General features: G+C 36.2%; 1 protein-coding gene and 1 long non-coding RNA gene across 2 annotated transcripts; both read left to right on the top strand.

Moving 5' to 3' along the window:
* Positions 1–11,126: 11,126 nt before the first annotated feature.
* Positions 11,127–17,574, top strand: LOC148114552 (uncharacterized). Its single transcript, XR_015732854.1, has 2 exons — positions 11,127–11,397; positions 15,073–17,574. It is a non-coding gene; the product is annotated as an uncharacterized LOC148114552 (long non-coding RNA).
* A 22,789-nt stretch (positions 17,575–40,363) lies between these two features.
* Positions 40,364–106,401, top strand: NGF (nerve growth factor). The gene is made up of 2 exons (XM_034414235.3): positions 40,364–40,800; positions 105,505–106,401. Exon 2 carries the CDS (start codon positions 105,517–105,519, stop codon positions 106,246–106,248), a length of 732 nt encoding a protein of 243 aa, XP_034270126.2. The 5' UTR covers positions 40,364–40,800; positions 105,505–105,516; the 3' UTR covers positions 106,249–106,401.
* Positions 106,402–141,343: the final 34,942 nt, after the last annotated feature.

Here is a 141,343-nt window from a genome sequence, read left to right on the forward strand (position 1 = left end):
AGTATTTCATGAAAGAATTCCCTTTTTACTATAACAAAGCCAAATCTTTAGATGGAAGAAGTTTACTGGGAAAAGGGAAAGGCTGTATGTTTTCTTGCTCTGGCACTTTTCCTTTTAAGCCTTAATATTGGGATACTGTTTTTAGAGGATTGGGTACCATCATATTATTTTTAAAAAGTAATTACTTATATTACATTTCTCTATCTTAAAACATATCTTACTATGTGTTCATTGAATCTGCATCCCCTCAATCATTTTGAACATCTTGAGCTTCATCTTGCAGTATTATCGGGGAATAGATATCATTTCTGTAACTCTGCAGCGGTAAATGACTGCTCTATCTGTATACAAGACAAAAAGGAATAATTTTTTCCAGTTGATTGAGGCAAATACACTCTGCCATCACTTCCAAAGATCTCTTTGAAGAAGGAAATCGTGTCCATGGGGTTTTTTGTTTGTTTGTTTTTTAATGTATTTTCTACTTTAATAGCACTGAGTATTATCATATAATCAAAGGTCTAATTCAAGTTCTCTGTAGCATTAGACTTTTCAAGAATTTAGATGAAAAGGAAGTAAATAACAAACTGTTACAATATATGAATGCCTGTATCTGGGGAATTATCTGAACAAAATTTGTTTTTTAATGGGAAACCAAAATAAGCCAATCACCCACAGAGTCCTATGTTTATTATGACAAGCTTAGAAAGAACTTTCTTAAAACAAACACTACCCTGTGATGATTTTATTCATTTTCCTGCACAGCAGATCTAATTCCTAGACAGCATTGCAATGTTGAAGTTTCCCAATATATTCAAAGCACTGCCTCTTAAAGTTAGTGCACACTTCGAAAATGATTCTAAAGAAGTGCATTAACTTTAAGGACTGGGTTCCCTAAAGCAATGTGATCTCTTTTCATTGTTACTACCATATCATAGTCAAAGGCTCTACTGAGATGTTATGTTCACTGAGTTTGCCAGAATGACCTGCAAATCAATTCTACTGAAGCACATGATGGAAAGAAAAGTTTTGCAGCATTGCGATGCATTTGGCAATACTTTTAACAATTGTTTTAATTCTTAGAAAAAGTGCAAAATTGCCAGGTAAATCCAAATTCAGGAAAATGTGGAGTTCGTTTTAATTTTCTCCCCTTGTTTAGAGAAAATGAAAATGTGTTTATTGAGAACAATGTGCTCAGTCAATGGCCAGTTTGCACATTAATCAATTGGCATTTTCAGTGTTCAGCTATTGGTTAAGATATGCTGATAAAGCACAAACAATGGTTAGCAAAAAGTTTTCTCTGCAAATTGCACATGCATAGATATAGAGAGAGCCAAATATCCTGATTGTGATCATGTGATAGCAGGATGCTGTGACATCATAATTGTATGCCAGTCACCAAGCATCCAGATTGCAATCATGTGACCTTGGTGATCCGGTGGTGGCTGGACCTTCAAGTACTGGTCATAATACCAGTTGTTCATCACCAGCATAAGTTCAAACAGTCACTGAAAAAGTGGTCATTAAGCAAGGACTAATTGTATTAATCTATTGTATCTTGTAATTTCACAATTTACATTCTACTCTATGAGCATGTGGTGACATGTAAGATATTGGCTGTGTTTATACAACGAGCAAAATTTTTAGGTATCAAAGCATACATTTAACAAAGTATTTCAAAGAGCTAACAGGTGCTCACCCACTTCTTTATAAATGGATGAATGCTGCCATGGTTAAGTACAGAGACACTAACATCATATTGTTCCATGAATAACAAATTTGAAAAATGTCATCTGTCAACAACTCTCAGCTAACTCCCCAGCTTGTTTTCTGCCATTCTTTGTCTGCTTCTGGCCACAGTCTTTTTCTCCTAATGGATCAGTGGTGGTTCTCCATGGATCATTTTAAAAAGTTGCTGAGCCTAGTACTACCCACTTCCTGCTCTTCAGGCAAAAGAAAAAATCACTCAACATTTTTAAAGTGCTCATTCATAAGGGTGTTGGGATTTTTTTTAAAAAAATATTTAAACAAAACAAATACATATAACACAATAAAATCTTTGATAGGGAATGTAAGCTATTTATTTGATTTCCCATTTATGTGGATAAGAGGATTTTTATTGCAGGACCTGAGGCAATTGGGGGAAAAGTAAAAAAGAAAATTTTGAGGCCAGGACTGGAGAGTGGAAGTTGTAGCTGTGCTCTTATTCTAATAAGCGATAGTTTCAATCCAGAATGCAGTTTGCCTCTCCCTCCACATCTCTTTTGGTGCTTCTGATATTTCTCTAGAATAAATCTAATCTAGTGCTGCATTTTTAGAATAGAATAGAATTCTTTATTGGCCAAGTGTGAATGGACACACAAGGAATGTGTCTTGGTGCATATGCTCTCAGTGTACATAAAATAAAAGATACGTTCATCAAGAATCATAAGGTACAACACTTAATGATAGTTATAGGTTACAAATAAGCAATCAGGAAACAATATCAATATAAATCGTAAGGATACCAGCAACAAGGTCACAGTCATACAGTCATAAGTGGGAGGAGATGGGTGATGGGAATGATGAGAAGATGAGAAGATTAATAGTAGTGCAGACTTAGTAAATAGTGTTGAGGGAATTATTTATTTAGCAGAGTGGTGGTGTTCAGGAAAAAACTGTTCTGGTGTCTAGTTGTTCTGGTGTGCAGTGCTCTCTAGCATTGTTTTGAGGGTAGGAGTTGAAACAGTTTATGTCCAGGATGTGAGGGTCTGTAAATATTTTCACTGCCCTCTTTTTGATTGGTGAAGTATACAGGTCCTCAATGGAAGATTGATTTTAAGATTACAATACAAAGTCACAGGGTTGAAATGTTTTTGTTTGTTTGTGGGCAGTTGAATGAAGATTTGAGGAGTATTGTATACCAATAGCAATAGCACTTAGACTTATATACTGCTTCATAGTGCTTTACAGTCCTCTCTAAGCGGTTTACAGAGTCAGCATACTGCCCCCAATAATCTAGGTCCTCATTTTACCGACCTCAGAAGGATGGAAGGCTGAGTCAACTTTGAGCTTGGTAAGGTTCGATCTGCCAAACTGCTGGCAGCCAGTGATCAGCAGAAGTAGCCTGCAGTACTGCACTCTAACCTCTGCACCACGGCAGCTCATTTTTCTTTGGGAGACAGCAGAAATACTTGGGGACTTGGAAGCCACATCCACATCCAAATCCCAAAAATAGGGATTTTTAATCATGTTAAAAGAGTTTCCTGTGTTACCCAGAGCTATTTGCCACAGGATTCCTGCATAGGGAGGACGTCATTATAAAGACACTTCCTTGCCTACTAATTACTTCGGATTGTACCTTATGTTGCTTTGCTAGAGAAACGATACTTCCACACCATTTTCAGATCCCATGAAAATAAGTTCACACTTTTTATGAATTATGTTCAAGTGGATTCTCTTTGTCTAAAAACAAAAGCAGGAAGCTCAATGAATGTATTCTCATTCGGTATAGGCTCTGAGTTCATCAGTATTTTGCCTCATTTGGAGATTAGCTTTGGCCTCCTTTATGTTATTTCATTGGTTTTAAATTGCTGAGTCAACTTATTTCTGATTCTGTTTTGATTTATTGAAATTGCAGCAAAGCTAGTGGTTTTTATTGAAATCTGTTGAAGTCTGTTTTCTGTTTTAACAGAAACAGTTAGGAAAAACTCTGTTTTAGGGAAAACTCTTTGACTCTTACTCTTAAACCAGCATGCTCTGTCTGAATTTCATAGAATTTCTGCTTATTGTTCCTGATACTTGTCTCTGCTTGTAGGCATTTATTAGATGTTACCTTCCACCTCACCCAATTCAGAGGCTGTACCAACATGCAACCATCATGATAGTTATAAAAAAACATCTGGATGTAGAGTTATCAGTATGCTACCTTTTTGCCTTGACAACTCTCAGAAGATTTTAAAGGTACTGTAGGAATTACAGCAGAGTGTCTGCATAATATTTTGAAAATATCAGTGCTTTTTGTTTCATAATTACCCCTCACATTGTACGTCATTATTACTACTGGTGCCTCTCAACATTTATTTATTTGCAAACCACCATACAACTGCACACAAATACATGTAGTCAGAAATATAAATTGGGACACAATTTATTTTGGGCAGAGTAGGGTTGAAGATGTTTCATTACTTTATGACCAATGGTAATTCAGGTGACAATATATTAACCAAATTGTAGTTTTAGTACAGTAAACTTTTGTTGGTGAGCTGAATAGAAAGAAGGTGAATCTTCATTGATTCATGTTCTGCATGTTGTTTGTGTTCCAACATTATCAGAAATGAGGATAATGAAAATGAAAAGCACATCCACACCGCAAGCAATGAGGATAATTTTTATTTTCAGTCAGTAAATATCCAACCTGATTGGTTATTTAGTGCAATGGTATGTAGAATGTCAATTTCTTTGAGCTCAATGCTGTGGAGGGAGATGAGTGGATCAATTTTCCCAATATTGCAGAATCAGTAAAAATAATCTCCTAGTTTGGGGGTTGGGGGGTGGGGGAGGGACCATTTGCAATGTGGTCCTAAGATTTTAGCCTTAGTCAAATGATGAGGCATGGCAGGAATCTGGAGTTATTTCATTGTTTTTGAAAAGGGAATTTTGAGAGTCCTAACTCCTAAGTTTTTTTTTTTTTATTCTACTTAAATATTAAGGCCCCAAACCATTCTTCACACTCCCAAATACACTTATCTAGTTAAGGGAATCATGTAGGGATTTGTATAATTTTCCAGCTGGCTCTGATGAGTAGCTTTCTTAGATTATCTGAAACCACATATTTATTGAGAAAGAAAGCCTACCTCCCATCTTTCTTCTTCAGGGAACATCTAATTGATAAAGTTGATAAAGTTGACAATTGCCTCAGGTGGCAAAACAAATGGAATCAGAACAGCTGCAATTTTTTATAGGAATATTACCTAATAAAATATACTAGTGTGTGTGTGTGTGTGTGTGTGTGTGTGTGTGTGTGTGTGTGTGTGTACAGTTAATATTTCGTGTTTCTTCCCGTGTAAATGTGAACATGTCTCTAAAAGGGTAGAAGCGACGTTTCGACAGAATCTCATCTGCCATCATCAGGCTTATGTGAAGGGTCTTCTTCTACCCTTTTAGGGATATGTTCACATTTACATGGGAAGAAACCCGAAATATTAACTGTACACACACATATATCCCCGTGAAAACTTATATATATATATATGTCTTTGGTTATTCGGGTCTTCTCCCATGTAAAATTGGAAGTGTCTTGGCGACGTTTCGACGAAGTCTCATTCGTCATCTTCAGGCTGGTGTTCTCGGCTTCGTGCTTCCTGGAAGCACGAACCCGAGAACACCAGCCTGAAGATGTACAGTTTCTGGGCCTTTTTTTCTGCTGACAAACTGCAACTCTGTGTTGCTCTCTGGGAGACTCAGATAGCTATTTCTGCCTTTTAAGGCGTCATCAGTGAGCCACACTCACTTCTCAGATATCCTCCCTGTAAAGGTACAATGTGTCTTTTTCTTTTTCGTAGGCTTTTATGTGCATATTCTTTATATATATATTGATTTCTTTTACTTGCAACTACTGTTATGAGATCTGTATGAAATAGTTTCTCTGAATATGACAATTCTGTTATGCCGTATGCAAAATTAGGCAGATTCTAACTGTCCATTGATAATCCACCACCAATCGCAATATATTATTCTGGCTGTCTTTTATTTTAATTTTTTAAATATTATTATTGTTTTAACACTTCTATTTGTAATGCTGGTCTGTGACCATAATAAAAATTGATTGATTGATTCATAGTTATACAGCATTAAATTAACTTTTTTTAAAAGACTGAAAATGACAAATATTCAAAAGAAAGGACAATGGCTCCAAATATTTAATTTTAAAAATATTTTCCAAAACCATATAAAAGCATGTAAGTGTGCAAAACAAGAAAAAATAAAACGTTCAGATTTACCTCAAAATAAATTTTAAAGCCAATTTCAATTTTTGGTGAAATTGTAACTGGAAGAATGAAGAATTCACAATATTATGGATTATGTGGTTACATGCATTTTCAAATCTGAAAGTTTCTAGCAGACTTTTATTTAGCTGTTGCTTGATTACCTTTACCTGCTGCTGAGTTTCAGAGCTGCTAATTTTTAAGAAAGACTCATGGACTGAAAATATAAAATTATCCAATGAAAATCTAAAATACATAACCATTCAGAATATTTTGCCTGAAGAGAATAATTTTGCAGACATGCTTTGCTTGGATATCATACTAACTTGTTTTGCCATTCTAAAACAGGATATTCATTATAACTGGTATGTGAAGTTCCCACATCTGGCACTAAAATAACTTGTCACTGATGTTTATGCAAATCTCTTTAATTGTCAGAAAATAGTTAAGCAGAAAGAATATGGCACGCATTCATATTCATGGGTGTGTTCGCATGAAAATGCTTTGAAAAGATAGATCAATGCCTGAATCTCTTCCTTTAGGCTATGACTTTTTTAAAAAAGAAGGTAACATATTTTTGTGATTTCATTTCCAATTGGGGTTCTTTTTTTTCCATATAGCACATAAGGTAAAAACCTGTATAGGAAAGATGGCCCTACCCAGCCTAGAGATAAAAGGCATAAACAAATGGATATGTGAGATCTATAGCTGATATTTGTATACAGCCAACTGGACATTTGTTCTAGCCCCTGACCTGAATGATACTCTCTTGTCCAATATAGAGGGAGAAGGAAGTGGCACCTTTAGATGCCAAAGCAGACGAACTGAAGGCCAAGGTAGAAGAAAACTAAAAAGCACAAAACCTGATACTTTTCAACAGTTAGAGATTTGCCTGGTGGGAGACCATTGAACAGCTGCTCCACCAAGAAGAGTTTAATTTGTTGTTTCCTTATTGGATGCTTATTTGTTTCTGTATCTTTTGCCCTAACCCTCCCTATTGATGAGAGCAGCAGAGATTCTGCTAGGAAATAGGAACAATGGCAAAGGCAACTACAGAGGGGGACACCAAAGGGCAGATATCTAAAGCATCGCTGTCTTATTTTTCTCTTGCTCACTGTGAAATGCAGTGCAGATCGTTCTCAAGGATGCATTGCATTAGTCATGTTTTCTTCAGTGCAGATTGCCACAAGACTTAAACAAATGAAAAAGCTGCTTCCTAAGGCATCTCACTTCTGTTCATATACAACTAAGCCAGCATTTCTCTCTGTGATTAGAATTGCCCACTTGAGCTTTGGAGGAACAACAACCCAGCCGTGCTCAAACAGAAAACATGTGTGACACACATTTTAATTTTGCAATGGAAAACAGTAAAGTTTCAATTCATCTCTTGGGCTAATGCTGCTAGGAAAGAATTTTTGTCACCAGGAAATCTTTATAGAGATGACATAGGCTAAGCAATCAAAAGAGTGAACTATTAAGAGAGAAACCATTCAGTCCATTTACAACAACAAGGAAGGCATTCATTCCAGAAGATTTATTATGCAGTGAATGGCTGGCTATGAAATATGCTATACATAGTTATTATTCACACATAATAATTGGAAAAAATCAAATAGCACTTAAGCAGCACCTGCTCCACAGAGGGTGAATATCATCAAGTGATTATTAATAAAGCAATGCAGTTAATGACGCATCACAGTGCAAAATTTCTTCATACTGAAAAAACCCAACTATTATATGGGTAATACCCAAGTATGACCAGTGAGCAGGATACATCTGCACAAATATTCTTTTCAAGATCATGGGTAGTTTTTAAAATTATTGTGAGATGTTAGACCCCATAATATCCATCCTACATGGGCTTTTGGAAACTGAACCCTAACTGATCTTATTATGAACATTGCTATCAGCATTGCAAGGAAAGCTGGCCATGGGCATTGGGAACAGACTGGCTCTCAGAATAACTCAGGGAAGCGTTTCCTGTTGCTGATCCATCACAGGACAACATTCCTGTTGTGTTGCTTTTGGAAGCCATCAGTATAAAGCAGAGACTTGGCAAATTTCATAGTTGGATAATTTGATGATCATTTCTGCCAGAACAGAATTATAGAAGGGATCAAAGAGTTCAAATCCTATGTGTGAACAAAGGTTCATATATTTGGATAGTAATATTGGATTATTCTTGCCTTGAACATTGATCCAATTCTTATAACCCAATTGATCATTAGAAGGAAACCAAACTGGGAAATTCACAGTATTTTCATTTACATTTTAGAAGTAATTGTTTTAAATTATTGTACCAACCAGTTGTAATTAATTTTGAACTGTAATGAGCAACATACCTGACTGATGAGAAGCATATCTGAGACAATAAATGATAGAATTTCAAGCTGTGGCTTTTGCTTTATCAGTTCAGAAAAGAAATCTAACATCTTTGGAGCCCTGAAGCTTGAATGTACAGCCGTTTCTAATTCTTCTGAGAGACACCATTTGACTTCTCAAGAAGGAAAATGATGTAAGCAAATAATTTGCTGACTATTTAGACATCAAAAAAGAGGAAACCTATTAACTAAGGATGAATGGGATTTTTTACATTCATAAATATGCAGGTCAACTTGTTGAGAATTTCAGTCGACACAGCCAATTAGCCACAGTACTGTCAGTGAAGTAGGATACAAAAGAATTCTTTATGGTTTTATATAATAGTATAGTGTGTGTGTGTGTGTGTGTGTGTGTGTGTGTGTGTGTGTGTGTGAGAGAGAGAGAGAGAGAGAGAGAGAGAGAGAGAGAGAGAGAGAGAGAGAGAGAGAGAGAGAGAGAGAGAGAGAGTAGAGGAGGGTGTGATTGTATAAAGGACAGGCAGAGGGGGTAATCCTATCTCTGTTCAATAATGGGATGGGAAATTAATTCCAATGAGATGGGAATTAGGAGGAGTTGAATAATGAAGTAGTGTGAAAGATTTATGTATGTACTGTGTTTCCCCAAAAATAAGACATCCTCTGATAATAAGCCCTCCCCTAAAATAAGCCCTCCCCTCAAAATAAGCCCTCCCCAAAAATATTTAAATGCATGCACAGCTGGTCCCCACCATTTCCTCTGGTTAGAGTTAGGGAGACAGAGCTGGAAATCAGGTAAGACAGCAAGAGGAGTCCCGTCTTGTTCCACGCCCCAAAATAATAAGACCTCCCTGAAAATAAGGCCAAGGACTTATTTCGGGGTTCAGAAAATATAAGACAGGGTCTTATTTTCGGGGAAACACGGTATCTGAAAGATCCTGAGCTCCCCCACTTCTCCATAGGGGAAGATTTAGGATTGTTCTCCACTATACCTTAAGCTATTCCTGTTCCATGTTGGTGCTTAGCTGAACTCCAAGCTGGTTTAAGTAATTGTTTGCTAGATGTTTAGCCTAGATTGCCAGCACCAGCTACTGCAAAATACAACCATTCATCCACCCATCTCCTGGACAATTTCTAGATTGCAGGTCTAACATTCCACACCAGAAAAGCAATCTCTTTTCTTACTTTGAGCAGATTTTCCTACATATGGATACTTTGGGGGAAAAGTGTTATTTGATGCAGTTTATGAAATTAAAGTATCAAAACGCATTTTTATATATAACAATCATTTTAAAATTTTCCTTCCCTAATCACTGCTGTAGCAACTCTCAGACTACTCTGTCTGCAGTTTTATATTGTAATGTTTCCCTGACAAGAACAGGATCAGTGTGCTGAAATCCAGCATAATTTTTAAAATTATTATTTCTCTTTCCTTTGATTATCCACTTCACTACTTTCTAACTTTTAATAAGGTCATTGTTGCTGTATTTTATTTTATTTTATTTGCTATTACTTGAATTGGAACATTTATCGTAGCTCCCAAATAGCTTTATTTGCAGCTTTATTTGGGCCATCTGAGTGCTTATAAAAAGAAAAAAAAATTGAAGCTCCAGCATTTCATCAACATACTAATAAACTCTTCTTGTTGTTGTTTTTAAGCAAGCACAAGAGACTGGTAGGTCAAGAAAATTGGTGATTAGGAAAAGAAATTGTTTCTAATAAGCCCAACTGGTGACCTATGAACATGAGGCACATGGTGTAATGAGTACATTACTTAGAGATTAATAGTAGTTGCAGCAGAGTTTATGGAGCCAAACCTAGGAAAACACAAGGAAGGACTGTTTATTAATGGGGCAGCACCCACTGATCTGGGCAAGCAGATATTCCTGCCCCTGCATCTAATAGCCAATCAAAGCACAGAGATTTGCCCCAAAGAAGGTAAAGTGTGGCACACAAACTCCATTACAATACTTTAGATGCTGGAAGCCAGAACCCCACTTGAACTGAGGATAAGTAAGGGACTGTATGGTCAGTTTCTGCCCTCCATAATTGATTGCCAGTTCTTGTGACAGCACAATCTGGCAGTGTACATATGCCTTTAGTTCTGCTCTTAATGGGAGAGCAAAAAACATCCCAACAACCCTAGAAAGAGCATCAAACTTTGTTCTTCCCCAAGTTCTATCCTATCAGCATGAAATTAAAAGATCCTTCCAAAATTACTGAATAAATAATAGGGTGTCCCGCTTGCCTGTTTATGAATTTTGAATATATTGTATCAACTTTCTTACTACATATTCACCTGCAACACTGTCAGATCTATTTATACATGGCATCTGCAAATTATGTCCAAAGAAACTCACAAAAGTTTCATAAGAGATATTATTGCTATCAGAAGACTTGCTATTTATAAATTTTTATCAACAGGGGAAACCATTAATAGAATCTAATTTAAAAAATAGAGATTAAAAATACTTGACAGTTGATTTTTCCAGTATCAATAATTGGTTGTTTGTATGGGAAACTAATTTAATCAGTGTTTTTCCAGAATGAATTTCTGTGCTTTCAATGAAGGAATTGTCAACTGCCTTCTGCTGCTACATGGTTTCCAGAATGCTATTTATGATTCACCTAGAAGGAATCGTACGGATCAAAGCTTTTGGCTGAGTATTTTCCTTAAGAATTTTTGTTCAGACCTGGAAAACTACAATATGACACAGGGAATCTGTTTCTTTTTGTGATTTTTTTTTCCTCTTGTGGATCTGTGCCTGAGTAGTTCTGGGAAACTAGCAACCTCATTGTACTTTAATTAGAAGATTTAATTTTTCCCTAGCAACTTGTTTTGACGTAAAATAACAAAGACATCAGAAGCTGTCAAATCAAGCAATTCTGTGGGAAAAACCTGCTTGAAATGTCTGAGTAAGACTATTATTATAAAACTCAACTTCACTAAGAAGCAAATAAATATGGCAGAATTGCATGTTTTTAAGGCAACAGCAGATCAAACATTGTGTTCATATAATTCCTTATTCATTTGTTTTCACAGACACTGAGTGGACTTTGGGCCAGTCACTTTCTCTTAGCCCAACTTACTTCATGAGGTGAGTTTTGAGTCATTTACTAAAATAATAAAGGTGGCATTAAAAAGTCTTTAGAAAGCTGTGGCATATGAACCAAGCTTGCCTGGAAATAAAGCACACAATAGAACCGCTGTCTTGGGCATTGGGTTGGGACAGAAAATAGAGGTCAGCTCCAGATGGCTGCGTTTCTAGTCCACTATCTGAAGGAACTGCTTCATTCCATTTAATGTTAAGGTTGAATCTTGTTCCATTTTCAGAGTTCCTCAAAGGACACTATAGCTTAGCATGATTTGAACTGCTGGCATTGTCCCAACAGTGCAACAACAAAGCTGTCTGGAGGAGCTGCTAAACCATCCTTTCAGTCCAACAAGGCATGCTTTTATTGGACATAGTTCTTTCCCTTCAGAATGAACATTTCTATCAGCAAAGCATATGAGCCAATAGATCTGCAGAATCCAACATAAACATATCACAACGGTTTGTTAAAAACCCATAACAGCCTACATCCAAACTAAGTAAAAGAAATCATAAAGTGTCAGGCTGGAAAGCAGAGCAATCAAAAAGAAAGAGATGGCTATGTGAAGACTGATAAGAGATTATGAAGAAATTAAACAGCTTTCATGTGACTTTTGAGGGGGCATTTTTCACTCCATTTTATAACAGAATAACAGAGTTGGGAGGGACCTTGGAGGTTTTCTAATCCAACTCCTCTGCTTAGGTAGGAAACCCTATACCATTTCAGACAAATGGTTGTTCATTTGTCTTTCTTCTTAAGAAAGTTCAGTCCATCACTCATCAGTTCTATCATCTCTGAATCTTTTGTATTCATGTCCCTTTTAGCCTTCTCCACCAAGCCTGCAATCTTCAAACCATCCTCCTTTTCCTTCACATATGCCACATCTGTTACCCTTCTCTTCCTGTTTCTCTAATTACAATTGTATGGATATAACACCAAACGAGAGAGTAGCTCAGCCATTGCTCTCTTTTTTTCTTCCATGTTTTAGGTGTGCTGTCCTGCTTTTCATTTTTAAAAGCATTGTGTTATCATTGGTTTATTAATGGACAAACAGTTTTATAGTATATGTACAATGCTCTAGACTAGAGACATTGGGATATTTTTTTGGTTGTTGGAGAGGATATAGTGCAATTGATAGCTGATAGCTGGATATAGAATAACAAACAACTCTTCCTGCCCATTTCTTCCAAACAAAATCCCTTAAATGGAAGCTACATTAGATTTGAACATATTTAAATATATAAAAAGTATTTCAAAGCAGAACCATTATTTTAGAGCTGTTACAGCTTTCTCCATTCATAGACTGGTTTCACAAAACACATTCATTTCTCTTTTTCTGTTCTACAGTCCGATTTGCATGCCTGGCAGAAAACTTAATCTGATTTTGAGGGAGGAAGATCAAGCACAGTGAGGCTTAAGAAAATCATCATAGAATTGGTAAATATTGTAATAAACAACCAGTAACTTGGAATTGAAATTCCTGTCAACGTTCCAGGCATTAGAAAGACATTTAAAGCTTTTCTGCTCGCAGGAAAGGCATTACTTGTGAATAGAACATTAGTCATGAGGTGTTGTGTTTCTCAAAAAGAAAAACATTTTCTTTATTAATTTTAGTTATGCTTTCTGTCCGTTATATTGTTTAAAAACTACTTGTTCCACTTCAGAATTTCCAGAAGTAATTTGCTAGTCTCACAGAAAGAATCTGCCCCAAAGGTTTTTGCTTTTTCAAAAGGCAATTGGGCTTTTTTTCCCCTTGAAGACGTTTTGCTTGTCATCTAAGAAGCTTCACGTCTTCAAGGAAAAAAACAAAGAAAGTCCTGTTGCCTTTTGAAAAAGCACCTTTGGGACAACCATGACCTGGATGGCTGAGAATCTCCATAGACATCACAGAAGAATTTCAGTTCTCTTTCTAAGAGAAGGCCTCCAGAGGGAGCATGACATGTTTAAAGACTTAATCTTCAGAACTCTATGTTTAGGAGTCTTGAATTGTCTGTGAAGGACTTGTAATTCCTTACATTGATCAAATTTAAAAAAATAACTGAACCTTTGTGTTAGGAAAAAAATCATTTCTTCTTGATAGGAAACTCTCTTCTACAGCACATGCCATCCAGAGGAATCTCATAGAATACAATATCAGAGAACATAACACAAGGCAGTTGGATGTTCCAGGTGTTTTCGCTATGCAACCACTGGTCCTTTTGTAAAGGGGAACTAAATGACAACCACTAAGAGGAGTTTTAGGCATCTTACATGTAACGATCTTCATGCTACTACTGTAGCAAGATTGCATTTTTCCCATTCCCTTTTGTGTGAGAAAAGTTTCATATTCATCAGTCTAGTCATCTATCTGTCAGCTACAGATTTTTATAGGTTGAAAGTTTTGAAAGATTAGAAACAGGAACCTGCTATTACTTAGTCATGGCTCACAGAGATCTGGAGTCAATTCTGTGCAGGTCCTGTAAGTACTTCTTACTTATTTCTTCCTCAAGGGTTCTTCCTTCTATCAGCAGACCCCTTCTTTTTCCCAACTTCTTTTTATTTTCTAATACTGCAGGCTCACCCAGCATCCAGTCCCCACTGCCAGCCCATTCACTTTTTTGGTCAATGTTCTATGGTAGGTCACAGAACTGTTTATGAACTCTGAACAGTCTGAAAATCATATGGTAACTACCATTTATTGTTTTACAATAAATGGTAGCTACCATATGATTTTAGCCTAATAGGCATTAGCCTATTACCTTGATGTCTAACAGATATCATTCACAATTATGCTACATAAGAATATTTAAGTAAAGATACCTCACAAAAAACCTGTGACCATGTCATATACTGTTTTCAGTTTAGCCACTGATACAGTACTAATCTATTCTTCGACATTTCTCAGTGTTTCCCATCCAAATTCCACTTGTTTTCACAGCTGGCTGCTGACACTCCCAGCCAACTTTTATAGCTAATGTTGGTTAGCGGATTCCCAACCGCATACTATTTTTACTGTTTATTTCATCATCTTCTTGGAGTTTCTCATATATAAAGTTCACAGAATTTCCATTTTTCCATACAAAAGTATATTGAATTAAGAGAGATCAAATAGCATGCAATTCTCAGCATGCAATATCTGTTACAACTATATTGATGTACAGTTGAAATGTATCCCAAAATTTCATAGTTTTCTTATTTCCCATGGACTTATTAGTGGCACTTATTTGACAGAAGTCACGACATAGAGATGGAATTTTTGTCATATCTGTTTTTATATTTTGAATCCAAAGTAGAATCAGTAAAAGGATATTTCTTTATCACTTCAGCTGTTCATGTTATTCATTTCTATATAATTCAATTGGCACTGTTGTCACACTATTAATTTTGTGGCTTTTTATTAATGTAATGTATGAATGAAATTATCTTTACATCTTTATTTATTTATTTAAAATATTTATACAAAATAATTCTGTACAAAACAATATACAAAAATAACAATACATAATAAATAAATAAAACTATTTTGCACAACCAAAGCACAAAATAACATTCGTATCTTAAACATATGTGTTCTTAAACATACAAATTCCCATCCTGGTCTAATTCCTGAAAAAAATAAGATATTGGCTATTATATATGTTATTTGATTAATTGATCTTTATGGTAATCCTAAAAAGAAAATATTTATTATTTTACCTCAGGGCTGCTAAGAATGTGCAATAGTATGGAGTCAAAGATTCTCCCAGATGTGCTCTAAAATGGATTGACATTTCAGACTGCAGTGTCAAGACTTTTCTCTTTAGTCTGGAGGCAGAAGAGATGGCCAATCTCCTAAGGAACGTGAAGAACTAAAATTGGGGCCCCCCATAAGCACCAGCTCTGAACCTTAGATGGTAACTTCTGTTCTGCTATGCTGCCATCTCTGCTCAATGTCTTCCAAGTCTGGAAGACTTTTTAAAACTCTTCATTCTTCAAACAGAGGATGATGTCTTGAGAATGTCCTACTGTACACCGAAGCAGAAATTGTCATGTCTTATATTTCACCTCTAGCCCTCCTTAAAGCAAGTTCCTCACTGGGAGCTATCCACAGTGCTGCAACCACCAGCCTTCTTGCCTTGTGGATGCCAGTTACACACAGAATATAACAAGAGGTGGATGACCATATATTTGAATACCACATGCGGGCACAAACAGAGACACACACTCGAAGTTTTTCTTCCTGCAAATAGAAATAGTACAGTTAAGATGGCTGGGTAAAGCCTTGGTCCCTGATGTGTTACTTTACTATGTCCAGAGTCCTTTTATTTCAATATTTATCTACCGCGCTTAGAATTCCGAAACACATGTTGAGAAAAAAAATATTGCTCAGTGAATTTGAAATGGACTAAAGTTGTGCTTCAAAAACACTTTAGATGATTCCACTGTGCTTGATTAGGAATGCTTCCCAGACTAAATCCAAATAACTGTATAATTATTTTAATCAATTTCAGGGCCTTAAAACAAATCTCGTATTTGGTCTGGGTGTAATTTATAGTGATAGTATTAACCTATAAAGATCTTGATGGCTTGGCACTAAGTACCTTCAAAACCAGATAACCTAGTACAATTTGACCCATGTATATCCAATCAATTTGATCTCACCAGGAAAACCAGCTGGAAACAGGGTAAAGCGTGGTGTTCCTGCTTTTACACAACAATTCCAGATCTCTGAAATGGGTTCCTACTGGAACTTAAGCTAGCTCTTATTGAAGCTGCTTTCTGGAAGTAATTAAAAACAGACCTGTTTCAAAGGAAGTTTAATTATCTTCAAATTGACAATGGATGTTTTAGAACAGAAGTTTATGCATTCCTATAAAACTGCCATATAAAATTGCCATATAAAACTGCTATAAAGCTGGGACATGACCACTGAAGTAGAGACAAGGATAGAGAAAGCTTGAACAGCATTCTTCAAAATGAAAAGGGTCTTCTGCAGTCACAACATTAGCCTAAAGCTGAAAATGAGGCTTGTCAGATGTTACATCTTTTCTATCCTGCTCTACGGAGTAGAGAGTTGGTCTCCAACTGAAAGCCATTTGAAGAGGCTAGAAGCAGATTTACAGACGGCTGTTAGGTATAAACTGGGTTGACAAAATCAGAAATGAGGAGGTGATAAGCCACCTGGGGAAACCAAGAGAAATCATCAAAACCATTAAAAAGCGAAAGTTAGAATATTTTGGACATGTGATGCGACACCCAGAAAAATACGACATACTTCACTTAATCCTCCAAGGAAAGATTGAAGGCAAACAAGATCCAGGCAGAAGAAGAACATCATGGCTTCAAAATGTTAAGGAACTGGTTTGGACAAAACTCAGCAGAACTTTTTCATGCAGCTGCTGCTAAAAATATCACCAACATGATCACCGACGTCTGATGATGGATATGGCACAAGGAGAAGAAGATAAAACCACCAAGAGTCCTATGGGATGGTTGGGGGTGAGGAATGCGTAGAAATAAATAAATAAGATAAGGAAGATGAACAAGCAAAAAACAGATCAGAAACACTCTAAAGGAGGCTTATTTTCATATTCAAGCTTGTCCCTGAAATGTATGTAAACATTAATATTTATATAATACAGAACATGGATACATTTAAAACAATTCTATAACTGAATTATTTGCCAATTATTTGAAATGAAATTATTTGCCAATAATTTCCCCAGATTTTTATTTTAAAAACTCAATTTTTCTACAGGATGAATATTAATATCTCAAAGATATCAAAGATAATTTATAATTCAGCAACAATTGAACATTGTCTCTTTATCTAAAGTGTACATGATAGCACTTCTTCATACGGTCTTTTTCACAGGGACAGGAAGGAATGTGATTTTAAGTGATGTTAATTCCATAGGAATTAACACATAAAACTGTTAAAATTAATGCTGTCCAAAACTGATAGATATTTGCCAATTATTTCCTCAGATTTTATGCTGACACTACTTATTTTATTATCAAAAACCTGATACTAGGTCTAGGAAATGTAATATGGTCTTACACCAAGAGAGGTGGTCTTGTATCTTATAACAGGAAGAAGAAGAAAAATTCCTATTGCATTTAAGACTGTTTAGAATTCCACCGAAAAGATTACTAACAAATATTGGAAAGCTTAATGCTGTGTACAGCAGCATAAATACCATTAAAGATCATAAATAGATGAATTGTTTCTTATCAGTTTCCTTTCTCTACTGCTTCAAGTTTATATAATATTTGTTGTCTGTAACATTCGTATGTGACATTCTACTGTGTCAGAAATGAAGAGCAAGAGCATGTTTGTATTCATAGAAAGAGTTGCTAACCAGTCCAAGCCCTTCCTATACAAGTAGTCTTCGACTTACAATCACAATTGAGCCCAAAATTTCTGTTGTTAAGTGAGACATTTGTTAAGTGAGTTTTGCCCCACTTTACAACCTTTCTTGACACAGTTTTTAAGTGAATCACTGCAGTTGATAAGTTAGTAACCCGGTTGTTAAGTGAATCTGGCTTCCCCATTGACTTTGCTTGTCAGAAGGTCACAAAAGGGAATCGCATGACCTTGAGACACAGCAATGTCATAAATATGAACCAGTTGCCAAGCATCTGAATTTTGATCATGTGACTATGGGAATGCTGCAAAGGTCATAACTTTGAAAAACAATCGTAAATCACATTTTTCAATGCTGTTGTAACTTTGGACAGTTACTAAATGAACTGTTGTAAATTGTACCTGTATATGGCCAGTAAAACAAGAACAAAGGATCACTCTTAGTGATTTAGCAGTACTGTTTGTATTCTTCATGTCCTGTCCAAAAGATTTTACCATCCCTTTAGCCACTCACTAGTTTCATCCTGTAAACAAAAGCTAAGATATTTACCTGGAATTATTTGATACAAAAATCATATCAAATCAATTATTTGATACAAATCATTGGTGGGTGTGGCCATGGTGGGCGTGGCCTAGTCGGCATCCTGCACCATGGGGAGGGGATTTTTGCCCTCCCTGGGCTCTGGAGGCTTTCCTTGAAAATGGCCTCCCCAGGCTCCAGAGGCCCTCTGGAGTTCCCGAATATCTGGTAGGTCTGTGTTTTGCTCTCCCCGAGCCTCCGCGCATGCCCTGCACTTTCCTGCATCCAATACGGGCCACATGGGGATTCCTGGAAGGGGAAGGGAGGGGTGGGGCTGCCAGCCAGGAGTGGGGTTGGGGGTTCTCTGAACTGCACTGAATCTTAGCTAGAGGTTCTCCCAAACTCCTGCAAACACCCAGCAGCCCACCTCTGAATACAGCATGTATTCCAAGTACATGTAAAACAGCATAGAAGTTGCTTAGATTTTGCACTCTTTGCTAAATGCTTTGTTTATCTATGCTGCTTTGTGAAGTGAAAACAGCAAGGTGAATGCTGAAAATACAGACACATCAAAGCATGATGCAGACTTTGGCTCTGTACTAGGACTTCTCTCCCCGTGCCACATCCTTACCAAATGTTATTCATTGTAGGCAAAAAAACAAAAACAAAAAAAAAATACTGTAAATACTGTAAATAATCTCCACTCTTAGAACTTTTTGAAATTTAGCAAGGCAAATTATATTTGCAAGTGTTGTTCTTTCAATTTTAACCGTAAAAAAGTCTTTATGGTTTTTAAAACATATTTATTGCACTGTCCAAAACTTCTGTACTTGTTTACTAACTGGCAGGCTTCTTCCTCTTATAAACATTAATTATACTTTTAAATATCACCCAATTAGAGGTCAAACAAGGAAAAGCATTACAGATGTTGGCAGGCTTCAGTGAGAAGTTTCAGATTTTTGAATCAGATCCTGCTATGAATCAAATTAATCAGCCTCTGACTTGGTTGATTAAAATATGCATGTTTTCTAAATTGCAAATTGGAATCTGAACTTTTATGATAACTGCAAACCCTGGATACAAGACCTTTTGTACTTCACTTTTGAAATTAACTATCTGATCTGTTTGAGGAATAAAGTATTAGATTTAGTTTTCTAACATAATATCTCTTTTAATATGCTTATCCCACAATAGTTCCCACATCTTTTGGCCCACAGTAGTTCAACATCTTTTGTTTGAAGTAAAAATAGATATAGCAGAGAGAAAAGTAAAGGATTTTCAAATATTATGCAGTGTTCATTATAAATATTAAGAAAGGGTGATGGATATCAGATACTGGCTAAATATTTACCAAGAAGTAATTGTTTATCAGGTAAAGAAAAGGTAGCTGATAATTTAATTAAGTAAACATCAGTGTGTTTGATGTACTACTTTGCATTAACCAACTGCATATTTAACTAATTAAAATAAATACTAATGTATCTCATTGGTGGTGATGTTTTGACAGCATTTTGTAAAGACAAATATCTACCGTATACTTTTGGGACCAAGAAATACATATATTCAGTCTACTACAATTTGAATGCAGGTCATCAGTTCTTTTAAGGAAGCAACTTAGATAAAAAATAATAATTAAACATACTTTCATTCATATGTGAAATGTTTCTATGTTTCATGAACCAGAAAACTAAAGAATTTAATTCTGGTCCCAAAATGAAGGTCTCCAGTTAAAGTCTTGTGGCCTGTGCATCATAAAAACAGTGGTTGTGAGATTATTGAAATCCAAAAGCTTAGAGATTTCAGGGTGGGTTCCCTCCTCCCCTCACCAAAAGAGGCACCTCAGACGTGTGATTTTAGCCACAGCACCAGCAACTCTGAACACGCTTTGCATAGTTTGGCTTGTTATCACAAGACCTAATGAAGTATCTTTAAATCCTTGTGATAAAATTACCATTCAGAACTGTCAAAACACCTCCATTCTAGTCCTATGCATTTCTTTCATTTTTCTTTCTCTTAATTTTTTTTTTTTATGTACTCAGTTATCCCAAAAAAGCATGCACGTACAGGGAAAGGAGTTCCTTTTTTTTTTTTCAGCTTGATAGCACATTTGCAAAATACAACTATCCCTCAAACTTGGCAATATTTGCTTCTAATTATTACTGACCACATTTATCAAGCACACAGAAAACAGTATTTGAGCTCCACAAATTCAGAAGCCTATTTGTCAGTTGCTGAGCTGAAACCACATTGTTCTTATTTAAAATCCTGTACTATATGATAAGCTTTGGGGTTATTTTCAGCTGTGGGCTTTAAATTTAATTTGGCTCACTGTACTAAAGTGTTTTCACAATCTAATGCAGAACTTTTGCCCTAAAAGGTCATTTAAATTCATACATGTGTGCATATATAGATAATATTATATAATATTTATTTATTTATTTATTTATTTATTTATTTATTTATTTATTTATTTATTTATTTATTTATTTAATCTAATTTTTATACCGCCCTTCTCCCAAAGGACTCAGGGCAGTATACAGCCAAAGATAAAACAAACACATATATAAAATTTAAAAGCAATTTAAAAACATATTAAATAATTTGGCCCTGACATCATTAAGAAACAAAAGCAACCCATTAAAATTAAATATTTGGCCAGCCCAGCTTGTTGGAACAATAACGTCTTGAGGGCACGGTGGAAGGTGTGTAGGTCAGGGATCATTCGTATCCCCGGGGGCAATTCATTCCAGAGGGCGAGTGCCCCCACAGAGAAGGGTCTCCCCCTGGGGGTCACCAGTTGACATTATTTGACCGACGGTACCCTGAGGAGTCCCTCTCTGTGGGAGCGTACTGGCCGGTGGGAGGCTATTGGTAGCAGAAGGCGATCTCGTAAGTCCATATGTCCATAACTATCCATTAACTCCCTCTCCAAGTCTCTCTTTTTTTACTTTTGGAAGAAAATAAATGCAAATGTCTCTGCTTATTGTGCTGGTACAGGGAATAAGAATGTACACTCAACATACTGAAAAATTATCCAGCAAAGATCATCCATAACAGAAAAAGTTCCAATTTAGCAGGGAATAGAAAACACAAAGCAAATTCCTTTTCATTTCCTGTTGGAAACAATCATTATATTAAATTTTGTTTATACAGGATCATATAAAATAGAGAACTAATATTCAGTCACTGATCCCTTAAGTTATCATTTCAGAGATATTAGCTTACCTAAACAGAAAAGCAGAATGACCCCAGAAAGACAAAAAATCAGTGGGAGAAGGAGCAACTTCCAACTTCCTGTTCAATGGGAAAGTTGGCAGGGAGCCAACTTCCCCATTGAAGTTTTCCCCATTGGAAACCTTCCGTCCACCCCATCCCTCCAAAAAGGCATTAAGCGTTGTTAACCTAATTTTGCGAAGCTTCTTCTCCGGTAACATCGAATTGTTAACTAGGGCATACAAAACCTTTGCCAGACCAATTCTCAAATACAGCTCATCTGCCTGGAATCCACACTACACAAAAGTAGACTACATTTTGCAGACCAGGATACATAGTTTGTTCCATCCAGCCAGGTTATCATGGAAAAATTTGCTGCTTGTTCTAGTGCCATCTTCACTTGGATTGTTTATCACAAACACAGTTTGTACTATTCACATTAACTCTCAGTTTAGCTTTTAACAATCCTTGTTAGTTCTGGTTGGCTCTGGGCCCATAACCAATGTTAAGGATATTGGTGTTGTGTTACCAACTAGCAGAGTAAATGCACAAGGAAACGTTGCTGAGAGCAATGAATAAGAGTTATGCAAACTGGTTTATCAAAAGCTTACTTTATAGTAGAAAAACAGTCTCATAGTCTTTAAACAAATTCCAAGTCTTTGCCAGTTAAATCAGTCCAGTAGTTACAGATATCTTCTTACCAAACAAACATTAGTTGGTTAGAATAACAAATTCACTCTGGTTCACAAACCACGATGGCTACAGATCCATCCAATGATGATTACAGATAGCAACTCCTCACTATGGCAGCTTATCATATCAGTTTCATCATCAATGGCAGCATATCATAGCAGCAACTGAACATGTTACAATACCTTGCTTAAATACTCTCACAACCAGTCATTATCTAATTACAGCATGACTCAGCATTAAAGTCACATAATACATTTACAGATTAAAGTTACAGTACACATATATTGCCTGGACAACTGTTAGGCTCAAACCATATCCTAACAAATATAATGATTTCACAAAATATTCAATAAGTATAAAAACATCTTCATTCTATATAGTTCTCCATTTACTTCCATGATTTGTACTTTCCACACCACCCCAAGTCAATATTTTTGCACTATACAATCCCACCCAAGTGATTCTGAAATATCCTATTACATATATTTTTGTTATGTATTTTGTTGAAATTTCAGAAATGTTTTTACTAAATGTTATTTTATATTCTTCACAATTGCATCTTATTTCTATTTAAAAATATCCAGAATAATTTACAAGCAGAAAAAAATAATTTGTCCAAAGTGAATTATAAATGAGTAATGACTGAATAATAAACACAGTTATAAATAATAACTGATTCCTAAAACTAAATGTCAACTTCTGTTAATAATAGTTTTCCATTAATATTTTATGTAGGGGATGACCCTTGCAAAGAATTGCAACTTTTTTCTTTTTACTTTTGTAAGCAGCTAACTGAAATCCTAGAAGGAAATGCAAAAGTTTTGGTACCATTTACTCTCATGTAATATGGCCAATGACAAAACCTCCATTTATTTGCCATTTGTATTTTACAAGATTCAGAAATATCTTTCTACACTCTGCGATTGAATAAATTACGCCTCACATTACAAATATGTGATCTCCATAACTCTCCTAAGATGCACTTTCTGCTGCACTGGAAAATTTCTCTGATGTGGCCTAGAAGTTTTGTTTTGAGGTTTTATCGGTGTTGCTCCTGCCAAAATGTGGATTATCTGTATTTACATGTATTTACCATAGGTACTGAGATTCCAACCGTTCAGACATCAAGCGGATCCTATCCCATTAAACCTGATTTGAGACATCTGTCTTTTTGGATGCCTGCACTTGTGCCCATGTGCTGTGCTGGCCTGCTGCCGCTCAGTGGCTTCTGCAGTGACTGTTTGGAGGAATTTTTACATTCTACAAAAACAAATTTATCCAAAGAGAGGGAGATGTGTTTATGACCATTTCTGGATGACTGCCACAGAGAAGATTTAGTCTAAGAAATTCTAAAAAGCGAGAGTATCAAATGCATCCATTTCTGTGTCAAAGCATTCGTTTGTTTGTCATTTGCTCTACTAAAACAACAGAAGGGTTGTTTTAATAGCAGGGTTATTAAAGAGTTCCCTACCTTGTTGATTCACCTATAATATATAAGCAGCTCAGTGATTTCATCTGTATTATAAATCCTCCATATTCTTCTGTGGCACGTGACAATCAGGTGCACATCTATAATAGTCTCTATGAACATGGGTGAAACTTAACAGAATGGTTCAAAAGTTAACCTAAAGCAAACTAGATTTTGGGGGAATAGGATGAGTAGAAGTAACAACTCCACAATTCAAAGCCTTTATAGGACATGTAGCAATTGCAGCTTTCTTTGTAGTAACATTGATGAGTAAATCTCAATCTCAAACTTTTATGAGGATTTTTTTCCTATCTTTTTCTCTCTCCCGCCTCCCTCCATCTCATTTGAGCTTAAATCCTGTATCAATTTAACCACTTTGTGTGTTTGATGAAATGAGATGCAGCTCAGAAGAGCTAATGCTTTAGTCAGAAAAGGTACTATTAGATTCCTGACTTTGTCCCATAACCAGACAACGTCCTTCTACAATGTCTGTAATATAATATGCAACCATAATCCTAAAATACATTTAAAATGTGTTTAATGACCTGAAATGTATATTGTGAGTAGGATATGTACTATAACATATCAACTCTAATGCTCTTTCTCTTTCTTTTTTCCTCTCTCCACACATGCACATAAATATACAATCCATGATCTTCCTGCTTTAAATGAAGTTGAGGTTCATCCTTGATTTCTGAATCCATGCCATTACAGAGTTAGCTAAAGTACAAAAACAAAAAAAGTAAAAGTAGTGGGAAGGATCAGATTCTTGGGTGGTGTCCAGCTGGAATTGGCCAAAAATAGAAAGATTCTCACTGCAAATGTGCCATTGGAATGAAGGACTTATTTTTTTTCAGTGTCTTCACTGAAGTTCTCTTGATATAAAGAAAGATGCAAAAGAAAACTACTGGGAAAGGGAGATTTTCTTGTTCCCAGAGATGAGGTTAAGGCCAACATTAAGTAGTTGGTATGGAACAGCACATAGCTCACTCTTGTTAGAACCACCAAAACTTTGGAGGATAGATCAATTTGCCATCAACAATATTAACATGTTTTATTTCTGTTGATCAAGTGAGTGTAACGGGATTCCAACTTTCCAAAATATTGCAAAGAAGACTGTTGTGTGATCTTCCTCTAAAACTAGCTGGTATCAGATAATTCACAAGCAATATATGCAAATATGTGCAAATATCATTCATGCACAGAATCAACAAATTATATTAGTTTTTAAGATCAAAATATTTAAGAATCTCTTACAACATACCCTTTGCTAGAGTTAGAACACAGAAAAATTGGGAAAAGAAATGGCAACCCTTTTCTGACACTGGATTGAGAATAGAGGAGAGGAGAGTTATTTGTTTATTCAAATACAAAAATAATTTTCAGTTTGGTAAAAATGTATCAGATAACATGGTTGCAGAATGAGATCCAGATTGCCTATTTGGTAAATAGTGTGCGTCAAATATTCAGGAGAATGAATGCTAAAAACCCCTTCTCAGCTCTCTTCCTCCACAAAAGTGAAGAGTAACTAAATTATACCCCAATCTGCTGGGATGGACAGAGCTTGCAATGCCATATTTTAGCAATAGCTTTTTTCTTTATTTCCCAAAACAGTATACCACCAGTTTATCTCAGAGTAGCCTAAATTCATTTGATTCCTTCCCTACTTCAAATATAAAATAAGATTTAAAAATGGTGTGATATAAATTTCTATTAGTAGTACTTCATAATGCAACCCTTACTTGTTTTTAAAGCATTTTACATTATTGATTGTGATTCATAATTGATGATAGAACACCTATTCTATTGATTCAAAACATTATTGTACCTTATAAAATTCTTGTATCTGGCAGCATCTTCCATTTTTATATAAACTATGTACAAATTCTTGAGGCATCATCATGATGCGCCTTATGAATGGGATCAGGAATCTAGAATTAAACAGAGATTTTATTGCAGCAAGTGAATCATATTCTCCTCTTGCACAATAATATTACACTGTCATCTATCTCATACTGTTTACACTGGGATTTTCAGTATACAATCTATTCTGGTTTGCATCAAGAATACACATAGGAAAGCATCTTTTCCTCATGATGTATTTCTCAGAAATCTAAATAATTAATTTTTAGAACTTGTGTTTTGTAAGAAGTACCAAAGTACATTTGATTTAATTGCTTTAAAGAGGATAATTGTTACTTTATTTATAACATAAACAAAAGTCTTACAAGTTCTTTACAGGAAGAGTTGAAGTGAATTCATAGGCTATGCAATTTATACATCTGAGATCTTCTCTTATTATAGCAGCTATTGTAATTCTCAGGTTAACTGCCAGGCAGGATTGCTACTCATTTGACATTTCAAATGTAGAATCCAGACTAAATGGTGGAACCATAACTGCAATGTAAATAATATTTATAAACTCTGGTGTGTACAATAAGAAAGAGAAACAAATGACATATCTCTAGTTGGGAGGCAGGATATTTACATACAAGATGTAAATAATGAGAAAGTTGGATAATTCAAGAGGTACTGATCTAAAATTAGGTTTTAGATCAGTACAATGTGTTTGGCTGAATCTGCTTTTGAATATTTTTTTGGAATCTAGAACATAATGTAATTATGAAAGGTTAACTAGCTTCTGGTTATAATGATCAGGTTACTAATTAAATATTAATTCTAATCATTTATGATTCTAGTTGAAAATAGGATGGAAGTATTTTTAGAAATAGTACTGTAAATAGAAAGTATAGTGGACATCTATGAGAACTGTGTTATATGTAAGAATCAGTCAACCTTGTCTGCTAACATTTACAAGGACAGGAATTGGTTACACCTGGCATGTGGTTAGTGACAAGTAGAATGAATCAAACTTTTGAAGACAAAACATCCAAGAAATCTCCTGCATTTGGGACAGAGTTTAAAAGATTATCAGAAGAAAAACTTTCAATATGGCAAAGGTATGTGAAAAGTATGAAGAGGGGAAAGCTATGCATTGCTTAAACTTCGTATAGCCCTCAGACAGGAGTCAGATGAAAGGAAAAGCCAGTGAAAAAGAGAGCATAGGAGTGAGAAATTATTGATTCAGTGACATAAAAAGGTGTCATTGATCAGATAACTCTCTAAACTAATTTTTATGATACAAAAATCAAAACCAATGTTAACAAAGGTAGTGAGAGACTTCAAAATATCTAAAATAAGTAAAAGATTTTATTGGGTCTTTATAATATTATAAACTATACCAAAGAGTGAAGTATAGGACCTAATGAATGGATGATATGGAAGATACCTTTCTATGATTCTATCCTACATTTCTCTCTCCCTCCCTCCCTCCCTCTCTCTCTCTCTCTCTCTCTCTCTCTCTCTCTCTCCTCTATCTACTCTATCTATCTATCTATCTATCTATCTATCTATCTATCTGATTTGTTTGGTTTGTGCAGTTCACTAAAGTAATAAGTTCTCAAGTCAGGCAAACTTACTGTCTCTTATAAATGAGATTACATAAACTAAGGCAAAAACAAAGAAACCAAATTAAGGTTTAATATAATGTGTGAACCTAGTTATTTACTTGCTGCTTTCCTTTGCTCTAGTTCATTACGGACAGTACTGTCAACAAGGTCAGTACTTGTTTTAGTTTAATGCCCAGAGTACATATACAGCAATTTATCCCTAGCTTTGGTTTTGCTCCCAAAAGGATCAAGAAGAAGTATGTGCTATTTATTCCAGTATTTTAAATAGATTAACTTCTGAACATGAAAAAAGGACATGGATGAATTTTTGTGAACTTCCATAAACATGGAATGGAATCCAAAAGCTACAGCAACATGAAATATTTTGTCTCATGAATCAAATACGTCTGCTAATTTCCCAATTCCTTCCACAACTCGATTTGATATTTCTGGAGATTTTTCTAAAACACTAGAGTGAATATGGAGAAGGAAGTAAAAAGAAGGGGCTTAAAAATTGCTGCACATACAGAGTTGAGTTCCATTCTGCAGCAGCATAACTAAGCCTGTGGGAATGAAGGACAATGACTCCAATCTCCCCTTCTGAAAATCTTCTGATAGTTCATACCCTCGGTCTGCCTTGCTTCCACTGCACAACTTCCAACATTGCCTCCCCTGAGCGTGAGAAATAGTATTTCCAGAACCTTAATACGGTGATTAAAAAAGTAAAAAGCAAGTATTTATTTCTAGACTAATAAACTGGCAATATAGAATAGAAGTGTTTAACTAAAAGTTTCCGCCATTAACATATGATTTAAATTCTAAACAATTCTGTTTTTATTTACTACATTACATTAGTCATTTTAACACTCACCAGAATAGAAACATGAGGTACAAACTGACTGACTGACTGACTGACTGACTGACTGACTGAATGAATGAATGAATGAGTGAGTGAGTGAGTGAATGAATGTATTGAACAACAGAGAGGCAGAATGCAACAATGAGCCTTTTAAGAAATAATGCCATAATTGGAAACTTCTTGCTCCGAGTAGGGCTACGTTTCTTTCTGAGCATGTTTATTTGTCTAGCTGACTGTTTTTAAATGCATTCATTTACTCATTTATTATTTCATTGTCTGCCCTTCTATAACAGCTAAAGGTAGTATTCATAGCACCTCTACTCCACTGTTTCTCAGAGGTGAGTTAAGTTTGGCTGAATATATTGATTGGCATAATGTCACTCAATGTCATATTTTTCAGCAGAACAATAATATTCAGTCAGTAGATCAATGAAAATCTGGAAACTACAATATCTGTATCTACTGTATGAGGATGAAACAGAAGCATTGTTCAGACCTGCAAGAGTGGAATCTAGGAAACCAGAATATGTTTCAATGCAGCAATAATACAGAGAGCAGAAGAGTCTAAAATAAACAGTTTCACTAGAGCCCTATTTTCAAAGTCCCTGTAGATCAGGGATCCCCAACCTTTGGGCTGCGGCCCACTAGTGTGGATGTGAGCTGTTTGCAACAGGGCCACAGAAATGGCAGGCAAGCATGCATGAGCAATGGGTGAACATGTGCTCATGCACTCCATTTCCATGAGCAGCAGGCACGCATGTGCATGCCAGTCACTCAAATGGAACTGCATGAAGTGGAACTGCATGAACTGTGGAAGTGCACTGTGTGCACTTGCTGGCCACTCACATGGAACCATCCCCTTTCGCCCCCACTACACCAGTCTGCTGCTTCTGCTTAGGGCTTATTTACTATTACTCAGGGTTGGAGATCTAAATGACATACAGCATTTCTGGAAAATGCAGGATTGTAGCTTGTTTTCCCTCCTCCCTCTCAGAACAGTAGAGTCTGTATCTTTGACCTAAGGTTTTTTGGCTCACAGGGGGAGGATGAAATATCCAGCAGGACTTTGAGAATAATGTTGTGAGAGTTTCCAGAGCTACGGATAGGAATTGAATTAGGATCTTCCTAATCATAATCCAGTATAGGTAGTCCTCGTCTTAGTCCTCATTCATTTAATGACTGTTTAAAGTTACGAAGGTGCTGGAAAAAAATGACTTACAACTAGTCCTCACACATATGACCATCACAGCGTCCTAGTCAATGATCAACATTCAGGAGTTTGGCTACTGACATGTATTCGGGAGCTTGGCAACCAGCTGCAGCATCCCAGGGTTATGTGACAAATAATAAGGGAAGCCAAGTTTCCCTTAATAACTGCATCATTCGCTTAACAATTGTGGCCAAAAAGATTATAAAATTGAGTGCAATTCACTTAATGACTACATCACTTAGCAAGACAACTTTTGGTCCCAATTGTAATAATAAATCAAGGCCTACTTATATCCTCTACTGTATACCACATTACTTTCAAATGAAGCAGAAGGATAGTTTTGCAGCTCCCAGACAAGCAACTGCTATCTTTCCGCAAAGATTAGCAGACAAGAAAGCACCACGTAAACTTCAGAGATGGAGAGTTAAAAAAAGTTCAGTCAGACCTTCCACTTCTTGGGGGAGGGGAAAGATCTCACGAAGTTGGAAAGTCTGACTGAACTTTTTTTAAACTGGTAGTCACATGGTCTTCTTTTGTTGCTCTGCATGCCAGAGAATGGAGCTGAAAAGAAGGTTAGTAAGGAATTGGTGGTTGTTATAGGATTTTGCAGGATGTCGTCCAGGCCAAAAACAGGCCGTGGGGGGGGGGGGCTCCCAGCTGATCAGTGTGACTGGTCCTTTTGCTGCTCCCCACCTGATCAGTGTGGCTCCCAGTCATGCCCCTGCAGCTTCCCCACCCTGAATGGCAGCCCCGGTGGGTGAGATCAACCGATTCGCTGAACTACGCAAAAATTAACAACCATTTCAGTTGAATCTGTGCGAACCGGCTGAATCCCACCACCACAACTAGCCATACCATCTGCCCAACCAACAGAGAGAAAGAGAAATCTCCCTATCTGTCTCTACTTAACTAAGTAAAGCTAGTAGTTCTAGCCAGATTGCTAGGTCTGGTCAAAGAAAAAGGAAATGTTTTATGTAAACTGGCTAAGTTGACTAAGGCTAATTTTGAACAAACAAATTGAACATTTAGCAAAATTAGATAATGGGAATTAAGAGCAACAATATTAATATTGGCATTCAAATTTGATTTGATTTGATTTGATTTGATTTTGGCAGCACTTCCAGTGATAATACTGTAATTTTCAAGCCATGAAATCAGGAAGGAAATTCAGGTCCTGCCCAAGACATTTTGTATCCTGAGGCTGAGCAATTTATAGTAAAATAATCTCCTTCAAGCTCAGCTTGATCTTAGTAACATCATCTTTTCTGCTGCCATATGAATGTATGGATTCTTCCTGGATGTCTTTTTACTTCCCAATCTGCCCTACAGACCTGGTATTTTCTGGTGGTTTCCCATGCAAATAGCAAGCCGAATATTATCCAAGCCTTCATAATGACTCACTATGTCAACAACTACTTTGATACATAAAAAAGAAAGCTCACAAACATGTGCATGTTTCTCTCATAGTGAAAATTCAACAATAATGATAAACTAACATTACCTCACACCCAGTAGTGAAATGTAAAATTTGTTACTACCGGTTCTGTGGGCATGGCTTGGTGGGGGAGGGGGGTGTAATGTGACTGGTGGGCATGGCCAACTTTTTTTTTTACTTTTAAAAACATTTTTCTACAACCTCTACAACCTTTTAAAAGCCTCTGACGATCCCAGCTGAGCCATGCGATCATCGGAAGCGCTTTTTTTTTTTAACTTTTAAAAGCATTTTTTTGGCCAAAGAGGTTGTAGAAAAAATGCTTATAAAAGTTTTTTAAAAACCTCTGATGATTGTGCGGCTCAGCTGGACATGGGGGGGGGACAGGAATTTTTGCAACCAGTTCTCCGAACCACCCACCTCCATCGCTACCGGATTGGGCAATCCGGTCCGAACCGGGAGCATTTCACCCCTGCTCACACCCCAAAAATATTTCATTCTGCCTAATGATATCTGGTTTTATTCACGTGCAGAGACTGCATCTCCTTTTATTTCTGTATTATTATTATTTTTAAATCCTTATAAGTTGACATTCTAAAATACAGAAACCCTTCCAGGATGTCCCAGTTCCTTGTAGGGTGACAAAAGAACTGTACCAAAAAACAGTTTTAAAAAAAGTAAAACAAAGAAACAAAAATTATTCCATATAAACCAGCCAAACCTTTGTAAAAGAGCATCCAGTACTGCCTCGTTTAAAAACAAAAGCAAGGCAAACATACATAACGCTGTCCTTCATAACTCAATTAAACTTTTAATTGAAACTACCTTGGTTAATCTTGATAAATGCTGCACCAAATACCTAGTTATTCACAAAAAGGACAGATGTAAACAGAATCCCTTACTGCTGGCATACTATAACATGACTGTATTATGTAAAGTGTTTGCTGTGGATATCAAAGTCCATTGAAAAGTTTTAACTAATACAGCGTGTTTCAAAGTAATTTGCTTTCTTTGCAACACAGATGTCCCTATAAAAGAGATGAACTGTACGATGCTACGCTACCCATGTTTTTCAAGCACTGCAGTGCGTGTCCTGGAATAAACCCAACTTTCCCCAAATCAAATTTGTTTAAAATTTTCCTGACTTCACATGAAACATTTTGGAAATGTTATTGCAGTTACGTGCCATTAACATACTCTTGGATTTCTTTTGTTCTTTTAATCTTTACCATAATTAAGGTGTCTTGGATATTCTACTTGTCTGGGCTCTTTTCCATAGCCTACTTCTCCAAATCTTTAAAATTAACCATACTGTTCCCGCTTCATTTGTTGCCTGGTCTTGCCTGCTTTTTAAATATTGCCTGTTATATGTTTAAACTGCAAAGTACCTTACGTTTTTGTGGTGGATGATCAAATAAATATTTAAAGTACACTGCTCAAAAAAATAAAGAGAACACAAGCAGAAGACATCCGAGATCTGAATGAATGAAATAGCCTTATTAAATACTTTGTTCGTTACATACAGTAGTTTTGTGTTCCCTTTAGTTGTTTGAGCAGTGTATAAACTACTGTATATAAAGAACAAAGTATTTAATAAGGCTATTTCATTCATTCAGATCTCGGATGTCTTCTGCTTGTGTTCCCTTTATTTTTTTGAGCAGAATATTTATTTAAAGCATAATCAGTAGCAGTAACATAGAAAATACAGAACCAAATAGCACAGTAAACATATGAAGAGATAAATATAGAAAAGCTGTCATCTTAATGGAATGAGAGCCCTTAAAATCACAACAATTAGAGGCAATTGACTAATAGCACACAGACGCCCAAGGTTTCTTCACCTTGATGCTATCACCCTTTGTTCATATATGCTAGCTGGAAATCCTATTTGTTGCCATTGAAATACTTCTGGATGGCATCTCCTGTGTAAAGCTGTGGTAATGCTTCATACCTTATTGGTTCCTCAGTCATTCCTAATTCAGTCCAGTCCACTCTATATTTCACACACAACCCTCCTTGCAGTTTCCAATACTACTTGTACAATCTTCTGATGTCTTCCTGAAAAAGCTTAATTCATACTGCATGAATTCTTGCCTTGAGGAGGAAAAAAGCATAACCTTGAAACACGTTTTTCTCACTCACCGGCCTGGGCGGAAGGACACATAAATGGATCTTTTAAGCCAAGTGACATGCATCCACCATCTTTAACATCCATTTTCTTCATGCATAGTTGTCCCCAGAGATTTAAAAAAAAATGATGGACTAAGCTTGTAGAGTAGAATCTATTCTAGAATCTTTTTTAAAAAAAATTACATTTCTAAGCAACAGTTCTCGAATCTAGGAATATTTATGTGTCAGAAATGTCTGTGCTGAAAACTAACCAAGATTACTTTGAGGACAAAGAGCATTTACATAGGCCTTCTATTGTAAACTGACAATCTACAGCAGTATATAAGTTGCTAACCTACAATTTCTAGCACCCCTAAAAAGATAGCCAATGGTGAAAAATGTTGGCAGTTGTAATACAATAACATCAGGAGTAGCATACAGAACACAGTATCCACCTATGTTCTGAATTTTCCTCAGACCCTGTTCTGTTCTCCATCAACAGTTAAAAGAACACAAAGCAGATAATTCATCATCTAATAGAACAATTTTATTATATTGTCATAACCTCAAAATCTCTGCTGGCTAGCTCCAGGTCCCAGCTATTTTTTTCCTAGCATTTCATTCGGGGGGGGAGGGGGGCACTGCTTCATATACTTCTAGGAATTAAAATTATTGTATGGCTTAAACTAAATGGATATCTATGTATGCCTTTCTACAAGTAATCAGAAATATTTTAAGACCCTGGACCCTGGATAAATTAGCATATAAATTAAGTATTAATCCCTGTAAAGACTTGTTCTATTAAGATTGCAGCTTCTAAATTGGACTTTGACATGTATATTGCTTAAGAAATTGCTTGAGGACTATTTTATTGAACAGATATCGGCAACAGTGCTTTGGACATAGGTAATATTGACATAAGAAAAGAGAGTATATACATTTATTAATTTATGGATGATTAATTAGGGGAGAAAAAATGCAAAGTATGTGTGTGTGTGCAGGTTAATGCTGAGTTGTTTATTGGATCTTCTTCAGATTGCAGAATGGATATCATCCTCAGAATGAGATTATGTCCCCAAACAATGTTGTAAATTCTGTTATCATAGACTCCATTTCAGTCGCTTGTGTAGTGTAGAAATAAATACTTAGGGAGAAAATAAAATGGGTCTAGTAAGCAATTTTTTTTCACGTCATGCCCTTTGCAGGAAAAAACAGGACCCATCCTGTTAAGAATGATGGCAAGCCCCGTTTGCAAAATACCTAAAAACAAACTCTAATGGTATTAATCAATAAGAATTACCAATTAAACAAATCATTTTAATTATTAAAAACCATGATGCAACATGACATATAGACAGAGTTCTCTAAAGTGCCAATCTGGAAATTCAGATCCTAGCATGAGGGAACCAGAAGCCTCTGGGTGTTATTCTGTGATGCTGCTCACTTTTTCTATTAGTTTTTAGTGGTGCCTTCATCAAAGCTGGCAGAGGCTTCACAGGGTTTGCCAACAGGTTCTGTCAGCAGTCACAGCTTTTAGTTTCCTTGGTTGGCTATCATAGTGGCATAGAGTTTCTTTCACAGCATCTTTGTAACAAGTAGCCTCAAGGCCATCAGATTTCAGTGCACTACAGAGCAACTGTTTATTATATTATTATTTTATATTATATTATTATATTTGTATACCGCCCTTCTCCCGAGGGACTCGCAAGACATATGGTGGTCATCCATTCTGATGATGCATCCCACTCACCTTATCTTGTCCCTGATAACCAGGGACTCAATGCTTGTGGACTCTACCTACTCTGACACCTCCAGGTTGGTGACATGGTCTTGCTTGAAATTTCTCCAGTTGTTTGATGTGTCTTTGGTGCAAAGTTCAGGACTCAGTTCCATTTAAGAAAGAAGGATAACCATAACTCTTTTCAGTTTTATGAAGATATGGATGTTGTATTGATCCAGCACTCTAGTACTCAGCTGCCTCAGGACCTGGCTGGCCTCAGGACCTGGCTGGACTTGCTGATTCTCAAGTTAACTTTTTTGTCCAAAGACTCCTCATTTCTCAAGTATTTGAAGTTGTCTAATTTGTCAGCTGGGTGTCATCGGTGAATTTTCATTCTATGAGCTTGGTATTTGGCATGGGCTGGTAAAGTACTTTAGTCTCATTCAGGATGATAGTCGGGTTGAAGAGCACAACAGCATCTGAGAATTGTTTCATTATCAACTATAGATCACTGTCTTTGTGTGCCAGGAGTGAACAATCGTCAGCAAAAAGGTTTTCTTGAATGATTGTATGGAAGTACTTTATTTAAGCATTCAAGCAGAGGTCAAAGAAAGAGCCACCCAATAGATACCTGATGTACATTCTTGCCTTCAGACCCGGCAGACCATGTAACAATACAAATGAAGAATATTCAAATGGCAAATTCAGCTCACGTATCATCATTATAAAACACCTATCCTGCACTTCCAATGTGCAATGTAACTGCTTAAGCTGATCGTTTTGAAAAAACAACCCTTATACATCCTTCTTGGGGATTTTTTTCTATTAATTAAAATAACAATTTGATAACAAAATTGCTCTGTGCAGAGAATAAACAGCAGAACAACATCTGTCATGATTAGCCTGCCAGAAACTTGCATAATGGAATACTAATGAGATCAGCTGAACTGGTGAATGTTAGAGGAAAGTGTTTGAAAGATTCATTTAGGAATGTTACTCTGTGGTTTGTATAATTGCAACACAACTATGAAACCTGGATTATTGATCTTTGCAGGTTACACAGCCTTCCTTCCTTCCTCCCTCCCTCCCTCCCTCCCTCTCTCCCTCCCTCCCTCCCCCCTTCCCTTTCTTTCCCAAAAACAGTACTGATCTCAAAGATGATACACTCAAATTTTTATAATTGTATAGAATACTTGGCTTTCCCTGGATTTTAACAGCCACCTTGAAACTTAAAGCACAGGCAATGCAAATTTCAGGTCTTTCATCTTTTCTGCTGCTGATTTATGTCTGATTTCCCAATGTGGTTTATATTTGAAAGAGTAATCAGTTCTGAGCTGCATCACCATAAATGACACTCAGTAGCTAAGTGACAATCAGTTGTTGCTACCAAGGACCTATGTGACTCCAGGCCTTTGCATGTTTGCGAAGTACAATTACTGTCTATCTAGGTCAATGAATACTTTGCTTGCTAATTGTTTTGAGGTCATTCCAATTAAAAACAGAGAAAGCTGACCATTATTTCATTTCAAATATTATCCAATTTTTTCTCTATATATTTATGATACAGTAGTACTATCAATGGAAAATATATAACTCCATTTTTCTTCTATGAAGGGAAACACATTGTCCTACTAAGGCACTGGATTCACCCATTCAGAGTATTATTAAACATGGCCTTGACTGGGTTGTAACCTCTTATTTAAAAAAATGAGAGAACTGATGCTTTGATTATGCCAGTTAAGTTGAACTTATATGGCAGGAATTTTAATGTGAGGCAGAATGAATAAAACAATATAACAATGAAGCTTAAGGAATTATTGCTGGGTATGACTGATTGACAAGATGCAGTGTTTTAAAATGGAGAATTGGGGTTAGAAAATGCAAAGATAAAAGACTAATACAGACTAAGAAGAATTTTTAAATTAAAGAAGAAAAAGTAAAAAAGTGCAGAGAAAAAAAGGAAAAAAAGCTCTTCAGGGTCTTCTGGAAGGCCAGGAATATTGGGGCCTATTCTATAGAATAGAATAATTATTCTTATACCACCTAGTTGAAGCAACTATATCAGTAGTGGGTTTCAATTTCGGCTGCTACAGGTTTGCTCGTGCGCATGCACAGAGACATTTGGGAGGGTGGGTGCAGCCTCCCGCCGCCACCACTACCAGTTCGCCCGACCCGGGGTGAACCGGTAGCAACCCACCACTGAACTATATGAACCATTCATCAAAAACCATACAAATATGAATAAATATGGCAAGCCAATCATAAAGAGCTCCCACATTCAAAAGTACTGTCTTGATTGCCTTGCCCAAGACCAGTACCAAGGAGAAGGTATACTACAGCACTGGGCACTGTAGAATAAAAAAGAATTCTTTATTTATAGAATAGAATTCTTTATTGGCAAAGCGTGATTGGACACACAAGGAATTTGTCTTTGGTGTATATGCTCTCAGTGTACATAAGAAGAATAAAATACATTTATCAAGAATAAAAAGATACTAATAAGCTATCAAATCGTACTAGGAAACAAATAAAAACAATATAAATTGAAAGATATAAGAAACATGGTTATAGTAATAAGTGGAAAGAGATAGATACTAGTAAGGAAGAGAAGAATAATTGTAATACAGAGTAAATTATTTGACAGTGTTGTGGGAATTAATTGTTAAGTAGAGTGAAGGCATTCGGGAAAAAACTGTCCTTGTATCTAGTTGTTCTGGTGTGCAGTGCTCTATAGCATCGTTTTGAAGGTAGAAGTTGAAACAATTTATGTCCAGGATGTGAGGGATCTGTAGATATTTTCACAGTCCTCTTTTTGACTCATGTAGTGTTCAGATCCTCAATGGAAGGCAGGTTGGTAGAAGGACTGTCTCTGGGCCTATATTCCCTTGACATCTCATAGGGAAGGTAGTAAGCATTCACTCCTTATATGTTAACACAGACTGGGCAAATTCTACCTGGAGGAAGTGGTCCAAGCATGTTTGATTGGACTTGGAAGCCTAGTGGACACCACCCCTTAGAACTAATTGTCCATTCAAGCTGTCAAAACATATGATAGCTAAAAATATATGCAGCATTCACATAAGGATTAGCAATTAATGAGCTTCTGGAATGGGAGACTTTACAACTTCTACAATAAAAATAAAAAGGTTTATAAAATCTGAAAGTCCAATATTATCATATATAGAAGTTTATGTGGTGAGAAGTGTATTAGTCTCTGAGGTGATGAGAGCCAGTTTGATGTGGTGGTTAAAGGCATTAGGTAGAAACTGGAAGATTATGCGCTGGATGACTTTGGGCCAATCACATTCTCTCAGCCCTAGGAAGAAACTAATGGCAAACCTCTTTTGATAATGTTGCCAAGATAATTGCATGATGATGGAGTTGTTCCAGCTACTGATAGCACAGCCCACTCCAACCTACGTCTTTTTCTAATAGGTTTTGTGGGAGACTATTAAATGCTCTAATGAAGAGTATATGTCTACCACATTCCTTGGTTAACTTAATTGATACTTTATCACAAAAAGGAAACCAGTTGGCTTTGGCATGTCCTGACAAGTAATATTTTTCCCCTGCTTGATTACAAACCCAATTGCTTAACAATTCATTCCAAAGTTTTGCATAAAACAATGTCTAATCATACTGTAACTTTACAGTTGTGTATTGTTGGTGGAGAGAACATACAAATGACATGTAGGAAAGTAGGAACAGGAATCAATAGAAATAAAGCTTAAATTCGTAATTACTGTGTATAACATTATCATCAGCACTAATAAAAGGACCTCTGATATAAGGGAGAAAAGGAAGGAAATGCCACTTAGTTCAATTAACTGTTTGGTAAGAAGATACATGCTGAACCCTAAATTATCTTTTGTAGTCTGGTTAACAATGATGGTCCATATCTCAAAATTCTGCCCTCTGCTGGATGGAATCAGAAATGTTAAATTAGATTATGAATATTTGTGATTGGGAACTGAGGGCTGTCTGCTCTAAAGCAAGAGAGTTCATAGTTTATTTTGTTCTAGTCAAGATTTCCTTATATACCGTTTCTTCTGTTTGCACATCTAGTTATTGTCAGCTGTCTTTTCCCATTACTTGTATTATGGATCATTTCCACAGCATTTCAACATTATCCTTCTATTTTCTCTATAGTTGTCACACAAGAAATTTGTAAAAAAAAATATTTTGGAGATGTAATCTATGAAAGAAGAGACCGCTCATTTAATATTAAACATCTTTTGGTATAGTTGATGAAACAAGTCACTGTCGGCGACTTGGCCAGCCATTTAATATATAAATATATAAATATAATATTTATAAATTTATATATTTAATATATAAATTAAATATATATAAATTAAAAAATTAATTTAATTTTTTAATATATAAATTAATATATAAATTAAATATATAAATATATAAATATATAAATTAAAAATCATTTTAAAAATGATTTAATATATAAATTAATATATAAATTAAAATATATAATATATATTTAATATATAAATTAAAAAATCATTTTAAAAATAACCAAAAAATGCTCCATATTTGAGGCTCCATGCAAGAGCGATACCATTTGACAATCCAGAGAACTCTTAGACACCAGTGTCTACTGATGACTGTCACCACTGGCCTGGTCCTTATCTTGTAATAATCTGGTAGCCCTGGTATTATGACAGACATGGGAGAGATTGAGATTTTCAATGGCAAATAGGCCAACCTTCTCTCATCCTGATGCTACCAGATGGATCAAGCAATAGCTCTGCTGGCCTAAGAATTCAGGGACCTGAGTCATATAGACTGAATCATATAGTCTGCAGGGCATCCTCTTTGGAAAAAGCTGCATCAGACCTAAAAAGCATCCAGTAGCCTCTATGGAATGGTAGAGGGATGTTCTCTTTAACAGTTTTGCCGATGCTTTATTATTACATGAAGGAATGATAGCCGGCTTTGTTACTGGTATCTGATCACATAATTTGCTATTGTGAGATACTAAATACACTGTGGGGTGTGAACTGGCTTTTAAAGAGCGCTCTTTGCATTCTTTGATGCAAGACTGGGATGGTGATTTTCCTGAGGTCTCAGCATTTTCTTTTATTACTGTCTCCCTATCCCCCCTTTTCCTCCAAGAATGGGTATATATCTATATATATATATATATCAGGTGGAGATTCTCAGACATCCAGGTCATGGTTGAGGACATCTCAGGTTAATGTTTTATGTATTTCCTGAAGTCAACTATTATCCACAGTTCTGCTCTTTTGGATGCCACAAGCCTTTCACGCAATATATACTAGCGAACCTTGGTTTGATTTGAACAACACGCTAAGCTACCAAGTAGCAAATCATATCAGGATTCGCTGCAGTGTCTAAACGCGTCTCTACTATTTTGACCGCAAGACTGTAAGCTTGTTACCCATCTGGAAACCGGTTCGGCAATTATGCCTAAGAATTCCGGACCACGTCGAAATGCCATTCAGCTGGAATTCGGTTCAAATCGTAGGGACTTCCAAAAGCGCTTTTCGCCCTCGATTGGATTCAGTCGGTTTGCCGAGTCATTTCTTCCCATTTTAGTCAATACTGCCGAATCTTCTTCTTTTTTTTTTTTTTGCCTCAGCGCCACTTTAAAAAAAAAAAAAACAAAACAAAACAAAACCAGCCCGAATTCCCTGCTACTCGAGACTCCTCGAGACCGGCGAGATCCTTCGACGTGACTCCCGGCGACCGTTATTAAAGCCTGGAGATTCAGCTGGAGATTTAGTAACTGGATGATTTCGCGTTTCGTTCGGCGCTGTTTCGAATCCTAACCGGTCCCTTGAATCAGACGTGACCAAGAGGGAGACAAACTTCGGACTCTCCTCCAAGTGCACGCTTGAACTGCTCTTCACACCAGGCCAATGCCAAAGACCCGCCCGCTGGCCGGCAGGGGATGGCAGGGGGCGGGGGGTTCTCCTGGGGTCCAGCCTCCTCCCTCGCTCAGAAATTGGAAGGCTCCGGAGTCGTGGCTCACATTTCCACTAATCCTCCTCAGGAGACGGGATTTGAGCGCGTGCCTCCGGAGCGAAGCAAAGGAAGCCCCGCCGAGCAGCGGGAAGAGCCTGCTCGGGCGGCCTCGGTCCGCGACCAAAGCTTTCCTCGAGGAGTCAGACAGGCTCCCCGTTCGGCGCCCGGGCGACTCCGCGCAGCTCTCCCCGGACGCGCGTTTTATGGCGCTAGGACCCAGGCAGAGCGGAGCGAGTTCCGAATGAGGCTGCGGCGGCCGTGTGAAAGTGAATGGCTGGGGTGCGTCGGGAAAGCGGCCACGGAGCAAGGCGCGTTAGGATCCCCGGCGGGCTGGGCAACGGCGCGTCCAGCGGCAGCAGCAGCCCCTAGGGGGTCTCTCTCCACCTGCCCGCGGCCGCAGCGCTGAGGTAAGTTGAGCCCGCCGGCGTTTGCGAGGGAGAAAGTCCGGGCACCGGGCGCCCTGGCGGGAGTAGCGGACTCCCGCGATTTCTTTCCTTAGGGCTGAAAAAAAAAACCTTGGCGGTCGTGCTAGTGAGGCACCGGCCAACTCTGAACCTGCCACTTCAAGCAGCTAGTCCTGTTGGCTGCAGCCAACATTTTGGTGGAAGATGTTGGGTCTGCCAGCAGGAAAGTCCATCTCCTGTAACATCTCCCAGGAAGACATCTGGACGTGGACTCGGATAAGCAGCTCTTGTCCCTTTAGGGGTTTTACTTCGTTTTCAATGGCAGCAACCCCCCCCCCCCACACCGCCGCCGCCCCCCTCCCCGTCCTTTCTACTTTTTAATCACCAGACAGACACTAGTCGGATTGCATTTCTGCAGTCAGGTTCTCCCCCTTCTTCCCTCCCCCCCCGCCCCCACCCCAAAACTCTCTGCTGTCTGCGTAGCGAAAGGATGGAAAGTGAGGGCGCTGCTCACTGTGTCTTGTTTGATGATCAGGCTGTATTTTTAGAAGAGAAACGCCAGACAGGGAGGAAAGAGGTGCGATCCGTTGAGAGAAGTTGCTCTGTTTTTGTAGCCTGTCGGAAGTTTTTATGGTGTTTTTTTCTCCTCCCAAAGGATGTATAAAATGAAGGACAAGAACATCCACTGGAAAAGAGGAAAGCCACCATATGAAGGTCTGTAGGAGATCACTGGGAGATGAGCATGGCTATTGACAATAACAGGGAATTATGCCAGAGGATGGAAAGACTACAGGATGGAGTAGAAATGAAACAATACTGTTTCTGGTGCCATTTCAGGGTAAATTTTGATGCTGAAAGTGGCTTAGAAGTTTCACAAATAGCTACACTGGGACGGGGGAAGGTTGATCATAAACCTTATAGCTATTTCCTACTATTGATCATTATCAGTGTGTAATATCAGCATTTTTGTCAATTAGTGAACAAATTAATATAAAGCACACATACATGTAATACTGTGAATAAGACAAGAAGATTACAAATTTTGCTACCGTTTTAAAACCAACAATAAGAAAAGCAGTATAAGTTATTGCTGTTCCTGGCTATGACCATCCTGGACAGGGCATCTGAAAATCCACTCTGCTTTATTTTTACTGGAACTCACTTGTGGCTTATATTGATTAAATCTTGGTCATGTCAGTAGCTATTCTCATTTCCTATTATTCCCTATGGATTTTAGGTGTTTTTTTTTTATGTTTCCAGTGGACATCCTGTTTCCTTGTCCAGTCTGAAATTTGCACAGATAATTTATAAATAGTTGTGTGCTTGCTTACCAGCCTGGTTTTTCCAAACCCACTGCTTGGAAAGTTGAAAACTATATTAGTTAAGCTAATCATGTAGTCTAATATCTTAGTGCAGATGAAAACATAATTACACTTGAACTCCTGGTTGTTAAAATGCACTAAGATTGCTTTTCCTTGTGAGAACTTCACTTTTGTGGATATCTTAAAGTTGCCTTGTTATTACAATGTTTTCAGTGTAGCATAATTAACTAATATACATTATAATAAACTTCTATGGCTTTATGAAGCTTTCTTATATGGTTTAAATGAGAATCATGTCATTAAGGTCCATAGAACTCTTCTTGAAAAAGAGTTTACAAGTCTTATCTCATTCTCATGACAGGGATAATGATGCACAAAAGGCAATCTAGTCTTAATGTCAGATGTCTAAATCATTGCTAAAAGATCTGGGGAACATCTGGAAACATTATTGAGCAATACAGTCCTTTTCAAAGGACTATAATAATTGTTCAAAACCTGAGAAATGCAGAGAACTTGCCCTAAAGGGACAGCACAAATTTTGGTGCTTCTACTATGTTGTGCTTTCACCAAGTTATTATATGACTACAAGTAGCAACTGTAACTTGAAAAAAAGTCATTCATTTTATTTGCTTTAATCCCTTAGACAGAGTAGCTTCTGTATGAATAGAAAATGCATAATTACATTGTTGCGGAAATTATACTCATGTGGATCTGAATGCATATTAGTACTATTGTTTAGATTTCACTTGAAATTAGGTATATTCAAAGATTCATCTTCTGAGTCTAATATAAACTTTTACAAGTCCTAGAAAAGAGGTGCATTTGTTACAACTAAATCATTTAATTTTGTTGCCTTGTGGCCATATTGTAATCACTAAACATTTTTGCTTAGCAATCAAAAGCTAACATGCATAGAAAGAATGAAAAACAGCCTTGATCATATAATGTTAGCCCAATCTTGGGAAATATAACCCTCCCATATCATGTTTTCTTTTTAAAAAAAACATAAAAATAATGCCCTTGTCTACTTTGCTGTTAAAGCAATGGTGACCTCTACTGGAAATCTCCACCTAACCCAGTATATGCCCTTTGTAGTAAGCTGATGAATGCTTCTGAAACAATTCATACTTAACAACTTCCATTTAAAGCAGATATTAAACAAATCAATCAAATTCTAAATTCCATTAGAATTAATGCATTTTATGTCTGCCAAAATATACATGGAATCATGTTGCTAAAAAATTGAAACAAGCCAAAACTAGATTACCTCTGCAGATATGTTTTTGGTTTATATATTGAGTTGTGGCTCAGTTTATACATAAGATCTAATTTTCAATTATATCTTCTACCAGAAACCCTTGTGATTCTTCATAGTAAAGGAGTAACTGTAATAATAAAATAGAGTATCAGGGGAAAAACTCTTTCCATTTAAATATCTCATTTTTTAGAGAAAAATATTTTATTATACATTAAAAATTGAAAATTGTGTTCTAGAATTAATTCACTGGTAGAAGCAGGGGAAATACCCATGCTTTGTCCTGGGAGACTAACAAAGTAGATATGCAATGGCGTTCAGGAAATTAAAAGAAAATGATAATTTTTTTTCCCGAAACACCATATGACTGTCCATTAATATTGCTTGCTTGCTAAATTTATCTATATTTTGGTTTTAATTTCCTGAACAAGTAAAACTTAAATAGAAGTAGACAACATATAAGATTGTACATGATGGTTGATGGAAACAAGAAATAGCCAAATAGCATGGATTTTAGCAATATCAATAAACTAGAGTTTAAGAGATAAACTCTGTTGATCCAATTAGATTTTATCTGACAAAGAAATAGCTATTGGTTGGTTCAGAATAGAAAGTTAAATTTGCTAAAAACTGCTGTTCTTAGAGAATAAGTGAGCTATTTGTTAATAGAAAATAAGCAAATTGTGCTGTGATACTTAATATTAAGCTAAGAAAAATATTCTAAAATTTGTTTAAATTATAGCTTTTACAATGTATAAATGTTCTTTCAGAACTAATTGGGAGAAAAATGGGGGAATGCAAAAGGAAGTCTGCCATTTCAGTCAGTTTCAATACAGTGACTATTGAGTTGGATGTACCACTAGTTCATCTGTCTGATATTATCTTTCTGGCATTTCTTCTCTGTGTAACCAGGTGTCTTTTTGGCCCTCTGACAGTGGCATATGTGGCATTCAGTTGGAACCAAAGGCAGCATTTCCTCTCTAGCTAAGACCGTGGCAGAATGCTTTAGTCTGTCACTTCCAAAAGAAGGTTAAACTCGATTGTTACAATTCTAAAATCTGACATCCCTCCCTCCTTCTTAACTTATGTTATTCAGGTAGTATATTCAGTGTGCCATGATCAGTATGTACTATCTTTAAGGGTCTCTTAAATAAGGACGGGGAATTTTTAGTTGCTTCTCGCTTTAATGAAAAGATATCCAGTGCGCACTTCCCAATCTGATACATGGACAAAGAAGCAGATATACCTTGATATATCTTTATGTTTTGAAGTTTGTGGTGCAGTTTGCCATTCAAAAACTGTATATGATGATCAATGCATCACATTTATTTTGTATCTGAATCCCTTTTTGAACTACCTACAGGTATTAATAAACGGTATCAAGCTGCGGAATTAGTTATTCCTGGCATTTTATCTCCTACAATTTATCTTGGAAATTTTCATTTTTCTCATTCTTTTTCCTTACACTCAGAATTAGACAAATAGGATTATATATTTATATTTCTCATATATCTATATCAACATAAAACTGTAAGATATAATTAATTTATAACATTTTCATATATTTGAAATGTCATTATATTAAGGTGTTACTAGACAACCTGTGATTTGCAGGATCATTGTTTCATAGATATTTCCTTATCTAAACAGAAACAAAATGACCAGTAGAAATGGCAGCAAGTTCCAAGCTCCTGCTGGCTTCCCCATAGCTGACTGTTCTCCAGCTGCCAATGGTAGAACTGGTCTACCATCTGGAGTGCTAAGGTGGAACCGATGTACTGAACCTCTGAGTGGCAGTGCAACAGCATTGAAATGATCACCAATTTGCCAAATTTAATCCCTCAGGAGTCACAAGTCCAGATGTTGGAGACATTATGTTAAGTTAGCCATCGTTCAAAAAATACTACCTTAGGATACAGCCAGTTAAAGGTTACAGACACAAGAGTTTGAGTATTGTATAGACTGACCACTTTGAATGCATCATTCTTATAGCCCCAAATCAGAAAATTCAGTTGATTTTTTTAAAGTATACAACTTTCTGAATATATGCTCATACTTATACATTTTTCATTTTATTACTATAGATTTTTTCTGATTTTAAAACTATGATGAATTTAGCACAATGCATAAATATAGCTAATTCATTTCTCATTGAATGATTTGCAGCTGTACTTTATATATTTTAGTATTAACCACATAGAAGATTAATTTCCTTTTCTCTGGAGAATGAGACATAGAATAGAGACTGTGTATGACGCTTAATTGTGAACAGAGACACATTAGACAGAGATACAATTTACAACTTTTTTGTCTGTAAATGAATAAAGGCGTAAACAATCTGGAATTGTTTTAGTTGAATTAACAACATTAACAAGTGAAATCTAAATATATATTTCTTTCTAACTGAAATGCAATGTGAACTATCTAAACATTAGCTTGAGAAATGTTTTACTTTTATAGCATATGTAAGAGTAAAGTCAAAGAGCAAGATATGTAGGAGAGAATTTGCACGAAGTTGTCAACATGTTTATTGAGACAAGCCACTGAATTTAGCATGGCTTTTTAATGGTGCGTTTGGATTGCTTCTTTAAAATAGCATTAAGCATACACTTTAAGCAAATAATTAGCTTCTGTTATCTAAAATGTATTTTGGTTGTGGAATTAACATTTTTTTTCATAAGAAAATCACAAAATAATTAAAGACAGGTAGCAATTTAATTACGAGGGAAGTTCTGGTGTTTCTTTTCTTTATTGATGTTGGGTCTTTTTTATGTTTTTAAACATTCTCTATGCAAAAAGATGCAAAAGAAAAATATAGAAGAAAAAAATCACAAAACTGTATTTACCAAGTGTACTTTAAAAACCCTGCCCTTACATAAATGATAGTAGTGTGGGCCAATTTCTCAATAGTCTTCAAATCAAGTTTCCCAGGAATAAAAGTCTTAACTGAATACAGAAAACAGCGTGGATTCATGAGATTCTTGTAAGTCTTACAAAGACTGAATATCAATCAAACCTTGTACATTTTTGGGTAGATTGTAAAAGCAAAACCTTCCAATTTCATTAACTTTCTGTTTCTTACCAGCTATTAATATACTCTATAGTTCAAAATATTGCACATATCTAAAAAAAATCAGGGACAAAATTAATACGTGAAATAACATTTTATCCAAAAGGTTGTCACATTAAAATCAAGAACTTATACAGTTGCATTTTGAGCACTACACTTCTAAAAATTGGGTGAAGTATAGATTTTAACTCTATGAAAATGTGATATGACTGCTAAAAAGGTTTCCACTGACATTAAGCATTAGACACTCTTGCTCTTTATTCCATGTCTCTCTGTACTCTCCAATGTTTAATTTAATGTATTTAACAACAATTTTTACTATCTATTTAAATATATTGTTTTATAACAGATATATTCAATTCTATATTACTGGTACTAGAGGGAATTCTGAAGCATTTAGAGCTCTCTGATATCTAGATGTTTATACAATATTTTAACAGAAAATATTGCCCCTCTGCACTTTCTAGCAAATAATACTTGTGTTTAGGATGATTTGCACTAAGGATCCAAAGCTCAAACAGAAGAGATTTCTGAGGGGCTGCCTGCTTATACTTTTATAAAGAAGCTGTGTCTTTCCATAGCTAATGTTGTAGTCATTCCAGTGGCTACAATCCCAGGAAAATCCATATTGAAGTTAAGAAGATGCTGTTCTCTCTTCTTACATTGCAACTTCTCAGATAATAAAAATGGCCATCTAATTCTTTTATTTGATTTATGATATGTACATAAACTCTACATTTGACTCCAAAGTCCTCCAAAAGAATAACTGGATTGCTCTTTTCAAGTTTGAGTTCTTCCTTCATGTCAGTTTTGTTTTGTGTTTCATGATAACACCAGAAAAATACATGCATGGTTAACCCTAACCTTTAATCCTACATCCATCCATCCATCCATCCATCCATACACACACACACATACATATACATACATACATACATGCATGCATGAGTGCTTGTGTGCGTGCATATTAGGACTCTCAAACCTTAGTGTCTAATGCAAGAGATTAAGGCTCTCAGGAGTAGTTTAAATTGTAGAGCAATTTGCATTATTTTTACATAGAGTGTACTGTATGACTTTAATGTTTTTAAATTAGATGAAACAAACTGGAATCAGTAAGGTTACATCAGTGTTACTGAAAAGGTGGCTGCATTTTAAATTTACTGAGGGAGTTGAAAGGCCACTTAGTTTAATTCCCATTCCTGAAAAGTATCATCCAACTCCTGTTTGAACAGATCCACAGATAAAAGGTACCATTGCACCTCTGACTACTCAGCTCTATTGTGAATTGCATGTGTTATTAGTACATTTCTTTGAAAGTTTAATTTAAATCTGTCCTCTTATAAGTTAATTGGATTTGATTGATTGGCAGATAAGTCTTTATTTTTCTTTGGGGAGAAAACTGCTTTCATGCCGTTGTCTATGCTTTCCCCCTGTTGTCTATAGAACTTATTTTCTGACTACTGTCAGTTTTTGTTACTTTTCTGTGAACTCATTTACTATATCTACAGTCTTCTCCAACCATGTGTTGGGCTATGATATCCATCATGGCCAAATGTTGGTCTATATGTGTCTTAAACTCTCTTACTCAGATATAAAATTATGTCTGTGATATTCCTTGAATGTACTTTTGTGACATTTATTATGATATGGGTTTCAAAATGGAGCTCAAAATGTAGTTAAAATATGAAATTATTTAAAAGTACTTTCATTCTAAAGGACATCATAACAACGTTTGTGAAAAGTCCAGTCTTGGAGGTTTAGTTCAACATATATGGTGGGTCAACAGATTGAAGGAGGCCGTCTGACATCTTTTAAACTTAATTTAAATGTTTTATGTTAAAATTCTTACCAAATGAAGACAAACTTTGTAGGCAATAAAAACTTAAAATACTTTAAATAATATATACATGTTGGTAGCAAACAATATTTTGAAAATCTAGAAAAACTATATCCTTGGATTGCTCTGTTTCTGTTTTTCCATCTGTATGTGTCAGTGTTCATTTTAACAAACTTCTTTATGAAGAAAGAAATATTTGTATCCCAGGACACATTCTTTCTTCTCTATCCAAAGATTCTGACTTTATGGTATTACTGGATTTATAGGAAGAGGGGCCCTTTGGCAAGTGGCCATATCAAATTCCACATGATTACTCTTTCCAGATTATTCAACCAAAGCTGGAAAGGATAATATGTGTTGTAAGAATATATTCTGATTAAATTGCTAGAACAGTGGACAATCATAGCCCACATTCTGTTTACTGACTTGCTTTATGTGGTATCCAAGTTTCCAAACCATAATTGTATTAACGTGAACTCCAAGGAGTTTATTTTAAAACAGCAAATTATCTACACAATTACTTAGTAAAGTTTCCACTATTCAATGTTCTTAAAAGTGAACATTTTAAAATGTCAGTGGATGCCTTGAAAGGTAAAATATGATTATGATGTGTTCCATAATTATTTACCTTGCCTAAAACTTGTTTCATTACTGATAATTTATTCAAAGTTTGTGTAATGCAATTAAGACAGAATTTTGTCTTCAACATATATAAATCATCTATTAAAATTGAGCTCATATAGTTAGGGAGTAATAGCTGTATGCTATTGTTGAAGGCTGTTTAAAACATAGACAACTGTTATGTGTGTGTTGCATAATTACTTTTCATAATTAATCTTTCCTTCCAAAATGGTGTAAATACTTTAGGCAGTAATGCTGTATAAATAGTAAAGATATTTACTGGTAGAACTTATTTGATTATAAATATGGGATATAAATCAAAAAAATAATTAAACGATCAACAAATGATATAAATTATTCCTTAATATTTTTGACAGTCGGATAGAAAATACCATAGTGGTGTTATCAGTGTTATCACCATCACAACTTAGTGTTTGGAAGTCCTATTACAATTCTTGTTTTAACAGAACCAGTATTTTCCCTTTTTCTTGTAGGTGCAGGCATAACAACAACAACAAAAAAATCACAAATAAGATGCCCGAGAAATCCCAAACTAGTTCTGGGAAACTCTGTAGTTCTCATTGGGGTGAAATAAGATAAGATTAAATCCTGGCAAATCAGAGCTGCTCTTTGGCTTCTGTAATTCCTATGGTAAGAATCACTATCCTGCTAAAGAAAGTAGCTTGTAAGTTTCAGATCACCTGGTCTCTTGGCTCCTGCAACCTGTAGAAGGAAGCAAGGGTAGGGAGGCTTCATCCAGGTTTAGTTGGTGTCCTATTTGGACCAGAATTTCTTAGCAATGGAATCTCACACCTTCATCACAACTAGGTTGAATTACTGTGGGATGTGTTGAGGGCTGAGTTGGAAATGAACTCAAAGCTGTGGCTCATATAGAATGTGGCAGCCAGTTTAATGAGAGTATCTGACCAGTGTAGACTAATCCTAATCCTTGAGACCCTGCATTTGTTATCACTGTGCCTCCAGGCCTGCAGAAAAGTTTTGGCTATTGCCCTTAAAGCCCAGTGAAGCACACTACTGAGAAATATCTGGCAATATCTTGTCAAGAAAAAAATTACCCATCTAGTCCAGTGATCTAGGTCTGTCATACGTACCCTGCTTTGTGGTATTCAAAGGGCACAGAATCACCAACAAATCTCCTTGGTCATGTCCTTCAGCCTTTGGAGTACTCTTAACCATAGATTCTGCTTATTTATAATAAGAAAGATAAAAACAATTTTGCTAGAACGCTCTTTCAGGCCTCAGTAGTTCTTAGGAGCCTTGATCATGTGTTCTTATTTTGGGAAGGGTAGGTATTTTAGCTTATGGTAAAGACAGTCCATCTCATTCACAGAGTCCACAACCCATCAGGGCTAAAGCAGGCCATATATACTGAAAATAAATAAATACATAAACAATAGTGAAGAAAACAGATTTATTCTCTTAGTAGGAGGATGTTTTGTGAATATTGCGTATTTTTGTTATAAGATTGTCAATCATGTATTTGAGTTCTTGCAAAACTTTTAAGTGAACTGGTATCCATCCAGTGATTAGTCCTTTGTGATTTGTTAGTAAAGACTCAAAGTTCATCTCTTGTAACCTCAAGTTGTCACAGTTCTTTCTCCCCTCTTCCTTAAAAAATACCTTCCTTATATAACTCACTAACTTTACTTTCCTGGTTTTTGTTTTTGTTTCAAATTTTAGAAGTACAACTCCTGTTTGCTTCTAAAAGACTTTCTTGGCATAATAATAAATTTGTCAAAAGCAAAATAATAATGCGCTAGCAATAGATGCCACTGAAGTCAATAGTATTAAGCACAGAATTGGGGATTTTCTTTCTGCTGTCCCGGTTCAAATATAGTTTCGCTGGTAGTCAGTTATCAGAGAATGCACTGACTTCCAACTGAACACGTTCAGGCAAAGATACAGGAATTCACCCACAGCAGATATAGTGATTTATTTGGCTGTGCTTTGGGGGATTTTCCTCTGTCTTATTTAAACGTGACAACCATTAAAAATGAATGAATATGTCTTTCTTTCTCACCAAAAATTTTCTTTAACATTAAAGTGCAATAAACATGACTACAGCTTGCAACCTAGCAATGGGTCATTTATTTTGTTTTTACTTCTATGACAGGTTACAATTTGGAGCTATTATTTTTTAAAGCTTATTTGTTTTTGCAAAGAGATGGTGATTATTTGGAAAACTGATTAAAAAATTATACTCTGACAGTTTTGGACCACATGAAGGAAATTAGCAAGTTTTCTTGTATAATGAGTGGTGAATTACTGCGATCAATATTTAGAGACAAAACACTATTCTTTTTTACATGATAACACAATGAAGAGGATTATAAATGCTGTATTTAGGGGGGGAGTATGAGAGAGGTAGACGAGTAAAAAAGTTTGGTAATGTTAGGGCTGGATTTCATTTAATGTTTTCCCTCATATCTCATTGAAAGAAAGAAGGCTGCTCATCTTTCTTTCTTTCTTTCTTTCTTTCTTTCTTTCTTTCTTTCTTTCCTTCCTTCCTTCCTTCCTTCCTTCCTTCCTTCCTTTCTTCCTTCCTACACTGATGGCTTTAGGTTTCATTCATGTCCTCTCCAGTTAAGTAGATCAGTTAAGTGCAGTTAATTCCACTTAAGTAACTCAGTTAGCAAGTTTGAAAAAGTGTATATTTCATATCCTGGAGAGCCAGTCCAGGTTTGTTTCAGAATGCAATTACTGTATTTTCATTACTGAGTCATTGCAAGTACTGTCACACTATCAATTTGTTATGGTTATCCTGATCTGCATACTACGCAGGTGCATGGATGAAGAATGTCTGAGTTTTGAATAAATGAAACATTAATCAATTCCACTGAGAGATTTGTCTTTTACTACTTTTTTTTCTTATCTGGTACTTATTTTTTTCCCCTGCAGTCTTCTCCCTTCCCTTCCCTTTTTCCCAAGAACTACCTTGATCAAAAACTGGTCTGTTCCACATTCCAATCCATTCCCCACATGAATTTATCTGTTGTAGCTCACAATGTCATGCTATTTTCATCAATAGCTACTACATTATTCCTATTTCTCTTCGTTTCACAGACGCACAATGTATTAGTTTCCTTTCTTGTATTCATTAATTCATACTTTTTGCCATTTATTCCTCTTCTCTTTCAAGTCATAATATTCCATACACCATACTCTTCACCGAGCAGGGTCATAGGTAATGACTTCTGCTGATCATGCCTTTGGATTACCAAAGCTTTCATGTCTTGCTGTATACTAGGAATGAGAAAGAGTAGATTAAATTATCAGTCTTAGTTATACATGTGCAGTTGTATCAATAGTGCTAGTCAGTTTGATACTTTGGGAGCAATAGACCCAAAGTTCCCAGTTTTACATCAAGCATGCTCACATTAATTTTTTTTAAAAAAAATCTCTACAGACTTTTAAGTCATAATATAGTTTCCTACATCACACCAATTCAGATGTATATGACTCTTGTGATACACTGTACTACACTGACTCTTGTGATGTTTAAAATATTAATACTAAATCTCAGTTTATCTTGGTAGAGAAGATTGCAGAGCATTGAACTTCAATTATTGGGACACCTTGTAAACTGTATATAATATAATATCCTGGTAAATGATTTATTTGGAAAGTTTTTCAAGCAAAATAGGTAACACAGAGCTAAACAGATTAGTTGCCTGACTTGTAAGTTTCTTCATATGCTTAAATGTAATGAGAATGATTAGGAAATCCTATAATAATAATTACCTAATTATCTACTGCAAATTGTCTCCTGCTGTAATATGGTTTACTTGCGGTAGATGATCTAATTTCTTTATTCTATGTATTTAACTATATCATTTTCTAGTTTTTAAGACTGATGATAGTAATCAAAAGGGAAAATATATTGCAGAGGATTTAATTATCATATATGCAACAAGATTTCCAGGGTAGAGGCTGGGGTTCACAATAAGAGATAAGATACCTTATGTAGTCACAATTTAAGTAAATTTCTACAAATAAATACAGGTCAGAATTCTTTTTTCAGATACTAGGAATGTTATTCATTAATTCATCCATTGATTTGCTTTGATTTATATACCTTTCAACTCGTATACATGAACTTGAACAGCTTACAATAAAATAAATGAAAATAAATAAAATAGATAATATAAAATAAAAACACGTAGCAGCCAAGAACCATAAAATAACTATCAACAAAACCAAGATGGGCTGCCTCACACTTCTGTGGCACTAGACTTGGTCACAAAAGAAGTTTTAGGGCTTTACAAAAGGCCATGGGTGGGATCAGAACTAATCTAATCTCAGAGGGATTTATGTTTGAGAGGGTGGGTGCCATGGCAATAAAGGCCCACCTCCTGAGTCCCGCAGCTGACACACGTTGGCAACAGTGCTTGGAGCATATTAGTAAATATTGTAATCATCATGCTTGCACTGTATTAGGGTTTAATTTATGAGTTATCGCACTACTAGATAGAAATTAATGTGTCAAGAAATGAACAGCCTTGAAGATTTATCATGTTCCATCCAGATGAAAGCTACTTCAGAAAGCAAACTAAGTTGATTGCAGTAACTGATAGAACATTTTTGGGAGTTGTTCTTTTCTGTTTGGAAGAAAATGTAAGTTTGTTTTGGATGAACAATTAAGAATTACAGTGTAATATACAAAAACATGAACAATTAGTCTTATTGAAATAACTATTGTGCTAAAGTATTACAGACCCCTGAACGCAGAAGTATCTAATATCAATTGAACACATTGGGCATAATACCCAATTTTAAAAAATAGCTCAGAACTAACACTATTTTCATAAGGACTAATATAAATAATTGAGATCGGCAGCTTTGATATTATTTTCTTGTGTTTTAGAAACAGAAATATTGCCACTATGCCAAGCTAATTTACTCCAAGTAATTTTACTAAGTTCATCTGAAGCAGTTAAAAAGTAAAGTTATATGTTCTAATCTCAAATATGGTAATAGTGATAGTTAGCATTTCTCATATAATACCAATAATTACCAGCAAACATAAACTTTATTTGTGTTGAGATCTGGTTTGGCGTAGGGTTAAAGGGAGCAGTCTAGAAACTGAGAGAGCATGACTTCTACTCCACTTTAGACACAAAGCCAGTTGGGCCAGTCACTTTCAGCCTTAGGAAGAATGCAACAGTTAGTCACTTCTGAAATCTTGCCAAGAAAATTGCAGGGACATCAGTCTCCAGGAATCACCACTGACTAGAAGGCACAAAATAAATAAATAAATGATAGATGCTATAGACCAGGGGTGTCAAACTTGCAGCCCGCAGGCCATATGCGTCATGTGCTGGCCCTGTCCCTGCCCAGTTTAACGAAGGAGAAAAAAGTCCCGATATGTCACGTGATGCCACCATGATAACGCAAGTTATATAGCACCCCTCCTATAGACCAACAAATATGGAAGACATTAGGTTGGGAAATGCTGCTGTAACATTCTGCTGCAGTTTCTACTCATTCTACTTACATTCTTCTGAAAGAAATTATTACGACTGGTAGATGTTTGTATTTGCAGTCATTCAACCAGCCATCAAAAAAGTAAGGAAATATTACCTAGTACGCTGTTGCCTTCTATTTAAATGTGTACTGTGAATGAAGGATAAGCATACATACTGTAACTCCAAGTTTCTTTTTAACATTTGTTTTTAAGTAGTATAAATTACATCTTTTGATCTGGATTGCCTCCTCAAAGCAGTTTATAATAATTGAAAACAAATTTCAATACATTTCACATAACACAAAGAAAATTACAATTAAACTCGTAAATGTTACACAGCAGGAAAACAAAAATAAAAGCTACTTGAAAAGCTACAGGACTTTATGGCTTTGTATAAGATAGTAACTTTTCAGTAATATGGCCCTCTAATCAGATGTTCTGTGAACAAAGTGGGAGCAGACGAATAAGCTTATTTGTGGAATAATGCAATTCATAAAACAATACTGTACAAATCCATCTTTTTTAGGACTTAAGATGAAAGTAAAATTTCAATTTGTGCTATTTAGGCTGACACTAGCATTCATTTTGAGCAACAGTACTTGGCTCAGACTTGGCTACCTTATCTAATATTAAGAAATTAGATAAGATGATTAGATTTTTCCTTCAGGAAAAATATTTGTAGCTGCCAGTATAAATCTCCTGTTAATGAAGATTAAGTTATGAGATTCTGTTATTTTTGCCCTTGCATTGACTATGTAATAAACTAAAACTATTCACACAGAGCTGGTGTTAAAAATGAACTATGCTAAAATAGTGTGTACAACATTGCTGTAGGGAAACATAAGCACAGATATCAAAATCTACCTATGACTAGTGATAGTCACGTAGGCTTAATTCTAAATCTTTAAACATGAGTAGCCTAATTAACCACATTTTGAGAGAAAGCTGCTGGCATTTCAGCAAAATGTTCCATGCATGCAAAACACAGATGATAAGGCCATGTGAACTGATCTTGCTCCACTGCTTTCAATGCTTTTATTTATTTTATATCCATATGGTTAAAATATTTTCATCAATTATCATCTCCCTTGCGTGGATACATTCCCTTTTCTCTATGACAAATTCACAGCTGATCATGGCCCATTCACTTTTCTCACTATTTAAATGGTGTCCCTTTTCACCATCTCATTTGTCATGTAATATTTATTGTGAACGGCTATAAGCTAAACGCCCTGTGCCTGTGAAGTGGTCCCATGCTAATACTCTGCATAGATGCGGCTTGAAATATTTTTTTAGTTACTCATTTCATTGTAACTTGCTAGAGTTAAAGACTTCTGAATAAAAGTAACCATATTTCAACATCTAAAGGCAAAGATAGGTTTGTCTTTTTATAAGGAGGGAATTTAGTGCTTTGGTAGTGCTTGTTACGATTTTGTCTGTAGGCAAATAACAGTAAAGAACCACTCAGAAGTAATTCCACGTGTAACTCTTGGTTCTTTGGGCCTGACTTTAATCTTGCCCAGCCAAAGCAACTATCTGAATAACTATTAGAGATACTCTTGGGAATTGCTAGGGAGGGTCCACCTTGGCCCTCTTCCTTACTACCAGACGTTCCAAGCTCCACTGTCTCTTTACCCTCTTGGAAAGAATTCCTCCCTCCTGGGATTCCAGACTACATTCCACCACAATTAGTCGAAATGTCAAGGAGTTCTGGAGGCCAGAAACAGCCATTGAGAAGGCTTCATTCTGCGCTTCTATAGTTTCCACTGATGCATTTTTTGTGTGTGCGCAGGTTCTCCTAATGTGTGCATTTTATATGCAGTCTTTGATTGGAAAACTATATTGTAAAGTTTCAAATATAGAGAAAACCAAAGGATACAGTAATTGTGTTCTATTTTCATGTTCAGGAAATACAATCTAGTTTTGTTTTTTGTTTTTTTAAATTTGATTTATATGCCGCCCTTCTCCGGAGACTCAGGGCGGCTTACAATGCGTTAAGCAATAGCCTTCATACTTTTGTATATTTATACAAAGTCAGCTTATTGCCCCCACAAACTGGGTCCTAGTTCATCGATATTAAAATGTAAACTATACAGATTATGTGGGAAGTCTAATATTTGCACTATAATACAACGTTCACTATTCACTTCACTATTTGTTAGAATTTTAAAATAGTTGTAAATTTTAAGAGCAGTTCTGCTTTTAGTTTTAATGAGCTTAACAATTTAAAAAACAACAACAATACAGCCCATATACCTCCTCCTTGAATCAATATTTTTATTTTATTTTATTTATTTATTTTGTCAAGCACGTATTAGATAATATATATAAGTATAAACATGAGTTGAATACATGAAATGAATACAAATAAAGGGAACATTAGGACAGGGACGGTATGCATGCTGGTGCGCTTATGCATTCCCTCTTAGGAATGGGGTGAGGTCAACAGTAGACAGTCTTAGGTTAAAATTTTGGAGGTTTGGGGATGAAACCACAGAGTCAGATAGTGCATTCCAGGCATTGACCACTCTGTTGCTTGTCGTATTTTCTGCAATCGAGTTTGGAGCGGTTCACTTTAAGTTTGTATCTATTGTGTGCATGTGTATTGTTGTGGTTGAAGCTGAAGTAGTCATTGACAGCTAGGACATTGTAGCAGATGATTTTATGAGCTACGCTTAGGTCATACCGAAGGGGGTGTAGTTCTAAATTATCTAAGCCCAGAATTTCAAGTCTGGTGGCATAAGGTATTCTGTTGCGAGCAGAGGAGTGGAGGACTCTTCTTGTGAAATATCTCTGGACTCGCTCAATTGTATTAATGTCTGATATGCAGTGCGGGTTCCAGACAGATGAGCTCTATTCGAGAATTGGTCTAGCAAATGTTCTGTGTGCTCTGGTTAGTAGTGTAATATTACTGGAGAAGAAGCTACGTAAGATTAGGTTTACAACTCTTAATGCCTTTTGGGCAATGTTCTTACAGTGGGCTTTGGCACTTCGATCATTAGATATGAGTACTCCAAGGTCCTTGACTGAGTGAGGGTCGTCTACAAGGTTGTGTCCACTCAGCTTGTATTTTGTGTTCTGATTCTTTTTGCCAATGTGTAAGATAGAGCATTTGTTGGTTGAGATTTGGAATTGCCAATTGTTTGACCATTCTGACACAAAGTCAAGATCTTTTTGAAGGGTAGCAGCATTGTCGGTGGTGTTAAATAGTTTTACATCATCGGCGAAGAGAACGTAGTTGCTTATAATATGATCGCAAAGATCATTTATGTAGTGTTGGTCCTAGAACGCTGCCTTGTGGGACACTGCTGTTAACAGGTGCAGGATTTGATAGGGGGCTCCCTATTTTGACCATTTATTTTCTGTTTGACAGGAACGCAGCTATCCAATTTGTAGGGGTCCAGAGATGACATAGGATTTTAGTTTTAGAAGTAGTTTGTCGTGTACCACTGAATCAAAAGCTTTACAGAAGTCTATGTAAATTGCGTCTATTGCTTTGCCCTGATTGAGTTTTGTAGTCCATATGTTTCTGCAGTGTAGAAGTTGTAGATTACAGGATATTTTTTTTCTGAAACCAAATTGTTTGTTAGAGAGTAGGTTGTTTGTTTCTAAGTGGAAGGTAATGGATTGGTTAATGATTGATTCCATGTCTTTGCACATGACACAGCATAAAGAGATTAGTCTGTAATTTTCAACTAGGCTGGGGGGGCCCTTTTTGAAGATAAGGATGACCCTCGCTAGTGACCATAGGCAGCTGGTTCTGAAAGATTTTTCAAAGATTATGCTTAGGGGTTCAAGGGTTTAAGAAGTATGCACATATGCATATACCAATGCAAATATGCATTGGTATATTCTGAAACTAATTTCACTATGCCTATATGTCATCTTTGACTTTGGCAGGACCTAGCAATTAATTCACTAGGTAATAGTTATCTCCCATCTTCATGGTTGGAAAATGTGTATAGCTGCAAATAAATGTTCTTTTGTTTTCAATATAGTATACATTTTCTAGAACAGATACCTCCCCACAAAAATGGTTTTCTGACACTTCTAGAAAATCCTACTTAGAATCAATATATCTTAATAGCTTTAAGAGCTGAATGAATTTAAGGTTTTGTAATGCAGGTTATGAGTGATGTTTCTTGTACAATAACAACCAATAAATGATGCAGGTCTGAAAAGTAAAAGAAAAAGAAAGTACAATCTTCTTCATCATTACTCAGCATAACTTACATCCCCTGTTTAGAGGAATTGACTAATAAGTACAGTATTATTAATACCATTCTGAGAGCAGGGAAATTATTTCCTTGTTTAAAGAAGGCACCTTTGATCACTTTTTAAGAAGTCCTTCCTTGATCTTTCAGATACAGGCAACTATGGGTCAGTTTCTTCCATGATTGGACAAGGAAATCAAGACAAATGTTTTAGATTGATTTCAAATAAGTTTTAGGGTAGGCTGTGAGGTTGAGACTCCTTGGTCATTCTGATGGACGATCCTTGGAGGGAGATAGAAAATTATTATTGTTTCAGTTTTTGTAAATTTCAAGATCTTTATGGACCACCTGGAAATTTTGGGAATTGAGAGTATTGCTGTTCCTATCATGAAACTTTCAGATAGTCTCATTCAGAAGTTGAGTAATCTGGTCCCTCAATACTCCATTTTGTCTTTTATATTTTTTTTACACACACATGAAATTGCTGGGTATTAGCTCTGCGAAGTAGAGAAAAGAAGTGTATCTAGGACTAGCAACGCTATGTTTATTATAAGGTTACATTATGAAATCTTGCAAGAGTAGAAGTATTTCTCCCTTGTTTTCCTTTTACTCACTAAAAAGTTAAGAAGGGCCCATTCTGAAACATTTCCCATGCCATCTTCCCTTCCATGGGCTGAAACATCTTTTACATGCCAGTTGTCCAATTTGTGGCTCTCTCTCCTGCCTAACAATTTTTATATACAATTTTATTTTACTGTATTTTATATTTGTGCACCCCACCCTTCTTATGCTCATATTCCTACTGAATATGAGATGTTACTATTTTAATGTGTTTTATATATTTTATCACCTAAGAATTTTAATGATGTGCTCTAAATATCAAATTAATAAATAAAATATTCCTTCCGTCCCTTCCTATAGTTCCACTATTGCATATTGCTAGATAGAATGACATGTAATATTTCTCCATAATGATGATTTTTGAATAAACTGAAAAATCTTGCCAATCCTATCTACATTCCGCAGAATCAAAACCACATTTAATAATATCCTGCAGATATTATTAACCTACAACAGGCTTAGAAGTTACAGCAAATGATAAGTTATGTTGGAGTAATATTCATGTTATCTGAAAGGCCACAAATTCTGTCTTCTTGATCAATATTAAGAAAAAAAATAAAAACAGTGTCAAGAGAGAAAATATTAAAAATCTGATTCCTATTTTTAGAAAAGCTGAAATTTCATTTGTGATGCAGGTGCACAAACAGTTAGTGCAGTTAATCAGATAGACCCTGAAATGTATTTCTTCAGAGGCTGTTCATTCCTATCCTCTTTCACAAATTCCCTGAGGGAAATGAGATTACTATCATAATTAAAACATTTATATGATTATTATTGCTATTAACATACAGTCTACCAAATAGTTCTGATTCAATTTGCTGCTTCTGATTAACCCTTCCCAAGGATCTGGGATAGTTAAGAGCTATTTTAGTGTGAAAAGAACTTATGAATAGCATCCTAGTGAGCAGTGAAATAACCTAATTTCCATTAGTTCCAATGTGAGTTAAATTAAGGTAATTGTGAACTGCAATCCTGTAGATGGTTTCTTAGAAGTGAATCCCATTTTACTTGGGTGAAATTTACCTACAAATAAATAATTGCACCATTGCATTCTTAATGTTTAATTCAAGCATGTTCACATTTCTTGAATTACATTCTGCAGATTCTTTTATTTTTGTTGATAAATATGTCTTTGTTTTGTTATGAAAGTTTAGTTTAAGCAACATAATAGTCTAGTTAGTTCATGGTCTTCTAGGTCTTTCTAAATGCAATCCCTTCCATTCCCTTCCTTCAGTTGCATTTGATTCAAAATACCCCACCAATTAAATCTACTTAGTATATGGATGGAGGTCAATCAGAGACTTCTATGAACTTAGATTACAGTGAGAAGTTGGATAAAATCCCCAAAGGCAGCAATGGCAAGTCATTTCTACATTATTGTCTCCCACTACCTTCTGGTATATAATGTTACCAGAAGTCCAGCTAAACTGGAAGGAATTGTATTTTCAAGGAACCGAATCCACACTCCATTTGTTATATCTGTGTAAGAGAAATATATGCTTAAAAGTTAATCTATTGAGTTATAAAGACAAAAATGCATTATATTTAAAAAATTGCCTTGAAAAATCCATTAGGAAATGTGCTAACAAAATGACTGCTAATTCTAATGAAAATGCATTTACATTTTTGACAGTTGGGGAAACTGAAGGAAATTAAAAGTGACAGATCTGACATCTTTAAGAGCAGATGTAATTGATGCACCAATTTAAGATGAGTAAGAGCCGTTAACCAACAGGGTTGTTATGAGGAAAATAAGGATAGGAGTATTAAAGATGTTACGCACGTTCAGTTATATATTTAAAAGGTAGGATATAATAATAATAATAATAACAATAATAATAATAATAATAATAATAATAATAATAATAATAATCCAGATTATGAATCAAATTGAAGATTAACCATAATAATAATATAGGTAGTCCTCATTTAGAAACTTGTCACGTCTGTTTGTCACGTCTAGATAAACAGAAATGGAAACCAATTGTAGAAACTACGATTGGTTTCCATTTCTGTTTATCTAGACGTGACAAACTTGTAAGTGTTCAGACCCAAATCTGACATCTATTATCTAGTAACTCTGCTTGTGCAAAGAAATTTAGACTTGCTTTGCAAAAGTGAGCTGCATCTTGAAGGCAACATGATTCTCTTCACTGAAAGTGACCTTGGCAAAACAATTTGGGTCAGTAACACAGAAGAAGGCTTCTTTCAACCTTCCCACAGAGCACTGGCTAAGGCTACGCAGCATGCACCAAAGTCACTCAGTTTGGAAAACTTCTGGAAGCAGAGCCTCTACATTCCATGCTAAAAGTTCTGTTGAAAGATCCAAAAGACAGTCCAGCATGAGCAGGTTTGGTGTCCACTCTGGCATTGCCTATAGTGTTTGATCAAGCATCCCAGACAGACTTCCAGCCCATGTGAAAATACATGGTACATCATCACCACACAATGTAAGGTGAAACAACACAATCATTTTTGCTTTGGTAATAAGGAACAATGATGTTTCTCAAAACAGTTTTGAGGATGCCTCATTTGAATCTTTGCTGAAACAAACATTCCTTTGAAACATTACATGGTTCTATTATACAGCCCATTTCTATCAACAGATACCAATTCAGCTTCCTTTAAGACCATCTGTTCAAAACTAAATGCCTACAGCATGCAAGAAATCATGCATTTTAAAAACACCATATATCAGTACATGCAATTCTCTCTCTCTCTTTCTCTCTCTCTCTCCCTCCCTCCCTCCTTCTCTCCTGAAGGCATATTATCTATAATTACTTGGGATTGGGAATTTCCTTTGCTTAAAGAAATGTCAAGTATAGCATTTTAAATAGTATCATTTATACTGCATTTATTTTGCTTAAGTCAGAATTCTTAGCTATTCTAAAGCAGATAGTGGTAGGATTATATACGAAATTCTGTGAAATGCGTCTCTCTGCATATTTATCAAAGATGATAAGATTCATAAATGATTTTCACAGCAGCAAATATGTTTTAGTAGAGATCTCAGGTAAATCTGCCTCATTTTTTCTAAGCAAATTGGACTGAAATCCTTCAGTCTGATTGCTTTAGGAATTGTGATTTGTGTGGCTGGATTATTCTTGTAAAGTTATATGATAGAGATCAGAGTGATGACTAAACACGGGGCATTCATAACGGACATCTGGATTTTTTAGCAGCATTCATCATTGAATAATTGTATCCTTCTTAAATCTTTGCCAATTTCAAAAAATGGGGCCTGGATGGTGGTGATCGATTAGATTATCAATAGCAGAAACGTCAGATGAACATTTCTACAAAAAACTTTGTAGGGGATCAAAAGATTTATGGAAGAAATTCCATTTCTGCCCAGTTTTAAAGTTATATCAGTCTTTCATTTCAGGGGATTTTCTACACAATTGAGTGGTTAAATTAAAATTGACATTGCACGTTACTTTATTGCTTGTTACCCAGCATTGTTTCCAACAATCCATTATAATTATTTTTCTCCAAACATCAAAGTTTTTATTTGCTTTGTATGTTAAACTCATACAATAGACCTTGTTTGTTTTTTTTCAAATAATATAGCCAAATGATTGCGCAACATTAATATTGAGATAAATATGCTTTTACATACATTTTCCAGAAAACCTACATCTTTGATCAATGGCTACTAATATTAATGACTCATATATAGAATACCTTAAGTAATAATTCCTGGAAAAAACATTGATAGAGGTGGCCTTACTTGTGTGTTCACAGCTTGTGAACTTTCCAAATTCACTATTTGTATTATTTGTATCACTTTATGGCAGTTTGGCCTGATTTGACAGGTTCTTTCTTATCTTGATTAATGCTGCGGAATTGCTGTTCCACTCCATGGATTTTGGCATAGGTAGCCTTATAAGAGTCTTATTTATTTATTTATTTATTTATTTATTTATTTATTTATTTATTTATTTATTTATTTATTTATTTATTTATTTATTTATTTATTTATTGTTTCGCTTTATATGCCGCCCTTCTCTAGAGACTCAGGGCGGCTTACAATGCGTTAAGCAATAGCCTTCATACTTTTGTATATACCTGCTTAGTAGGGCTTTTGGCCCTCCCTAAGCGGTGTTCTTTTTTTATACAAAGTCAGTTTATTGCCCCCACAATCTGGGTCCTCATTTTACCTACCTCGAAAGGATGGAAGGCTGAGTCAACCTTGAGCCTGGTGAGATTTGAACTTGCAGTAATTGCAGGCAGCTGGTGCTACTTAACAGCAGTTTAGTCTACTGCGCCACCAAGAAAGAGTCTATTCTTTCTTAACATTCTTAACATTCATTCTAGTCAATATGTTATAAAAACTGCTGGGAAAAATATAGATATTTGGATGATGGATATAGTTTTAGTTGTCTATTGGACAGAATAGGGTCATTAAACAAGTTAGGGTATGTCATTAAACTGTTGCCTGGGAACAATATGCAGATGTACAAACCAGGGGTGGGTTCTAAAATTTTTTACTACCGGTTCTGTGGGTGTGGCTTGATGATCATGTGACAATTATTTAGGATTTAGCAGAGGTACTGGTCTACCAGGCTATTAACTGCTTGCAGAGCTGTACCGATCTATCCATTTATTTTTGCAGGCACTGGTCTACTCATGTATTTTTGCAGGCACTGGTCTACCCTTTTATTTTTGCGGTCTACTCGTGTATTTTTGCAGTTACCGGTCTACCCATTTATTTTTGCAGGCACAGGTCTACTCATTTGTTTTCTTTTAACACTGATCAGCTGTAGGGCGGTCCTTTGAAGCCCCGCGGCAAGAGTTTAAACAGTTTCTTCCCTCTAGCCATCAGCTGGGACTCAGGAAGCAGCAATAGATTGGGGGTGAGGCCAAATAAAAGGTAAGAATAACGCAGGGGATGTGGGGCAGGGGGGGCGGAACCGGTTCGGTGACGTCATATCGTCACCACTACCGGCTCGGCGGAACCGGGAGGAACCTATCACTGGTACAAACTAAATTTTGATCCAGGAGATTTGAAAGTAAAATTGATTTGGTCTTTCTGTTAATCCAAGAATAAATGAATAGCAAAAAAATGATGAAACCTTCCCCCACCCCTGGTTATTCATGACTTAATCTGGCTGAATTACATTATTATGGCATGGTCTACAAAGGACTTCCTTTAAAGAGTATCTGAAAACTCCAATTGGTTCAAAAAGTAGCAGCCCAATTATTAGCAGATGTACGCCATCGCCATATGGAATATATTACACCAGTTTTCTTACATCTTCACAGGTTGCCTAATATTATTTAAAGCCTTGAACAGTCTAAAAACAGAATAACTGAAGGGCTACCTCTATATTCATTTCACATGGAAATCAACATCACGGCTATGCTGCTTTTGCCATGAAAAATGCAGGAGGGAGAGACACGAGTTGAGGCTTTTCTAAAGGCAGCATGGAATCCTCTCTTGGGGCAAGAAAAAAATCTATCTTTACTGAAACCTTAGTGTAAAAATGATTTACTAATAAGTATGCACACAAGAGCCATAGTAAACTAGATAGCAATATACCTGAAAATCTTGTAACATTTTTCTAGTGAATGGATTCTTCTTTTTAGATACAATATAGTTGCTGTTATTGGTTTGAGCAGTTGAGTACCTTTAACACCTTGATCTCTTGCCTTGACATGAGGTGAGCAACTGGATTAAGTCCCTGCTATTTCCTTGACAATTGTTTAAGGAATGATTTGCCACTTTCTAAAGCTAAGAGAGAGGTAGTTACCCCAAATGGCCAAGCTGGCTTTTTACCCAAGGCAGTAGAATTCACATCTCCTGGTTTATACTCCGGTGGCTTAAACCATTACACCAAATTAGTTCTCAATTTTAGGATAGGGATCCCAAAAGTTGCTTTTCATGCACATGCAAGAATTCATGCTAAATATAAAAGTTGGAGAGAATTATAAAATTATTCTGAATAAAAGATATGTTTAAGAGAAGAAAGCTCTTAGATCTGCTTTCCCAAATCTGAACAGTCTTTGTATTGACTGAGGAATATTGGGAGTTACATTTCACAATTTGGAGGTTGTTGAGATTGGAGAAGGCTGCCCTAGATCAACAAAATTTGAATCCCATTATGTATATTGGGATATTAAAGTTCAATTTTCATGAAAATGTGTCTTCCTTTTCTTCTCCGTTTCCCAGATGTGGGTGTGCCAGCCTTTTTGCAGGTCATGGCCTTCTAAGGTAAGAATTCTCTTATTTTCCAGGGTGATCCAATCTTTTATCCATACTAGCTTGGCTGACCTGTAGTATGTTTCCCAGTCCGGGAGTCCAAATCCACCTATGTCTCTTTTGCCCCTTAAAATTTTAATGGAAAATCTCGGTTTTTTCCCCTCCCATATGAAATCTCTAATAATTTTGTCTAGTTCTAAAAAGAATTTTTTATCTAAATTTATGGGTATATTTTGAAATAGAAATAATATTCTGGGGAGGATGTTCATCTTAATTGTGGCTATCTTGCCCAAAAGTGATAGTCTTATTTTTTTCCAGCAATCTAGGTCTTGTTTTATTTTCCTGATTAGGGGAATATAATTATCGTCTTTCAAGGTCGAACATCTTGATGTAATCCAAATTCCTAGGTATTTAATTTTTTTGGCAACCTGTAATCCTAGTACTTCTTCTATCTCGTTTTTCTGGCTCTCAGTTGTGTTCTTGATCAATACTTTGGTTTTGGTTTTGTTCAGTATGAAGCCTGCCACCTCTCCATATTTACTTAATTCCTCCAATACTTTAGGTCCCGATTCTATAGGGTCTTCAAGGATTAGGGCTACATCATCCGCAAATGCTTGCGTCTTGTAAATCTCCTTTCTGATCTGCAATCCTTTTATTTCATCGTTAAATCTAATTTTCCTTAGAAGAACTTCTAGGGCCAGAATGAACAATAAAGGGGATAGGGGACAACCTTGCCTTACTCCCTTACTAATTTGGAATGTTTTAGTCCTATCCCCATTCACCAAGATACTCGCCTTTTGGTTATTATAAATGGATTTAATCATCATTTCAAAATTTGTTCCAAATTTCATCATCTCAATTTGTTTATTCATGAATTTCCAATTTAGATTGTCAAATGCCTTTTGAGCATCGACAAAAATCAGAGCCATCTGTTTTCCAGGGTGTTCCTCATAATACTCTAGCGTGTCTAGTACAATTCTCATATTATCCCTAATTTGTCTCCCCGGTAAAAATCCATTCTGGTCTTTATATATCCAATTATTTAAAATCTTTTTCATTCTTTCGGCCATTATGCCCATGAATAATTTGTAGTCCGTATTTAGGAGCGAGATTGGTCTGTAATTTTGAATTTGTTTTGGGTCGGCACCTTCTTTCGGCACAAGTGTGACATGCGCCTCTTTCCATGACTCTGGAATTTTGTGGTCTAACAGTGCATCATTAAAAATTTCTACTAATTTCGGTTGGAGTATTTCTTCTAATTTTTTATATATTTCCCCTGGAAATCCGTCAGGTCCTGGCGCTTTATTATTTTTCAATTTGGAAAGGGCTATTTTTAATTCTTCAATTGTGATCTTTCTGTTAAGCATTTCTTTCTCATCATCAGTTATTTGTGGGAGCTCTGCTTTTATCAAGTATTGTTCTATTTTGTCATCCGATATCTCCTCTTCTTTATATAGGGATTCGTAATATTCTCTCACCCTATCCCGTTTTTCTTCCTCGGTAATCAATAATTTGCCCTTAGAGTCTACTAAAGTATGAATTATTCCCCTTTCATTTTCCTTTTTTAATTTATAGGCCAACCACCTCCCCATTTGTTGGTATTCTCAAAAAGATATTGTTTCGTTCTTTTCATTCTTTGTGCCAACTCTTCTTGCTCCATGATGTTTACTTTATGCTTCCACATCATCCAATTTTCTTTGGCTGCTTCATCTTCTGGATTATCTTGGAGTTTTCTTTCTGATTCTCCTATATGATTTAAGTACTCTTCCAGGATCTTCCTTTCTTCTTTATTTTTATGTGCAATATATGAAATCACGACTCCTCTCAGATAGGCCTTCATTGTGTCCCAAACTATTGCGCGGGATGTGCCTTTGTTTTCATTTTCCTTGAAAAAGAAATTTATTTCTTCTTTAAATTTTTGTATACAGTCTTTGTCGCCCAGTAATTTAGCATTAAACCTCCACCTCCGTTGGTATTTTCTCTGGAGAGACTTCCATCTGATTTCTAATGGATTATGATCAGCCCAATCGTTTGGGTTAATTACTGCAGTTTCAATTTCCAACCCCAAATTTCTACTGGCCCATGCCATGTCAATTCTGGACCATGACTTTTGTGCATTTGAAAAGAAGGTATATTGCCTGTCATTTGGGTGCAGGGTACTCCAAATATCAATTAGATCTAATTCATCGACTAACTCAAAAAATGCTCTCGGTAAGTTTGTCCTTTTATTTTTTTTAACTTTATTGCTCTTATGGTCCTTCTCCGGATCTACAATGCCGTTAAAATCCCCTATCATACAGATTTCAGTATATGCCATTTTCACTAATTGTTCATGCAGTTTCTTAAAGAATTCTCCCTGTTTTTTATTCGGGGCATAAATGCCCACTAATAATACCTTGGAATTCCCTCTCTTAACTTCAATCATAAGGATCCTACCCTTTGTATCTTTAAATTTCAATTCTGCTTCAATTCCTTTTTTTACGTAGATAGCCACCCCCCTCTTCTTTTTCTCTGCCAGCGAATCAAATGTTTGACCAAATTTTTTATATTCTAAACATTTACTTTCTTCTTTTTTTATGTGCACCTCTTGTAAACACATTATATCAACATTTTGTTTACCTAGTTTTGTTAATATTCTTTTCCTCTTTTTATAATCATTTAGTCCATTGACATTTACGGATATTAACTTCAAGCCACTCATCTCTAAACCCCTATCTGATTACTGGTTCTTGTTTATTTCTTACGGCCCTTACTGGTCTCGCTTTCTTCTCTTTGGCTTCTCCTTCTTCTTCTGTCTTCTCCTCTACAGTTGCCTCGTTCGTGTTCTGTTGATGTAGGGCTTCCTCCTCCACTGCTGCTATTTCTAGATCTTCCTTACTCCCCTGCTCTTCTTCCGCGCCTCTTAGCTGGTCAAGGAAGTCTTGTGCTGTACTCAGATTTTCTATTTTAATTTTTCTTCCTTGCCAGGTTATTAGCATCCCTTCTGGGAGAAGCCACCTGAATAGTATCTTTCTTTTGTTCAACTGTATAGCCAAAAATCTATATCCCTTCCTCATCTCCCGGACTCTTCTTGGTATCTGTTTTAGGATTATTATTTCTTTTCCTCGATATGTAATCTGTTTGTCTCTTGCCATATTATAAAGAGTATCTTTAACTTTTTTCCGTGCGAAGCGGATATGAACTTCTCTAGGAAGCTTGTTCCTTCTTGCATAGTTAGTCTGGACCCTATATACGTCGTCCAGCTCCCTAATTATTGCCTGTTTGTCTTGGTGAAGTGCATCGGCTATCAGCTCCGCCATTTTTTCTCCTAGGTCTTCCTCTTTGTCCTCAACAACATTCTGAAGTCGCAAATAAAAGGAAGCCCGGTCCATCTCCAATTGGATTATTGTATCTTCTATCTCTTTATTTTGACTGGTTAGTGCTTGATCCACAATGTCTAATTTCTTTTCAGTTTGGTCTATTCTTGTTTCGGCTTTTTGGATTCGTAGTTCATTATTAACTATTGATGTTTGGATATCATTCATTTTCTGGTCCAATGCATGTATATCTGATTTTAATTCGACATGGTTATTTAATAATTTTTCCTGCATTGCCATCATTGTTTCTTGAATTAGGGTTAATGATGCTTGCAGAGTTTGCATTGCCAGGCTTTCTGTTGATTTTTGTGTCGCCGGAGAGGTTGTCGCTATAGTGGGGTTAGAGGGAGTCTTTTTTCCTGTTTTCCCCACAGTGGATGCCATGCTTGTCATTTCTTTTAAGATTTTCTTTTGCTCTTTAATTATCCTGTCGATGTTACTCCAAATTCTCATTCGCCACTTAGCACCTCTATTATCTTTTTTTATATATATATATATATATAAATATATATTTATATATCTATATTACTATATCTAATTTTCCCTTCTAAATTTGTAAACAGGTATAGCTAGTTTTCCGGTGGGCAGTCAATATCAATATCTATACGATGATTCTAATCTCTTCCTCACAATATCTTGTACTCAGAATGTTATTTAAATATATTTGATGTTAAATTGGCTTAGTAAATATAAGTTAGACAGTTCAGTACTATACAAATCAAAATATCAATTAATCAGCAGTTCACAATCAATATATCAATAAAGCAATTAATTTGACTCAATATTATACTTTTTAAATACTTAAAATACTATAAATACTATAAATAGAAATTTTGAATGCTTAATTTTAAATACGATTATAATTATATAATTATAATTTTAGATACTATAAAAATACTGGTAAATACTATAAATGCTAAACAATTAAATATATATATAGAAAGATTTAAAATATCAAAACTTAAGAGTGTATTATATTATCTAGTCAAGAAGAAAAAAAAAAAAAGAAGTCAATTTATCAAAGTATTTACAGATCTAATAATCAGGATACTGAAGACAAATTATCTAAAGGTTCAAGTGTTGTTGTTAATTTAATTTTTTATATATATATATATATATATATATATATATATACTTATTATTCCTTTTTGGGATATAGTCTTTTTTGCCCAGTCTCTGATCTTCTATAAGTCCTCCAGGTTCAGCACTCTATCGTATTCTTGCTGCCAAACTGTCCACCACTGGGCAGGCTATTCCTCCGTCAAGTCACTCTAATGGCTGAGCTTCCTGTTCAGTGCAAAAAAGAAAGCCAAACTCGATCCACCCAATTTCAGCCTCCGCTGGGTCTGCTTGTGTTCACAGTAAAAAAAGGAAATAAGTGCTGGTCTTAAATTTTCTCACCGATCCTCTCTGGCACGCACACTGTCAGTACAATTTTCTTTCTTATTTCGATGCCGGCTTGTCGGGCTCTCTCTCTGCCGGAATACACAGGAAGCTTTCAATCGCCGCTTTTCTCATCTGTAAGGCTCTCCCGCCCGATTTCGCCGACCCCTTTCCTGATGTCCTCTCTCCTCAATGCAGGAAAGGTGTGTATCGATCCACACTGCAGCATCCGATCTCCCTTGCTTCCATCTGGTTGCTGGTTACCACAGCTTCGCGTCAGCCATTAGTTTGGCCGACTCACGCGTGCTGGGTTAGACAGAGCCGCCCGGTCTTGCGATCAGCGTTTTGCGCCCGCTTTCATGCTCACCCGGCTCGCTCTCTCGTCCGTGGGGCTCTCCGGGCTCCACGCCCCTCAAGGGGTCCCCAAAACACGGTGACTGATGGTATTGAGGAGCAGCAGTTACTCACTCAACGCCATATCGCCGCGGGTCACCAACCGGAAGTCCAAGTCATAGACACAAAATTAGAGATTCCCTGATACAAACATGGACCCAGATTAGGCAAAAATATTACAAAAAAATCCCAAATTGGCTCTCAACGATGGAGGCCCTGACCCACCCAAATAGGTGGGAGAGGGAGAAAATGGGCAGATATAAAGATATCCTAGACGAAAGAGGGTGGCTTAAACCAAATGATATTTTACGAGAGCAAGGAATAACTTTAGATTGGTGGACTTATGCACAAGTAAAATCCAGATATCAGAAAGACAAAGAACAATATGGTTTAGAACTGGGATCAAACGGACTGGATAAAGTCTTGATGGGAACAAACAAAAAGATTCTGGCAAAATTATACAATTATATATTAAACGGTGACAAGTTCGAAGATGTCACGAAGAATCAAATAATTGCATGGGAGAAAAATATAGGGCGCAATATAAATTTTGGGGAATGGGAGGAGGCATGGAACAGAAATCTTAAATTGACTAGAGCGGTGACATATAAGGAAAACCATTACAAAATGTTTCATAGATGGTACTTAGCCCCGGCCAGACTAGCGAAGATATATCCCAATATACATCCCAATTGTTGGAAATGTGGCCACGGTCAAGGCACCTTCTTTCACATGTGGTGGACATGCCCGGAAGCAAAAGGATACTGGAATAAAATTAGGAGATGGTTATATGAAATAACTGATGAAGATATTGCATTAACACCAGAGATTTTCCTCCTGGGAATAATAAAGAAGCCATATAGAAAGGAAATGATGCATTTAATGATCCATATAATTACAGCCGCTAGATTGGCATACGCACAGTATTGGAAAGAGAAAATTCAACCACCAGAAGAGCTTACAATTAAGAAAATACTTGAGTGCGCAGAGATGTCTAAATTAACCTATGAATTAAATGATGAAAAGTCAGTTTACTATATGGTGTGGGAAAGGTGGTACAAGTGGTTGCATGATAGAATGAAAGAAAGATCTAAAGGTGTATTAAATAATGGTTAAAAGTGAGTTAAAATGTCACCAAGTATTATTTATGGAAATAGTTAAAACACTGCACATCCGATACAAATTGAAAAGCTATATTATGTATATGTTGTTTCATGTTATTGTTTGAATGTTTGTTTGTTTTTTCCTCTTATTTCTCTTTTGTTTTTGTCCTTTGTTTTTTGTTTGTTTTTTTTAAAAGAAAATCTCAATAAAGTTTAATTAAAAAAAAATAAAATAAATAAAGTTCAATTTTCAAAAATACGAGTCTGGACAGTAGTAGGATGGCAAGGAATTAGGTTTGAAAATTATATGGGAAATAGTTATCAACAACTAATTGAATCTGATGTTTTCAATGGCACCTTTAAAAATTAGTATCAGAATAAATAATAGCACCTAGCAATAACGTTTAGACTTATATACCGCTTCACAGTACTTTACAGCCCTTTCTAAATGGTTTACAGAGTCAGCATATGACCTCCAATAATCCGGGTCCTCATTTTACCAACCTTGAAAGGGATGGAAGGCTGAGTCAACCTTGAGCTGTTCAGAATCGAACTCCTGGAGTATAATTTGCATTTCATTTTTTTATTTAAATCTGTTGCTATGTAATATATTTAAGCATTTTTGGGGGGGCTCTACTTTACCTCTGGAAACCTTACAAGAAATGAGGAAAACAGAAAAAAATGAGGTGGTGTTTAAGAGATTATAGGCGTTAAGCAAATTTTCAAGTGGTAGTGCTCAAGATGAAATAGATCTCACAAAACCTACACATTTACATTGGTAAAAGGTATGTTTAATTTTCTAGTCACTTTGTTTAATAGTCTTATTACAATATATTAGCATAGAATAATTTAAAACTTTAATTTTGTTGCCTTCAAAATTAATATCAGACATAAATTACTAAGTACAGGTAATCCTCAATTTACAACTGTAATTGAGCCCGGATGTCATTATGGTCATTAAATGGATCTCCATGTAACCACATGACTGCACCCAATTTTACAACCTTTTTTGCAACCTTTTTTGTGGTTTTTAAGTGAATGCTGCAATTGTTAAGTGAGCATGGGATCATTAAATGAATCCATTTTATCTGATAGACAGGTTTTATTGGAAATCAGATATAAACACCAGAAATCATCAAAAAAAAAAAATCACAGTCAGGTGACCATGGTTGCCAAGCACTCCAAATGCAATCACATGGTTGGGGGGGGGATTATAGCTGTCAGAACTTTAACATTGGATTGTACCTCTCAGGGGGAGGGGTCTGTTGTATCTTCATATAGTTGCTAAGTGACTGGTCATTGAGCAAGTATTACTTGTAGTTCTTAGTAGATTTTTGTCCTATAAGTATTTTAGCTGTGGTGGGTTGCCCCTGGTTTGCACCGGTTCTATAGAACCAATAGCAAAACTGCTATTGCAGTGGGCTCTGCCCACTGACCCTAATGTCATTAAATGCTTCTGATGTCATCAAAATGCTTCAGAAGAGAGAGCATGCAGTCCCGTTGCGAACCAGTAGTAAAGGTAAGTAGAACCCACCCCTGTATTTTAAAGCTCTAGAGCTGCTAGAGATTTCATATTTTAGTTATCTTACAGTTTGTGTATACATAGATCTCTGAATTCAGAAGATTCCATTCTCAAACTGATAAGCTAAAGGATGCATATAGACAAATAGTAACAGGTTCAAAGGAGATCAAACAAAGATGGAACATGTACACTGAAATACTGTACTGTAGAGATGTTCAACATTCAAGATACCATATAAAATATTCTGTCCTTAGAAGAACCTCTAGGGCAGGGCTATCAAACTCACATCATCATGGCGGCATTATGTGATTTATCAGGACTTTTTTCCCTCTGCTAAACCGGGCATGGGTGTGGCCAGCGCGTGACGCATCCGGTCCATGGGCTGGGAGTTTGACAGCCCTGCTCTACTGCTAGTACTAGAAGATGAAGTTAGATCAACACTTTGGTTATTTCCAAATCGGAAGGTTAGATGAACTGATGGAATAGCCACAGAAATATGGAAAGCATCAGAAGAATCAATAAGGGTTATAACCCAGGCTACACCTACGTACAAATCTGGAGAACAACCAACTGGCCAATATGGACGAGGTCAATCTACACTGCAGTCTTTTTTAAAATGTGTCTTAACAGTGAAAACTATCATACAATACCCTTAATTTTACATGCTAATGAAATAAAACCTAAAGTCATCCAATGTAGATTACAGCCCCATATGGAAATAATGCCAGATGTTGAAGCTGGCTTTAGAGAAGATATTATTGCTGATGATGACTGGATTATTGAGAAAAACAAAGCACATTCACTCTTTGTCCACTATGTGCTTGATGACCACATCAAACAGTGAAATGTGCTCAGAAAAATGGAAATATTGGAATATCTCAGTGTCCTCACAAAAAACTTATATACAGGTCAGGAAGCCATAGCATGATAGAACATAGTGAAGCAGACTCTCTTCAGGTTGGTAAAGGAGTATGATGCTTTATTTATTCAAAGAAGAAGGTGGATGGACTCAGTTACAGTGGCAATGAGTTCACTACTAGTGGAAGACCTGAAGGACCAGGTTAGACATAGATCATCATGGAGAAAATGTGGTCACAGCAATTTGGTGGCTCATAATCAATCAGAGAGGCAGGGAGGGAAGGAAAAAAAGATCTATAATTCCATATTTTTAAATATGATTTTATGCTGGGCTTAGAATAATTGAGATTTAGTTAGATTTTATTCTCCTTGTCCATGCAGCATTTGCTATAATATTTTATACTATATAAGGTACAAAGTTGCTGCCAAAAAGAATAAAAAATACAAACAAAATCTTTTTTGATAACTTTCTGAATAGTATCAGGTGTTATTCTGCCATTTGGAAAACTTTTCTTTTATCTGCTGACTCTCACACCTTAGGCCATAATTTTTTGGTAGCTCTGAAGAAAAAGATATCTACAAAGTATTTTGAGGGAAAGTGTCTCTGTCTCCTCAATTTGTTAAGTTCCATTTTTCTTTGATTCTCACCAGTTTCTTTTTCCAGGCCTCATTAATGTATTCCATGGGCAATAAAATGACCTGTTTTGTGAGGTCTGTAGCAGCTGCTTTCCCCCCAGCATTGGCAAACAAACAATGAGAACACCCAGTCATCCCTGTTCCCAGGTTCTGAGGAGGTCACGCCAAAATTCAATTCAAGCCTGACTTTCTTTCTACCTCCCTGAATGAACCAAGCAACAGTGGGTGGCCTGTGCTGGGTTTGATACCTTCATAGGGTTCCAGCCTAGAACTAAAGGTATTTCTGGTTTGAATAGGATTCCTCTTGGTTTTTGATTAGGCCTCAGTTAACACAGCTGGAAAGCTTTGTGAATAAACCAACTGTGCTGAAGAAACATTCTCATGGGCTATATTATCTCTCCACATTAGAGGAATTATTATTTGTATAATGCCGTCTTTCTGCACGTGCCTCTTACAGTTCTGCCCATTAGGTGTATTTGAATGGTTGATAATCTGATCTGTCAATTCACATATTTGCTCTATCATGCTTTTGCATCATACTTCAACATTATTTTTAAAAAATTCCAGATGTAACTTGTCTCAACAGACATATATTTTGTACCCAATTTCCTGTTAGTGTATGCAACTTTTCCCAATATATATATTTATATATATATATATATATCCAATATTTTCCTTTGCGAAATTCCTCAGATGAATAGATTTGTTAATAAATCCCATAATGAGAAAAAAATATGTACAGTATTAGACAGATAGTCGTGTAACCATCAGGAAACTCCATTTGCAGTTTCATCAAGCAACAAATATTTAATATGTAATTTATTTATGATACACACATAAAATACCTTATCAGGAGGTAAAATTGCGTGATTAGGTACAATATATTTACTGGAGTATATACATTTTTGTATGTAATCCTTGGATACAGAAGTTTATTCAGAGATCTGCACTATCTGAAGAATTATTACATCCTGCTTTGTATTGTAATCCAAAAAATGCAGATTAAATTAATTTTCCAGAATCTCGGCCAGATAAAGAAGTAATAGCATTCACTACTAATTTTGGGTGCATTATAGAAAAATGATAAACAAGGAAAATAGAAATTTAACTCCCCAAGGCAGAACCAAGATAACAATGAATAGAAACGTACTTTACATGATAGAATTACTGTAGCAGTTTGCATTTGTGTCTGGAATACAAATCGTGTGTTTGTGTGTTTGTGTGTTTGCATGTATATTCCAGCAAACGTAGATTTAGATTTTAAATATGGAAGGATGAGTACATCCTCAAAAACGCTTAAATGTTCTGAATTTTCAAATACCCGTACTTACCTTTCTTATCTGAACAGAGCCCAATGGATATTGGTGCCCAGCATATTAAGTTAATGAGATTTTTGGATCTTTATGGTAATTGAATCAACACCTACAAACAATTTAGGAATTTAAATGAGCAGCAGAAGGAATGTAAATACAACATTGGCATTCAAATATGTTTTGGTTTGTAATTTTTGAAATCTGACTTTTCCATCTGAAAAGCTACAGTTGTTTTGATTAAAGGCATTCTGCAGTAGTGTTCATATGGAACATAGCATTGCCTGCAAATTGATATGGTCACATAACATGCAACTTTAAACCTAAGTGCAAAAAAAGCAAATATATGTACATTCACCAACTACCATAACTTATCTTTATTTATATTTAACTGTAGAATCTCTGGAATTTAAGCACGAAGGGTAGTGTGGATGGTATTTTTTGTTTTGATTAACTTCTGTTTAGAAGAAAAACATTAAATTATCCCTTTCGACAACTTCAGGTTATACAACAGAATATAATTAAAACCAACTTAATGAATCTTTCATCATATATAGCTACTTCTAGCTTGTTTTTAAATAACATGATTAAAACCAAATCAAAAATTTGAGCATTGTTCGCACAGAGTAAATGTTACTAAGTTTTGAATCTGTTCATCTATTTGAAACCTACATTGAACTAAATGTAAAGTAACTCAAGCTCCCACTAGATTTTTTTAATTAATTTTTTTCCAAGATTTTGAGTTGTAATATGAGGCAACAAAGAGAGAATTCATGTGGTAGAAACAGCAAGTCCCTAAGGTCTCATATGGATAACAGACCTCTCTCATTTAGGAACAAGAAAGAATCTCCTGAACATAAAGAGAGAGCAAGTATGCATCTGCTATAAAGAAAAGATACTGTAAAGGGCTTTGTTCTGGGATTTTCCTCCAAGGTGCCCAACTCCATAGTTTAATGGTAGAATTGTGAGATCAGTGAGATCACCTGTGTTTATAAACTAATGCTAAGCTTTGAAGTAAAGGTTAATGCACAGTGATCTATTTACCTTTAACAGTTTCTTTGTTATTGCATCTGCTCAGAAACAACAGTTTGCCAGTAGCAGCAGAGGCTGCTTTTCTCCCTGTACAAATGGCAGTGTGTAGGAAAAGAAAGCTTTTTCTCCATCCACTGTGGTCCTAAGTTCCCCTCCTACCCCCTTTTTTTTAGAAGCACATAAAATGCAACTGCACATTTCTCACAATGTCTAATTTGTGGGGGAAATTAGTTGAGGAACGGCTTAACCAGCAAAACTGAGCTATATAAATCCCACAGCTGTAGCAGGTTGAGAACATTTTTCTCTGCTTCTCTTTCTGCCGTATTATCTACCTGTAAAAGTAGAACTTGCACAGCCAAAATGTTCACCTGTCATTCCTCTCAATGAATTTGGCAAGTCAATGACATACGGCATTCAATATTGCTGGAAGCAGCAGGTATGTTTTGGCAAATATTCAGTTGACAATGTTGTACCATTGTACCGTTGTACTACTACTTAGCCCATGTGCCAAATTTTACAAAGTGAGCATCTTCACTATTAGCACAAGTATTTTGGTTGGGGCAAACCCTGTTTTGGAAATGAAGGTAATGATATATTTTAAGTAAATTTTGCAGTTCTGTGAAGTCTCCTTGCCATCCTATAGCCCTTTTCTGTAAGAAGTCAGTTGTATTCAAAAAAGTATTCAGCTGTTGAAGTTGTTGAATGCAAATAGATGGAAAGCCTGGTAAGATTTTATTTTCTTTTTACTCTGTGAAATGCAGGTTTTTTAACATTTGAGGACCAGAAGTATTTGCCAGATTATTTGGGTGACACATGACAAGAATCTTGGAATGTTGTCTGAATATCATGTAGCCAAACCAACAAAAAATATACAGCTGCATGATAAAACTGTAAAATTATTGTTACAAATTTCATTGGAAATTACTGTGAACTTCCTACAGTGAAAACCATTTGAAACATTAGTTGTAAATTACAATTTCCCAGGACTGATATATTTATATAGATCTTTTTTTTGAAGTAATTGTAAGCCTATAATTAAATACAACTGAATTTCCATGTTTCATGTCATGAGGCATTATTAACAGAATAGCAGAATAAAAGAGCAGAATAAAAGGTCTTTCAAGGCCCCATCCACCCTTTAAGAGAAGAGCAGGTTCAACACCCTGCTCTTCTCTTAAAAATCTCCAGTGTTGGAGCATCCACAACTTCCAGGGACAAGCCAATCCATTAATTGTTCTCACTGCCAGAAAATTTCTCTAGTTCTAGGCAGGATTTCTCTTTGATAACTTTCCCTTCATTACTTCCTGTCCTGCCTTCAGGTCCTTTGCAAAATAGAGTGATCCCCTATTCATGGTGACAGCCCTTTAAATATTACAAAACTACTATCATGTCATCCCTAGTCCTTCTCTTCATTAGATTAGACATTCCCAGTTCCTGTAACTATCTTCATATGTTTTAGCCTCCAGTCCCCTAATCATCTTTGCTGCTCTTCTCAGCATTTTTTCTAGAGTCTCAAGGGTTTTTTTTTTGTATCATGGTGACAAAAACTGGATGCAGTATTCCAAGTGTGATCTCACCAAAACAATATAAAGTGGCACTAACACCTCATGTGACCTTGATACTATCCCTTGATGCAGCCCAGGAGTGTACTGGCATTTTTGGAAGTTGCAGCACACTACTGACTCATATTTATATTGTCCACTAGGACTGTTAGATGCTTCTTACAGTTACTGCTATTGAGCATGGTACCACCCATCTTATACATGTGCATTTGGTTTTTCTTGTCTCACTGCTGAATTGCATTTTGTTGGATATGGCCCAGTGTTCAAGTATGTCAAGATCCTTCTGGATCTTGAGCCTATCTTCTAAAGGGTTGGCTATTCCCCCTAGCTTAGTGTCATTTGCAAATTTGATTTGTTCCCCTTCTATCCCCTCATTTAAGTCATTTATGAAGATATTAAAGAGTAATGGGCCTAAGACAGAGCCTTGAGGTGGATCTAGGACAGTGATGGCTAAACTTTTCTGGACTGAGTGCCCAAAGCATGTGTGTGTACGCAAATGTGCACGTCCATGTGTGAACCCCAAAATGCAATGCATGTGTGTGCCCCCCACGCATGCCCCCCACCCCCCTGCACATGCACGTGCACTCCCGTATGCGTCCCGCTCCCCATGCATATGTGTGTGCCCCACATGCACTCCCTACATGTGTGCATGCCCCCCGCATGTGCGCCACCCAGCGCATGCACATGCACCTCCTCATGCACATGCCTCCACATGTGCAGCAGAGACCTGAAGACCAGCTGGCCAGGGGGATGCACGCACGCATGCACAGCAGAGCTGAGCTGGGGAAACAGCTCATGTGCCCACAGAGAGGGCACTATGTGCCACCTCTGGCACGCATGCCATAGGTTCGCCATCACGGATCCAAGACAACTCACCATGGCCAACTTGCTGCCTCCAACTTGCCATGGCCAAATTGCCACAGGACAATTCAACATTATATTTATCATTTCATTTGGTTACTTTTATTATTGGTGTCTATGTTTTTGTCAGAATTATTGTAACTCTTGTATTTGTGGATTGCCTTTTTTTATTTTATTATTATTGGTCATGGTTCCATTAAAATCAATTTGTTGAATTGTCCTTCAGTGAGTTGTCCTATAACAAGTTGGCCATAGTCGGTTGGCTGTGGCAAGCTGGCCCACCCGCCTTGGGGTATCCCACTGCATATTTCCTTCCATGTAGATGTAGTTTCATGGTTTTGGAAATGCTTGATGAATTTTTGCAAACATATTTATATTTTTTCTTATTTGAAATGCTTTTCTAAGTTGACATTTTTGTTCAGTATTTGAAATATAATTAAGCATTTTGTGATTCTGTGTTTAAACTTCTCAAAATTTGTATTTTTCCCACCTCTTTTTCTTATGTTATACTGCAAAACAGTTGAAGAATGAATCTTGCCATCAAAAATATTTTCAGTTCCTCTCCTTCAATAGTTTTCTGAAATATTTTGTTTGCCATGTTAGCACTTTAAAAATTCTGGTACTAAGTACCTTGACAGCATCTACAACAAAGAAATATTTTAGACAGTCATATAGAGTTCATTTTTTTATTGAAACATGGTTTGGAAAATAAATGGCACAAAGAAAAAAGAACAGTTCCTTTGTATTCTTAATTCATTATGTGTTTCTCCATCCTTTATGCAGTGCAAACATTTTACAACTATTAGACTTTTCTGTTTCTTTTCAGAAAAACTCAAATGGCCTTTAGAAATTAATTCAGTTTGTCTTTAAAGTGAATTCATAAGCATGGCTTTTGCATCCATAGTTATAATTATTAAGAATTTTGTGGCAAATTCTTAACTTCAATTTAAATACAGTGCTAAAATTATTACCCAAATCCTTTCCAAATACAACACACCTAAGCCTAAGTGCTGGATATTTATGACCCCCATAGATTAATGCAAGTGATACCTGAATGTATATTTAAAGCTCAGGTGAATCAGATACTTCATTTGTTAGCACTTTTTCCAACCTGATGCCTGCCCAATATCCTGAGACAGGAGACAGAGGAAAATTCACTTACTTTGCAAATTTATTTAATTTCACATTTTCAAAGCTAGATATGTATTGAAATTTAATTAGCCTTCAAATTTCAAATTTCTCTGAATTTTGCAGTTTCCCTAAGAAGGCAAGAATTATTAAGGGAAAGCCTGCATAAAAATGCATATATTCATGAAAAATGTATAGAAACTGACATTTCATGTCTATTCTCAGATATGAATAGAATAGAAAGTAAAATGATAGTTCTATTGATCATTAGTGATTTCAGTTTTGCTGATCATTATGACTTCAATTGTCAGAATTCCAGATAGGAAATCATTAAATTTGAACATATATAGAGGGCCTCAGATTAGGAAAGATTAATTTGTAACATGATCTTGATTGAGGAGCCTATGACTCTCCAATGTTGCTAAACTTCAATTTCCAGCAATTCTAGATAGTGTGACCAGTGTTGAGGAATGCTGAGAACTTTATTCAAGAGCATCTAGAGGCCACAGGTTCCCCTCTCTGACAATATGAAGTGTTAAATTTAAGATCTCTTACAATTACTGTATTTTTCCAACATTCTCCTTATCTTCTTTGGTTTGCCAAATGAAACTATTTTCAATTTCAGTTCTGGGAAAGAAAAATTCATATGTCCTGCTATTTTGTTGCTGTTATCAGACATCAGTTCAACACAATATTTTTTTTTCACCTCCCTACTTGATTTAATGGAACTTATATTTATGAAGAATGCCTATTTTTAGCATGAGAATATTCAGAAAAAAATGGCAAGAAAGAATTATATTTTTTTCACAAAACATTATTGAATTTCAAAAGAATATAAAATACAAAAGAACAAAGGAAAATGATGCAAAGAAAAAAGAGAAGTAGGAAAAAAGGAAATGGGAGGTGCAGACAAAAAGGGAACACAGCTGTAGAAAAAAGTAATTTCTGAACTGTTTTCAATACAGACATAGCATAAAATACACTGACCCTTACAGTGAGCTAATGTAAACCAAAGCATACAGTACTTCAGTAGTCATAAACTCTTCTAGTCATCAAATTCCAAAGTTAAAATTTAATTTCTTTCAATTTCAAGCAAAATGTCCAAAAGTGGTTTACAGAAAGCAGAAATAAAGCTAGATAAAGCCTTTTCGTTAATCAAAACACTTAATTTCACTATCTTTGCCAACTCCATTAACTTCACCATCCATCCATTGTTGGTATTTATGTGTCCTTCCATCTCTCACATTAAGAAGCCTTGTTGCTACTACCATATAAAAAAAGGGGGGGATCCATTTTCTTCCCATTTGTTTATCCATCTAACAAATCTAGGCAAAGGGGTGGAAGAATTATAGAATAGTAACTGGTTTCTCTTGACCATCCAAAGAAGATTAGAAAATGTGAAAATGAAAACAGGCCTGAAACAGCAGGTGCTAACTTCAGTTACTTGTTTAGTGTGGCAATCCAAATGAATGTATCCACAAGAAATCCAAGCTAGCCTCGGCTTGAATGCTTGCGACTCCTCTGCCTCTACTATCAATCTGCTTTTAGGATTCTTTAGTACTTCACTGCAGTATGCTTTTCTTTAACATGAATTCATTATTCCATTCCATAACTCAAATCTTGCATTCTGGAGTTATAAAGAACAGGTCTTAACTCTTCTCAGTGAGATTTTTTCACTGAGTATTTAAGAGTGGTATAGAATTCTTTATTGGCCAAATGTGATTGGACACACAAGGAATTTGTCTTTGGTGCATATGCTCTCACTGTATATAAAAGACAAGATACATTCATCAAGAATCATACGGTACAACACTTAATGATAGTCATAGGGTGCAAATAAGCAATCAAATCACATTAGGAAACAAACAATATAAATCGTAAGGATACAAGCAACAAAGTTACAGTCATGCAATTATAAGTGGGAGGAGATGGGCAATAGGAACGATGAAAAGACTAATAATAATAGTAATGCAGACTTAGTGAATAGTTTGACAGTGTTGAGAGAATTATTTGTTTAGCAGAATTATAGCGTTCAGGAAAAAACTGTTCTTGTGTCTAATTGTTTTGGTGTGCAGTGCTCTATAGCGTTGTTTTGAAGGTAGGAGTTGAAACAGTTTATGTCCAGGATGGGAGGGGTCTGTAAATATTTTCACAGCCCTCTTTTTGACTAGTGCAGTATACAGGTCCTCAGTGGAAGGCAGATTCGTAGTAATTGTTTTTTCTGCTGTTCTAATTATCCTCTGAAGTCTGTGTCTGTCTTGTTGGGTTGCAGAACCAAAGCCAGACAGTTATAGAGGTGCAGATGACACTCAATAATTCCTCTGTAGAACTGTATCAGCAGCTCCTTGGGCAGTTTGAGCTTTCTGAGTTGGCGCAGAATCATGCTTCATCTATATTCTCAGGTTTAGCTATTTCCAGTTCCTTCAACCTCTGTCAGACTTAGTTCCTGGTCCTCTAATCATACTTTTTAACTTTCTTCAAATCTACAGAAAGTTTCTTGAAATACTTTAATGTGAGGTCCCCAAACAGGAGAGAGTGCTTAAAGTAAGGTTTGACCAATGCAAAATAAAAATCATTTCCTATGATTTGCATACTGTTATGTATCTAATTTTGGAGGGAAATTAGAGCGGGAAAAATCTCAATGCTCATTGTTTAAGACACTTGGAGAGTAGCTATATAAGGAGAGCTGTTGAACTGCAAAGTTGCTGGATTCTCACTGTACATTAAAGAGTTGTTGTTCACTTCGATCTGGCTCCTATCTCTTCACTCGCCCGATTTAATACACACTATATACCAGTGATGGCCAGCCTTTTTGGCACTGAGTGGCAAACTGGAAGGTGCATGCATGTGTGTGCATGTGTGCGTGCCGGAGCACTGGAAACCCGAAGACCAGCTGGCCAGCGCACACATGGTTTGGGGGCATTTTGGGGCCATTTTCAGGCTGTTTTTTGGGCAGTTTTCAGCACCTGCAAAGACCAGCTGGCGACAGTGCGTGTGCCCATAGAGAGGAGTCTGCCTGCCACCTCTGGCACACATGCCATAGGTTTGCCATCACAGCTATATACTGTTAATATAGCCTAAAAGTGCATTTGGCTTTTTTATATTTAGTCAATGCTAATTAGAATGTCATAGAGTAGGTTACTCTCTTTCACAATACCTAATTCACATCAGCATTGGTTTTCAGTTTTTGATGCAGTTTTTCATCTACTTATTTGTTATTATAGTTTTTTTCTCCGATATCATACATCAGAGAACTGGAGCAGGTTATACTTTCCATAAAATAAAACATAATTAAAATCAGTATCTCTAATACATATTTAGCTTGTAATCGTATAGTATGTGAAGATACATTTCATAATCACTATTACCAAGTCAGAAATTCTTCATTTAATTTCCTCTTTCTGTTAACAGAGTGCATTTGTTTCTATCAAAGTTCATTTTCTTATTTGCAGTTCTTTTCTGTAAGGTAACAAAATTGTTTTGAATGTTCTTTCAATTTTCTGGGATATTAATTATCTCAGGCCATTTGCAAATTTGATAAGCATTCCCACCTCTTCATTTGTTCATTTAGAAAATAAATATAAATGTTGATGAGTAGAAAGCTGAAGGCTGGGACTTAGGACAACCCACTTGTTTGAGAAAGACTCACTGATAAGCATTCCCTCCCTGGGTACGCTTTTGAAGCCAACAATGTATTAATTTAATTGACATGCCACCCAGCTTCCTATTCAGAATTTCATATGGCACCTGCTCAAATGGATTGTTGAAATTAATGTGTACATATTGTATTTTATTCATATACCCTGGACATTCTAGTTGGCATTCTCCAAATCTTTTCCAGTTTGTTATTCATATTTGAAAACAAAAGAACATCAACGAGACATGAAGAATTAGTGTATAGAAGTCTGGCTCATGCTGTTCATCATTCTTGAAAATCACATCTGTCCTGGAGAATATGTACTTATCCTTGAAACTCAGAGAGTGATGGGAGTGGCTGGTTTATTGTAGGCATTATCTCAGCCTTTTGTGTGAAATTATGATTATTTGGCTTATCTCTGCAATTAACAGGAGGATGAGGGGAATTTAAAAGAGGCTTACCTTTTCTGAATAATTTCAACAGTCGGTAGAAAATCATTCCTCAGAAGTCTTAGGCAACTGATAGACATTGGGTTGTTTATAGTTAAAGCATTGCCACTTATATAATGTTATGTTTGCACAATTTCATAAGAACATAAAGTGAATTTAGTTAGAAGTAATAGCTTCTCAATTACCACAACCCTAACTCCACCCTGATGATTCATGGAATTTACTATTTGGCCAAGCTTCACCATTCTTAATTGTACAGCTTTTGTCTGTACTACAATAGTTCAGTGATTACTAGCCTCAGTACATAGTCCAGTCCTATTTATTTATTTATTATTTAGGAAAACGTATATGGCCACCCTACTCATCTCAGTGACTCTGGGCAGCTTACAAAAATAAAAGCACAATATAAAATACAATAAAAAGCAATAACCCCTACCCCCTTGGCAACAACAGATTAATTGGATGGTTATTAACTCAATATTCCTAAGGAGAATTGCCAGCTCCTATATGTCAAAGCAAATTCTTATATATTAAAGTACCCTATTTAATATAATGATAATGTGATTGTCTTTTAGTATATAATTTATTACTACTACCCTTAGATTTGTTCTTCTAGAAACCTAAAATATAAATTACATGAATTAAGAGTGGAAGTGTAATCACATCTGATTATTCCTCCACAAATGGCTAATTATTTGGGTTGCACTTGCTTGGAAAATGATTAGAGAAAAGAGCTTTGAACCTCATGTAAGATAATTCTTAAAACAGCCCAACTTTTTCAGGCTTTTGTGCAATCTGAAGGGGAAAAAGCCTACTGCTGCTTTAAAGAATTGACTGGCTGATTGACTGATTGAATGGCTGACTGATTGATTGAATGGACGGATGTATAGGGTACCCAATTCCAAAATGTCTCTGGATGCCTTCATAAGTTAAAATGTTATGTAAAAAATTACCATTGGCAAAAGGACAACAAATCACCTTATTACATCACCCCCAATTTAAAGAGGCCTGCCTGTCCAAACATCTAACCCAAAGGCTGAGGGGGAGGAAATTTTTATGATGATTGGTGGAAGACAGACAAAATGGGGGCTGCATGAATTTCCTGGGGGTGCTGCTCAAAGTGACATATTCAATATAACTTTAAAGCAGCATTTTCCCAGGTCTATTTAGAAACCTGCAAAAGTAGGTGTGCTTTCATAAATAGCAGATAGGTGCTCTGCTCAGATTGTCCAAAACATTTCTGAATGATTTTACATGTGTGCACAATTATACTGATTATGCAAGCAACTTTAAAATGAGTAATATTTGTAAATAATCATTTTAGCTCCTTACCATATAAAGTGGATAAAAATGTTTTATTGGGAATTTTGATGTTCTTTTCATCTTACAATATGATCTGTGTACATGTGCATTCCATTTATGTTTATATCATATGACCTAGCAATGAAGTTTGCAATCTGGGATAATCCCAAGTATTCCTTGAGGTTTGAGTCTAATACAGGGGTGTCAAATTTGCAGCCCACAGGCCAGATGCGTCACATGCTGCCCCCCCCAAACCTGGTTTAGCAAAGGGGAGAAAAGTTCCGATCTGTTATATGATGATGCCATGACGCCATGAGTTTGACACCCCTGTTCTAATAGAGCTCATTGAAGACTCCTACCTTTTGATAAACTTCATTTTAACATAAATACACATTGAGTTGATTTAATTGAATTATTTTTTATTATCTTATTTCTACATACTGTATGCACCAAGACAAATTCCTTGTGTGTCCAATCACATTTGGCCAATATAAAATTCTATTCTATTCTACTCTATCAAAGGATGGCCTCAGTTCCAGTTAATTTAACTAGGAATGCAGTTGACTGAATCTGAATTTCTATATCCACTCATTTTAGGAGTAAGCTTAACTGATCTGTGTAGGTATTTGTAGACTACAGAGTCAGAGATGCTTTTTGAAATGTAATAGGAGATGTTTGTATGAAGCAGATCACAAAGGCTACCCAATTAGTCAAAAAGAGAAGTTAGTCCTCAGGATACCTGAGCAACCTCTAATTTCAGATATGTTTGAACAACTGATCAATATCGTATAGATGAAATTGAACAAATAGTTGGAGGTATTTTTTTAACATTTTTATTACTAAGTTGCTCCTACCCATTTGAAATAAGATGATGATATTCACAGAATAAATGTGCTGGGTGGAATCCACAATAGTACAAATGTTTTTCCTTTGCTAGCTCTGTATTTTCTTTTTAACAGTATGGATTTGTTAAGAGTATTTGGTTCTATTCCTGGCTTTTTAAATATACTCTGTTCTCCATTGTTATAAGCACACATTCTTTCTTGTTTGAACACAACTCTTCCACCATTTATTTTAAAAAACTACTTCCACAGTTCATAGGCAAGCTTGGTTTTCACAGTGCTAAGTTTAGAACTGTTGGTTCAGAGATCATTTCTGTCTTCAGTATCTAATTTGGATTAATTATCTCATATGTCAACAGAACTCAGCAGCGGCTGTGTCACCCTGTTAGCACTTAGAATTGTCCAAGCAACAATACAGAACTCTGCAACCAATTCTTCAGAGAATGATAAGTCCTTAAAGGGATGGGCTGACACCAACTCTTGTTGGTATTTAAAAACGTATAGAATTTTTCACTTTATTTATGTGGATATTATTTACATGTTCAACTTTTAGTCATAAATTAATTTGTAAATGAATCCATGCCAGTTATCAAGTTGAAAGGCATTATTAATAGGAACTGAAATAGAAACATGTGTTTGCTTCTGCCTTGCAAATTCTCATGGGAGAGATCATGAGGTTCAACATTTTGCTCACCTTTTGAGAAAACATCCCGTGTTGTAATAGTCTCTTTAAGGGTGTTTCCCTTTGCTGTTCTTTTATCTCACGAGACAAACCTGCCTCCCAGTGCCACCAAAATCCTATCAATGCTTGCATTATAAATTTTAATCTGATTTTTAGAAATAGTTTATACTATCTTCCAATAATGTCATAATCTACAGTTACTCTAAATTGGCCTGGGTGCTAAAATTGAATACATAAATAACTTCATATCTCAATTAACCACACTTACCTTCCTATGAAACAGAAAATGCATCTGCCCTGTAGTTCTGCTCTGTAGTTCTGCTCTTATAAAACTATTCCTATGTAGAAACAGTTAATTTTAGAAGTCTCAGGCAGATAAATGAGCAGAACGTCTGATTATATCTGCATATCTGGGTACAACCATGGTTGAGCTGCAAAGCTATACACCAAAAACAACCCCTCTCCACAAATCCCTCTGAGAAAAGAAGGGGTTTTAAAATTTGTTTGAAAAAAATGTTAACCTAGGAAGGCAGATAAGATAATCTCACTGAAAAGAAGAGATAAGGAAAAAATTAAAGCATAATATATGCAGTGCTGTTTAAAAAGAATAAAAGATAAAATTACCAGTTCTACATTATCCTGATGTATTTACTTCTGTAACTTGCATCCTGGGGCAATATGCTTAGATTTGAGGACCATATATTCATCTTGATTTGTCAAATGCATGTAAAACATTTATGACAATGTAAGAATCAAAATGTCCTCTGACTTAAACAGCTATTACAGCCACCCAAACACATCTTAAGCACATTTATTTTACTATTTTTCAGGCTGCTCTTCTCCTTTTTGCTACTTGTTTGTATTTCCTTATGATCTCAGACAAATGATCACAGATAATTAAGTGTCATAATAAAAGCCACCATGGTACAGTGGTTAGAATGCTATATTGCAGGCTAATTCTGCCAACTGCCAGCAGTTCGATTCTCACTGGCTCAGCGTGGTCTGTCTTCCCTTCCTTTCAAGATTGGTAAAATGAGGACCCAGTTTATTGGGGGGCAATATTCTGACTCTGTAAACCACTTAGAGAGAGCTGTAAAGCACTATGAAGTGGTATATAAACTATTGCTATTGCTATAATCTCACATGGATATGTAACCAGTCATAATGGAAATGTGTTGAAATAATTCAGAGAATTGTAGGTTGTTACAATGAAGGCAGTGCTGTGATTAGTCATATTGACTAAATTTGCCATCAAAGATCACAAGGAACAGATAAGCAGGTGGTGTCAGTTTCTGGCCCATGACAGTTTCACCTAAGGCTAATTCACAGACTGATTTACTCCCATTGATGTGCAATATTACTTTTAAATTATTTTTAATTAAATATAAAATAAAATTTAAAACTATGTAGATAAGGAGATTGCTTATCATTTGCTTCTAGTTTAGTAAAGCAACGTTTAGCATGGAAGAATAAAAAATATTTTGGCCAACATACATCTTGAAAGGGTGGTACAAATCATTGTAGAGAGAGAATAGGTTGGCGTGTTGAATCAATAGCTCTAGTGGTTGAAAATGTTGGACCTTCTAGTCTTGCAATGGGAAGAGTATTAAACCAGAGAGAGCTGTTGTGCATTCAAAAAGTACACTCATAGTGTAAATATGAAAGGTGACCAAAGTTAATTTTATAAAATAATCACAGAAATGAACACTCAGAATTTAGCATTATAAAAAAAAGTCATTTTGGGGTGTTATTAGGTTCCCAGTAAAGCTTATATTGTTGGGATTTCCCCAGTAATCTACCATCCAAGCATTTTTCTCCTTTTTTTTCAAATTCAAAATTTTACTTTTTAAATTTTTTTTCAAAAACAGCCAAAGTCACATTCTATTGCTACTTAGTTGAACTTAACGTTTTATCTTCCTTCCAGTGTAAAATAGCACTTTACAATAAGGACTATGGATTATTAGGACTATGGTTGACCCTATCACCTTTTTTCTATCCTGATCTCCACTTCTTTCTAGACCTCCTGCTTTAGTTTTAAGGGACAAGAGAATAATTTGGCTCTAGTGGACAACTGTAGTTCAGTATCTGCTTTTTGAAGAATACATCACTAATAGATAAAGAATTCTACCAGTTAAATCATTGTTCTGAGATATACCATATATCTGTTATCAGCTTCTGAGAGATATAAAAGAAATACAGCTGGGTAAACATCTGTATACTGTATATCTGTCAGCATCCTTGATCAGTGTACTTAACAAAGCTATTATTAATCTTTAAAAAAAATCATTACTAATAATGTTAGTCTGGGTTCTTTCATCAAAAACAAATAATCAGCTTTTTGCCAACTTTCATCCAAGAGAATTGTAAGAAGATGCTCTAATATTCATTTAATAGCCCAAGTTGTTAAATAAACATTATCTATGGATTTGTTATTGTGTTTTTGGCTGAGTTCCTATAATAAAATATCTGGAATCTATTTAATCTAGTAAGATTTTTTTTGTCCAAACACTAGCATTAATTGTACAGTTCACAGTGTGTTCAATTTACATATAGAAAAAATGCATTTAATGTCTCCTCTATGTCAAATTTAATTCCTAATGGCTTCATAGATACATCTACGTAGTGTTCATAGCAAAACAACAACAACAAAACAAGTGGTTTTCCATAGCCATTTTCTGGCATATTTTTAACTTTCTAATTCAAAGCATATACCGTAAACGTATATTATATATACCCAATAGCCCTGGTATTTCTTGTTGTTCTTCCATTAAGGATAAATCAGGTATGGCATGCTTACCTTTTCCTGATCAGTCAACATTGTCTAGTTACTTACCATTTCATAATCGCAAAACACATTTTGTGAATTTAGAAAAATGAAATTATTTATCTTCAATGTTTGCATATTTTATCTTCTTTAATGATTTAAAACTTTCATATGAAAGAAGGATTGTGACAGGATTCACTACCTTGGCAGTAGTTTGATGGTCCCATGGAAGAGATGTAATTTGAATTAGGATTTGCTCTGTTGTGTCAACTATTACACTTTCTGTTCTTTGAACCTCAATGATCCATGAAGACAAAAATGTTCTGAATTTAATAAACAGAGACCTACAAAGTTGCATAAGAACCAGATTACTAATCATAAAGACTTAGTATGCAAATAAGGGCAAACAAAATGTTCCTTTTGGAATGGCAAAAAGTTGTTGAGTTCAGTGGAATGGAACATGTGACGGATTTCAGAAAATCTTCCTTCCCTTTATTTTATTTTTTTCTTTATTGAAAGTATCACCTCACATGTAAGCTGAGAGAATGAAAATTGCCCATGGAAAAGGATTCTATTCAGGTAAAGAATATGAATGATCTTACCAGGTCCCATTATATAACCACAGAGTGTTCCAAATTGCACTACTGAAATTCAGTCAAACTATTTTGACTGATTTTGCAAGGTTAGGTAAGGCTGAAGCTGGTGAGGTAGAAACCAGCATAAGAACATGAGTAAAATGGACAAACGAAGTTTGGCAATTATAAATAGTCTATAAATAGGCTGCTTGTTTGAAAATACTTACTGGAATTCTCTTGTAAACTTAACCCAGGGGTGTCAAACTCACATCATCATGTCATCATCACATAATGTATTGAGACTTTTTTCCCCTTTGCTAAACTGGGCGTGGGCGTGGCCAGCATGTGACACATCTGGTCCACGGGCCGTGAGTTTGACACCCCTGGCTTAACCCTTCCAGTAAATATTTACCTAATTGTGTAATACTGGTGTAGCTTATGGTGTAAGCAAGTTGCTGAATGCAAGATTGACTAGATGAAATGCCAAGAAGTATTGCTGTACCTGGTATGAAATCAGGAAGCTTGATGCATCCATGTGGTCCCTTATATCCTTTCTACAGCCACCACTCCAAACAATTTCAGTCCAAAATGATAAATTTGCAGGCTCTGACTCCCAAAAGCTTACTCATTCTTATGACTGTTAAACACAGAAGCAAGAGAGAGTTGATAACATTTAAAAATATACTGATGCTCTTACAATCTGCTTTGCTACTTGTTTCCAATAAAAACTTATCAGATTCCAATTGATGCCACCTAATCCTATTATGGACAATGTCTTCAACAGAACAAAAGTTTCATGGGTGTCCTTATGTAAAACTTCTGTTTCAAAAGCATACAACCCAACAATATGCCTCTAATTACTCATTGCACACAATTAAATTTTAAATGTATTATGCCTGTTCTTCATGTTTTATATTAGGAGCCAGGACAAACAAGTGAACACGCTTACTGTACTAAGCAGGAGAACAAGGAGACTAAGAACTTGAAAAGGAAACTATAGTATTAGACTACAAGAAAAATGTAGGCCAATTACAATGAAACAAATTTAAAATTATGACCAACAAATACACCACATCTTTCCTTTATTAGAGGACCAGTGCTGGCTTAAGATGAAATTTTTAACTGTTTTTAAATGTTTTAAACGTTTTTAATTGGTAAATGAGTTTTAATTGGGCCAAATTTATATATCTTTTAATTGTTTTTAATATTTGTTCTGCATGTTTTTTAATCTGGCTGTACACCGCCCTGAGTCCTCAGGGAGAAGGGCGGTATAGAAATCCAATATAAAATAAAAATAAATAAAATAAATAAATATTTTAGACCTTATGTATGCCTAAGATTTAGCACTTTTTCAACACACATAGTACATAACCAGGGCTGGTATTCACTTACCTATGCTACCGGTTCGCAAATGTGAGCATGCGCGCAGGACCTTCTGCACAAGTGCAAAGCATCAAAAATGGGACATGATTACATCCGGGCTGGTGGGCAGAGCCTGCTGCCACCGCCGCTACCGGTTCGCCCAAACCGGATAGAAGTGGCTGAATATCACCACTGTACATAACCAACTATCAAAAATACATTTGAAACAGTTTGTATTTATATGGGTGGTTTAAAATGTAGGCTGATTTTCCTAGCTAGAAACAAATAAAAAATCTATTAGAATGGCATTACACTAGAGCAGGGGTGTCAAACTCAGAGCCTGTGGGCTGGACCCAGCCTATGGGGGGGCTTAAATCTGGTCCGTGGGGCCGGCCTGGAAATATCAAAGAATCGGCCTTTGGTGCCTCTGTCGCACCCCGTTCTGGTCAGCAAAGTGCTGCAGGAGGCCATCCAGGCCGAAAACGGGACACGGGGGTCATGTGCAGCCCCTCCCCTGTGCCCCATTTTGGCCGGCAGGGTGCTGCAGGAGGTGTCTGTCCTGTCTTCCCTGCCGGCCCATGGAGGAAAACTACAATGCTGATCCAGACCTTGAAGAAATCTAGTTTGAAACCTCTGCACTGAGCATTTTTAAAAGCAACCTCCAAATATTACCAATGGTTTTCATTGTTTTCTTCTTGTCCTACTCTGATACCATTTTTAAACATGCTGTGTTCACCTGGTGATTCTAGCCAATGAGGAAGCTGTATAATGAGCATGTATGCATAATCTGTACCCATTAGATGTCCATCTAGTTGTCACACTGTAATATCTTCAATTTCACACTATTGTATAGGGGAAAAAATCTGTGGTAATCCCAGTAATGGTGAATTAGGAATTAGCACCTGTGAATCCATTAGTCTGCTGTCAGATAGCTGAAAGAAGTTTAGAAGAAAACATATCACATTCAAAATGATAACTAAAAATGGTATATTCCTGTCTATGTGATTATATTTAACTATCAGGAAGTCTTGCTTTGTAATTAATCCATAATTGAGATAGTTTTTTCTGCAGCAATACTGAAGTGACAGAATTTGGGGCTGAGCCAAAGGGCTGTCCCACATGAGAGCTCAATTCTACTCTCAAGCTTTGCAATTCCCTGTTGCCAGATGTTTTCAAAAGCTGCCTGTGCTCAGTTGTGGTATATTTAAAGCTCATTTGTGGTGTATCTAAAACTATCCCTTTTGAAAATGTTGTTACTCTGAGGAGCTTGTGGGTAGTCTGTTTATCCATTTGCACTATCTCTTTCTTCACCTCACCTCCCAGCTCCTGACCCTAACAGTTTTTTCTAAAGGGAGAAGCAGTTTGATAGCTTTTTATCTCCCCTTCACAGAACCTGTCTGGATTTCTTTCCCTTTTTTATTTTGCATATGATCAGGGACCTATATCCAGTGGGGGGTTTCTATTGGTTCACCCTGGTTCGGGCAAACCGGTAAGCAGCATCAGGAGGCTCCACCCACCCACCTGGACGTCATCACGGATGCTCTGCGCATGCACAGAAGGTTCTGCGCATGCACAGAAGCGCCGCATGTGAGCAAAGCGAGCACGCACACGCTCACAGTTCCAAACTGGTAGTGAAGGTAAGTGAAACCCGCTACTGCCTATATCCTTTTAATATAAAGTAAGGATGTTGCTATTGGGGGTGGGGCTTAAGAGTTGAGTTTTTGTTTTTGTTTGGTTTCCTTTCTGTATGGAATGAAATAAGAGGATTTTTGTTGCTCTAGGTGTCAAACTGGCAGCCCCGCAGGCCGGATGCGTCATGTGCACCCTGGCTCCGCAAAGGCAAAAAAAGTCACAATACGTCACGTGACGTGATCCAAGGAAACTTGGAAAAAGTCAGTGATTATGTGAAATCCTTGATTCTTGGTCTCAGTATTTTAAAGTTAGCAGAAATCAATAGCAGATTATCTTCTAACTGCTTTTGAATAAAAATAGTGACACTTTATTTTTCAAAGGATTTTTTTTCTGGGAAAATTTCGCAGATTTTTTTTTTTTTTGTCTTACATTTCGCCCAGCCACCCCACTAAAGAAAGCAGTGCTATCTGAGTATATTCACCTCCATTCTTCATTAAAGGTTGCCATATTCTCTCACCCAAGCAAACTTTAGAAATTGTGGAGGATACAAAATGGTGGCTAGGTTGCCAAAACTTTGTTACAGGGCTCCTTTAGAAAACAAAATACCTTACTAATATTTATATGGTGATCCTCATATTTGGGAGATTGGTGAGAATTTTCTTTTTTAATTGAAGAAATTCTGTGAAGGGATTCCTCATTTTCTGTACTCAGAAAGAGAATGGCTATATTTGCACAGCTCTATTACAAATTACAGACTTTCCACAGTAAAAGTGAATCCTCAAAACTATAAACTAAATCTGGATTGTAAAATGAGATATCAAGAGTATCAAATTACTGATTCTTAGAGAGTGTTGGAAATCGAGAATGATCATAACATGAATTAAACCCAGATTTCCACCAGAACATTTTTTTAATTCACCAGAATTCTGTTTCATCTGGTTGTTCTAGAGGTTTATTTTTCTTTATTAAGAAATTAAATGTTTTTCTTCCCTAAAGTTAATGACTAAGTACTGGCCATTGGTTATTTAACTGAAAGAAAATCATTGCTGTAAGGGGTGGGGGGAATCTAATTTCTGCATGGAATTGTTTGCATTCGTGTTTTTTTAGACTTAAATGTCTAAATTGCATGGGTTTAGTGGTGAGGGAGAGAGTGTTTGGTTTCCTTCATTCTATAGGTGTGGGACAAAAAAGAAACCAGCACTTAATCTTAAGGATTCTTTTACTCAAATAAACCACATCTCTTAGGGTAGATGGGATCTATGGCGCTCTTGTTAACCCAAGCCAGTTCCCTGACTAGAGAGTTGTTCTTGTTCAAGATGTCATGGTCAAATGGATCAGAAAAACGAAACCCTAGAAGATTGTGAGGCTTTTTAAGGTAAACTATATGTGTATCAAGCAAATTTGGGATAGCAGGTTTTCATTTCTCCTGCTGACCTTTGCTACTGAGTTGGCGAAGCTCTTGATGATCTAAAACCACTCTTTGATAGACCAGCCTTTATTGTAACCATCCCTATCATTGACATTTTGTCAGATATCAAAAGCATTACAGTTCCCTATTGTTGAAATACAGCATAGGATAGTTATGGTATATTATATTAAGAGTATATTTTATGTAATTACAGTGTTTATATATTGCCTCCTCAGAGTTCAAGTCAAGTTGATCGTAATATTAGATGGAATCAATCAGTGGTCACGGTTGACAGAGGCCTGGGGAAGGGCAGGAGTGAGATATGGAAAAGTTAAGGATTCTGTTTATTTCCCTTTGCATCAGACCATCAGTGCTCATCTTCAGTTCATGGAATAGTGAAAAGCATGATTGCCTGCATATAAAATGACTCAGGCACAAGATAGCTTTTACCAAAAAAATTAAAACCAACAATCCTGTACCAGAGTCACTATATTTCAATCTTAAATAATTTCATAAACCAACTTCCTGCAACCTGCTCTTTATCTTTTGGAAATGAAGTCAATTATAGTACAACACATCTCAACTGAATAACTTAGGAGTAAGCTACAATAAACGGTAACTACAAGAAAACAGATTCAAAAACTATAAATCTGTTGAATGAAATAGATATGGAATCCTTTTTGAAAAACTTATGATGAAAATATAACCTTTGTGTCATGTGTAACAAAGGGCAGGCTCTTTCTTTAATAATTATGACTATTTAAAAGTAAATTTATTCAGAAAAGCATAAAAAGGAAAGGGGATATAGATTTGAAGTAAGCAAGCCTTTGGTTACCTTCATGTTAGCAATATTAAACCAGAGTTTAGATATATCATCCAACAATATCACTATACAATCAACCAGTCAGAATAGAGCTGGATGGGACCTTGGAGTCCAACCCCCTGCTCAAGCAGGAGACCTTATACCATTTCAGATAAGTTATCGTCCAGTCTCTTCTTAAAAACCTCCAATGATGAAGCACCCACAACTTCTGATGGCAAGCTGCTCCACTGGTTAATTGTCCTCACTGTTAGGAAGTTTATCCTTAATTCCAAGTTGTTTCTCACCTTGATTAGTTTCCATCCATTGTCCTGCCCTCTGGTGCTTTGGAAAATAAGTTGACCTGCTTCTCTTTATGGCAAGCCCTCAAATATATATGGAAAGCTCAAACAGCTTTTGCCAACTTGGTTCTTCAATTTTTTTATCTACTTAGTTTTCAACATCAAAGTTAACCCTATATAGGTAATTATATGAAGCAATTCCTTTGTAATAAATTTATATTGATGGTTTACCTTGAATTTTTTTATTATAGCTGCAGGAGGGATTTCACAAAGACAAAATTTCAGAGAGATAAATTGTTCATTTTAGATTATTTGCTTTGCATCAAAACCTTCTCAAATTTCCTAGGAATTCATTTGCAAAGATGAAGAATATGAGTTATCCAATTTTAGTTCATAAAGGAACACATTTTTAAGTGGCATAGATTTTTTTTTAGGGTAAACGTTTGTTTTAAATAGATACAACCACTGCAAGATGTCAGATATAACCTTTGACTGACATGTAATCCTGCTAATGTTTTGTAGAAGTTAATGATATTTGACTTGTTATGCTAGCATCTGATTGACTACTGCTAAGTAGCTTTTCAGTAAAAAAAATTGCATAGGTTTACAGAATATTTTGAAGATTTCAAATCTTGATATGTAGACTGCTTGGAATATGTGAAAAGATGTTTTAATCAGATCACCAATAACGAAAGACATATTCTAAGCTTTATCAGTCACTTCATCAAAGACATGCTAAAAAAAGTTATCTACCTTTTCCAGGAATCGGAATAGGCATTATATTGTAATGTTTATAATGTATACTATTATAAGTTATATTTAAAGTTTATAAAACATTCATATATATGAATATTAGAAGGATTAAATGTTTATATTGGTTTGGATATTTGCATTAAGTGTTTGTGCAGTGCAATAATCATTGGTCATGATTTATAATGTGAGTTTTATTTTTAATTGTATTGTTCTTGAACAATACAACTGTTGTATTCAGGGGGGAGGGCTCTTCCCCTCCCCCTCCATTCTCCTGAAAAATGACATTGTTTGGGCATCAATGGTATCCTACATGAGAAGGTGTATAGATTTGGCTGCTTACTATTAAAAATGATTAAAATGAATATGTTTCATATTGTTCAAATAGGAAAAGCAAAAAAAATGTAGATCTGGTTTGACAATTGGCAAATAAAGTTTTCATTTTGGGATTCAATAAATTGTTAATCCTTGCAGACTGGATAGATAATACTGAAATACTCACAGATATTGTCCTTAACTTCATTTGCTTGATAGAGTTTCATTTATTGGACATATCATTGTTACAGTATCTGGAAAATATACCCAAAAAAAGAATATTAAAGATACTGCTGAATTGGGAATTTTTTTCTTGTTAAAACAAACTGTGGTTTGAAATAGAAACTTCTGTTTTCTTAGGATGGCAGTCGTTGGAAGTCCTATTCAATTGTTTTTGGCATGAGCCAATGCTAGTAGCTTTGTGTTTTACAATGCTTAAAGTGGTAGATTTTGTGGCAAAAATGTTGTTTTAATAGGATAGTCCTACACAAATATAATCCAGTATATTTTGCATTTTGTGGGAAGATGAGAACACTTGAATTTTGGCGTATGTGTGGAACAAAAAAAAGATTAATAAAGGCTATACTCCAAAACATAGATTACAGTATAATGAAATATATTGTTAAGGGATTGGATTGGCTAGGAATCCTTTTGGGATCCCTTCCAACTCTGTAATTCCTGATAATAAAATTTACATTTGGAAAGAGTTCAATAAAACTAGTAGGACTGTTGGAATCCTTTCAAAGGCCCATGCAGAATGGCCAGATATTTTTTGTTATGGAGATTGTTCTCAATAATTGAACTCTTCTGGAACAGACCAAGACATTTGGGAATCATGGCTTAGCTTTCCTCCCTCCTCCCAGTTATGGAATGTGTTAATGCAGAGATCAGACCAAAGAAAGAACAAAACATGCAGTCTTTATTTTCTGAAGCTAGTGTTAAGTAGAGAGTGAGAATTAGAGATTTAGAAACATTTTGGAGGATTTGGTGAAATTTGTTGGGCTGTTAAAGTATGAACCATCATCTGTTCTCAAACTGCGTGTTTTAAAATGTTCAAATGGTATAAAACCCTACTTGTTTTCAGGAGCCTAAATCTAAAGAAAATAAATATTGTTATCAGAAACTTTACAGAGAAGAAAGTAGATCAGATAATTAGTTTGATTTTCTGCTGATTGGGGATTTTTTTTCAGTGATTAAAATAGGACATAAGAAACTGTATGTCTGCATTTTCATGAAAAAAAAATTGTCTACATGTTCATTATATGGACCCTTAAAATAGAGCATTCAGGAGTTGTCCCTTTAAACTTTGGAAGCTCTTGTTTGGAAAGATTTAAATTCGTGAACTATTTCAAAGATAATTTCACAGATAATATTGATATTAACGATATAAGTATTGTTCAAATCAACAGTTGCTCAGTACAGCACTCACTGCAAGCAGTTTATTTGGCTGCATAATAAACTGAAACCAATATCATTTTTATGCCTGATTGTAATAAAGAGTTTGATAATGGAGCATCTCTCTGATCAATAACCTGAGCCTGAGTACCATATATTTCCAGTGTAGGATTCCAAGCTGTGGCAAAGAAGGAAAAACAATATGCCAGTGCATAAATATCAGTTATTTATGAAGTGGACCATATTTGAGATAATAAGACTGTAAACACAATATGATTCATTGTCTTAATCAGCTTTGGCAACTTTATTCAAAAATATTCTGCCCTATCTACAGTTTAAAGGAACCTCATTCTGAGGGAATGAATTCCACAAAAAATTATTGTCCTGAACTAATGGAGCAAGGTATTAAGGTTGAATGACATGACTAATTGGACCCGCACACTGGCTTGTGAGGTGAGGCTTTCACCTCAGCAAGAGCATCCCCATTGCTGAAATTGAAAAAGCTATGAGGATTGATAAGGAGAGCCTATTTCAATGGACTCAAGAAGTCAAAACTGGATGAAATGGGCATAAAGAAGCTCATAGGAAAATAGAGGGAGAAGGAAAACAAAAAAAGCAATGATGGAAAACAAGAAGACATGGGATAGATAGAAAAGTGAAATATAAGGAATTAGAAGAGGGGAAAGGATCATGGAAAAATGCATCAGCTAATAAGCTTCCCTTCTGCTGCAAAAGATTTGCAGTTCGGTTTTCAATAGTAATCTTGGTAATTAGAGGGCCCAGAAGAAAGTAGAAATTAGCTTGAGCATCCAAGTTCAGAATCTATTCGGTGCATTGGTGCCAACCCCAGACCTACAGCTAATTGCCATGTTAGCCATAGACTATAATAATAAGGTGACTCCCAAAGTGACCCGAAAAAAGCACAAGACACAGAGGGAGCCAAAAAGGACTCTCTTCCTCTCTACTTAAGATAACTTTAAACTTTATTGTCTTTTTACTTAATACTTGTCTAAGGAGAACATCCAAGTCATCCAATCTGTATTTATTTTAGGAAAACCTTTGACATTAATGAGTACTCAATGGATGCAAATGTTTGGTTCCTTGGTTGAAATGTAGGGGTTGTGTGTGTGTGTGGTTTTGTGTCCTACAGATATATCTTTAACTTCATAACTTTAAATTATTTAAATTCTATAATATGTGTGAAACTGAATGATGCAGGCTACTTTTTGAAAACAGGTTGTAGAGGTTGACCAATGTAACATTATCATCTATAGGGGCATGTGTTGATGATTCTCCTTTTGCTGGTTGAAATGGGAGCCCATTTCTCAGCACCTGACAGATATTCCATGCTTGGCAAATCTCTGTTCCTTCCCACAGTTTTTTGACAGAGGAGGTACCTATTTTTCCTCCCCTTAGAAAGGGCTTGCCTCCTCCCTTCCAGTCTTAGAGATGAAGAGAGAACCTGAGGATATCCTCAACTGCTTCAGAGGTATCAGTTGAGATCAGTGGTAAGAAGGAAGCTGAGCAATCCAGCAAATTTCTCTATTGCTCACCAAAACTAGGCAATTTTTGTTAATTCCTGATGTAATCTAGGGATTATAGCTGAGAAACAGCACAAAGTTTAAAATAGCCAGTTATGACTACTTTCTTTCTTGAAAGAGTAGAGAGTATAGTTTGATTATATATTTCAAAACTGCTGCATTTTAAGTTTGCTTGTCTCCAACACCAACATCTTACTTTTGGAGAATCTTAATTAAAGTGATGATATGAGACCAGCAAGATTCTGGCTAAAGTTCTCACTTGATATGGGATTCAGCAGGTGACTTAAATTCAATTATTATCTCGGTCCCATACACCATCTTGAACTCTTTGAGAAATAGGTGATATACATACTCAGCTTAATAAATTGTGACAAAAAGTTGTTCTTTGGATGTTTTCAAAATGTTTAATTCCTATATGTAGCAGATTCCACCAAAGACTTTCATAAGACTCCTATAGCACACTTTGTGGACATTTTATAGTTTCTGCTTGTGGCACAATTATTTCTTGAATATTGCCTCTTTTAATTAACTTTAACTACCTTTAGTTTGGAGGCATGCACGTGTTTTTTTATGCTTTTAAAAACGCTTACTGTGAGTTTACAACTAATCTTAAAAACTGATTCTTGACATGTTCCTTTAATTTTTTTAAATAAACTCCTGTGGATTCAGCGAAACTTTTGAAAAAGCAAACAAAGTCAGGTTATAATTTGTTGAAGAATTCGGAATCTATAAAAATTCAAATTCTTTCCGTAAATCACTTACGGAACTGTAGACCCATTAGTTTTACTGTAGACTAAGAAGTACGTTATTCCCCTGAAATCCCAGTCAGTTATTTGAGACTATGCTACTAGCAAAAGAACATGTTATATTTTTTTTGTACATTGCCTTTAGCAGTATGGAAAGTTTTGTTTTGTTTCTCATCTGTTTGTATTTAATCTTTGCTTAGCACATCATTTGAGTTGCAAAGTGCTAATGGTTCTTTTTAAAATAGAGTGTGAGTTCCTCTAGATTTATCTATGGAATAACTTTTTTGTCTTTTGTCTTTTTTTGTCTGCTCAAAATACTTAATCACAATGTATCAATTATACCAATAGGTTTGTATTCTGAGGACCCCATTTATATTGTTTAATTATAATTAATACAAAAGAGCCATTTGATTAACATATAGATATACACACCATTAAATGATTTTTATAATTTGATTGATAGCTGCAGCCTGCTGCTTAATCTGGATGAAAGAATGGATTCTTCTGAGGAGCAAGAGGATTTTAGATTTAGAAGGACATGGTCTAAGGTTCATAGTTTTCTATGGTACAATAAAGTTAAGGTTAATGTAGACTTTAATAGTCATTAGGTATATTAGAAGTGGCATATTGACAATATGGAACAGATATAAACCTAGCCTGAGATCAAAAATATCTTCATGGGTTTTAGCAATAGAAGATTTTAGAGTAAAAAACAGTACATAAAGAAAAATGGTTAACTTATCAAGAGTTGTTAGAACAGGAACATGGAAAGTATAAGATGAAATCAAAAAGAGGAATTGGCTGCAGACAGATTTAGTTTTCAGTGGTTTTCATATGCACAGAAAAATATTTTAAGGACATTTGAAATTGAGCAGCAGGAGACAAAATTTGAAGTTGAACTGTGTACAAATGATGAACATATAATTGTACATTATTAAAATTTGAAATGGAAGAATAAGTGAAAGAATATATGATAAAATGGGCTGAGAACTTTAGACAAAATATACTGATGAATAGTGGGAAAATATGTGATTAGATTAAAATTTATATTATGAGCTAAAAGAAAATTTTCATAAAATGATGTACCGTTGGTATAAGAATCCAGAAAAGTTGTCTAGAATGTATGAAGGTTTTTCAAATTTATGTTGGAGAAGTGGATAGCATTTTATCATGCCTGCTGGACTTGTAAAATCAAAAACTCAGAAATTTTGGGTTGAAATACATTTTAAAAAACAACATTCAATTGAAACCTTAATTTTTCTTGCTGGGATTAATAGACAGCCAATTAGTAAAGAGCCAATAAAGATTATCTTTATATATGTTTAGTGATGCAAATCTTAACAGAGAAATGGTTGGTGAAGATGAAAGAATTAGCAATTACAAATTTAACCTGTTTGATTAGAAAAAAATCAACAATTACCTTGATTAGTGACTGGAAACCCCTTATGGACTTTTTGTTGAAAAAGGAGAAAAATGAATTTATGATTTACAGGTTTGAATATTAGAAAGGGTATCTTATGGAAAGAAGGAAATTGTGGTGGAGGAAGGAAATTAGAACAAGAGGGCACAATAAAAATGCATCTGTAACCCCTGACAAGAAGACTTTTCCTTTTTCCAGCTTCGCTGCTCCTCTAAACTGTTTTTTTAGAAATTGATAGCAGATCTAAGAATGTTAAAAGAGTTTGGCAGGCTGATCTGGGAGTAATATCTGTGCTCCTGAATTTTTAGCATCGACGAATGCATTACTACCAAACTAATGATTATTATTAATAGCCTTAGTATTTTAATAATGAAACTGATTTCGGTTATACTATGTAAAAATAGTGGGGGGAAATTGGGGCGAGACTGAGTGAAATAAAAGATCTTGGATCTTTCTTGGGAATTAAGAACTTTTTTGAAGTTCATGCAAACTGCCCTACTGTGGCAGACTACAAAATACTTAGAACAACCAGGGTCACTCCTATGCAGAGATAACTTGCTAATTATTATTTTAATGGTTGCTGAACCAGTTGATATTTGTACCTGCCACATTATATTTTCTCCTTATTAACACAGCAGAAGCACTACTGCTTCAGCTATTGTAAAGATCTTCTTTGACTAAGCTTGCACTTTTGCTTGAACATAGATGGGCTTTGTGAATATTTATAAAATTACTTTCTGAGAAGCTAAAGTATTTTCCAGATTCTGAACTAATTATCCAATCTTCTTTTTTAAAGCTTGTACATTGTAAGTATTTTACAGAACCTAGCCCTGCTTGAAAATATAAAGGTAAATGTCAATATTTTGCATTATTGCCTGACTTTTAATGATTTCTTTTTAAATTTCTTGCTAATCTTATTCTAAACAAAAGTTCTGATTAAGATTTTTATGTCTAAAATCTCAAAAAAATCTTTTTAAATGTTGCTATGTTAACATAACACCCCCTTCTTCCACCCTGTTAGAAATACAAATAGCATTTATTGACACACTTAATCTTTTTTTCCTTTTTAGTACAGAGTGATGAATCTCAAATGACTTACAGTAAACAAAACTGATGTAGATCTACTTCAGGGTGTGCCTATATTGTCTTTAAATTTTGTTGCACAAACTTTTTTTAATTAGCATATATGTTGACATCAAGAAACTCATTCGACATGTTCTGAATTGCTGTGATGGCCCCAGTGCTTCAACTGAATCTGAGAAATCTGGTGCCTCTCTGAGCTGTAACATATTTAAATGGTTTAGAACTAATTTCCTCTTGCGGCACAACAAGCACCTAGCTCTGTTTGTCTCCAACTTTTGTAGCACATTCAGAATGGTGAGGATGGATAGGGATACAGTATGTGGGCTGCATAAATAGAAATAATTATTAGATGGCAGTTACAAAATAAAACTCAAACCTGCTGCTGCCATCTTCTGGCTGGCTGTATTTTTGCATGCTGAAGTATCATACCTCAAAATTTAGTTACATTGCCTGTTGGAATTTTCCTTTCTTGTGATTTTAGCAAATATTTTGCATAGAATCTGCAACCATAGCAACCACTCTGACTGATTGATGAGTATCCTAAGATTAAGAGTACTGATTATCTATTAAATCTACTACTAAAAGTATAAATTATCTGAGGAATTCTAACAAAAAAGAACTTTGAATTTGACACAGATTATTGGCTTTAGAAAAGTATAACTGCAGGGAACAAGAGGATCTATGGTTTGTCAGAGAGCCCCAACAATAATGACTGGCCTTTGTCTTGAAGGATTTCAGAATGGATGCCAGATCTAAAGATAAACAACAAAGTCTGAATCATTCTCTCCTAAGAGGTTTAGGCTTTTGTCTACTCTGTGCAAGAGAAAGAGAATCTGTTTTCAGAACTTTTACTCAATTGAAACTATGGCCACAATCCAACACGAGATTAAATGCTCTTAAACCCCTTAAAGTCAATGAATCTAAACAGATTTAACTGGGTGTTGTATTTGTCCCATGTTTTATTGTACTGATAGTTTTCTGGGGAAACTGACAATTCTATAACTAATATCAGGTCAGGACTTGCATAATAGCATTTATTCCAGTAGCAAAAGTAGCATTTTACAACTTAGTATCAAGAAGCTTTTAAGAAATTGAAGTAAGTGCAGTTTAGAAGAAATTATTCTTCCGCAGTCTATTCAGGTACCTGTGTCTAATTTAGCAATATCTTTGTGCTGGCCTTTCTGCCTCTTTTTGTGAACTTGTGGCTCAGTGGTGAAATCCAATTTTTTTTACTACGGGTTCTGTGGGCGTGGCTTGGTGGGCGTGGTGTGGCTTGGTGGACATGGCAGGGGAAGGCTATTGCAAAATCTCCATTCCCACCCCACTCTGGGACCAGCCAGAGGTGGCATTTTTCCAGTTCTCCAAACTACTCAAAATTTACGCTACCAGTTCTCCAGAACCTGTCAGAACCAGCTGGATTTTACTCCTGATGTGGCTCATGGCAATCTGGATGCAAGTACAGAGTATATTTCAGCCACTTTTCCTTTTTACATGGTTTTTACTGTAGAACTTCCAACTTAGTCCATAGAGATTCTTGTCAGTCTCTGTTCTCCCTACTAATAAACTAAGAACACTGCTTGATATAAGTTATATTCTAGTACTTCAGGAATTAACAGTAACCCTAGTATTATTTCGTTTGTTTGTTTATATACTACCCATCTCACTGATAAAGTGACTCTGGGCGGTGTATTATTTCTTAGCATCCCCACTTTATTAAGCAGGCTTGCTGTTTGAATGACCCTTTCTGCAGTGGGAAAGAAAAAACAGCATCTGGTATCCACATGGCTGGGCCTCTCGTAAGACAGTGAAATGTCTTAGCTTTACATTTTCCATGGCATTTCTGTATCAGCATATCTCTCCACTCATCTTGGAATTGATGTTTTTCTATGTTGTCTTTGCTCACAGTAACATTCTTGGTTTGATCTCTCCTAGGTGCATAGCGTAATGTCCATGCTGTGCTACACTCTGATTATAGCATTTCTGATTGGCATATGGGCAGCACCAAAATCTGAAGATAATGTCCCTCTGGGCTCCCCTGCAACATCTGACCTTTCTGATACCAGCTGTGTTAAAACTCACGAGGGTCTGAAAACATCTCAAAACACAGATCAGCGCCATCCTGCTCCTAAGAAGGCAGAGGATCAAGAAATTGGATCAGCAGCAAACATCATTGTGGATCCCAAGCTTTTTCAGAAGAGGCGGTTCCAGTCACCTCGTGTTCTGTTCAGCACTCAGCCCCCACCATTGTCAAGAGATGAGCAAAGTGTGGAGTTCCTGGACAATGCAGACTCTCTTAATAGGAATATCCGGAGCAAACGTGAAGCTCATCCTGTGCATAACCGAGGGGAATATTCTGTGTGTGACAGTATCAGTGTCTGGGTTGCCAACAAAACCACAGCAACGGACATCAAAGGCAAACCGGTGACTGTGATGGTGGATGTAAATCTTAATGGTAATGTCTACAAGCAGTACTTTTTTGAGACCAAGTGCAGAAATCCAAAACCAGTTCCAAGTGGGTGCAGGGGCATTGATTCCAGGCACTGGAATTCTTATTGTACCACAACACACACATTTGTCAAAGCGTTAACCATGGAAAGCAATCGGGCATCCTGGCGCTTCATTCGGATTGACACTGCCTGTGTGTGTGTAATCAGTAGAAAAACTGAGAACTTCTGATTGACCATTGATTGCTCCAATACTCACTTTCTCCCCACCCCCTACCTCAGCCTGTAAATTATTTTAAATTATGAGGGCTCTATGATATATTTATAGTTTATACAATGAAATCAATGAATCATCATAATTTATTAAATCCTTTTGAAAACTGAATACATGATGTGAGCATTAATGACATTTTTTTCCTGTTAAACAAATATTTTAGCTTTTATTTAATATGCTTGTCATAGAAAAGTTTCTGAAAAGAATGTATGGCTGTTTTCAGTGTCCTGCACCTGATCTTTTTATTTAATGTGCAGTTGCTCTGTTACTCTGCACTAGATCAAACTTCATTACATACAAGTCCATTAGGAAAAATCTCCCTCTCCTGGGTCAGAATCATTCGTTCATATTACACATCTGAGGAGATGCATAACTGTCATTGTTGTCAGATACGCTGATTTCCTTTTGTTTATACATTCTAAATATTAGATTTGCAACTGACTTCTTGTTAAACTTGTCTTCAGAGCAGTCCCATACACATACGTATTATTTTTACAAATAAATAAAGCAGTGAACATATTGAACATACCTTTTCCCCACAGAAACAACCCTGTGGATTGGGCTGAGAGAGAGTGAGTGGCCCAAGGTCATCTACCTGGTTTTCATGGGACTTGAACTCATGGTTTCTACCTTGTAGCCTGATACCTTTTTTTTTCAAATTGTATACACATTTCTTTTTCCTTTTATAGGAAACATTTAAGCAAACATTTTGCTTCCTATTTTATAACATGTGGTTAAAAGCAACTACTTTTTAGTCAGCTGCTGGCAAAACTAAAGCCAGCCTGAGGCCAGCTAGATTTACATCTAACTCCATCCCATTTAAATAAATAGAACAAATGTGTCCTGATTGTTGATTCCTCAAGATATAAAATCCAATTTCACACTCTCGTGTTTCAAAATAGGTTCCACTATTTTCAATACATTTTGCTCTTAAGTAAGTATGTGTAAGATTATCGTCTCATATGGCAACCCAGGATGTATTGACTTCAGATTTATTCATGCTCTGTTCTATTTAGCAGATTTTCTCCATGGTAAGTAATTGCAAGATTGCAGTTTTAGTTGTAACTGATTTGATTAGGTTTGGGATCAGTGCAAAACTCCATGGATTAGTCTAAACTTTGATGATTTTATACCTTTGTGATAGAATTTTAATCTAATCAAAACTGAATAGACACAAAATAAATAGTAGAAGGTTCCTGAGAAAACAGTCCTTCTGATAGAATAAAAAAGTATATTTTGGTTGATTTTTAGGAATAAAGACCATCCTGGTCCTTTGAACTCAGTGGAAGTTATAGATGAAAATGTTGCAAATGATATTCCTCCCCACTCCTGCCCAGAACTGCCACCATTTTCTCAGAGGATGAATGAAAATTGAGTACATAATTGATTGTCACTAGCAATTGGAAGATTGTATGCAGAAAGAAACACAATTGGTGTGCACATGCAGGGTATTTAGAATTGTTTCACCAAAATGTGGTGCTGATTCACTGGAGTTAAAAATGTGGACTTTCAAGCATTTTTTAATATAAAAAATAGTTTAAACTTCCAAAACTAGTATCATCTGCAAATTTGCAGATGATACTAAGCTGGCAGGAATAGCTAACACTTTAGAAGATAGGCTCAAGATCCAGATGGCTCTTGACAGACTTGAACACTGGGCCCTATCTAACAAAATGAAATTCAATGTAGAGAAAAGTAAAGTCTTACACTTAGGTAAGAAAAACCAAAAGCACACATATAAACTGGGGAAAACCAGGCTTAATAGCAGTGACTGTGAGAGGAATCTTGGAGTCTTAATGAACAATCAGCTAAATATGAGCCAGCAGTATGCAGCGGCAGCTAAAAAAGCCAATGCAATCCTAAATTGCATTAACAGAGGGATACACTCAAGATCAGGGGAGGTACTAATACCACTCTATAAAGCCCTAGTAAGACCACACCAAGAGTACTGCATCCAGTTTTGGTCACCACACTATAAAAAAAGATGTTGAGACTCTAGAAAAAGTGCAGAGGAGAGCAACCAGGATGATTAGGGGACTGGAGACTAAAACATGAAGAATGGTTACATGAACTGGGCATGGCTAGTCTAGTGAAGAGAAGACCAGGGGAGACATGATAGCAGTATTCCAATATTTGAGGGGCTGCCACAGAGAGGAGGGGGTCAAGCTGTTTTCCAAAGCACCTGAAGGCCAGACAAGGAATAATGGATGGAAACTGACCAAGGAGAGATTCAATCTAGAAATGAGGAGGAACTTTCTGACAGTGAGAACAATCAACCAATGGAACAGCTTGCATTTAGAAATTGTGGGAACTTCATCACTTGAGACTTTCAAGAAAAGATTGTCAGAAATAATATAGGGTCTCCTGCTTGAGGGGGGGGGGTGTTGGACTAGATGACCTATAAGGTCTCTTCCAACTCTGTTAATCTGTTAACCATCCATACATGTTGCATTTCAACTGCCATCATTCCCAACTAATATTATGTGTGTACATGCTGGGTGGAAATGATAGGAAGTGAAATCAACCACATCTGGAGAGAGACCCATTGGAAAACACGTTTTATAATACTGTAGATAAATGCAGATGACTTCCTTTGGCTAACTGATATTGGGGTTGGAAATAAATTTGCTTACACAACTTTTTAAAAATAGATTTTGGCAATTTTTTAAAGGAATATAACCCATAAGCAAACTTTCTTTTCTCAGTTTCTCCCCCACACTGGAGAAAGCTTTTTAATCTCCGTGACTCATTGGGGTGAGGCCTACAATGTGTGTTTCAGTCCATTCAGTCTGCATTAGAGAAATCTTAATTTCATTGGTTTCTTTGAAAAAGTAGCATCTGTTTTTAAGAAGCCAATTCAAGATAAATACCATGCAAATTTCAAGTTACAGTCTCTTTCAAAATAGTGAAATCTTCAAGGGAAAAACAATTCAAGAAGTTTAGGAAGTTCTTTAAAAATGTGATAATTAATGCCCAAACTCAAACAATACAAAAGAGAAAAAAAATGGGAGTCACCTGTTGAAACTGGCATAGTTGCATAAAAAAGGTCTCTGATTAACTGAGAAACAAAAAGGACAAATGAAAAGGCATATAGCAAAAGCAGAATATCAGGAAACAGCCTGAATCTATAAGGAAGACTAAGGTTTAGAATGAACTGAGGCTTGTTATGAACAACAAAAGTAACCCAAAATAATCATTCTTTAGATGTGTGTGGAACATGAAGAAAGTCAAAAAATGGGTCGGGTAGTCTGGCTGGTATTGGCTAGGTAGTGATTTGCAGCATGAGGAAGGCTGAACTATTTAACTCCTAGTTTGCAACTGTCTTTTCACAAAAGGAAAAAAGGTCAATTGGTCAAAAGCCACAGAAGAGAAATGCAAATCAAAATATGTAAGGAAAGAATATCTAGTTATTTGGGGTGAATTCAAGTCTCTGGAACCACATTGGTGGTGAATAAGTAGATATTATTTCAGAACCACTGACTATAATCTTTGAACCCTGAAATACAGGGGAAGTTCCAGAAACATTTGTTAATCTTATTAAAAGGGAGAAGATGGGAAACTAGATTTAACAGCTAGATGAGGAGATAGAAGGGATGCTTATCGAATTTCAAATAATATAAAGATGGGAGAATAGCTGACACCTCAAAAGACAGACTCAGAAGTCCAATGAATCTTGATATACTTGAATATTGGGTCCTATCCACACTATATATTCAGTGGTGAGATATGTAAGAATCTGAAAAAAACAATTTTACGACATAGATCAGTGGTTCTCAACCTTCCTAATGCCGCGACCCTTTAATACAGTTCCTCATGTTGTGGTGACCCCCAACCATAAAATTATTCCTAAAACCATTGAAAATGTGTTTTCCGATGGTCTTAGGCAACCCCTGTGAAAGGGTCGTTCGACCCCCAAAGGGGTCGCAACCCACAGGTTGAGAACCACTGACATAGATGGTACCTGGCTCAGCAATAGTACTTACAAGGAGTACAATAGTACTTACTTCTGGGTAGCTGCGTATGCCATAAATTAAGCATGGACCAGCAGTAAATTGCATCTGCCAAAGGAGCCACAGGAATCTTGTGCTGCATTAACAGAAGTAAAGATCATGAGAAATAATAGTTCCACTCTATGTTACCTTGTCATATCACACTGGGTATTCTGTAACGTATATCTTCAATATAATAGAAGAAGGATAGATAATGAATAACTTGAAATAATTCAAAGAAAAGTGTGGTGCTCAAAGACTAAATCCAATGAAGAACAGTTAAAGGAACGGGAAATGTTTCACATAAAGAAAAGACGCCTAAAGGGAGATATGATAGCAGCCTTCCAATATTTGAAAAGGTGTCACATGGTGTTGATTTATTATATAGTATTTGTTTATTCTCCATAGCACCTAAGGGTAGGACAAGAACCAATAGGGAAGATTTACTGAGGCAGGGATCCTTCTTTCTTTTCCATTCCTATGATTTGATAAGTCTTATGGTGGGGGAAGTTAAGTAAGGTTGCCTAAATAGCCCCTACCAATTCAATAATTCTGTACTGCTGAGAATACTGTATTTTTGTCACAAATGCTTGAAACTGCTAATCCAGGCTATGCTTTAGATGTGATAAAAATGGCTTAAAAGGTCAATCATAGCATATCTCTGTAGTGTTCATATGAAGTCCAGGCTGATTCCTATTGCAACAGCTTTTCAAATATATGTTTGACATATGGAGTGCAATCTTAAAGAAGCATTATTTTTTAGCAGCTTCTCCGGTGAAATTGTAACTGAATTCAATCTTCTCAACTTTTGTTTCTTTGTTTGGTTTGGTTTGGGTTTTTTACTTGAAAACTGGGAAGTTGACTCAAAGCAATTGTTTTCCGTCTCTTTCTTATGGCAGGTGATATCAGATGGAGTAGGTTAAACAATCACTCTCAACCGCAAAATAAATAAAAGACATACAAAGACATTTTATATTGTGGAAAGATTGGTAGCTCTTTAATTTTCTGAGACCACATTTTCCAGTGGGAAAAAAAATTCTCATGAAGTGTCAGTTAAAGTGTCACTTTAGAAGAGGATTCTAGGAGATCTACACTGGGAATGGGTCTTAGCCATGGAAGGAATGTATGGGTTTATTTGGAGAAAAGTAAAGGAAAATACATTTGCAGATATAGTTAAAACACTTCCAAGAAATGGATTAAGAAGAATTCAGGAGCATCAAGCAAATGTTCTAAGGCAGGGCTGTCAAACTCCCGGCCCATGGGCTGGATGTGTCATGTGCTGTTGATGCCCACGCCCGGTTTAGTGAAGGGGGGTAAGTCCTGATACGTCACGTGATGCTGCCGTGACGACGTGAGTTTGACACCTCTGTTCTAAGGTGAGAAGTGCTATGTAGACCAGTCTTCTAACCTGGGAGAGAGATATGGTGCTCTGGCATGGTGAAAGCTTGTGAGGTTTTATCAAACTTCAGCTAAGAAATTGCCACCAACATCACAACTGCTGCTCCACTGCTGTCTTTGTAATGAGTTAATCAGAAGCTTGTGTTAGATCTGGCACCTCTTCAAAGAGCTTGAGAACTCTGATAAAGATTCAGTCTCCAAATTGTTGGAATAAATTGAAGGACTGGCAGATGGCATACTTCCAGCCAGCATAGGCTTCTTCCTGCTACACCTCCACTTCAGATTGTTGTCAGGAGAGACAGCAACAGCTGCCACTCAAGTTCATTTGCAGAAGATATACGGGTTCCTAAAATGACCAACTATCTTGTATTGGGCCCATTGAATTCAAATTATTTTCAAGTTGGCTAAAAAAACAAACATTTGTATTTTGCATCTATGCCACCTATGGCAATGAGATAAAAATAGTCTCTGCTCTATATCTGCTTTAAATCATAAAGTTCAGAAGAAAATGAATATAAAACAGTTGCATATTCGTGGTATCCTAGGATTCAGTAACCCAATTCAAAATCCCAAATTTAACATGTTGTTTTGTTATGAACTTCATTGTCATATCGCTTTCCAAATGATAAAATAGAGACAAAATAAAAAGAAATATTGTGCCAAATATTTTACATGTTAAAAACGTTTAAGATCCAGAAAATTCTCCTTTGAAGCAAACCATGATTTGTAAATAAAATTTCTAGTAATCTGGTAGATGATGATCTGAACATAGTATTTGGCTAAGATTCAGTTATTTACCATAATAAGTACAATGGATGGTTACAGACAAGCACAAGAATAAATTCATACATCATGCTAAGATGTGGTACATCAATAGTTAAACAACAATTGATTGGCTTTGCACAGAATACTGTCATAAATAATATGATTGGTTTATACTGGATAGTGTCACATGGACAAAAATCAAACTACATTATGGTTTAGCACAGCATTTGGTGTTAGTCCATAAGTTTCAAATGCAAAATTTACATTCAACCCAATATTCACATTTTTTAAAAAAGTTGTGGAGTATTCCTTTGTAGTCACATATTCTAAGCCCATGGTAGCAAACCTATGGCATGCGTGCCAGAGGTGACACACAATGCCCTCTCTGTGGGCACGCAAGCCGTCATCCCAGTTCAGCTCTGCCACGCATGCGTGCGCGCCTACTACTGACCAGCTGGTTTTTGGGTCTCTGCCACACATACGCGGGGGGCGGGGCAGCAGTAAAATCCAGCTGGATCTATCTGGTTCACATGAACCGGTAGCACCAGTGGTGGGAGGCTCCATCCACCTGCCAGGATGTCATTATGTCCCATTTTTGACCATCTGCACATGTGCAGAAGAGGTGCATGTGTGTATAGCATGGGCGCGCATGCTCCTGCGCACTCCCATGTGGTCCTGTTCCCAAACCGGTAACGAAGGTAAATGGATTTCACTGCTGGGGTGGGGGCCATGCGTGGGGTGCATGTGCGGGGTGCACATGCATGCGTGGGGGCAGGGCACATGTGGGGGCATGGGACGCATTTGGGGGGTTCGGATGCGTGCTTTCGGCACTCAATCCGGAAAAGGTTAGCCATCGTTGTTCTAAGCCTTCCCAATACATTCTGGAATCATAAATGTTTGCTAAAGGTAAAGTGTGAGTGGTTATATAATTTCAAGTAAATCTCCAAAAGCCTTGTACAAACAATTCCATATTCTTTATTTGAAATTAAGCATGCTTTACATAAATGTGCTTTACATGCTTTAGCTTGCTTGCACCAACTGGAATATTGCAGTGCAAAAGTTGAATGTTTGCCCCAGGCCTTTTCAGATTAGAGCTGGTGTATCAATCAATACAAAATGTAATGAAATTCTGTTACTACTTCAATTAAGGGTACAACAGGTACAATTAGGAATAATGTTTGAGAATGAGGTAAACCTGATTCATATAGCTCAGTGAGAAGAGCCACATCTGTGGTGGTTTCCTTATTGTTTACACAGTGGCTGAGAAATTTATTGATATTTATCAATAGATAAAAATCAAGAAATTGATTAAAAATCAAAATAGCTAACAAAATGTGCTGCCATAAGTAGTGCTAATAGTTACCACCTTACACCTAAAAATATTACACGAGCCTTTCTTGAGCTGGCTCCTGGCAGATCTATTGGGACTGCAGATCTCAGAATTCTTAACCAAATCTGGCTGCATTTTTAATTCAGACGGAGGAAGCTGATAAAAGCCACAAATTGCTTGGATGTGACTACTAAGCCTGGTGGCTCCATATTAGTTCAGAGTAAAGATGCTTGAGCACTGGTTGCTGGGGAACAGCAGGAATAAATGCTATTGGTCTCCTGTTTTGCTTGTGAACTACCACAGGGGCAATTTATAGTAAATATTTTCTCTTTTTCTGAAGAGCTAAGCACCCAATCACGAGCTTAACCTTGGCCTGCTTAAGAAAATCAAATAAGAAAAATCACAGTTCTTGTTGCATCCTCACAAAAATCGATGAAATGGCGTTCATTACCTTCAATGCATCAGAGTTTCAATCAAATATTGCTGGCTGATGATGCACATTTTCTCAGAGTTGCCTGTAAACCTCTTACATGCAGTCTAACACAGTATCACACAGTTGTAGCTCCACATCCGTTAAAGCAATACAGGGGAGAAGATGGGTTTTTAAACTAACATGGTTAATATAATTCCCAGATTCAGACAGCCTTCCACAAAACTGCAACCTGAACTGTCCCAGGAAAAATCCTTCTTCCTGGCTTTTGTCCTTCAACCTGGGTTCCTGAGCTCCATTTTCCACAGCACAAAACGGTTACTGAATTTGAAAGACTGACTTTATCTTGTTGTAGACTCTGTCTCTCTTAGTGTTTCTCTGTACAAAATCATCAGGTCAGATCATTTCAGGGGTGAAATGCTAACGGTTTGGGCTGGTTCGTCCAAACCGGTAGTAAAAAATGCTACTGGTTCGCCGAACCGGTAGTAAAAAAATGTTAAAAAAAAGTTCCGACAATCAGCTGAGCGACAGGTGATCGTTGGAAAGTGGGGTTTTTTAAGCATTTTTTTTACTACCGGAGAATCAGTAGTTAAAAATGCTTTAAAAAGTTTTTTTAAAAAAAGTTCCAACGATAACCTGTCGCTCAACTGATTGTCGGAACTTTTTTTTTTTTTTTTACTTTTTTAAGCATTTTTTTACTACCGGTTTGGGCGAATAGGTAGTAAAAAAAATGCTTTTAAAAAGTTTCAAAAAAGGTTCCGACGATTGCGCTGCACAGCTGTGATCTTGGGGACCTTTTATTAACCTATTTTAAGCATCTTTTTACTTTTTACTACCTATTCGCCTGAACCGGTAGTAAAAAATGCTTTAAAAAAGTTTTTAAAAAAGATTCCCAAGATCGCATGCCACAGCTGATTCCCCACCCCCTACTGTTCTACTTACCTTCCCAAGCCTCCTTTTGGTGTGTACTATGCATGCACATGCAGCACATGTTTTGTGCGAATTGTGCATGCCTTCGCGCAGCGCACACTTGGCGCACAGCACACATGCACAGCCAGCAAACCAGTAGCAAACCAGTTCAGATTTCACCATTGGATCATTTGGTCTGAGAAAAAAAAATTAGGTTAAAGACCACAGCTACAATCTTTCATTTCCCTATTGCAAGCCCACATCCATCCTGTCCACTTGCAGAAAGTATGTGAAAATATCAAATGGTGTTTTTTTTCAGCTATGAATGGGCTAGAAAAAGCTGATATCAAGGAAGACTAATTTTTACATTTATCTAAGACAATTAGATGCATAAAATCCTTTTTAGTGGACCTGCTCATTGACTGTTGCCTAGATTAGATTCTGTGATCTTAATTAAACATGACAACTTTTCGCTAAAGGGATGGGCACGTTTTGGCAGGAGAAATAGTGATGGCTAAACAATAGGGAAAGTATTAAAGGAAAGTAGGTATTAGCAAACACTAGATGTATCATACACAGGAGAACACTCTAGTAAGTATGGCATATGCAAAACTATTCTTTCTCTAGCTGATTATTTGCATGATACATCTAAAAACTGGGCATCTAAAACGCAAAACAGGAAACAAATAACACTAGTTATAAGATATCAGATTGGTCTAGATTCAATAGTTCAGCTTATCAATGTACATCAGCTACATGTACATCAGTGGTGGATTGCTCCTGGTTCAGCCCGGTTCAGCTGAGCCGGTAGCAGTGATGATGTGACGTCACCGAATCGGTTCTCTTTGTTTGGGAGCTGGGCCCTCCCACCTGCCCCCACATTATTCCTACCTTTATTTCTTCTTTTTTAGCTCAGCTGATAGGTGCGACAGAGTGGATTGCTGCAGCTCAGCTGGGCAGAAACCTAATGCAATCGCATGCAAAGTGCGTGCACAAAGAGAATCGGTGGTAACGCCGGTTGGAACCTACCACTGATATACATAGAACAAATAGCTATCTTACATTTGCATCTCATTTATTCTGCTGTTCCGAATTTAAAATAAAATGGTCCCTGTTTAAATACAGAATCAGCTGCTATCTTGATAAATGTATTTCCAGGCCAATATTTGCCAAGTTCCAAGAATCTGAAGATGGAATTTATTAGTACAGATTAGGGACAGAATTTCATGGAGAAAATCTATAAGGACACTAAGGAGAGCCAGACTGGTGTAGTGGTTAAGGCATCAGGATAGAAACTGGGAGATCCTGAATTCTAATCCTGCTTTAGCCACGAAAAATGGGCACTAGGAGTCAACACTGACTTGATGGGGCATAATCAATGATTAATCAGGTAAGCAGAATCAATCCTTCTATAGCCATTAATTTTCCCTTGTAAATATGTCTCCCTGGGTAATTGATAATAGATTTAGATTTAATTATGATTATTAGATAACATTTGCTGGTCACAACTGGCAAATAAGGTTTTTATCTTCTAGTAATGACTCCCAACATTATATAAATACTCTTAGTACCATAGTTCCCCAAAAATAAGACTCTGTCTTATATTTTTTTGAACCCCGAAATAAGTGCTTGGCCTTATTTTTGGGGAAGTCTTATTATTTTGGGTCACGTGGAGGAAACCAGAGGAAATGTCAGGGACCAGCTGTGCATGTGTTTAAATATTTTCAGGGAGGGCTTATTTTCATGGGGGGGTTATTTTAGTGCATGAGCTCAAAAGCCCAATTGGGCTTATTATCAGGGGATGTCTTATTTTAGGGGAAACAGGGAAATGAAGAAAGTATGGTCCTCCAGATATCAATGATGAGAGACAAACAATTCAGAACAGAACAGAACAAAACAGAATAACAGAGTTGGAAGAGTTGAGTTGGACTAGATGTAGGGCATCTAGTCCAACCCCCCACCCAAGCAGGAGACCCTATACCATTTCTGACAGATGGCAGTCCAGTCTCTTCTTGAGAGATTCCAGTGGTGAAGCTCCCACAACTTCTGAAGGCAAGCTATTCCATTGGTTGATTATTCTCACTGTCAGAAAATTTCTTCTTATTTCTAGGTTGAATGACTCCTTGATAAGTTTCCATCCATTATCCCTTGACTGGCCTTCAGGTGATTTGGAAAATAGGTAGACCTGCTCCTCTCAGTGACAGCCCTTCAAATATTGGAACACTGCTATCATATCTCCCCTAGTCCTTCTCTTCACTAGACTAGCCATGCCAGTTCCTGTAATCGTTCATTGCTCTACAGCCTTGCATTAATATTATAAGAGAAACATATTATTTCTTGTTAACATATAATCTTAGCAAGTTTCCAGGTTTAGTGAACTTCAAGTGACAATGTAAACTAACTTTGCATAACAAAGTCTGAAGCATAACTTAGCTTTTTTTCCAGCTATGTGTGTACTACATTAGAAAAGTATTTATTAGAAATGTTCAATCTCTGGTTCAAATAGAAAGCATTTAGAACAAAAGTAAGAACATTGTGTGGTCTTGTGAGATTTTCAACAGGGCTTCAAGCCCACAAGCAAATAACTACTGGATTAATGGAAGATGCACAAGTATAAGAGTTAAATCAGTAACAGATTAAGTTTTATCCCTATAATTCTAGATGAGGCACATTGCTCCAGGTGATTTCAAATGAAATAAAAAGAAAAATAATTCAATGCATGTTAATCAAAATAGCCATTCCCCAATTTCATTTTCCTAAGAAACTGAGCTGCTGGCAAGGATTTAATTATTAAAACATTGATTATATATGTGTCCATTTTTAAAATTGTGTTTCTTCTAAAAATATTACACATCCCCAGCTTTTCATAATACAGCATGAAATTTGCTTCACTTATGTTCTTGATTATTAAATCTTTTAAGGTTTAATTGACCTAAGATAACATGACCAGCACACAAATCGGGGTGAAATGCTCCTGGTTCGGACCGGATTGCCCAATACGGTAGTGATGGTGGCGGGTGGTTTGGAGAACCGGTAGCAAAAATTCCTGCCCCCACCCCATGCCCAGCTGAGCAGCGCAATCATCAGAGGCTTTTTTTTTTTAACTTTCAAAAGTATTTTTTCTGCAACCTCTTCGGCCAAAGAGGGGAAAAAAATTCCTTTAAAAGCCTCTGGCGATCCCAGCTGAGTTGCCTGATCGTCAGAGGCTTCTAAAAGCATTTTTTTCTGCAACCTCTTAAGGTAGTAGAAAAAATGCTTTTAAAAGTAAAAAAAAAAAGTTGGCCATGCCCACCCAATCACATTACCCCCACCACCAAGCCACATTTTACATTTCACCACTGACGCAAATTATATGAGTATTACTGAGTTGGTTGGTCGAATTGCTGTTCTTGAAGCAACTTGTCACGTGCATTTGGGAAAATGTCAAAATATTACAACTGAGTGACCAAGGGGAAAAAAATGGGTGAGCAAAAGGGAGAGAGAAGCACAGGGCATTGGTTCAAGGTAAGGAAACCAAGAGTATAAAGAATAACTCAGTGGTAATCAGGCTGCCTGGATCGTAGCCAATGAAAGAGAAGTTGGAGGTGGATAGAAGAGATGCAACACAGACCAAAAAACAAACAAACAAAATATACATGTCCAAGAGAGAAATTTGCCATAGTTAGTGTATATGTGTGGGTTTACATTCAGCTTTTTTTTTTCACTGAGTTTGCCTTAATACCCGTTGAAGTATTTGAAGCTAAAATTTATCCCCATTATAAAATAAATTTTATTTCAGTATTCACTAAAGGTTAAAGTAGAGGCAACCAGATATATTAGATATCTGATTAACATTATAAAAGCAACATGTTAAATCAGAATGGAGAACCAATAATTAAGTTTTTACCATGCTGCTGCAGCTATTACTTCTCAAGTTACTAAATGGTAAGAACACCACAAACTAATGTCAAGAATTCCCATGAGAAATAAAGGAAGCTTTTTGTGGTATTTGCATAGAGGGTGGAAAAATAATTCAATTCATAAATAAATCAAAGAAAAATAGAATAAGAGTGGAAAAGGAGTTCACAATAGATGAAAAGGCCTTTGTTAATATTTTAGTTTGAATTCCAGAAATCCTACATTATGAACTTATTTTAATGGTTAAATAGATCTGTGATCTGCTGGATGATTGTTTCAGAGATATTTTCTTTCTTCCTAAACAAAGAAACAGAATTATCATGAATGGACAAAAATTCCGAGGGAGTGGGAATGACTTTAGACTTCCTGTTGGCTTTCCCATTTAATTTCTACTGGGAAGCTCCTTCTTTTCTTCCTTGCTTCCTTGCTTCCTTGCTTCTTTGCTTCCTTGCTTCCTTCCATCCATCCATCTATCTATCTATCCATCCATCTATCCATCCATCCATCAAGGTTTCATAATTGATGTTGTAGAAAGCTGTCAAAGAAAGTTGCAAATAGTAATCACATGACCACAAGACGTTTCAATATTGTAATTACAACCCAGGCATTGAGCCCCCAGATTGCAATCATGTGATCACAGGAAATCTGTGACAAATAATAGCAATAGCATTTAGACTTATATACCGCTTCATAATGCTTTACAGCCATCTCTAAGCGGTTTACAGAGTCAGCATATTGCCTCCAACAATCTGGGTCCTCATTTTACCGATCTCAAAAGGATGGAAGGTTGAATCAACCTTGAGCCAGTCAGGATTGAACTCCTGGTGTGAGCAGTGAGTTTGCCTGCATTACTGCATTCTAACCACTGCGGCACCACTGTTCTTAAGTACGTAAGATGTAAGTATGGTCAGAAACATCATAAGTTTGAACGGTAGCTGAATGAGTGGTTGTTAAGCAAGGACCACCTGTATCATTTCCTCTAGTACATTTTTCCTCCCCCATCTTCTTTGATAGCAGGGCAAAACCAAGACCATGATCTACTGCATTAACATTTATTATTCCAATTTGAAGATCAACAGTCCTTTTCCACTTAGTCCCAGGTATTCATTTTATGATAAACTGAGATTATATTGCATTATATTTTAGGGGGTCAGACACCTGAAGAGTTATGAGAGGTGGGGGTGGAGTATTAAACTAAATAATGTAAGTATGATTATTTATTTTATTAAATTAAGTTCTACATGGGGCTGCACTTGTAAAGTATCTGGAAGCTTCAATTGGTTCAAAGTGCAGCTCCTGTATGGTTTTGTGCAGGCCTAGGTGTACATATGTGTAAAAGCGAAAGCTGCTTTGGCTGACAATTTGCTTCTAAGTCCAAGTCACGGTGCTGATTGTCACCTTTACAGGTTATTTGAAAGACCATCTTCTCCCAGTCATAGCTACATGATCTACCACTGTGGAGAGGCGAGAATGCTGTGAGCCCCTCTCTTAAAGGGAGTGCATCTAGAGGGACCCAGAAGAAGGGCCTTCTTCTTGGTGGCTCCCTCCCCATCATCCCCACAGAAATAAGATTAACACCCCCCACACACATTTTGACACTCTTTTGCAAGGCCCTCAGACCTGGTTTTGCCAATGGTCTGGGAACCCAGAGTGGAATGAAATACATCTAATGGCTTATTGATTGACCAACTGTTATTGCCAGGGAGGTGAGGTGTTATTGCTTTTTATTGTTTTTATATACATATATAAACTCTGTAAACTACCCCATTGTGAGTTGGATGACCATATAAATTTTCTTAAATAAATAAATAAAATTTCCACAACACCCATCTAAACCCAAAAGGTGACTCTAGGCAGCTTATAACCAAATTTGTGTGGAACAGATTTGAGGAAATCATGCATGAAAATGAAGGTGGGGGTATAAATATGAATGAAAGAACTCATACGTATGCATATATGAAAGGAATTCATAAGCTGATGCTAGTTGTGCATTACATTCCAGTGAATGGTGATAATGAAAGAACAGGAATGAGATTTGGGGAAAATTGTACCACGGGAAAAAATTATGCCATTAACAGATAGGAATGGATGGATGGGAGCAAGATGAGAGAATACAGAAATAATGATTCAGCCATTCAAAGTTTCATGTATGAATAAAAAGAATGATTGTTTGGCGAGTTTATGCTTAGGAGAAAAATACATCTTTGAATAGATAGTTTAAATCTCTTCATGCAAATACAGGCAAAGAAATACATCTAAAAGTATTATTGACTTGATTGTGTACGATGAAAGACTAAGTTTGTGAAAGATATAAGTGTGATGAGAGATTTTGAATGTGGGGAGAATGGACCTGGAAGACAAGAGAAGGCACGAAAGAAATGTGACTGAATCTAGAACAACTATAAGAACAATATTAGAGGAGAGATTAATTTACAAACAGAACAAATGAAAAGTAGACATAGAGAAAGATGACATAGAAGCTGTTTGGAATTATGTTCCAAATATTACCTGTACTGTTATATTAATGTACAGTTATAAACTGTACAGTTATATTGATGGAAAATATGAGAAAAGACAATGGTGAAATGATGAAAAAAATCAGTGAGTGAGAAAAACTTTGCTGCTGCAAAATAAGAGGGTGAGATATATATAGAGAGAGGGAAAGTTGCAAATTGTAGTCAAAGAGGGCAAGAAACAAATTTAAGAGAAGCTGTGAAAATCAAGTATAATTCTGATGAAAATAAAAATTGGTTGAGAAATGGATCATAAACCAAGGAGCTTCTAGCAAAATGAATGAAATTAAAAATAAAACTGGTGAGGTGATTTGAATTGAAATCGAATTGAGGAAAACAAAAGGAGTATTTGATATTGTTTTATGGGAACAATAAAGGTATGTTGAAAAGTGGAATTGAAATGAATATTTAAATTTAATGTCCAAGTAAAAATGATGGAAAAGAGGTACTGAGTCTGGTGAGAATGTTGAAAAATGATTAGGTTGCAGCAATACCTAGAATGGAGGAAAACATTTGTTGAAAATGCTAGAACTTAATGAGATGGCCAAACTGATTTGTTTGATAAGTGAAAAAAATATGTTTACTGCTGACCGGAAACCGTTTATGAACTTTTTGCTTCTAACAGAAAAATGAACACATGATTTATGGTTTGATGTTTAGATAAAATAGATTATAGAAAGAAGAGTCAGGATGTAAATTTAGAGAAAGCGGTAAATGTATAATTGAATGTATAAGTGCTGCAAAGCAGATTAGAAGCTACTTCTTTGTATTTCTTTTTTTTCTGGCACTTTTTAGCTCTCTCTGTCATGTCTTTTTCTTTTTTTCTTCTGTACTCTATAGTAGTTTGTATTAGTGTTTACTTTGCATTTGCCTATAGAAGAGGCTATATGTAGCTCAAGGTTGAACTGTAGATATTTGCACATAGGAAGTTTTAGAGATTAATTACAGGAAACCTCATGTTTACCAACTGCTGCCTTTGAAGGGATGTGTAATAAAATTCCTCATAATGAATGGATTTGCTGATGTAGAATGTGATTTGGTTCTTGATTTTGAGACTACTGCACCATTTTTTTTTCTGTACCACCCTTTGACATGAATAGATGTGCATATTATTTAATAACACCATTAGAAAATTGCCCAAGGCACCCAGACTCATTTTATCTTTGCTATCTATTGTCTTATAAAAGATGGATGGATGGATAGAGAGAGAGAGAGAGAGAGAGAGGAGATGAGAGAGATGAGGGGAGGGGAGGGGAGGGAGGGAGGGAGGGAGAGAGAGAGAGAGAGAGAGAGAGAGAGAGAGAGAGAGAGAGAGAGAGAGAGATGATGATGATGATGATGATGATGATGATGATGATGATGATGACAGTCATATTTGAGTCAATATTTATTCCTGGCAATTGCCTGGCAAGTCCCTACAATGTTTTGGAAGTAAGTGGTTTGCCATTGACTCCTTCTTAGGGTTGAGAGAAAGTGGCTGGTCTAAGGTCATGCTGCTGGCTTCAACTTTAAGGGAGGAATAGAGCTCATGACCTACTTTCTATTCTGATGCCTTAACTACCACACCAAACTGGCTGTCATAGAAGTAACAGAGTCTCCCTGAATATCTCTAAATAATGCTACATTGCTTACAGATATCAAAAGAGTTAATTCCTTAATTGTCTGAAAGAATTTGTGTCCTAGTTATTTTATACCTATATAACTTACATACCTGGAACACCTTTTGTGTTATAATCTAAATGTTAGATTTAAATCGCCGGGATAACAGTGTTTTGTTGTGGTTTTTATGTCCTTAAGGAAAAAGTTTTTATATGTTTAGTTATTTAGATTAGGTTTATAGATTTAATATTCATCTTTTTTATTTTTATTAACTTTTTTATTAAATTTACTTTTTACTTTTTTATTTTACTTTTTATTTATTTACTTCTTCATGTTTGTATGGCTATTTTATCATACTTTACCATCTTTTATCTTGCAACATGCTGAAAATTGAACAAAATAAAATATTGCTCTTTCAACTTAGTGGAAATTTCAAAAACATGGAGTCTTTTCAGGCAGATGGTCCTAGCACCATCAGCAGAAGGCCCTGCATACTTCCTTTGACAGATTGTTTCTAGTGAGAAAAATACTAAAAATATGGGCAATTATACCCTTCACACAGCATATTACTAGAGCAGAATGATGAAAGATGTCCTTAGAGTCATACAAAAGTATGGAGTATGAAAAGTAAACATACATTACTTTTTAAGTGTTGTATTAATTCTAGTTCCTTATCATAGGACCAATTTTGATAGGAATCCATAAGCACATTTATTTGTGCTTATTGATTCCGCCGGGGATATTGGGTCAATCAGAACTTTAAGAACCAGTCACAATTACTCTTCATTCAGTGCCATTGTAACTTTGAATGGTCGCTGAATGAATGTTCATAGGTTGAGAACTACCTATAAGTTGTTATTGTGGTTATGTATTGCAGTCCTAATAATGAAGACACACTTTTATATGACCAATAGTAAACCAAAAAATAATTTAATCCCCATATCTGGTTTGTCTACCTCACTGGATTAGTTGGCACAGCAGCACCTATGGTTTAGTTTTAAGGAGAGAGAGGAAAGTCCATTCCCAAGAGAAAACAACTCATTTCTTTTGTTTCAAATCAATTTAATTAATGATCTGATTTCCTCACTGAAACATTGTATTTTTCAAAACTTCGGTGTGCCTGCTGTATTGCTTAAGCTATATAATGTTTAACAGGTTCTTTGTAAATCTGATGCTATTCCCATTCCCATTTATAAAGAAGATCTTGTTTGTATATAAATCATCTCTAAAGTATAGAATAAGGATTCAACTGAGTATATTACACATATAAGAAACATTTATTAACTTTCTAGTAGAAACATTAGAGACTGATTGTATAAACTGGAATAATTAGAAACTTAAGCTAAACCTTCCTCTTCTTCCATAAGTTTTTTTTTTTAGACTGAACTGCTGATCATTTGCATGGACACATCTGTGCAATTTTCTTGCCATTATTTGGAAATAGTTTGTCTCATCCTTCTAGATTGTTTTGTCATTTCACATGTTATCCCCCCAGACTTTTCCTAATCAAAAGTGATCCTATTTCCAATTCAGGAAAGGAAGGGACGGAGGGAGAGGAGGGGGAAGGGAGAGGGGGAAGAAAGAAGAGAAGAGAAGAGAAGAGAAGAGAAGAGAAGAGAAGAGAAGAGAAGAGAAGAGAAGAGAAGAGAAGAGAAGAGAAGAGAAGAGAAGAGAAGAGAAGAGAATTCTTTATTGGCCAAGTTTGATTGGACACACAAGGAATTTGTCTTAGTGCATATGCTCTCAGTGTACATAAAAGAAAAGATACATTTGTCAAGAATCATAAGGTACAACACTTAATGATAGTCATAGAGAACAAATAAGCAATCAAATCATATTAGGAAACAGTCAATATAAATCGTAAGGATATAAGCAACAAGATTACAGTCATACAGTCATAAGTGGGAGGAGATGGTGATAAGAATGATGAGAAAATTAATAGTAATACAGACTTAATAACTGGTTTGACAGTGTTGAGAGAATTATTTGTTTAGCAGAGTGATGGCGTTTGGGAAAAACCTGTTCTTGTGTCTAGTTGTTCTGGTGTGCAGTGCTCTATAATGTCGTTTTGAGGGTAGGAGTGGAAACAGTTTATGTCCAGGATGGGAGGGGTCAGTAAATATTTTCACAGCCCTCTTTTAGACTTGTGCAGTATAGAGGTCCTCAATGGAAGGCAGGTTGGTAATAATTGTTTTTTCTGCAGTTCTAATTATCTTCTGAAGTCTGTGTCTGTCTTGTTGGCTTGCAGAACCAAACCAGACAGTTATAGAGGTGCAGATGTCAGACTCAATAATTCCTCTGTAAAACTGTATCAGCAGCTCCTTGGGCAGTTAGAGCTTTCTGAGTTGGCGAAGATAGATAGATAGATAGATAGGTAGGTAGATAGATAGATAGAGATAGAGATAGAGATAGAGATAGAGAGAGAGAGAGAGAGAGAGAGAGAGAGAGAGAGAGAGAGAGAGAGAGAGAGAGAGAGAGAAAGAAAGAAAGAAGAAAGAAAGAAAGAAAGAAAGAAAGAAAGAAAGAAAGAAAGAAAGAAAGAAAGAAAGAAAGATTCTTATAAAACTCATTTTATGCAATTCGTAATAGGTTACTGGAGACTTTGGCAATGATGCAAATGTTAAAGGTGAACGGTATTAATTACATACCTGATGACCTACGTACAGAAAAATCTTTCTAACATTCCCAACTCTGAAGTACAGGATGCAATTTAAGCAGCCTATGCTCTTTGTTTTAATGTTGATTGTAAATTAAAGGAAATTTGGTGTCATCACTGAGTCAGTTTACAAAGCAAGAATCCCAGATTTGGGCATGCTGTGCTTCTACTTTGTAGTTATCCACTTAACTAGGAGATTAATTGTAAGAGAAACACCCACCTCTGTCTCCTCTTTTGCTAACTATGCATCATACATTATGACTTGCTTAATGATTCCTGGAACAACTTCTGAAAGATTATTGACCTAATCTTTCTTTTTCAATTTGCATAATTCATGTTGCAGAAAATTTTCCTGATGCAATTAAAACCAGAAAAACAAAATGGTGCTTAAATAATCTAGATTTGCTCTAAAGCAAAATAGGAAATAGCAAATGGAAAAAATGCCAAAGTTTTCAAGTTTGATCTTAAAACTCACAGGATAGTTACAGTGTCCTTGATAATGTGATAGTAACAAACCACTCCAGGTACTGTACAATGGCTTGATGAAAAATACAACAGGTCTCCTGTATGGGGATTTTTGTTGTTTTTGTTTTTGTTTTTTGTGGAAATCAAAAAAAAATCCTCTTTGGCACAACCATTGAATATGCAAGACCTCAGCCATTTGTTTAACAAGCCACTTGACACCTATCAATGAGAGTGGCATGTCTAAAATCTGAGATTTGTGCTTGGACATATTAAATATGGATTATACTGTAGCATGTTACTTGGATAAATGTTGAGCCAAACACCTGCAGATTATGAAGTAACACTGCTGATCTGCTAAAACGTTATTTGGCTTTGGCTGTCAAATTCCCAACAGATGTAAATGGAATAGCTTGTTAAGAAACAAACAAACTTGATTAGTTACTGTACTCAGTGAGTTCTAAATCAAACATATTATTGTTGTTAGTCAGTTGTTAAGTCTTGCCCGACCCTCTGTGACCCCATTGACCACAGTATGCCAGGCCCCCCTGTTCTCCACTATCTTCCAGAGTTCAGCCAAACCCATGCCCACCATATCAATGACACTATCTTCCATCCCAACTTCTGTTGTCCCCCTCTTCTTTTGCCTTCTATCTTTCCCAACATCAGGGTCTTTTCCAATGAGTCCTTTCTTCTCATTTGGTGGCCACAGTATTTGAGCTTCAGTTTCAGTATCTATCCTTCCAGAGAACAGTCATAGTTTTCCCAAAGGTGCTTTTTTTTCTTTTCTTTGAAGATGTTTCACTTCTCATCCAAAAAACTTTTTCAGTTCTTCTTCTTCAATTCAATCTGAACTGAAGAAGCTTCTTGGATGAGAAGTGAAACATCTTCAAGGAAAAACAAAAAAAGTTCAGTTGCCTTTTGAAAAAGCACCTTTGGGACAATTGTGGCCTGGATGACTGAGAATTTCCATAGATAACAGTCAGAGTTGATTTCCTTCAGACATATGACACTAGAAAAACTTCATCCCATTATTAGCTGCAGTTCTACTGGCATTGTGGGATTTCTGCATAAACATAGAACTTAGATTTACATAGAATAACAGGGTTGGAAGGGACCTTTGAGGTCTTCTAGTCTAACGCCCTCCTTGAGCAGAAGACTCTATACCAGAGATCGTATACTAACCTTTTCCGGACCAAGTGCCCAAAGCGCGCACCTGAACCCCCAAAATGCAATGCGCATGCAGCCCCTGTGCATGTGCCCCACCCCATGCATGCATGCACAACCTCCCCACATGCACCATGAACCCCTACACATGTGTGCATGGCTCCCTCGCATGCACCCCAACCCCGCGGATGCGTGGCAGAAAATCCGAAGATCAGCTGGCCAGCGGGAGGCACGCATGCATGCGTAGCGGAGCTGAACTGGGGTGATGGCTCATGTGCCATCAGAGAGGGCGCTGCGTGCCAACTCTGGCACTCGTGCCATAGGTTCGCCATCACGGCTCTACACCATTCTGGACAAAAACTGTTCAGTCTCTTCTTGAAAACCTTCAGTGATGGAGCACCCACAACTTCTGGAGACAAACCATTCAGGTCTTCATTCCATGAGAGGTTTACAAAGGACCTAACTTCACATGGTGCTTATTTAATGTTTTTTGGTTATGGTTATATCACCCTGATTATACTCTGGTGTTTTCTTTTGGTGAATACAAGTTTTATATATCAAATATATCAAAAATTAATGATGAGGACCTTTATTGTTTTTCTGCCATGATAATTTTGATGATAAAGAATATTTTTTCATTAGAGTTTTCTATTTCTTTTCATTAAAGAGCAAGAAAGGTCTTTCCACAGAACTGGATAATTTGCTTTGTAACATCTTTCAAAGGAATGTCCATCTTGTAATGCAATGTTGTTTCCTAGATTTTATACTTGTCTATTTGTCCAATGAACCATGCCAAACTCAGGAGGACTTGCTTACATGTATAAATATGGTATGTGATTATACAGATTTAATTTTAAAATAACTCATTTTTAAATGACTGTAGGAACATTTGATGATTAGATTTTTTATTGGTTAAATTCTATATAAAACTTTTCACTTGAAAGAAATTTATATGGACTCACAGCATGCAGTGTCTTATGCCTCAAAGTTTTCTTTGCTAATCTGAGTCCTAGCAAAATTATTCCAGTCTTGGGTTTTTTTCTTACATTCCTGTCACAGAGAGATTTTTAAGAATTATCCTGGGTTCTTAATAAGAAACTCTACATCTTCCTTTAGATGGACAAATTTACTCCGTCTAAAGCACTTCCAGTGTGTCTTCAGGGAAAGTGGAGGTCACCAATATCCCAGAAAAAAATATTTTATTTCAATATGGGAACAAGATATTCTATAATTTACTATGCAATTATTCTATCCACCCAGTTATATTTAAAAATACTTCAAATCCTTTAAAAATATAACATTTTTCTCTCACAGACAGTATGTTACTTATCTTGGATGACATCCCAGCATGCATTGTTCTGATGTGCACAACAGGTCAAATGCCTACATATTTTGCCAGAACTAAGTTCTTCTGAAGTACTATAAGTAGGGAGCGGTCTCATTTTATATTTTAAAAATACTTTACATGGACATTGCTAGGGAATAGGGGGGGAAAAGAACATGGACAATCCAAATGTATTAATGCTGTGGAGATATTCCATGTGCCCCATGGAGAGAACTGTGGAATGAAAGCCTCCTGGATTATTTGGGCATATGGTCTTTCTATAGAAAAAAAAAAGAACTAAATAGTGGTGTTATTATTCCTTTAAACATAAGCAGCTTTTTTGTTTTCCAATTGTTATATATGACAGCCTGTTTAAATTTCCCAAACATCTGTGCTGCTAAGTCTTGGAAAACATTTCTTCCAGATCCTAGCTAATTCTGCTGACTTGTTCAATACTGGCAACAGAAGGGAAAATATACTAGTAATGAGCTCTTCATTTCCCCAGGATTATAGACAGAGTTTGTCCTGTTACAATTTTTTATTATTATTCCACTGAACCATTAATGTATCTGATGCATTATTTGCTGCACTTGGAATGAGGCCTATTCCTTTCTTTATATCTACCAAAAAAATCCTTTCATTTTGTGATGTTACCAAGTCAGTGTCTTTTGCAATCAATAATTGTAAAATTATTTTACAATTTTGCGCTACCAGGAGCCCTGGTAGCGCAGCAGACTAAAGCACTGTTATTAACATCAGCTGCCTGCAATTACTGCAACTTCAAATCTCCCCAGGCTCAAGGTTGACTCAGCCTTCCATCCTTTCTAAGGTAGGTAAAATGAGGACCCAGATTGTGGGGGCAATAAACTGACTTTGTATAAAATATACAAAAGTATGAAGGCTATTGCTTAACACATTGTAAGCCGCCCTGAGTCTCTGGAGAAGGGCGGCATATAAATCAAAAATAGTAATAATAATAATAATCTGGAGCACCAAGTCAATTTTGCTACTTCAGAACTAATTCCAGGCCAAGAGGCCATCCAGGGAATTTTGTTCCTCTCAGCTAAGTGAACTCCTTCTCAATAAGTGCTCCAAGCCATTATTTTTCATTTGTTGTTTTATCCCATATTTCTTCTTTATTTACAAAAAACCCTCAAACTTATTTAATACTCATTAATAAATCTCAGGATTATCCTGGAAACAAGAATGTTCTAAAGTTATTTATGGGTATGGTTACTAAGTAAATATATCTCTCTCTTCTCTAGCCCTGTTACTGCTATTATCAGTTATTGTTATTGTTACTGTTTTTATATTTCTAATTACATAATTATCGAAGGGGTTGCAATGATAAAAGGTACTTCCCTCCCCCTTCAACCATCCCCCCATGTCAATATAAATATTTTGCCTCACAGAGCATGTTCCATTCCTGTGATCAAGTAATATGAAAATAATATTGATTGGTCTTTAGCATGATAGAAGATTTCATTATGCTTGGGTTTTTTTTCCTTGCAAAGGACTAACTCTGAAACTTAACAAAAATGTTTGATAAGTCTATAAAGTACCATAAAAATAAGAAATCCAAAGATAAGTCTTTTCCTTGGGAGAAGGCCTTGTTTTCAGCAGAAATTTAAGAAATAAAGCAAGTTTAAAAAGGTAAGACTGGATTCATAATCAGTAAGAACTATTGTGAAGTCACAGATCAAGTCACTGGAATTATAGAGCAAACATTTTATGGGATTTTAACATATAAACCGATTGATGTCTGGAACATTACTGTAATTGAAAAGATTCATGTTTAGTTTATTCATATAGTTATTCCAAGAGACAATAATATTGTGACAAGAAATTGAAAAATATTAGAAAACTGAGATTTACAAGTGGAAATTGTATAAATTTGAAAGAAGTTGACAATGGTACCAATTTTTACTGGAGCACTAGGTAATATGCTATGAGGTGTTAGAATTTGGAATTATTAAATTTGGAACATAACATATAGCCCAGTCGCAAATAACAGGACTGTTGTATATTAGGCACTACTTTTAAAATGTCTAAACCCCTGGATATGGTTGAATCATAAAAAAGAAATCTGATCAACGTAAACTGTGGCACACAATTAATAGAATTGGAATAATGTTTCTATCCATAAAGATAATTGTGTATGTCCATGTAGAGAAGGATCAAACTAAGAAACAACTTTTTCAATTCTCCTATAATACCATATATTATTCCTTCTTGCTTGTGGCTATATTTATAAGATTAACCTATATATAGTTAGACTTATTAAACTTATTTAAACTTATTAAACATACACACTTATCTATGATCATAATTTTCCCCTAGCTTGTAATTTCAGCATTAGTTAATTAAACTATTTTGCATAATTTGTGCATGAGTCAGAATTTGAGCTAATCTGTTCCTATTAATAGAACAGAAGTTGCTGTACCAAAGACAGTGAAACACTAGTAGATAAATTTTCTGTGCATGCACCACATTTAGTTGAAAATTTCTGACACTTGTCTTTATAGGTCCACCTATGTATATTCTCATGGACAAAGCAAGGTCAGCAACTCTTCTCAGAAAGTCTACATATTACTTGATCTTGTCTACTACTATGGGTGATAATTAAGGCTGTGGCATCTTGCTGCATATAGTACTGTATTTCAAACATCTAGTTTCCAGATATATGCTTATATTATTTGTCTGACAAAATTTTGGACAGTAAAATGCTAGCCAGGAAAGACTTTAGCCACAAAACTAACTAGATGTGAATATACAATTAAATAAAAGTTCTAAGAAGATTATATAAGGTTATATATCAAAGCATCCACTTTAAAGAAAAAGTTATTGACTGGTGTTGTCAAACTATCATTATACAGAAGCAGCAGAGTAAATTGAAAAGTTTTATTCTGAGCTGACATTTTTATTGACTTTAGTAATACCAAACTGTCACTCTTTGAACTGATGGAGATAAAAGTTTAATCCAGTTCATTCAAAGCAAGGAGACAAATATGACAAACTTCAGAGACAATTTTCTGGTTTGTTTTTTTTTCTAGAGATAGCAATAGAGCAATCAAGCCTATTAGGATGCCTGATTATACCAGATTATATCAGAAAAATATTCCCAGTCTGAATGAAGAATAGATTAATTCACTTCTAGTTTTGTATATAAATACTGCCACATGATAGAAAGACCTGCATATGGATTAGATGACAAATGAATGTATGCTATATCATCAAGAGAGTAAAATAATTGAAATCAAAATGAGCTGGTCATAACAAGAAGAACTGATGGCAGGTGGACCAAGGCAGTCATAGAACGGAATCTCACTTGATAAAAAGCATCCACAAAAGAGACCTAAAACAAGATGGATCAACAACATCAGCAAGTATTGGGTCCAATTGGCAAAAGAAAGCTCAGGGCCATATTGGTTGGAAACATGTGATGGAGAGACAATGGCTAAAATGATAATGGTACACACACAATCACACACACACACGCGCACACAAACAAATGAGCCAAAGTCCATCAAATTTAAACAATTCAGTTGTAATGTCTTCATGGTTTTTATGAGTACTGCAAAAAATTAATCAGAAGTTAAACAAAATACCTGGTTATTTATTACTTCAATAAGCTTAATCATGTATATTTTTCCAGTTTTGACCCTCCCCAACCAATTACCAAGGGCAATTACAAACACAACAATCTCAGCAACCAATTTGAAATGATGAGGACAAGGGTTAAATTTTACCTTAAATTGCTGAGATCTTGCAAGAAAAACAACCAAAATTTCTTCATCTTCTGCCCCAATCTATAGAAAAATGAAGGAAAAAAAGGATAAATGCTACTAGCAAGCTACTTTGTACTACCAAGACGGGGATATCTAGGAAAGATATCCTGTTTAGAGTCTTTCAATTAAAGAAGTAGATACTACTATGGGCCCATTTGGCATTCCTAGAAAATAAAACTAGTGGGACAGCTGTGCTTTGTTTGAAAATGTGTCCATCTGCTCATTTCTCCTTCTGATAAAATGGTGTCACATGAGTGGCCAGGTTGTAGAGCATGCACGAAATGAAACTATCAGCTTTCAGAAAGTAAACTTACTGAATGAGTTCATAAGGAGAGATAACTGGAATTTGACAGCAGAATTCAATGAGGGAGATTAAGGAGGAATCCTTAACAAATAGTTTTTCTAAGTGGATAATAAGTTTTCAGCAAACCAGAAAAGGAAGTAAGAGGCAATGAAAGCTTTTACCTCAGTTCTATCTTAAGAAAAGATGGATGGACATGATTGCTATGTTATGCAGGTCTGTACATAAGAACAATTTGCAGGTATACTGTAATTGCAGCAAGTGTAAGCTTGCTCTGAAGAAGAAAAAGAGACACTGCAGGACAATATATTTTATGGTACTTCCTTGAAGGGCAGAGGGCATAAAGCTATACCCTACTAAAAGAGAAGAACTTATGGTAGTTTATAGAACATAGAAAAATAGAGTTGGAAGGGACCGTGGAGGTCAATCAATCAGAATAGAATATAGAATATATTCTATACAGAATATAGGATAGGATAGGATAGGATAGGATAGGGTAGGGTAGGGTAGGGTAGGGTAGGGTAGGGTAGGGTAGGGTAGGGTAGGGTAGGGTAGGGTAGAGTAGAGTAGAGTAGAGTAGAGTAGAATAGAATAGAATAGAATAGAATAGAATAGAATAGAATAGAATAGAATAGAATAGAATAGAATAGGAATATGGGTGTCAAACTCATGGCGTCAATTTGCCGTCACACAATGTTTCGCAACATTTTTCCCATTTGCAGAGCTGAGGTGGCCGTGGCCTGAGTGTGACGCATCCGGGCCATGGGCCACCAGTTTGACAACTCTGAAATAGAATAATCTTCTAGTCCAACTTCCTACTCAAGCAGGAAACCTTATATCATTTCAGACAAATGGCTGTCCAGTCTCTTCTTAAAAGCCTCCAGTGATGCTCTAAGAAGCAGAAACAAACACAGATTGACTGGACCAATCGGCATGTGAAATGTGCTGACTGCAAAACCATAGATTAGGAAGTGACAGAACAACTTTAAAGGCTTTTCAAGTCCACTGACAATTAGTCACATGTAAGGACAAATGATATTGTCTAGAGCAGGTACAACCATGGATTCTGAAGGTACAGGAAAAACCTAGAGATAAAGTGCTGTAGTTTTCCATCCTTCTAGTACATGAAAGAGGATTGGGAAAACACTTTGGAGATAGAAAACTACCTTGAACATAGTACTAACAGAAGATACTTAATTCCTGGGATTACAGTTTAAATTACCTGGATGACAGCTGCAGCAAAGTAAATTGCAACTCACAAGGGCTACTAAAAATGTGATCAGATAAAACATGACAGGCTTCAACAAGGAATTTTTGAATTGTTGAAGGCTGAAAATGAAAACCTTGAAGTAAGGATTTCAATTTAAAGTATACCATATTTTCCGGCATATAAGACAACTTTTTAACACATGAAAATCTTCTCAAAAGTCGGGGGTCGTCTTATACGCCGGGTGTCGTTCTCCTGTAACCAGGCAGACCAGCCCATTTAAGGCTCTAACGAGCCTTAAATGGCTCTGACGATCCAAGCCCTGACGATCTGCTAATCAGGCAACTCAGCTGGGATCACCACAGCCATAGAGAAGGGAAAAAGTTTTCCCCCTCCAGCTTGCTTACCTTAGCTGCTTGCCTTGCTTCGCTTGCCTTGCTTCGCTTGCCTGAATCCATTCCATCAGCAAGCAAGTTGTGGACTTCAACTCCCAGAATTCCTCAGCCAGCAAAACAAAGCTGGCTGAGGAATTCTGGGAGTTGAAGTCTACAAGTCTTAAAGTTGCCAAGGTTGGAGACCCCTGTTCTATTGGGTAAGTTTTTTTCCCCTTTGGGATCTTTAAAAAAATAGTTAATTGGGTTTTTTTTTAGTTGTTCTTTTTTAGACCTAGCCATTTAAAGTTTAGGAAGTTTTAAATTTAGCTTTCATATAAAAATAAAAATAAAATAAAATAAAATAAAATAATATTTGTGCAGCTTTCTGAGATTTAGTATGTTTTTGTAGTGTTTCACTCTAACTACACAAACACACAAAATCTCACAAAGCTGTATGTGGAATTTTGTGCGTGTAAAGTGTGAAAGATGGGTTTTTGGGCTTTTTGTGGCTGTGTGAGGTTCCTGCTTGTTTCAGGGGCCATTTTGGGTCTAGCACAGCTGATTTTACATTGTGGGTGAGCCAGTTGTGTTGTGTTGTGTTGTGTTGTGTGTGTGTAAAGTGTGAAAATTGTTTTTTTGGGCTTTTTGTGGCTGTGTGAGGTTCCTGCTTGTTGCAGGGGCCATTTTGGGTCTAGCACAGCTGCTTTTACATTGTGGGTGAGCCAGTTGTGTTGTGTTGTGTTGTGTTGTGTTGTGTGTGTGTAAAGTGTGAAATTTGTTTTTTTGGGCTTTTGTGGCTGTGTGGCTTTGTGGTTCCTGCAACAAGCAGGAACCATTTTGGGTCTAGCACAGCTGCTTTTACATTGTGGGTGAGCCAGTTGATGTTTTTTAATTTTTATTTGGTTTGCGTTGGAAGAGGGGTAGTCTTATGCGGCGAGTATAGTCCAAACCCTATATTTTAACAGGAAAATTCGGGGGTCGTCTTATACGCCCAGTCGTCTTATACGCCGGAAAATACGGTATGTCTTTAGAAGGAGCTAAAACTAATGGTCTCTCTTAATTCAGTCAGTGAAAAATCAGGAAAAAACTAGCTCATAAATTTAATGATCTTTGTTGTCTACATGTTAAGATACATTATATTATGCGTAACAAGTATATCCAGCATGAGTTCTAATAATGGAAGATAAAGATACTTAATAGGTATAAGCAGTGGTGGGATTCAGCCAGTTTGCACCACTTCGGGAGAACCGGCTGTTAACTTTCTGAGCAGTTTGGCAAACTGGTTGTTGGAAGAAATCATTAGGGCAGAGAACCGGTTGTTAAATTACTTGAATCCCACCACTGGGTATAAGGGAGAAATCAAATGATACTTTTTTTCAGAAGGAAAAGATGAAATAGAAAGTTTGTAGGAGTTATTTTGCTGGTCTGGACTCCAATTGAATAAGTATAGTAGTGCAGTAGAAAGCGACTGGATTATAAGAAGGAGCAAATTAAAGCAATACTGTTATTAATGTCTATTGTTGCATATCCAGTGACAGACAAGAAGTAGATTATGTTTTTGAATACAGAATACATTAATACAGAAGTCTAAATTGATGAAATGGAAACAACAGGAATTGGGAAAAGTAGCCAAGTGGTGCTGGAGTTTCCCAACCCTAAGGGAAATCTAAGGAAATGTGTGTTTTGAACTTCAAAACAAGCTGTTTTTAATAAACTGAAAGCAATAAGTAAAAAGGAACAACCAATAGCATAAAAGAGCTTGCATGGAGTAGAAGTTCCCTCAGAGGAATATACCAATGCAAAATTATGATAATTTTCTTCACTGCTGCATGTATTTATTTTTGCATTGTTTTTAATTGCTATAATTGTTTTAGAATTGTTCGCCACTCAGAGTTACTGGGTTGAGAGGGGTAGCTACAGAAATTAAATTAAAATATTAATAAATAAATAAATAAAAATAAACGTGCTGCTATAAACAATTTCAAACTTTAAGAACGAAATCTGCCCAAATGGAATAAATTCAAAGAAGGCAATTAGGAGGATCAGGGATAAAAAAATGAAATCCTAGAAAAAGAGATCTGGAAATATTTATCCTTGAGAAGAAAAGACTGAAGGGATATTATAGCACCCGAAAGGAAGCAATACAGAGTAAGAAAACCAACACCTGTTCTCTATTATAGTGAAGAAGCGGACACAAAATAATGGATTGAAGTTACAGGTAGGCAAATTCCAGCTGAATGATAGAATTATTTTATATATTTCCATTGTTAAGACCAATGGGACAATGGAACACATTATCTAGAGAGGAGGTGCATCAGAAACCTCCAAGCAAAGATTTCTTGAATCCTATTCCCTGGATATAATCAAACAAATTAATTTATCGCATGCCAATACAGTTTCAAATTTGTTTACTAGCTACTTCAATTACTTACAGTGTCAGATTATCCTATTATTTTGGCTGCTGAAAATGCTGCAAGTTTGCAAATGATTAACATGTTTTCTATCTCTGACAATTTTCTATATCATTCAATTATCATACCTATGAATCAGTGGTAGCCTAAGTATTAGATCAGCTAAGAGAAACATTTCACAACATGGTTGCACGCCATTCTCTGAAGTTTTAGTCAAGAGAGCAATTGCTCAAAACTGTACAAAAGCTTTTATGCAACACAGGAAATAGTATAGTCACATTGGTGGAGGGGAAATAATTTGCCTTGCCCATTCACAGTCTCCAGGGTGGCTAAATCAATATGAGGGGTAAGCTGTAAGTTATTTTAATACACAAATCTCTTTGCCATTGTAGTTTGAACGCCATATCATCATTTGGTAAATCTAGGTGCCCATTATCCTTGGCAGACATGTTAAAAAAAAATTAAGCATATAAAGCAGATTATACACTCTGTGGTTGCCACATCAATTCAGCAAAAGGCACAAGAGTAAAATCTAGCATTGCCAAGTTGTCCTTTCTCTATTTAGACCATAAAAAGAGCACAGCATTTATATTACAAAATGCCCTTGTCTTTTTTTTCCCTTCAAAGTTCACTGAATCTCAGCTACTATCTTTTCGGAATGGTCTAGTTTTCTTAGGAGCCAAAAGTCTTCTACATCAGGGGTGTCAAACTCAAGGCCCGCGGGAAGGGTCCGGCCCACAGGGTTCTTAGATCTGGCCCATGGGACCACCCTGGAAACAGCAAAAGACCAGCCTGCAGTGCCTCTGTCAGTGAAAACAGAGCTCAGGAGGGCTGGGTATGGGCCCCCCAGGCCCCATTTTTAGCTGCGACGGCCTGCAGCCCCCTACCTGTGAAAGCAAGCTCTGTTTTTGTTGGCAGAGGGCTGCAGGAGGCTATCCCAGGAAAACATGGGGCCCAGAGAGGCTGTGAGTGGCCCCACAAGCTCTGTTTTCTCTGGTAGAAGGCTAGCAAAACAAACTAAAAACAAAACAAAAGGAGAAATGTTTCCCCTTTTGCATTTGAGCACACAAGACGGGACAGAAAAGGAGAAAGGGAAAGAGGAAAGACAAGGAAAAAGATGGGAAGAGAGCAAGGAAGGAAAAATAAGAAAAGAAGAAAGGAGAATGAAGAGAGAGGGAGGGAGGGAAGGACAGAGGGAGGAAGGAAGGAAGGAAGGAAGGAAGGAAGGAAGGAAGGAAGGAAGGAAGGAAGGAAGGAAGGAAGGAAGGAAGGAAGGAAGGAAGGAGATATAATAAGAGTGAGTGAGGGTCTGAGGGAAGTCTTGCCTTAGCACTTGGCCACCAAAGGTACCCCAGACACGAGTGATGTTGAGCTGGCCATGCCCACCCCGGGCATGCCCACCCTGGGCTCCCAAGGTCAAACACAACCCTTATGTGGCCCTCAAAGAAATCAAGTTTGACACCCCTGTTCTACATCAAAGCTGCGTATCTGGAAAAACATGCTTATGTATCAAGGTCAGAATATCATTGTCTCAAGTATTTGATTTTTCCTTGTGTGCTTGATTGTTATCTGTTTCCTTTGTGAACAAAATGATCAAACTACTTTGGGAGATCCACCACTCAGTTATTCATACTATATAATGTTAACCATGATGAGTACATTCAAATTATGCTAACACTGGTACAAATATTATATATGATTGTTTGACCAATGTCTTAAGATTGGTATCATTGTACTGCACAATGTACATTGTACAAAACATTGTACATTGTTTTGAGCAAGGAAATCTCCTAAGGAAGAAATGTAAAAGAAAAAGTAGTTTACCAGCACCAAAGCTGAAGGTGCAAAACTCTTCCTTATATTTGAAGATTTAAATTAAAATCTTTGCTTAAATTCTGCAGAATTCTTCCAGGAAAGGTGAATAAAAGCCAAGCTAATTGTCATGGGGAGGAGGGGCTTCCCTAAATCCACTAGGAAATGTTCATTAAGTTTTAAAATGCAGTAATCAAGACCAATGCAGTACTGTGTTGCAGAGTTAACAACCAATAGGGATGGTTTTGTTGCTCTTTTCATGATTTGGTGCACATAAATGAGAAAAAAATTATTGTCCTGTAATTCAATGAAGGAAAATAAACTAAACCAAACACTGAGCAATTGCAGGTTTATTCTAAAGTCCAAGAAGTATTCCAACACTCCAAATTATGTTTAAAGATGACTGGCATTGGGTGGCATCTACAGAAGAAGAATGAGGCAGCATCACAAGAGTGCAAGAAAAGTCCTATTCTTTTTGTACATACGTTGTGACATACAAAGGGATGGCATGCACGCTCCTATTGTCATTTCACAAACTATCATAAGTAAATAGTAGAATGTCATCAGATTTTTGCAGTTTCATGGAAGATCTCACAAAATTATGGAAAATTTTGCCAATACAGGTAATCCTCGACAACCACAATTGTGACCAGAATTTTCACTATTAAGCAAGGCAGTTGTTTAGTGGTTCAATTGATGTCATGCCCACCAAAATGCACACAGCACAAAATGATACTAATTGTGTGTTTTGTGAAGCAATTTATGCAAATTACAGTATATAATTTATACCAATTGTGCAGTAACATCAATCATAGAATTTGTGACATCATGTTACCAGATGCTAATGGTAAGAGATTCAATTTTTGATTTAAAGATAAAAGATTTTTGGAAATGGAACCATATGAAGAATCCCCTAATCCCCAAAATTTTAACCTTAGACTGTCTACTGTCAACCTCACCTCATTCCTAACAGGTCTCTAAGGGACGTGCATACCATCCCTGTCCTAATGTTCCCTTTTATATGTATCCATACATATATATACGTATTCATAATTATGTTTATACTTATATCTGTTACCTATTACATGCCTGACAATATAAATAAATAAAAAATAAAATAAATTTGAAGAAATGCATGAATGTAGTGGACAATGACCTATACAGATAGCCAATACAAGAAATCAAATTCCCATCTACATTACACCTAATACCTCTCTCCAGTGCAGACAATTCTCTGCTATTGGCTTCTGGTCTTTGGCAAATTAACTATAATCTTCATTCTTGCCTTCAACCTTGTGATGCAGCTGCCAGGTTCCTTCAAGTGATTTTTAGAGCAAAAAGCTAAATGAAGATTTGTTACAGTTTTGACGTTTAAGTGATACCATGATATCTGGAGCAAGATAAAAGATGAAGAGCCAATTAACAGATTTAGTTTGCATGGTGTTAAAGCCCCTCCTGCTTTTAAAAAATCTGTCACAGAGAAATTTAATTCCTGTTCATGCTTATATTTCAGAACAAAATAAATGTAAACTGTTTTTTCCCCTGTTCTATTACTGGAGGAATCTCCATTACACATTTCTCTGTTACCTGTTTTAACAAGTTGCAATATTTATGCACATTCACATTTGGCATTGTTTGGACTGTCTTTTGCCAGCACACCAAAAGAAAAAAGATGCAGTGTCCTCAGTTTAATAACCCAGACTGTATAGTCTTTATATTGCTCTTAAAGTTCAAATAAATATTCAAGTTCCTACTGGTTCCATTATTTATTGATTTATCGATCAATCAATCACTTCATTACATTTTTAACTGCTGCAATCACTGAGACTGTCAGTAGTTGTGTAATTTAAAGTAAATAAACAAAGGCATTAAATTCAGTGTCTGATAAAATGAAAATTACAGTCAAAACTATAAATCCCTACCATAAATAAATCAAACAATACTGAGCATCCTTTCGTTCACTGAAAGTTCTCCAAAATAGCTTAGTATTCAACAGGTTCTGGAAGACTATATCCAAGTACTAGGTACTGTATGTAAGTCAACAAATATTATCATTTGAAAAATCTAGCTTTTGTCGTACAAATATATTTATATAATCCAGTACATTCTCCCCAAACTTAGTAAGTATAAGACATTGTTAAAAACATGTGATTTAAAGAAGCATTATTCTTATTGCATCTCCAACAAAATGCCATTTTTCCTTTTCTAAACAAATGTAGTGAAGTCCAATATATTTTAAATATTATTTTACATATATGTTCGTAAATTTTCAGATGCAGTCCCATGAATCACTATTATGAGGTCTTCTTGGCACTGCAACCAAAGATAGACAAAAGAACTTCAGGCCACAGTCTCCACTCATCCATAAATCAATTGCCACAAATCTAGAAGGACTCCAAGCCACAAACATGCTGTCTCAAGGGTAATGTCAAGCATAGGAAATAGTACTCAAGGCAGTTCAAATGAATATAGGTTTATTGTATGCTAATGCTCTTTACAAGAACCTGAACTACAAATGGTCAAAGCAAATTGGCGGTAATTAAGAGTCAATGGAATTCAAAGTAGGCTGGAATTAATTCTCTTGTGGTAAAGAAGGGAATTGAGATTGATTATGCATTTGACCTCCCTTGGGCTCAGTCTGGTCATCTCCTATAGGCATGAATAGTTAACAATATAACATTGGGACCGATAATACACTGCAATAAACAAATCACAACTCTG

This window comes from Pantherophis guttatus, chromosome 3 (assembly GCF_059756535.1).
Source record: "Pantherophis guttatus breed Tessera chromosome 3, ASM5975653v1, whole genome shotgun sequence".
Classification (NCBI taxonomy): Eukaryota; Metazoa; Chordata; class Lepidosauria; order Squamata; family Colubridae; genus Pantherophis; species Pantherophis guttatus.

Bases quoted from the DNA above. Each gene is read 5' to 3' on its own strand.
- NGF (XM_034414235.3), top strand. From the start codon at position 105,517: ATGTCCATGCTGTGCTACACTCTGATTATAGCATTTCTGATTGGCATA.